At 47.7% G+C, this 139,013-nt stretch overlaps 2 protein-coding genes and 1 long non-coding RNA gene across 10 annotated transcripts in view; 1 reads left to right on the forward strand and 2 right to left on the reverse strand.

The window, feature by feature from the left end:
• The window catches only part of LOC123017933, an 18,211-nt gene extending 8,730 nt beyond the window's left edge, over window positions 1-9,481 (reverse strand). For 3 of the 7 annotated variants that reach the window (XR_006413698.1, XR_006413696.1, XR_006413694.1), the window contains exon 1: window positions 356-9,481. This is a non-coding gene — a long non-coding RNA (uncharacterized LOC123017933). The remainder of the gene's footprint in view (window positions 1-355) is intronic. The other 4 variants (XR_006413697.1, XR_006413695.1, XR_006413692.1 and 1 more) reach the window with 4 other exon arrangements.
• Window positions 9,482-59,340: 49,859 nt separating this feature from the next.
• Window positions 59,341-120,610, forward strand: DDR1 (discoidin domain receptor tyrosine kinase 1). Its single transcript, XM_044419615.1, is given in 19 exon segments — window positions 59,341-59,643; window positions 87,863-87,985; window positions 93,376-93,478; window positions 94,836-95,064; window positions 96,070-96,217; window positions 97,566-97,668; window positions 99,817-100,003; window positions 101,987-102,233; window positions 104,097-104,131; window positions 104,133-104,267; window positions 104,388-104,534; window positions 104,697-104,895; window positions 110,260-110,370; window positions 110,824-111,062; window positions 113,829-113,956; window positions 116,071-116,271; window positions 117,276-117,510; window positions 118,891-119,040; window positions 120,246-120,610. Coding segments are annotated over 18 exon segments (2,814 nt in total). The 5' UTR covers window positions 59,341-59,643; window positions 87,863-87,909; the 3' UTR covers window positions 120,387-120,610.
• A 4,128-nt stretch (window positions 120,611-124,738) lies between these two features.
• On the reverse strand, window positions 124,739-137,676 carry LOC123017931 (E3 ubiquitin-protein ligase TRIM31-like). 2 transcript variants are annotated; one of them, XM_044419614.1, is made up of 7 exons: window positions 137,207-137,676; window positions 135,902-136,632; window positions 134,598-135,078; window positions 131,421-131,516; window positions 128,593-128,826; window positions 127,089-127,111; window positions 124,739-126,498 (listed from the first exon to the last, which is right to left on the reverse strand). In XM_044419614.1, exons 3-7 carry the CDS (start codon window positions 135,024-135,026, stop codon window positions 125,511-125,513), a joined length of 1,770 nt encoding a protein of 589 aa, XP_044275549.1. In that variant the 5' UTR covers window positions 135,027-135,078; window positions 135,902-136,632; window positions 137,207-137,676; the 3' UTR covers window positions 124,739-125,510. The 2 variants fall into 2 exon arrangements, with proteins under 2 accessions (XP_044275549.1, XP_044275548.1); XM_044419613.1 differs by lacking the exon at window positions 135,902-136,632 and having other exon boundaries at window positions 137,207-137,675.
• Window positions 137,677-139,013: the final 1,337 nt, after the last annotated feature.

The following is a 139,013-nucleotide window of genomic DNA, read 5'->3' on the forward strand; positions in this document are numbered from 1 at the left end:
CAGAGGCCTGCTCAGAGACCAGCAGAAGGGCCCTCTGGGTGCCACTGAGGGCGTGGGCATCCAGTCCCTGCAGGGCTGGCAGGGGGTCACTTGCCACCAGCCCCTCCAAAAGCATTCCTTCCTCTGGCTTTAGCTCCTTCCCACCCCACCCCACCGGCAGACCACCCAGCAGGGACGGCCTGCAACTAAGTGTCGGGCTGAAGACCACGGCACAGTCTCCATGCAGCAGCTGTGCTCTCAGTTTTGCCTCAGTCCTCGTGCTCTGCCTCCAGTTCTTACGTGTCTATACAGAGGACGTAAAGACACGCCTTTGTGGGAGGCACCCTGGGCCTGACTTCCCCGCCACCCCAAGTACCTTTTGCGACCGCAGAGACAGGTCACCTCTTCTCACAGGAACACGACACTTCCCTGCGGTGCCCCGAAAGGCGAAAGGGTTCCAGTGTTGCATCTGGACAAAGCAGAGAAAGCAGGAGGAGAGGAATTCTGTCTTTGACATAAGATGCAGCTGCAGTCCCAGCCTCATTTACCAGAGAAGAGGTCCCGCCTTGCGCTGTGGGTTCCTGCTGAGTAACATGATCAGGACTGCGCCCTCTCTCTCTGATCATCCAGAGCGGTTGGTTGAGCAGGTGAACTTCCAGATGTTGTTGAACTATTTACATAATTCCTGATCACTGGCCACATGGGCTGTGTCTCATGGGACACGGAGTCCCCCAACATCCTAGAGGCTCACCAGTTCCCCAGCCCTGGGATGATGGGGCAGGGACTTCTTTTGGCTCACCAGGTAGTATTTTGCCAGATAGTCTGTCTGTATACTCCAAACCTACAGGAAGGACACCACACCAGCCTTCCCCAGTCTGGTCCCTCCAGACATTTTGAATATGACTCCCAGCAGTCCTGTCCATTGCCCACGTTTGGCTGATGGGAGTTTCCAAAACCTCTTGAAGGCACAAGATCACAGAAGGGTGACCAACATAATTTTGATATTCCAAATTCTTTACCTAAGGAGAAAAGCTGAAGGAGAAATGATATTCTGCTTGGGCATGTATAAAGTTCATGTTTCATTCAGGATCCCCACTTGCGGTTTTGCAAAACAGGATATATGTGAGACCGGCAACAAAATGGAGGAGGATAGCGAACTCTCTGTTCAGATTCCAGCCACTCCATTCTAGTTCCTCGGCCTGGTTTCCCATTTTCCCCTCAACAGGGGCTCCACTTCCTTAGGTTGTTCTGGGGTCACCCCACCCCACTTTGGGGCAGTCACACTGGCCCTCAAGTTGGAAAGTTGAAGGCCGACATGGCTACAAACTGAAACAGAGGGGCTGCTGCTAATTCACACAATGCAATTGCTGTCATGTTGGGGTGAGTGTATACTGAGGTCACTACTGTCAAGATAACCTCAGCCGTAGGTTTCCCCATCTCTTTAACCCCCCAACCCTCAGCCAGCTCATGGGAAGCACAGGCTAATTCGGGTTCAGAGGGATTCAAACCAGACCCCCACATCCTACTGAAACTGGTGGGTCAAGTAGCCAGCCTCCTATGTGCAAAAAGGACATGGAAATAGTAAAATAATTGAAGAACATCACACAGAAGAAATCCCAGTGAAAACAGGGGCCATACGCACATGACTGGTTCAACAGCGGCAATCAAAAGAAGGATCTGCTTTGAAGAAGCTCTGTGGAGGTTTGGAATAATACATTCAGGTTAACATTCACAGTTCCAACCCTGTGGAGCCAAGAGTCTCAGACTCCAGCTGGTTGCAGGCAGCTTTGTTAATCGTCACTTACCTGGGTCTGCAGCTGACCACGCACCAAGACCTGGTTCGCCTTCCTTCCTTCCTTCCTTCCTTCCTTCCTTCCTTCCTTCCAGCCAGATGTGGCTGACTTCAGTCTTGCACAGTGTGTGCAATCACACACAGCCCTGTAGTCTATCAATGTGTTTTTAATTTGTGAAGCAAAAGCACACTCTCAAAATCTCTTAGAAGTGAAGGCTTCCCAGAGGGATTGCAACAGAAACAGACAGCTTTTTGGTATCTTAAAGACCATCAAAGTTACTGCTGTGGACTGAAGTCCCCTTCATCAGAGACAAGTGATGATATCCTAAGTTAGAAGCTGAACCTACACCAAAGAGCGCATATTCTGATCTACTCAGGATAATTGTGCATCTGATGAAGGGGACTCGAGCACAGGCTTCTCCAACCTGGTGCCCTCCAAATATATTGGGATTACAGTTTCTTGTACCCCCTAGCCAGTCATGAAAACTTAGGTGATCATAAATATGCTAGGTGAAGATGCCAAGACTCTTTGTTGCATTAAACAAGAAGGCACCACTGATCAGTGTTAAGTGATCCTAAGTATACAGCCTTGTTGAAGACCAAAGGATCTAACTTGGTGGATGGGACCAAAATCCTAGCCCAGCATCCTGTGCAAGAATCCCAGCAACCAGCTCTGTGCAGGGGTGTCCCATCTACCTTTTCCCCTTCCGATCTCCAGTTGCATTCCCTACCTTGGGAATATTTTCTAATGGAAAGCAGATAATAAATCATACAAATAAAGAAAAAATGTTTTTAAAATGATGCAGGGGGAGTTTGAGCTAGTAAACATCGTAATGGGCTACTGACTTTTGTGGAAAAATCTGCAAAGGGGGCAACCACGTCATCAAGCAAATGGGTAGCTTTCTCCCCACTGCCCCACCAGGGTGTGGGTGTGTGATTCACACACTCAAACCCCAGTAGAGTTGAATAGGGAGAACTGGACTTCACCATCCAGTCCCAACCCTTTATATGTAGGAGCATAAGATGCTGCAGGATACTGAGTCAGAACATGGCTCCGGCTAGCCCAGCATTGCTGACACTGACTTGCAGGGGTTCTCCAGGGTTTCCTTCCCAGCCTAAGTGGGAGTTGCTGGAGATCAAACCTGGAACTTTCTGCATGCAAAGCAAGTGTCTATCACTCCGCACTATCCTTAACTCACCAGTGAGCTCCAACCTGACCACACCTGTGCAGCTCTTAGGTCACATGCCAGATCTCAGCCTGCTAACAGTATGACCCTCCCCAGAAGCAGGGCCACCGAGTTCAATGGAAGCTATTTCCAGGTATGGGGGATTGCAGGCTAAAAAGCCCCATCACCCAGAGCTCGTTGTTCACGGAGTGGACAGAACTGCCCTTACGCCAAGTCAAGCCACCAGTCCACCTAGCCCAGCTCCAGCCTTCCCCAATCTAGTGCCCTCCAGATGCTTCGGATTACAGCAAAGCTCCTGACCCATTGCCCTGCTGAGTGGGGCTGATAGGAGCTGAACCTCAAAACATCTGGGGGACACCCAAGATTGGGGACGGCTGGTCTACTGTGACAGGCCAATTCCACGTTTTGCTCCTCATGAGCCCAAATGTCAGCAAACCACAACACAGGCACCCCACTCGTGGTATACTCCCTTGCAGCCTAAACCGCTAAGGGCCACGCTGTGGGGTGAATGGCCACGGCATGCAGCCACTGCCACTGCAGCACGGTCCTTTTCCACCACCAGCGCATTGACCCCCCGCCCTGAGGACGGACCACCCATCGATGCAGAGAGCAGCAAAGGCAGGCTGTGTCAGGAGCTCAGTCTCTACAGCTGCTCCCAGATCTCTGGTAAATCAGAAGAGAGGCGGCTGGGGAGAGAAATACGATAAGAATCGGCTCATATTACACGGTCACCCACATGCTCATAAATATAATGCTGACATGAAGGAATGTGTAATTTTTTTGCTAGCTCTTGGAGCGTGTGAAGAATTCACTACTGACCCCTAAAAGGTGAAGCTTGACTCCGAGGAATTCAAAGTATTTTCTCAGCATCGTGGGCAAGCCCCATCTGCCAGTTACGACTTTCTGGACAGAGAAATGCCACTGAGGGGAGGGGCCCTGTGGCAGGACACATCGCAGCCGGACCTGCTCCAACGCTCTGCATCACCAGTCAAAAAAATCAGGTGATGGGAAGGATCCATTTTCTGCCTGAGCCTGCCAGAAGGCCAGGAGACATTTCTCATGTCCTTGGGGAGAAGGCCACCACCAGCAACAAGTTCTGAGAGCTAGAGGCCTCCTCCATCACCAGGTGGCATGCCAATGTCCATCATGTACCTATGTCCACCACAGGCAAGATGGGGCTGTTGCACTCATGTCCTGCTTGGGAGTGTCGTGTGGGTCACTTTGGGAAGAGAATGCTGGAGCAGATGGGTGAGAGGATCAGGCCTGGGCCCATGATCCCCAGCAATTGCTCTATATAGGCATACTGCCCGATACCGGATAGCAAACAACCAACGAAGGACATGTCCTCCATGAGCTTGTACAAACCCCTTTCAAAGTCTTCTGATTCGGTGGCCACCACTACATCTTCTAGAAGCAACTTCCCTAGGCTCGCTAAGCAGTGACTGGGAGTATGAGCAAGAGGATGTTAATATGCTCATGCCTCGTCTGTGTACGTCCTGCAGGGATTGTGCCAGCTATGGAGGGAAACGGGACACTGGACCAAACAGGCCTTCAGCCTAATGCAACAGGACTCCTCTTAGGCTCCAAAACTCAGTGATGGAAGACTGGTTTCCCTGGGGGCGCCACTGGCGAGAGATCACATACAGGGTTTGGTGTGGGATGCGTAAGGCTGGCTAGGGAAGTATCTCCCAGCACCAGAGCCCAGGTCATTTTTGGGGACCACCAGGTGCCTGCTGGGTGCTGGGACTTTTGTGAGGAACCCTGACCCTTGGTCTGAGCCACTGAAGCAAAAGCGCATGCTTGGGAACACATGACAGATCATTTCTGCCTTCACCATTAAGGAGTTCCCAAGAATGTGCTCTTGCTTTATAATCTGAACACACAGGAACAGACCACAAGAATTGTCACAAAAACAGAGTAAGAGGAGAGCATGCAAAACTGAAGCACACTCAGCCCAGCTCTTTCTGTCGTCATGCTATGGGTATCCCTGCATTGCTAAACGTGGCCCTGGGAAGAAAAGCTCCACGGGCACAAGCCCCTGTGGGTTCTGCTAAGGTGCGAGGAATTCACAACAGGGATGTTGATCCTTGTGGCACGTACAGAGTCCCGCAGAAGCCAGCCTCAGCTCCGGTGGTCAGTCACCTCGGGGAAGGGGCATGGTGCTCACAGCCTAAGCTGCCCTGGGAAGAGGAAATGTCACCCGGAGCAACCTGCTTAAAGATTAGGGTTACCTCCTTCTCTTCTCTTGCATCCATAAATAGCAACTTCCCTATTAAAAGAAAATTTCGTAGGTAAGCAATTAAACCATCTGCACACCATGAGAAGCAGCTCATCACCTGAGGACTTTTGCATGTGCCAAGTGAATATTAACAACATGCTGGCAAGTTCAATTAAAAACAGCTATTTATACTATGACCTGATTTGTTTGATTAAATAAGCCATGGTTTGTTAGCTAGGAGTTACGCAAACACATGCAGAACCAAGTGAACGTGTTGGCTCCAAACTACTCATCCATATCTGCTTTGCATAAGGTGCTCTTGGGTTGTTCTTTGTGACATCTGAACCCAGAAGTCTGGGCTGTTGAGGAAGAAACAACCTACTTTTAATCCAAAAACAAACAAACAAACTATGTTTCTCCCTCAGCTCTGAAGTTGTACTCTCACATGCTTTGAAACAACCCACAGCTAACAACGACTGGGTTCAGACAACACGTTGAATATGGGTTGCCATTGAACTGCATTTGGAATAAAATGCTGCTTATGTTTTCTGAACAAGGCTATACCAACAAGGTATAAATTGTTAAAAAAAGAACCCATGAACAGAACTCAAAGTTTATTGTTGGGTTGTGAACTGTGGATTTTTCATTATGGTTTGTTATCTTGACTGGGTTCGGACAACATAAAAACCCATTTTCAACCTTCATACACACTCAACCCTTGAACTGGATGAACCCAGTGATTACATAATCTCACAATATCTCAAGAGCAGCACCCTGGGGAAAACTGTCAAGAGCACACACACACTTTTTAATCTACTGCAGGCTTTCCCAACCTGGCATGCTCCAGATGTGTTGGATTACAAATCGTATCATCTCCAACACAGCCAAGCTTTTTACTTAGCTGGGTTGAGAGTTCTGAGGGTTCCCAGTTGCCTTTCTTTCTCTAATAAATTGTGTCACAAGAAACCCCTTAATGCAGGGGTACCCAGCCATCTACCTCCCAATGGTTTCCACAAAGCGCTTTGCTCCATGTCCCCTTTAATTTTTTAAAATGGAAAAGCTTAGGAGGCCAGGTTCTTCTTCTGTTCCTGAAGCTGCTGCTGACTTGCCTTGTGGCATGTTCCTGCCCCACTCAAGAGCTAAGGGGTAGAGTGAGGGGACAGAGTGAGGCTAGGAGTGGGGGAAAGTGATGAGATAAAGAGGTGGGCGGGTTGTGAGAGAGGAACAATGGGAGAGCAGGGCAGAAGAAGTGAGGCTCAAAGCTGGGGAGGCAAGAAGGAAGACAAGAAGTAGGACTGAGGAGAGAATGTACATGCAAAAGAAATATCTATGTGGGCAGAAGAGAGGGCAGGCCAGAAAGCAGCCCTTCCATTTCTCCATCCCTCTCAGCTTGCAGCCTTGTTATTTATCACCCTCCACCCCTTCCTGACTAGCCAGGCCCTCAAAACAGCCATTTTGTGACTAGCCACATCCTCATGGGAGCCATTTTGTGGTGCTGCCCACAAGTTTCCAAGTGTGCTCACAGATCTAAAAAGAGTTTGGGGACCCCTGTTTGAATGGGTAGTGCTGGTTTAAAATAATGAAAATCCATACTGGAGTTATTTTCCTAAACACTCTCAATGTCCACATACAGATTATTTCTACATTCATAAAAAGCAGCTAGCACTTCAGACTGGGACTGGGGAGACGGCACTCAGCTGAAGAGGGTACACTGGTTAATCTTGGGCAAATCATGGTATTTCAAGCTAACCTACTCTTCAAGGTTAGGAGGTTAGCTTGAAATAGGAGTAGGAGAGTGGGAGAGGGAGATAACAACTTGCACAAACATGCTGAGCTCACTGGGCAAAAGGCTAGGATACAGATATAACAATACAAGTTGATAACTGTCTGCTGACATAGATCACATGAGATCTTGGATGGGTTTTGTCACTATATTGTCTTAGGAGAGGCTTAGGGGGTTCTCTGGATGACGTTGGGCCAGTCTGGAGGCCTGGATTCTTATTCTCATTCTGCTGTGAAACTCTCTGGGTGACTTTGGCCCGATCGCTGATGTGCCACATAACCTACCTCAGAGGGTTGTTGTGAGGAAAAAATGGAGTTACTTGTGTAAGCTGCTTGGGATCCTTGTGGGGAAAGGTGAGATATAAATACTATAAATAAATAGAAAGGAATCATTACTACATTACATTTCCATACCGTTTGTAGCCAAAAGCTCTCTGGGTGGTTTACAACATTTAAGTTATGAACCAGGCTTGACCCTACTCAGCTTCCAAGATTAGGCAGGATCAGGCACTTCAAGCTGTACAGAATCTGCATGCAAGATTCATTAATTACTAGGAGAAATATTCTGCAGCTGTCAGAATATTCTGACAGCAGTAATTTTATCAGCTTAACTGAGGAAGCAAAAGGGAAGCTAAAAGATGGGCTTCACTGGCTCTCTTCTCCCTGAACTGTTCCCATCTCATCAGATCATTATGAGAACTCTACAGTTTCTGAACTGGTGCCTAAACTTCCCCGTTTTCCTTTTCTCTCCGCTTCCCCCTTTTCTTCCCTGCACATTATTTTAGACTGTATACATGAGTGCAGCGCCTGTCATACTTTGTTGCTTTGGATTTTTTTTTAAAAGAGCATCTGTGCACAGCTCTGAGAATCTTTTTGGCTACACAGTATAGCAAAATTGCTTTAAATAGGTCAAATAGGGTCTAAATCACTTCTGTCCCAAGATGTATCAGACTAGAATGGCCACTGCTGGCTGGAGACGAGGCTCAACACATCTTGAGAGAACCGGCTCTGTGCCGACTGTAGCTCATGCTTCTCAATATGTGTTGGCAATGCCCAGTAGCTGGTTCTTTTTGGGAAGACTCCTGGCCAAGTAAAAGGGCATCTCTTTTCAAAATATTATAATTATTACATTATATTTATATCCCAGTTTTCCCCCTTATGAGGATTCCAAGCCTTCCTCCTCTTGCTCCTCCCTGTATTATCTTCACAACATCCCTTTGAGCTGGTTTGGCTGAGTCAGTGGTTGGGCCAGTCACTCAGGGAGTTTCACAGTTAAGCACAGGCTCAAGCGACCTTCTGAGTCCTGTTACGCCACACTGGCATAAATGCTGTAGATGCAGCTTCCCTTTTTGTAGTGCTGCCCAATCCCTTGGCCCTTTCTATGCAAATATTAAATGCACAAGAGCCCCTCAGGATCAGGACACTGACAATCCTACAGATAACACACTCATCATCGCAGTATTTATTTAAAAACACCACTCATTGTACAACACATACATTTGGTACACTATACCCCTCCCTATTCATGTTAGCCATGAAATATTGACACCGCGATGTAAATATTACTATCTTCACATACTGAGCACAAAGGATGAAAGCACCGCTCTAGCCACATGCGTAACAAGGCAAGAATAATTCATAAGGGGAGGCAAATCTTTCCTTGCTCAGGCATATATCTATGAAGAGCAGGATAATGGTTCAACTTCCTAGGAAAATTAAACTCCGCCATACCTGCGCAAGGAAGGTTGTCCTTAAACCCAGGGAGACATTTGATCCATCTCACTCAGTACCGTCTACACACCGGCAACTTCCCCAACCTAGCACCGCAGAGGGATCAGATTAAATCTGGAATCGTTTTCACTAGAAGCGTCCGCTCCACTTCTTCCACTGATCTAGACAGAGATGAAGCGTCTCGGCGGCACGTTCGCAGTATAAGTACTGCCTACATTAAGTCTGCGCTGCGATGCCTGACAGTCAAAATGTATCCCAGGAGTGCCAATTTATATAAGCATCATCAAAAGAGCGGCCCAAGCAGCGAGTCCTCGTGAGGGCTCCCCTTTACTTGAACCTTTATGCCTAAAAAAGCTGCATCGGTTACACTTATTTAAAGATTTCTATCCCTTCCTATTACAGAAAGTCACTTCTGCCCGTATGTGCCAAACACACGTGTGCATTGCCAGACAAAAGAAGTTGCTCGTAAGTCCTTACCTTCCAGGTCGAAGGGCGGGGAGACCGGCTGCCAGAAATATCGGCTGGACACAGTCGCGCTTACCTTACCTAAGAAGCCCACCTAACTCCAACCGGACGGTCAGACTACGCATGGTCCGCTGGGGAAGAGCTCGGCTGCGGCTTGCTCAAGCCAGCCAGCCTCTGCTGCACGCTCTCCCTGAAAGCGCCTGTCGCGGGTTTCCCCGCTGCCCGACGCATCGCCTTGCCGCTCAGCGGCTGCTCCGCATGCGAGCAGGACGAGAGGTCCGCCGGAAAGCGCAGCCAGCACACACGGCCCCATGGCCGCCGCCGCCGCGGCGACTGCTGCCGCAGCTCTCAGTCTGGGCCGCGAGGCATGCTGGGAAGCCGCTCGGCTGCCCAAATTCCGTGCCCTCTCTTCCCATTGGCTGGAGACGTAAGCCACGTTGAGTGCCCCGCCCCCGAGTACGGTGGGCGGAGCTCCCTCGCCCGCATTCTCCTTTCCCGCAGTGGAGGTGCCGCGTGAATGTGAATTCGAATGTTTATTGTTGCCGCGCGATGGTGCTAAGCGGGTTGACTTCGAAGCAGCTCCTCGAATGGATGGCGTTTACGGCCTCCCAGACCGGCGGTGTAAGAATAAAATAAGGGCGCAATCCTGTGCGTGCGTAGAAAGGAAAAAGCACACGTGTACTGAAGTGTACATTGTGGAGGCTTCAGTCCTGTACAAGTTCGAGCAAATTCCACCGAAGGCGCTGGGGCGTTCTTCTGAGCAAAGAGGCGTAAACAAGGGACTAAATGCATTTCCAGAGGGTAGCCATGTGAGCGCGAAGTCCTAGGTGTGTTTGGATAAGAAAAGAATGCATGGCTGGCTAGGGCATGTTGGGAGTTACAGGACGTTTTCCTGTCTAAACATGTATTCTGTTAGTGTTTACTTAGGGGAAAGTGCCCATAAGTTTAAATAGAAACAACAGAGTGCCGTGGCACCTTAACTAACATAATTTGGGTGCAATCCCATGCAGGTTTAGACCTGAAGAGTCTTATAAATTCCAGCATTCCTCAGCTAGCATGGGGAGTGCTGGGAGTTGTAGGACCTTCTTGATGTCTAAATCTGCACAGGATTGCACCTTTTGTCTACTATTGCAGTAAAGGTAATGCAAGTTTATGCCAGAATGCAGGCAATCCTAACCCCAGCCAAACATGACATGGCAATTATCTGGAAATGAGTTTAGTATTTGCACAGTGCAAGTTTTGAGTGTCTACTTTGAAGAAAGCCCATCTGAAGCATATATGGACCTGACACCTGGGTTCCAATAAAAGTAACCACAGAAATGTAGTCTTGGTGAAGAAATGGTGTTTCCTTGGCTGATGGTTTACTTGCAAGCTTGGCAGAATGATTATGTCTGATGGTTACTGGGTGCCACTCCCGCTTTGGAACAGTGGTCAGTTTTGAAGTGCAGGCACTCATTATGGGTGTCTCCCAGACCCTCGTCCACAGGGAGGGCCTGCAAATGCAGACAACTGTGTGCTAAAATACATGAAGTGATGCACCCATGTAACTGCCCCCCAGCTAGAATGCATGGGCCCATAGCTGGGTGGGCCCTGGGGGCCTGTCCCCTTGAATTTTCCATACACCCCTTTTTAAATAATGCTACAAAAAGTTTACAATTTTGTCTTGAAGGGGGTCAGCAAACCGGATGAACTCCCCCCACCTTATGCTATCCCAGAATGTTTAGGCTGGCAGTAGGCCTGGGAGCACACAACATGCTGCCCAGTTTTGTAAGACCAGGCACAGAATTAAGAGCTAGCTGAAGCCATCTGACGTGGATTCAGCCCCTTGGCTAAAATATGCGTGTGCTCTTAAATTCCACCACGTTTTTTCCTGGGGCAGGGGAGTACTTTGAAATCGTAGTGCAGCCAACCAATGAGATAAATTCTCGGATTGGCTGTTTGTTGTGAGCTGTACGTGGCATCGCCTAGCAACCAATATTCAAGCCCTCTGCATTTTTCTTGCTGTCTTTTGTTTGCAAGGTTGCAGCTTTCTCTGCCTGCCCTCCCCAAGGTATCCTTTCATTACTCCTTGATCCTTTCATTTCCTTTGTCCCAGATGTAGGCAGTACCAGCTGCACCTACTAGAGGTTTCACCGGGGCTTTAGCATTGCTTCAGGGGGATGAATTAATAACTGGAGCATCTGGAAGAGGAAATATCCCAATTGTTACATTCCATATCCCAGCCTTGATCCCCTGCCCCCCCCATTCCCCCTCCCACAGAAGGAAAAACCCATTCTTCCAGAGTAGCTAGCAATTAAAAAATTAATGACAACAAAATCATGTAAAACAGTACTTCAGAAATCCTTTAGCCACCTAGCTGGCAGCAAGCCCTGTGGAACAAAATGGGTCTGAGTTCTGAATAATAATGTATGGTATTAGACTGAAATATCAGCACATTAACAACAGTAGTAGCTGTTAAAACCACTTAAAACTGCCAGATATTAGCACATCTGATTTGGAACATACAGGAATTTCATTTCTATTCACAAATCATCAGAATTTGCCCCATCTCACAACCCCAAGTGTGAGCACATTTTCCTGAAATGGATTGCACATTTCTGAACTTGTGATCATATTCAAGAATGCATATTTTTCTTGGGAAAAGTGCTTTAAAAAGTGTATTTTTAAAGTGTTTTCTCTCTTTAGTCAGTGGAGGAAGTTGGAAAATGCAGATGGAAATACACACACTTCCCTTTCGAATGAAAAGAAACACAGTTCACAAATGAGAACAGGACTGAGGTAAACTTGATTGATACTGATGTTTGGAGGATCTCAGTAAGCTTGAGCATCCCTGGTTCTCCCATCCCAACATCTAATGGGCATAAGCCAATAAAAAGGCACCAAAACATAACACAGTGAGTGCTAGATAAGCCTTTATAGGTAGAAAATTTCAGAGATAGGGTGCCACTGCCGAAAAGGCCTTGGATTGGTGCCTCTCTTACCTTAGATGGTGATGGAAATTGGAGAAAGGCCTCAGGAAATGTTCTCGGTGTCCAGGCAATTTCATGTAAGAGTTAAGGTCTCCTTGAGGTATACAGGGTACGAAACCATACAGGTCAGAAGGTCAGGTCCTACATATTAGATGTAGGTATCACTAATAGAAGAGTGTGTGTCTCTGTGTGTATGTATCTCACACACATAGATAGACTATGTGTATGAAGTCACTGCACATTCCTTGCGATATGAGGGCTGGAACCTTCATGCATTTAAGAAACAAAAAGGGCTGAGATCCTTGGAATTGCGTAGTAGCACACTATGAGTTTTGTACTGTCTACATGACCAAGGATATCCAACCCTTCCATGGTTGGTTGGTTGTTTTGCTTTAGGAATTCAAAGAACTGCAAATGGCATTAAGGAATGATGTAAATCACTTCTCCCTCTCTCTCATTCTGTGAGTAAGGAACGCATTTGGTGGCATCACATACAGGAGCCGCTAGGTGTCCACCGAGAGCCTTTGGTGATTCCCTATTGGGAAACCTCTTCCAGATTCTGCTTGACACCTGATACAATGCTGAGCCGTCTTGTGCAGGGGAGATCCCATTGTGCATCACTCCTTTGATCAGACCCACCAAGCCACATCACACTGTTGCGTGCAAGAGCACTGGAACACGCAACACAAAAACACCTACAGATGTTCAAAAGCAAAATCAGTGTTCATGTCTCTGGTCCAGATGGTGTTCTTCCTCCAGGAGAACCTTCTGTTCCACTAGAACAGCCTTCTCTGATGAGGCAGCCCATGTGGATTTGGACTACAATTCCCATCAGTACCACCCCAGAGGGCCAGTGGGTCGGGGCAGTGGCAGGCATAGTCCAGACCTCTGGGGAGCACCACATTGGTGAAGGCTGAGCACTCGAAAACTTAGGACAAGACTAACCGCAATCCCAGAGCAGTTTTCCAAACAGTCACTGAAACCAATTCAGATTTCACTCCGCAGCTGGTGCCACGACCCTGCTGGGGAAGCATCTGTTGATCAGTGATTCACTGGCGCTAACCCTCGGCTATGCTGCGCCACCCAGGGTGGCCCTTTGGTCATGGGTTCCCGGTGGGAATGGGCAGAATGGGAAAAGAGTGGGAGAAGTTCTCCGCTGTGGAACAGGTGCGCATCTTCAGCGCATGCTCTAGCAGTAATCCACTAAATTCTCCTTTTCCTGCCCGGAGAAAAAAGATGTTTGTGTGCCGGCCGGCCCCATCCCATACTACGTGCCTTGCCCCGTTTCCTTCCAAACGGACTTAGGACGGCCTGTGCGACGTCTGTCGATGTTTACAGAATTACAAACAGCAAGGAGAGAGAATTTCCCCCTCCTCCTCATGATAAGCGACTGTGTGATATAGTGATTAGCACAGCTTCCCCACACTTGGTGTGTGCCACACGTCTTGGATTTCCATTCCTATCAGCCCCAGCCTACATGGCCAATGGCCAGGAATGCTAGAAGTCCGAGTCCAAAGCATCAAAGGCTGCTTAGCCTGGCTTAACAGCTCTACTCAGCTGTGAATCTCTCTGAGAACCTTGGACCAGTCACTCACTCTTGCCGTCTTGCCTACCTTACAGGGTTGTTGTGAAGATAAAATGGAGGAGTGAAGTGTGTGCTCCCTGAAGAAAGAAAAAGGACTTAAATTAGTTTGGAATAACTAAAATCTTGTTGAGACCAGTAAGCCTACTCTGACTAAATCTGTATCCAATTCAGTGTAATAAATACTAAAACTTGGGATCACCTAGTGAAACTACTGGCAGTAGCTTCTGGATGGATGAGCATGTAATTAATCCATGCCATCTGTGATGAATGCTTGCTAAGATTGCCCCAAAATGAAATGAACAAGCTCATGGGTATTTTGAATAAAAACTTATATATGCGCATCTAGATATAAGTCTCATTAAACTCAGTAGGGTTTCCTTTTGAGCCCATGGACTGCCTCCAGGCAGAAGCAGCTTTACTGCTAAGCGGGTCAGTTGCAAGTTCCTGCTCATCCAAGGAAGCAAGCAAGACCCAGGAGAGCATACAAATTTGCACATGCTAATTGCCTGTCTGTCTGTGTCCTCCGTCCCCCAAGGACCTCTCTACTTGTAAAATAAAATATGTATGGGCTGGGGAGAGGAGAGCCTTTAAATTCAGGAAAAAACTTCAGGCAGAAAGCTCTGAGGGGGACAACTGGAGGCGACGCAGGGACGTGCAAGGTGTGCGTGGGGTGGGGGAGGGGGCAGATAGCCTCCCAGAGAGTTGGGGCTCCACGTGAGGGATTTGGGGGTCCAGCCTTAGTGGGCTGCTCCCTGTCACCGCCTCCAGCGGCCTTCCCCAGCTGTCGGCACCTGGCCAGCAGGGGCAGTGAGCAGAGATAGCGGGGGGGGGGGTTGCATCCACAACAGCTGGCCACCCAGCCCTGGACTGCATACCTCCAGGGGAGGGAAGGAGCGCTGCCCCATCATCAAGGAGCTCTTCCCACCAGGCCATTTATCCTAATTTAGCGGAAATCCACGTGCTTTAATTTCCACCCATCGCCTCTAGTCCTGCCCCTGGAGAATCAGAGCACATCCCAGCCTTGCAGATATCCGAAAGCTGTTTTCATATCCCCCTTCATGCCCCCTTAATCCTCTCCCGGCTAAACTCACCTTTGTCAACTGATCCTCAGAACTGCATTTACAACATTCATACTACCAAGGCTGCACTGAAGTGCCCCGACGGCCAAAATGAACCCTAATGGTACCAATTTAAAAAGCAAAACAAGAAGGGAAAGCTACTTGCACACCATGTGAGGGATCTGGCTGCTCACTGCTGGAAACAGGATACTAGGCTAGCTGGAGCTTGATCTGAGCTAATAGTTTTTATGCATAATCACTGTAGATGAACGCATGCTGTCACTTGTTTTCGAGTTTAAAGTTCAGCTATGCTTTGCAGCTTCTGGAAAGAGAAGGTTCGCTGCACCAAAGCAGATTTCTTTTGGCAGATTTTCTTAATGGTAAAATTTCAGTATGGTTACAGATAGTGGCATTAAAGCTTAAATTGTTATTGATGGCGAGAGACAAAGCTTCGTTTCATTTGGCTGTTCACCCTGGGGGTCTCCCTCCCCTGCTCATCACATGAAACACGAACAGAAGCCAAAGGGGGATCTGGCTTGCCCTTCAGGACGCCCGACGTGCAGATTCACCATAAAATCTTGCTCTTGATGAAATGTAATTTAGCTTCCTCTCGTGAACCGGAAGGGCAGGAGGTTCAGCTCTGATGAAAAGAAATGCTTCTTCCTATAGTACATGGGTAAATATGACATTTGCACACAAGATGGAGTGATGGCTGCCAATGGATGGCTTTAAAAGGGGAGTGGAAGAGACGGCTCTCTGGGGTCACTAGTCGGGAGGGCTGTGTGTTGTCCATGCTGTTTGGAGCACTGAACACAGGTTGCTGGGGAACGTGGAGGGGAAGGGATGGGCGCGCTCTTGTCCCCCTTGGGGGTTTTCCATGGGTGGCTGGTTGGCTACTGTGCGCACTGGATAAAATGGAGCAGTGTGAGCCCACCTTGGGTTCCTCACATGAGGAAAAAGCCAGGATACAAATGCAATGTAAGAACACTGGCAACAACAGTACAACACTGGACCTAATGGACCTCGGTCTGACCCAGCACAGCTGTTAGGTCCTGAGATAGTTTGATACTCCAGGGGTTGCCTTATGATTTTAGATGGACCTGACCCAGCAGGGCTCTGCTTGTGTGCTTAGGTGGTCAGCAACAGCAATACCACCATCATCCCCTCCATAGAGCTCAGTTCCTGCTCCCCCGCCCCATTTTATTTTCACAGTGACCCATGGAGTAGGTGTGGTTGAGAGAGGACATGTGCCTGACATGCAAACCAGAGACTCCACCACTGACTCACTGCTGGACAGTGGTTTTTCACATCCCATCTCAGTCCAGATCCAGCACTCAGTCAGAGGCACCGTACAAGGCTTCTCTGTAAAGGAACAACAGGCTGGCCTCCCTCACCTCAGCGACTGTACACTGGGTAGCCAAACCGAATGGGTACCGGACTGTGGCTCAGTGGTGGAGTCTCTGATTTGCATTCAGCAGGTCTTAATTTCAATGCCTGCCACCTCCAGATCCATGGAAAAACAAATCCAATGGCAGAGAATATGAAAGACTGGACAATGATTTTATGCTAGATGGGAATAGTTTTATACCGGCACGCCTTGCTGGGGAACATGGGCAGGAGGGCATTGTCGTATTCTGGCTGCTTGTGGGCTTCTTGTGGGCAGCTCTTTGCTCTGTGAACAGAATGCTGGGCTGGATGGCCCTGTGGTCTGATTTGATACAGTTTTTCTTCTCAGCTGCTTTTTTCCCTGCATGGGAAGCCAGAATTTCTGCAGCTGCAAAACCACTGGAAATACGGAAGCCCTCTGGTCACCCCAAAAGCAACAGTGAGCATTGACTCCTGTATTAGTAATGCTTATATACTTTCACAGGATGGCTTACAAGCCATGGGAGTTTGTTAATCACCTTGCACGTACCTGCAGTGTGGTGGGCACATACAATTACCCTTGTTCTGCTTGTTCTCGTCATGCCACATGAGCGGGCTAAGATGGCTTGTCATGGTGGTTAACAAGCCACTCCAGAACCATGGGTTGTGGCAGTGGCAGTGACAACCAATGGCAACAGGCCATTCTGGCTAGGTTCACGTGACATGACAAACTGGTTCGGAGTAATTTCATGCTGATTTCCCTTCCTTGGCACATGACCGGCACATGACCAGCAGAAGAAGACATAACCCACCGTGGCAGCTCATTTCCCTAGCCACTGTCATGAGAATTGGGCCATTGTATAAACGAGGTCCAAGGATGGAGTAGAAACATGGGGAGCCGTTGTGTGCTGAGCTCCGATGTATTGACCAGCAGGGTTCTAGAGAAGGGCAATATAACGGAAGAACTTACATTATGCTGCCCTTCATACAGTGGCGAGGTCCTAAAAGCATAAAGCTGCTTAGTGGACATGGGAGGCCGACTGGGTGCAGGGATGGAGCAGAGCAGCCTGGGGGACGGCATGGCAGGTTGGCTGGGACAGGAGTTGTTGCAGCGCTCGCCTGTGTGTTGTAACCCTAATTTACTGCTATTCTGTCAGTGCCTCTTTCTTTGACTGGTTCTGTTCCTTTGCCTTTTAATAGCGCCCACCACACTGAAATACAGCTGGGGAAGTTTTTCCTAGCACAAAGGGGAAACAATGGGAAAGGCCACACTGACAGACCACATTCCTTCAGGCTGCTGTTAAAATCACAGAAGCAGAAAGAAAGATGGCGACCCTGCAGTCCAGCCTGTCTTTTTCCCTGCCCATGTTTTGCCCAAATTTAGCCCTTAACATTTAGCCTAATGGATTTAATCCAATCGCACCACCCGGCTTTGTGATAGATCGTTTGATCCCAATGACCTCCAGACAGCATCCATAGCAACAGCTCTTTTCTCATAGCACATATTTCTCCCATCAAAGCTTGCGGCCCTTGTTAAACTATTAACTTGTTCTCTCCTTGGATCGCTGCCATGACTTTGGGTGGGTTGGCAGGAATTTTCTCTCCCTTTCTCCATTGCAGGAGTGCATTGAGCCACTGATGGGTCCTTTAAGAATAGGCTCGCTTCCCACCCAGATACCAAATGCTAATTCTTGCTTCTCTGGAATGTCTGTCCCATGACTTGACTTCCCTCTCTCTGGCTGGCTGCGCGCTTGAAGCACTTACAAGGTCAGGATCCTCCATGGACTGGAAGACGAAGCCCTGTGAATTAAGCAGGAGTAAGCGTGCGTACCTGGGAGTGAGGCAGAAGGGACTTCATTCTCAGTCCCTTACCGTGTTGTTGCCTTCTGTAACACTGGATTTCATGCTATAGAAAGCTGCCCTTTTCATTTGAGGCCATTTAAGTCTTCACAGTGCTGGTTTTACCTGAATGTATTTACACATTTTTATGTTGCCCAGTAGCTAAAGTGCCCTGAGTACGGCCGAGGTGTCAAGCCCCTTTCAGCCTGAGAGCTGAAATGTTCCTGTTCTGCGCTGTCACATCATCTTCAACCTATGGCGACCCTATGAAGGAAAGCCCTCCAGAAAGGCCTGTCCGAGACAGCGTCACTCCCCTCTTCCAAGTGCAGGGCTGTGGCTTCCCTAAGGGAGTCACTCCGTCTCATATTTGGTCTTCCCTTTCCTCTTCTGCCCTTGACTTTCCCTGGCATGATTGTCTTCTCCGGGGCCTTTTGCCTTCTCATGATGCTCCCAAAGCCTCAGCTCTGTCATTTTTGCTTCTAGGGAAACTTCTAGCTTGATCTGATCTTGATCCCACTTGTTCTTCTTTCTGGCAGCCCAGGGTAATTGCAAAGCTCTCCTCCAGCACCGGTTTAGGAATGCACCCATTTTCTTCCTGTCAAGCATTCTTCACTGTCCATCTTTTCACACCTATGCAGAATGATTGGGAATACAATAGTGTGGATGATCTTGCCCTTGGTTTCCTGTGAAACACCCTTACACTGGATGATTTTTTCTCAAATGGCTGCACCAAAATCCCAGAAGTCCTGGCATAGTTCAGCATGAGCATCTTTCTACCCATAGCTAAACCCTGCAAGAGGCAGGTCAAGCTTTTAGAAGTAGCGGATGAGGGAAATGTATCAGGAAACCACCAAATGATCGGTGGTCAAGGAAGGCCAGGGTTAATAGCTGTGCAGAAAAAAACACTTCAGGTTGGATTTTGTTCTTGTTGTGATTGTTCTGGCATTGGGGCCTGTTGCCAGAAAAGCAGAGGACGAGATCATTTGTTAAAAGGTATATTTTTAGCGAGAAAAGTCTCCTCTTTTACAGCCGGTAATAAACAAACACACAAGGGGACCGTATAATTACAAAGTAAATGTGTGCTTTATTGCCAGCAGAGGGTATTTAAAGCTCGTGTCAGGACTCCAGAAAGACTACAGTTTTGCAAGGTAAGTCAATCTGTCCAAAACATTCCAGTAAAAGCCCTGCCAAAAGAGTCTTTCTTAACTTGTGAAATGAATGGGTACTTCCTTTCTACAAGGAAATCTGTGTGCAGAAGCTCATTGGCTAAACGTGAGGCGTTAACTTAGAGGTGGGGAACGTGTGGTCTCCAGATGTTGGCAGGCCACGACTTCAGCATCCCTCACTGTGGGCTATGCTAGCTGGCAGGAGCTGCAGTCCATCAGCATCTGGAAGGACACATATTTCCCACCTCTGGGTTAACTTGTCCACCAGAGATGAATAGTTCCTGCACAGCTGCTTCCCCGGAGCTGTCCCAAACAGCTGGGTTCAGCCCCTGGGCTCCACCAAAAGGACACTCCTGGCTTGACCCCTAGGTCTGCTCTGTCTCACAGATCCAGAATTCAGTCCCCAGTTACTTTCCAGGGACCAAGGTTTGAAAGAATTCAAACCTGTTTGACAAGAGTTGAAAATAGCAGGAGCATAGAAAGACCGAACAGGGGACCTTATTTCAGGTCTCTGGAAGGTGAGGTGGGAGGGAGACTGCTAGGAGGAAACGTGGGGGGTGGGTTTACAAGAGATTACAGAAAACGGAGCTGAGGTGAGGGGCAGACGGATCTTGAACAAACATCCCAGCTATGCTTCATGGATTATCAGGCACCCTTCATGCTGCAATCCACTCACTGATAGAATCAGATTTTATGGAAATATGTCCACGCGCGCGCGCACACACACACACACACACACACACTTGCACATTCCTGAAAATGCACAACTTCCCCCAGCATATGGAAAATGCATATTTTCCACTTGAGCCTATGTGCATTTGTGGTCAGTGTTTTCTACAATTGGATTTGTGTGAAATGAGGACAAGTTTGAAAAAATCAACCTATGAAAAGTGCACAGAAAGGTTCAGGAAAAGCTGTTCTGCTGCAGATCCCATGGATTCTTAGAAATTCAGATGGATTCCTGAGTCCTTTGCCGATTTCTCCAGTGTCCCTAAAGGAGGCCTGGGACTGCCTGGGCGAAGCAACTGCCTCTACGTACCTTCCAAGGCTTCTGCATAGCGGTAAGCAGTTTATTCTCTGGCAGGCCCAGGGGCACGCATGATGGATGGCCTCCTGTTAGTGGTCAGGCAGGGGATGGTGGTGTTATCTTTCCCCTGGGAACCCAGCAAGCACTGCTGCTGGTGTGACATTTACATCTACCCGGCCGACCTTGGAAGCGCACAGCATTGTTTAAGATCCCATTAATGTCAGCGGAGAATTCATGGACACCAGCTGCCCTCTTGGTTTGGGCTGGCTCCTGAGCAGGTCTGGGAGAGGCAGGCGGAAAGGATGGCGATCTGCGATTACTTCTGGTAGGCAGGAGGTGGGAGAGAGTCGTGACCAGGACCGTGGTGCGTGCGCACGGGCACAAACATTTTCCCCAGCTCCCTCACAAGCTGCAGGGCAATCATGATGGAAATCTCAGCAGCCTGGTGTTGTCATGGCAGCTCCCATCCCAGGACTGGGAAGAAATGCTTAGCATTCCCTTCCCATCCCTCCACTGCCCTGTCCTTGTCCTAGCGCGTGGCCCAAGGAAGGAAGCCTCTTTAGGACCCTTCTCCAAAGCTGGGGACGATGCTTGCCGAACAACTGACTTCCAGGGGCATTTCAGGGGGGCCAAAACTATCCCCCAGAGCTCAGAGTCCATTGGTGCCGGTGAATGGCTTCCTCTCAGTTTAGTTGCCCTGCAGGGTAATTTCTAAGGGGATTGCAGCTGGAAAGCCAAGGGGTTAGTGCTTCCTTTTACAATAAGCTGCAAGACACTCCAAGAAAAAGTCTTCCTCTGCATCGCAACTAAACTAAAACCAACAAACAAACAAAATTCCATTGGTTTGGGATGATCTAAGTTATGCAGCCAATTAATTGGATTTTATTTGAGATGCTTTGGTAGGCTTTGCCTTCCATGAAATCTAAATCCTAACAATTATTTTTAAATCTGCAAATCAGATGCAGATCTGCAACCTCTGGGCCTTGGCCCCACACTTTTCAGTGCCCCTAATCCTTTTCTTGCCAGCCCATCATGCTTTTTGGAAGCTGATCACATGTGCGATTCAGCCTCGGCGGGGAATGCTTGCTTCAGTCCAAATCCCACTGAGTCCAAGGCAGCTTATGCTTCAAGAAGTGCAGCAAAGGGCCAGACTGCAGTTGATGACAGCATATCTAACAGGCTGCTGCATTCATTTAGCATCTGATTTATTACATTTCAGCCCGACCAACCATCCATCATGGGACCCAACACAGCATACTCAGAGTTCCCAGCAGTCTCTCATCCAGGCACTGGCCGGGCCTACACCTGCTTAGCTTCAGCAAGGGGACATCATCCTTTGACTTTAGGCCGTGTCCCGGTGGCCCTCATCTCAGTGAGGCACAGTGCCAAAAATGACATTATTTTAAATCTTTTCCCAGCAGCTACTCTTTTTTTCTTGGTTTACTCAAGTCTAGGCAAGGGCACGAATCCAGATCAGGATACCAGTGCAGGGGAAATGTTTAAAATCTGGTTGGAGTCTGCCTGAACCTACTTGAGAGTAAAAATCATAAGAAGAAAAAGGAGGAGGAGACGAGTTGCTAGGCACAAATCTGAAGTAATGCCTGTTTTGGCTTGTAGCATCGGAAGGGGCTTTGTAGAAGGTGTGGGGTCTGTGGCCAGTTTTCACCCCACCCTTGCCCGCATTCTTGCTGCTGCGACACCACTGAATTCAGCTCTGGCCAGAAACAACTTGCCACAAATTTTAGCAGCAAAGCACTACAGAGGCTTAAAAGGGGCAACACTAGCGTTGTCTTATGAAAGTCTCTGTGGCCACTTGCCATGCAAATCCAGCGGCAAACTGCCCTGCTTCTGGCCACCACTGGAAAGCTGGGTAGCACGGCAGTAAGCACCACTCCAAGGGAGAGGAGGGCTGCGTGTTGCCACCCTGGCGAAAAACAGAGGCCGGTGCCTGAATTTCAGAGCAAGAAAATGCTGCATTCACGGGGGGAATCAAATTCTCACGGGGTCCCTCTACCTTCCTGTGTCTCCTGGATGGACTTGGGAGTGGAATTTCCAATCCGTCGGCAGGTGGACAGCGGTGGATTGAATCCCCCATTATTTTCCTTGCAAACCTCTATGGCCACCTCCTGCACACACACGATGCGTTGCCATTCCTGCATCCCCCTTTCTTTCCCTGGTGCCATCGCTGAGGAGGGCTCCGTCACTGTCGCATCTAGTGTGGAGGGTTAACCTTGCACTCAGCAGGCATCTACCCTCTGGACAGATCGGGGGCCTTTCTCATGCAGTGCGGAGTTGTGAAGCTGCGTTTTCTCCGTTGGAAGCCGGCTGTTTCCCCTCCACCCCGTCGGCCTCACAGTCTCCCCCACCTGTTTCTCATCCAGCAGCAGTTGCCACTTGCCAGCGAAGGCCAACCGTCACAACTGTGCACTGTGCAGTTGTCTCTTTATGGGAGGTGTTCAGGAACAGTTGTCCCGCTGCCTCTGAACCAGGACTGGTTGAATTTAGGGGTTCCTTGGGACAGGCCCCGATCGAACTCCCGTGTCTCTTCAGTGCACACAGAAGTGGGTGGGTGTGCAGTCCAGTCACATGGATCTGAGATTCAGAGTCAAATTGACTCTGTCTTTGAGAATTTGTGCAAAGATGGGTAGACCTCAGGCTTGTGAGGTCTACTTTGTCTTTTAATAGACCCTTGAGATCTGCCGGATGGAACAGGCACACATGCTTAGAATTCAGGCTTCCACACTGAAGCCCAAACTCGGCCCTCTTTTTGATGCCAGGTATTTCTTCTGGGCATTTAATGGCATATAATGGAATTTAATAGCGTGACAAAGCATCTATGTCAGCTGCTTTTAACAGGTCTGGTCTGTACAGAAATAGTTCTAAGCTGTTAAATTCTGTATATTGTGAAAATATGCTTTTATGCTGTTTTTATACACTGTATTTTAAAAATTGTTGTGAATCAGCCAGAGAGTGCTAGCTGTTGGATGGTAAAGAAAAGAAACCGAGGATGAAGCTATGCATCCAGAGTGCAAGAACATGTGCTGAGTGCTGGATCTGAAGAGGCCTTGTCGTCTTTCCACATGAACGTCCACCCCTGTTTCTACGAGCTCCCTTTATTCCTGCAGTATAATTTCAGGCAGGGAGTGCATAGGAGGGGGAGACAATCAGGAGTCCAGAATCATGGTGTATCTCCCCCAAACCATCCAAGACCTTCCTGTAGTCCTTTCTACCCATTTGTGCTCCAAACAAATCCAGGCAAAAGCCTCCCATCAGAGATACAAAGAGGGAAGGGGCTGAGTGAGTACATTTCAAGCTGCTTACGGATTTCAGGCAAGAGGGCTCACGCGGACACGAGACGTGAGTTCTGGGGAAAGCACCTGCTGGCGGAGGAGGCCTTGGTGCTGCTGGCCTTCCTGGGGACGCCACGTGCTTTGCCGTTCCTCTGCCTCTGCTCCCTGATGCAACGAGAGAGAGGGCTGGCCCCGGCTGGGGTGTGGGAAGAGGAAAAACGTGCGTGCAATTTGCTGCAGTGGGGAAGGAGGCTCCTGAGCTCTCCTGCACTTTCCTTCCTCTCCGGTGTCGGCCTCCATCCAGCCATGCCAGAAGAGAGGTAAGGGTGGGGTGGAAGCAGGGGCAGCTCTACCTACGCAGCTCTCGGTGAACTGGAAGCTCCCTGTCCAGGGCTTGTCCTCTTCACTGTCCACCTTGACTCTGTTGCCCTCTCTATGCATTTGCTTCCAGCTGTGCATGTTCCTTCAACAGCAAAGCATCCCTGTTCAAGGATAGGCTGGACATGCACATGGTGGGCATGTCGTGAGTGGAGCCGGCTGGAGCCAGGGGTCAGACTAGATGGCCTGGGAGACCCCTTCTGACTTGCTCTGTTTCTATGTTTCTATGAATCATAGAATTGGAGAGCTGGACAGCACCTTGGAGGTCATTTAGCTCAACCCGCAGTTCAGTGCCCGAATCTAACTGGACTGGATGCCCCCCTTGAATCGTCTGTTTACAAAGAGAAATGAGGGATTTATTTATTTAAAGTATTTATAATCTGTTCAAAAGCCAGCAGCTTTCTGAAATGATTCCCAAAGAATCATTAAAAATTTAGAGAAGGATGTAGATTGCGTCAGGGTCTTTCCTGCTTTTCAGTAATGGAGGGGAGTTCTTTGGTCGTGCAGCCCTGAAGCGCTGGGTGGGATCCTGGCACAGTTGCAAAAGGCTCTGAGAAGGAACTGGTGAGCTTCTCTGATCCAGGGGAACTAGGATGGGGCTTGTCCAAGCTCTGGACTCAAGACAAGGCATGCTTGCTGCTGGCTTGCATAATACATAATTAGCTGCCACAAGATGAGCACATTCAGCTCCAGATGGCTTTGAAAGGGATGTGGGACATTCACAGAGGTAGCAGCTAGTACTTATTACTGGTGTGAACAAAGCCAGTCAATGTATCACTAAATACCAGGTGCTAAAGTCAAACAACAGGAGACCTGCCTGTTGTCCAAACCGCGGAATTGAGCCTTGGAAACGTTTTCAGGATATATTGATTATTTAGGAGGCCTACTGGAATTCCTGGAATTTAAAAAAAAATCATCTGTTGAAACATAGCCTGAGAGCTGAATGGAGCTTTAAAGAATTTAAAGGGGCCATATTAAAGTGGTGGGTGGGCCAAAGGCAAAAGGGGTGGAGTCAAAATTCCAAAACCCCCCAGACTATTTTAGCTTAAAGCCCTTACTGCCAGTAACTATTAATAACCACATAAGAAATAGTGAAATATAATTCAAATTATATGGACCACATTTATAGTTAGCCAGAAATCCAAGTCTTAAAAAGCCTCCTTAACATTTCCAGATGACCCTATTCCTGGCATACTATTAAGCCCCTTTCCCCTTAAGGGAAGGTCAGCATGGTGGTGATGGTGATCATACTGTCCTGGACATCTTTAAACAGGCTAACCTGCTAGGAGAGATGTTGCCCGCTTTTCAAATGCAAGAAGATCAGCACAAAAGCTGGGACCTCAGAAAAGCACGGGGGGCAGAGAAGGGCCAAAGGAAGGGGCACAAGACTGAGCCTTGCACCTGGGGTTCCCCACCCCTTCCTACGGGGATCAGACTGGCCATGGTGGAGGCCAGTCTTGGAGGGCTCTAGTCTTGTCTGGTGAGGCAGTTTGACTGAAGAGTGGGAGATCTGATAGCGTTCTTCAAATATTTAATGAGCTGTGCCCTAGAAGAGAGTGGAGACTTGTTTTCTGCTGCCCAGAATGGGCTTGAGATATGGGAAGGTACCTTGCAGTTGAACACTAGGAGAAATTTACACAGCAGAGTCACAGCGTGCCTCATCTTGCCAAATTATTACATTTTTATTTTTATTTGACCTAGTAATATTATTGCATTTATATTTATCTCCCACCTTTTTTCCTCTTGCAAGGAACCCGAAGCAGTTTACTTAGCCCTCTTCCACTCCATTTGATTCTCACAACAGCACCTGGTGAGGTCGCTGGCGCTGAGAGTGACTGACTGGCCCACATTTACCCAGGAAGCTTCATGGCTGAGTGGGGATTAGAACCCAGATCTCCTGGGTCCCAATCTAACCCCCTCGCCACCATGCCACACTGGCTCTCAGTCGTGCCCGAATGATCTGGAAATGACGTGGACCTCTTGTGCAGATGGTCACGTTCAGGGCCAGCCCCACCACGAGGCAGCTTGGGGCAGCAGGGGCTGGGAAGTGGCAGCAGGAGGTTGGCAGGGAACGGTTTGAGCCATGGCGTCTCCCTTGCAAGCTCTAAGCTTGCCTGCTGTCTTTGGGTGTATTGGAAGGCTCAGTCTTTCTGCCAGTGTTGAGGAAAGACTCAGCTGCCAGTTGACTTAATTCTCGTTCATGAAATGCAGAGGAGTGCCATCTTGCCTTTTGTCTCGGGCAGCAAAATGTTTGGAGCCGGCCCTGTTTGCCCAGTGAGTCCATGTTGTCATATATTTTCAGAAATATTCATTTGCTTCCCCTCAGGACAACATCAGCTTCCTGCAAAGAAAAATTTACAGTATTTTCAGCTTGTGTATTCTAACGGTGGCCCAGGGCCTCTGACTATAGTTAACTCCCACAGCCATTTGAACAACCAGCAGAAAGGGCCTCTTCCCACACTCCTCAGGAAGACAGAAAAACCGTCCTTCCAGTATGAGCTCTCCACTGACCAACAGGACTCATATTCTCTGCCACAGACCAGAGCCAAGCCATTCACCTATCTTTAAAGAGGAGTCTCCATGGAAGGTGTGGGTGGGGTTTTTACTCCGATCTGATACTGTGCCCTTGGGAGCAATTTAATGATTTGCCAGACAACTCCTTCTGGCTCTGTACTAGTTTACTTCTTGCAAGGGCTGATTTCTTGGAAAAGTGATGGAGTTTATCTCGCTTGGAATCCAAAGCTTCCTTCCTGAAAGGCCCACTGCCTTCCAGTTCCTGAGGGGCAGTGTGAATGTTTAAGTCCAGAATGTTGCTTCCTATGAATCTCCGTTTTCATTTTGTTCGCTTGTTTAATCTCAAGTTTCTAGTCCATATGCCACAAAGGCTATACATTTGCTTTGAAAATAAGCAACATGAAACATGCAGGAAGTGGAATTCTGCAGATAGCATCACATGCTGCCACTTCCCATCTACTTGATCTTTTTGCAATAAAAATAAACCCGTAGGGTACCACGTAGCCAAATGTGTGTGCTTGAAAATGCACAGATGAGAGCTGGTGAATCCCAGAAGGCCGTGGAGTTGCTGAGGCATTCCAACATTCCAGTGTTGCTCATGTTGCCAAAATAGCACCACCCACGACAAGAGTGGGGGTATCAGAAGGCTTGGGGAAGTCCCGGGATTTGCAGAAGTACACAAAATCCTTGGGGAGAAAACCTTCTTGGGGAAGGGAGTCTAGTGGCCATGTGATGCTATCAGAACTGGGAATGGGATGGAGTGAACCAAAGTGCTCCCCCTCTGCCCGCAGGTGCTGCTTGCAAGGAGTCTGTTTCAAGATTAACTGGAGATGGACTTTGCAAGGGCCTCCTTGGTGCAGGCTTACATCTGGGGGGCATTTTAGTTGCTCAGACGGGTCAATGGAAACCAATATGAGCCTGTTCTGAGATGGACTGGCCAAGATTATTATCAAGCAGACCTTTGTTGAGCAGGAAAGGTGCTTAGTGTTATCTCAGCAGTAAAGCAACCTGGGAAGGTTAAATAGTTTATTGGGACTTTCAGCAATCTGTAAATGTTGAGTTCTAGGCCATATTATTTGAATTATATACTATCATTTCTTATGTGGCTATTTCTAATCAGTATATTACATGTTTAGGCTTAAACTTATTTATTTATTTAAAACATTTTTTTTTTAGACTGCCCCTTACCATGGTTTCGGGATGGTTTAACAATAAGTCAAAATAGAATAAAACGCAGCATCCCAATCAACATTTTCCAATCAACAATAAAACCCCATATTAAAACATTGGGAAAATAAAAAGGTTTTAACCTGGCGCCAAAAAGAATAAAGTGACGGCGCCAGGCAAACCTCTCTGGGGAGTGCATTCCACAATCAGGACACCACCACAGAGAAGGCCCCTCTCCAGGTAGTCACCCCTCTTCATCTCCTTCAAGGAGGGCTCCGAGGAAGGGCCTCTTCCCCCGATCTTAAGGGGTGGGAAGGCACCTGTGGAAGGAGGCACTCCTTCGGGTAACCAGGCCCTAAGCCATTTAGGGCTTTTTGGGTCATCACCAGCACCTTAAATTGGGCCCAGACTTCAACGGGTAGCCACATATTATGTGGCTATTCAGGTTAAATATATTATGTGGCTATTCACAACTCAGGGTTCAAAGCTGGTTTGTTTCAAACAAGCCATGGTCAGTATTAACAACAGCCTTTCAGGATCAAACGAGACAACAAACCGTGGGCAACGCGAAACAAAAGGGGCACTTTGCCATTCTTCCCTGCAGCACTGCAGGAGGGCAGGGCAGGGCGAGGCGAGGCGAGTCCCAGGAGCCGGAGCGTCACTTGGTGCCTCCCCATCATGGTAGGCCGGGGGTTGTCATGATGCCGAACTGCAGCCACTCTCTGCACACACACAGATGCCCCATGTCTTGGAAGGCGCCAGAGGGCCTGGCTACGGTGCACCTGCCCCCGGATCATCTTTCTCATGTCGAGGAGCCGGGAGCACAGAGACACCCAGCAGTAGCTCCAGATGAAAGGAGGATCAAGGACTCATGGCAGGTTGGCCTGCACGGAGTGGCAGAAAATCAATGCTTTGACCTTCCTCTGTATCAATACAGGCTCCGGTCAAGGGGATTATATCATGTTCAGGCAAGCAGAGTGTTCAGATGCAAAGGCTGGATGGAGTGGGGCAGTTAGCAGTGGGTCAAAGCAAGGCATTAAGCCAGGGCAACAGCAGACTTATAGGGTGCCCAGCGCCAGGGGTTCAACTAAATCCAATTTCCTGAAGGCATCTTAGCTTCCCCTGATGTGCTTAGGGGCAGGGAAATCATGCTTTTGATGATATAGAGAGCCTGACACTGTGGAAGTTGCTAATGAAGACAGAATGGTGGAAATACACCCAGTATTTCGATGTGTTGGCATTACTGGTACAGCAGCTGCTTTTAGTTTAATCACGTGTCTGTAACATCAGCATTGTCAGACTGCACTTCAAGTAGCTGTTTGGATGCTTCCTCATTCATTACCCTTCGTGTTGCATGTTGCACTTACAAAGACCGGTAAGATCGGCACCCTGGCTATTACCGACTGGGGCTTGGATTGGAGACGCAGTGGCTTGCTGAAGTCTAACCAGCCTGTGGTTGGATCAGGAGTTGAACCAGGGCTTCCAGCCTTACAGCTCCAACTTGCCAACTCAATCCTACAACCCACATTTATTAGCAAGCGAGAGATGGGCATTTCCATCATGTGACTGTCTGCTTAGAACGAAGCCGCAGTGTGTCCACCTGGGTTCACCCCCAGGAGAGTACATGCAAGAATTTAGCTTCAGACAGTTCTTTGACCCAAACATTCCTTTGGTTTCACAGGTTCATCTCAGGGCCTACATGTAATGCTGTAGCTCAGCTTTTAGCACATTCTCCCACGTACAGAGCCTGTCTGGTTTACAGACAGCCTGATGTTAGGCAGGCAGGTTCCCTTGGCATGTGGCATCGCAACTGCCCTATACGTTCCCCATGATGAATCGGCAGGCATTTCCCCTTTCATCAGATGGTCACAACCTCTTGCTTTAGGCTGGTTTTTAAGGGAGGATTTGTTTTGTTTTGCTGAGATCTATTTAGATTTTTGTATCCTGCAGCTTTCTTGCCATTTACTGTTATGGACATGCCTGAGCAAGTGATATTTTATGTTATGTTATTCCTTTAACAGAAGAGTGAGGCATGGCACTGTAGAACTATTGTAAACTAGTTCTCACTGATAAACAAGTTAAGCACAACTATTGAAGAATGCATTTCTATACCTATGGGGTTTAAGGTTAATTGCTTTAATTTCAAAAATGCTAGTGCTTAAACAGGGGCTACCTATAGATGTGAGAGTGAATACAATCCCACCAGCTGTGTTTGTGCATGTTACTCTGCAGGTACCATGTTTTCTCAAAAATAAGTCCGAGTCTTACATTAATTTTTGCTCCAAGAGACACACTAGGGCTTATTTTCCGGTGATGTCTTATTTTTTCATGTACTAAAATCTACATTTATTCAAATACAGTCATTCCATCTTCTTCTGGAACATCATTATAACTCTCCAAACCCCGACTTGTGTTGCAACGGACGTACTAAATGCATCTGTCTGGCTGAGGATCTTAACTGGGGTTTATTTTTGAGGTAGGACTTATATTATGAGCATCCTGAAAAAACATGCTAGGGCTTATTTTCCAGTTAGGTCTTATTTTCGGGGAAACAGGGCAACACTTTGCTTGCTGTAGCTGCATGCAGTGAAGCCGAGTCCCAGCCAATGCACTGGACGCATGATTCATTCAGATGCCTCCACACGGCCCTTCGTGCTCCATGGCACACCGGCTCCATCACAGTCGGCCTAATGCAAATTTATGTCTGATTTACTCATTACTAAAACCGACCCCACTTAGCATAATGAAAGCCCCACTTCGTTTGCCACCGAGAGACTGGGCTTGCATGGGGAGGTCTCACCACCCCGCCTGCCAGCAAAGCCTTTAATGCACAGGCAGGGCTGATAAAACGAGCAGATGAAATCCGGAGGCGGACTTGTCCCCCGTGCCTTTCCTCTAGCAAATCGGCTGCTGCTTGGCAGCGGATGGTCAGAGGAGAGGGCCATGGGCCATTCACAGGCGACAGCAACAACGCAGTAACAGTATATCCGACCTCGGCACATTCTTGGCTCCCTGCGCTGGCTCCAGGCGGGTGTCACCCGAGCTCCTTGCTTCCCCAGCCGGGGCAGAGAACTGTTTACTGCAGGCTGGTCTAGCTGAGTATTATTAGCTCTCCCTGGTTTCTTGTTTGCATTTGAAGATGCGAAGGTCATCGCTGGAAAAGACACATTAGGTCATGTCTCATCCATCTCTTTCTCCCCCGCCTGAGATCCCTGCCGTCCATTCCTGGAAGGTGGCCATGGAAACTCATAGCCGGGGCTGCCGACTTCCTTGGGAAAGGAAGAGCGGGGTCCAGGGGCTGGGGAGCCCATCCTCTGGGGAAAGACAGGTGCAGGGGCCTCCCCTGGGACAGAGGGAGGGACAGCGGAGCAAAGGTTGCTGTGAGGGCGTCACAATGCCATCAGGCATTTCTCCAGGTGGGAAGCCATGTGTGTCTGCGGGAAGAGCGAGGCGCGCGGAAAGATTCTTCAGTTTCTCATTCTCTCTCTCTCTCCCTCCCTCTCTCTCCCTCAGCAAGAGATAAGATCCTGCAGCCAGGGCCAACTCAAGTTGTTCTGCTGCCTGAGGTGAAGGGGAAGGCGCTACTGCTTCTCAAATTCAACATTCCCAAATTCAACATTTCCTCAACTGCCAGTTCAGGAAATTGCCTGGACTGGCAGTTGACCCTTATTCAGTGCTGGCAGAGGACAGTGCTCTCCCCGGTCTCTGGGGGGAGCAAGCCAGCTGGTCAGGGTGCAGGGCAGACTGAGCTCCCTTCTCCAGTGCCCCCCATTGCCCCCTGCCCCGTAGCATCTGCCGCCTGAGGTGGCCACCCCACGTTGCGTCATGGCAGAGCCGGCCACACCGACAGGCCGGCATTCCCACAAAAGGCTTGCGTCCAACATTTGTGTGCTCACTGCGCCAAAGCAACTGGTGTATCCAGAAAGGAAATCCGGACTGGAGATCGCCCACTGGGAATAAGGAGCTTAAGATGGTGACTGTGAAAAAGAGCAAATGCAGCCGGACACCTTTCTCGCTCCCAGGAGTGGACATGCAGCACCCATTCATGAACTTCCAGAGGGGCAGTGACATTAGTCACAGCAAGAACAACAACAAGTCTTGACCCTTAAAGACTAACCAGTATATTCTGGCATGAGGTTTTGTGGCCCAACCTGGTGAAACAGTTTCTGGTCCATTAAAGTTTGTGAAGATGCCACAAGCCATCCTGTAGGGGAGGGAATGATTAATTAAGTCATCTGTTTTCCCTGAATTATTTCACTTTTCTCTTTCTTAGAGCAGCGTCCCCAAGTCTGGTGACCTCCAGCTATGCTCAACCACAATTCCCATCTTTCCCAGCCAGCATGGCCAAGTGACCTTTATGGTAGGGCTCCCTCAGCCGAGTGATTCTCTCTCAAGGTATGCAATTTTGTGGGACACTTGGCAGATAGAGTCAGTCAACCCCATCCTGCCCTGGATGCCAAACAGTTCTGGTGGCTGCAAAGTTTCTCGCCGCTTGTTCGGTTATTATGAATGCATCATTGTACATTATTGTTAGCTTCTTGGATATACTTCAGTGCCAAGGCCTCAGTCTTGGCTCATATAAAATAACTGCAGGAAAGAGTACTTTTCAGAGTGTACAAATCGTCCATCCCGTAAGGAGACACAGACATTAGGCACAGAGAATTTGTTTCAGTCTGCTTTTGTTCAGGAATTACCCAGTTTGTAGCTTCCAGACAGAACAGGAATCTGGATGGAGTCTGTTATCGAAGTCCACATATTTCCAAGCCTGCAATGTGATTTATAGATCAAAACCAATATATCAGCAACACACATAGATTTGAAATGCATACCTTTGAAAAATGCACACTGGGAAAATATGCATTAAATACAGGTGAATAAAATCCAGGTAGAAAACAACAAAGCTCGCTTTTTGATATGGGCTCACACTGAACAAGCTTCAGGATGGGAGAATTTTGGTGAGCTTTGTTGATTCACAAGTCCTTGTTTCTGGATTACCGGTGAAGGGAAGCATCTGCAGCTTCTTGCCTTCCCTAGTGACCCCCAATTGCTGCTTTACCATCTCCATTAGCGTTCTAATGTACACATTGTTTTGCAAGAAATGTAACCCTAATATAATACATTTTTGTGCATATTTTCCCTAGTAGATGCATTTGGGGGCATTTTTTTAAATATATATATTTCATTGTGCATCTCTGAATTTTAAATTCCATTGCAGAATTCTGAAAAGAGCAGATTTCCATATGCAAGTATGTTCCAGTTCACATTTTGACTGGATCGATATTGATAGACACTGGTGCAAATTGGGCAGGTTCATCTAAAATTTGGACCTAATAAATCTCTGGTCCCTCCACAGCAGTGATGGGCAACAACTGAGATGACTTCAGAGGGGAAATGGATACATTCGTGCCAGACAAGTGTGTTAATGGCTATGAGTCACCATGATGGTTGCACATGAATTTCACAGATAAGAGGCAGCAGGACTCAAGGTGTGAGTTGATGGGGTGCAAGAGCAGGGACAGGGCTGCCCTGCTCCTGCCCCGCTTGTGAACTCCTCCTGAGGGTACCAGGCCGGCCGCTGCAGGAACAGAACGAGCTGGGAAAAGCACAGAGAAAGCACAAAGGTGATCAGGGGGTTGGAAGAACGGCTGCGACAACTGGGGCTGTTCCCCTTAGGAAAAGGCAAGTAAGACGAGGCACGACGGAGGTGCTTAAAATAATACACGGTGTGGAGAAAGTAGAGAGGGAGACATTTTCCCCCCTCCCATAATTCTCAAACCGGGGTCATCCCATGAAGCCGACTGGTAGGAGGTTTAGAGCAGATAAAATGGCATGCTGCTTCACGCAGTGTATAGTTAAGCTATGGAATTTACTGCCATGGGGAGTGGTGATGGCCGCCAGTCTGGATGGCTTTTAGGGGGACTGGGCAGATTCCTGTGGGAAGGGGCTATCAGTGGCCACTAGCCTTGCTGGCTGCGTGCTCCCTGCTTGAGCAGAGGTGGGATCCCTGCACGGCCCAGTGGCTGAGGAGCTGGGCAGGAGGAGGTCTCGCCCCCTCCTGCTTGAGGGCTCCCGGGGGCAGCTGGTTTGCCACCGTGTGTGCCCAGTGCTGGACCGGGTGGACCTTTGGTCTGATCCGGCATGGCTTTTCTTATGTTCTTATGGCTAAACAGGTCTTTGGGTTGATCCAGCACAGCTCTTATAACTACTCGGCAGGTTTCAGCTCTGGGCTTCATCTTCCATTTTGCAATCCGCACAGCTTGCAGGCTTAGCAGTTCTTCCCAGCCTACTCTTTGGCCCTCCCTGAACTTGAAGAAAACAACAATACCGCTTTGTGTTCACTGCTACCCAGTATGCAATGGGGCCAAGTCAGGCCTTCTCCCATCTTCTTTCTTGGCTGTTTCTGACCACCAGCCCATTCACACATTTGTGCTATTGGATAAAGGCCTCGGTGCTTTCCAGAAGAGAAGGAATCTGCAACATTTCACATCCGGGGGCCAAATATTTTGCAGTCCTACCTTGCAAATATGTGCCTCTTTGCTCCCTTGCAAAGTCGGAGTCGTTATACCCTGTTTTTGAGGCCTGGCAGGACACCCAGGATCTCCAGGAGGTAAGTCAAACATGGTTAGAACTTAGGATATACAGATTTTGTTTCACAGATTGTCAGATGTCTTCCATCTGACTCATTGACAGAATCAGATATTTTTTAACCAGAATTTTGTTCACTTGCGCTAATTTGCACTAGTGTTCATACTAGTTAAAGTAGCTTAGTTGTAATATGCATGAGCACAAATCCATCTCTCAAGTGAAAAAAAATTGTTCACAAGACCACCAAATCCTTATGACTCAGAAAAAGCCGGAAACTGTGGATATCATAGACATCCGATCTTACCTGAGTCTGTTGCAAATTCCTCCAACATCTGCGTTAGGAGACTATCGCATCAACTCAGACTGTCTTTGTTTGCCAAGGATAGATGATTTGTAAGTTGTTGTTGTTGCTGATCTGAGTGGAGCTCAGCTCTGTTCTAGAATCTGGTGTAAGGAGATGTACAGGGAACACATGAACAGACCTGTCAGGACCTGTGCAATAAATGGTCAGACCAAAGCTGTGGATTTAAGCACGAACATGTGAAGAGTATCTTTTTCTTGGCACTGAGTAGCTAAATCCAATTCCTCAGACTTCCGAGACCAGAATGAAATAAAAGCAGACGGCATGGCTTGTTCCAGAAGGGCCTTTTGATTCCTGAGCGTCCTTTCATGCTAAAGTTGTAAAGAAGTAAAGGTTTGTCTTACAAGACAAGCGCAAAACCCATCTAGTGCAACTTTTTTCTGCAACTGCAGCCATCAGATTTCTAGATGAGCCTCCCGCAAGGAAGGCATAACAAAGGCAGCTTTCGCCTGTATTTGTCTGTAAGAGCTAATCAAAGAGATGTTGCTGTTATGAGCTCACACTGGATCCAAGTTCAAGGTTTTGCAGTTTTGAATAACTTGTGGATGAGCTTGCTGAGAAAGAGCATCCTTCCATACAAATCAGTCTGTTCCCTGGGACTGCCATCAGAAACCCGCTCAGTCATGTCGTGTTTACATCTTATAGCACCTTCTCTATCATGGCTCCCATATTGGGGGCTCTGTACCCCACCTGCTGCTAGAGATCTGACAGGCACCTGTCAAAAATGGTTAACAAAAATGTGCCCACTTCTGGACACTGATGCTTAGTACTGGCTGGATTGTATGCTGGATATTTGTTCTATGTTTTATTATTGTTTTATTGAATTGGGTGATGTCTCTTAAATCAGCCTTTGTCTTACACAATGAAAGGCAGTCTCTAAGTAACGATAATAAATAAATATTGCCCTGATCATGCCTAGCCTCCATGAATTTGATACTGAGAGAGGGAAGAAAAAAAAAAAGGGTAACCCATGCACAGTTTGCACTGAGCAGAGGGTCAGTCTAGATGCTTTCCCAAGTCCCTTCCAACTCAGTGATTCTACGAATGCTTCCAAACAAAGCTTTTTTGGTGCTATGGCTCTGCCTCATTCATTGAGGCTTACAGGGGATCAGGACAGCAGCATTTTCTGCTCGGGATTTCCTGATGTTTTCTGTCCTTTTCATCCATCTTTTGCCTCATTTGTAAGTAGCTGTGATTTCTGCCTTTCCTGAGGAGGTGAAGCCAAGATTCTTGCATTCTGAATGGGGGTAGTGAGGCCTGATAAGGCTTGGGGGGGGGGGTGTGGGTGTGTGTGTGTGTGTGTGTGTGTGTGTGTGAGAGAGAGAGAGAGAGAGAGAGAGAGAGAGAGAGAGAGAGAGAGAGAGAGATTAGAAAGCTTAACAGTGAACAGTTTGTGCCTCAGGGCCCCCTCTCTGCATATTGATTGGGCACGGGGGCATCGGAGCAGTCTGTGAATAATTTAGCAGCAGCTTCTCTCTCTGACACTTGCTCTGGGCTGCTGTTGTACCAGATGGGCCGGGTGGGTTTCACAGCCCCAGCAGTGAATAATGGATGAATAAACCCCTGATAATGATGACTTTGTGTCCCAGTGGGACGAGGAGGGAGCTGAAGACAAACGTGTGTGCCAATAACTCTGAAAGAGGAAAATAATGAGGTTCTCTGTGGAAGCTCCCGCTCCGAGGAGAGAGGAGACAGCTCTTGGTTTTTCATCTGCACACAACATCCTCTACCTAAATCTGCAAATGAAAGGTAGATTTCTTTCACACACCTGATATACTAAGCCAGGGGATGGGATGGATCGGTTCTGTTGGTTGATTTGCAGAAGATCAGCCCGCTCCTAATGGTTTAACAATAGCAAGTAAGGCAAGAAATTTAATCCTAGCACGCTGCTTTTTTGTACATATTGCTTATTAGTCTCAGAGTCTTTCTGCAGGAGGCTTTTATGGTTTTGATACCGCAATCAAAGTGTTTCGTGGGTGCTTTGCACTAAGTCCTCACTCTCCAGGGCCCCTGCCATGCTTTGCAATGATTTTAGTGCATTTGCACCTCCCCCCCCACCCTGGTAAAGCCTGGTATCTCCGCGAACAGCGGCATGAAACCGCCACCGGTTTGAGCAATTCTGCGCCACCTAGTGGTGCAGCACCACCTAGTAGCACAGCGCTACCTAGTGGTTGTGCAATGGAACATGCAGAAAGGCAGAGAAAGACAAACAACACTGCTGCCTGGAAAGGGAGATGTGTAAAGGTGCTAGTCTTACTCCTACCAAGAATGCAAAAGCAGATGTGTCAACAGAGTGGCGGATTAAAAGCCTCATGCAGAGGACTTTCTGTATGCCTCAGCAGGGGAGGGGCTGCACTTGAACCCCTTCTGCTTGTGGAGGAATCAGGTGCCCCCCCCCACACAATGCAGTTGCTGCTCCGTGAGCACAAGGTAATGAAGTGAGCAGACAGTATCCCCTCAGCCAAATCCGGGATCTGCTTTTGCCAGTAGAAAGGCTCTATTTGTGGAAGATTCCCTCTGGCCGATTTTGGGGGACCCCCCTAGCCTCCCATAACGCAATCCATTCCACTGGGTCCCCTGACTCTTTATGTAGGATTTGCAGGAGGCCGGGGGGGGGGGGGCTTGCTGAGAAAGGAGCGGGTGGGGAAATGCTGCTGATCCAGCTTAAACCTGGACCTAACCTGCTAAAGTGCCCCAGTGCCACACACCAATGTGCTGTGGCTCACTGAACAGAAGAATTGGGAGGAATTTGAACAGTCACATGCATTTTATTATTTGGGTTTACGGTGTGAGCACAGGTCAGAAGCTGCATGAGAGTGCCACAATTGCAGAAGGCGTGGGTCACACCGTTTCCAGTTGCTTCTTTTTTTTAAGAGTGGCTGCGTATGCACCTTTGCAGCTGTGCAGGACTAGAGGGTTAAAAATAAATTGTGCAGTTATTAACAGCTGTGTGGTTGAGTAGGTGCACCGTGAAAAATGACCCCATAATATAATACTCATAGATTTCCTCTCTGGAAATCCCTTCAAAATTGATGCAAGGGAAGGGGAGGTGAAAGACGTGGGAAGCATAAGGGGGAAAGGCATTGCAAAACTAATTCTAGAGCTCATAAGAGTTATAATAAGAGTGTGGCCATGAAACCGCAACAAGCTTTTGCAGAGCATGGAAACAACAAACTCTTGAAATATCTAATTCAAAGGGAATATGGGGAGAAGAGAATATTGAGGGAGAGATAGTGTTTGGACAACACATTATGTGCCACATGAGTAAGCTAGACATTAAAGTACTGGGACAAAACACTAGTCTAGCTTGAGCCCAGCCGTGTCAGGATGAGTCCGTCATTGTGCAATCACCCTGCCTTGTTCATTTTAGAAACAATGGGTGGGTTCACATGTTGTGATAAGACATGAACATAACTTATGGTGGCTTATCATGAAATATCCCACATGAGTGTGGTGTGTGTGTGTTTTACTAGCAATGCATGAGGGTTTCAAAGGTCAAATCGGCACCCTGAACTTCGAAGCCAACTGGTAATCAAGCATTTAGCCCCGGATTCAACTGAGTTTATTACCCTCCCCTTTGCACACCACATGCACATGCACGTGCATGCAAGCGCACATGCTGCCAGGGTGAATTGAGCAGGTAGCACCATAATGTTTAGTATTGTCTGTTGAAAGGAACATTGCTTGTGTTTGACTCTGTTTTCGTCGGGAAGAAGAAAGCTTGTGATTCATGGGCGTACATTGATGTTTGGACCTGTAACAGCTCACACATTCAGCTGCACCTCAAGCAGAAAAACCAGACAAACAAGAAACACAAGATCCAGACAGAACAGAAGGAAAACCATGTCAGAGGGAAAACACTAAAACCCTGTTCACACATAGCTTTGCCTCCAAAGCTGTTCACAACAACCCATTGGCTTTGCCTCCAAACAACCTGCAAAGGAACGAGTGTTGGGTTATGGAATAAAGGTGAGAAAATTCAAGAGTTTACAGTCCAGTAATAAAACATGGGCTTTATTGCTGGTTGTTTTGTTAACAACCCATAATCTAATCACAGAGCAGCATTTGTACATAATGATGACCCATGACTCAATAATATGCCTTATTCCTCCCATGCTGTGAGTTAATGTTAAATGTCAGGCCAGTATCTAGGTGCCAAGCATCTCAGCTCAGTTATTTGGGGGTCAGTTTCGTGGAAACCAGAGAGATTGATTAATTGATTGATTGATTTGCTTTCTAGCCTTTTTTCATTTTTAAAGAACTCAAAGCAGCTGACATCGTTCTCCTCCCGCTGCTCTCAGTCTTACCCCCACAACAACAACCCTGTGAGGTAAATTGAGCAGAGAGTCTGTGACTGGCCCAAAGTCACCCTGTTGGCTCCATGGCTGAGCGGGGACTAGAACCCAGGTCTTCTGAGTCCCAGTCCCACGCTCTTAACCACTACACCACACTGGCTCTCAAAGTAAAGGCGATTTACTTTGAAGTAAAAGTGCTAACTGCATAAGACTGCAATCCTTTTGCTTCCAGTCATGTGCCTTCTCATTCCACAAAACGCAGCTCAGCAGGATGCAGGTTGTCGCTTAACCGAGTGGAAATTATTTGCTCCTCAAAATTCTACAAAATTGTATTAATTATCTGGCTATTCTCTGTAGTTATAAATATTGGGCAAGTATTTCATGTCTTTTTGACACTCAGCACTATCCAATTTCAGTTCATTGTGCAATAAGAAGCTTTTAACATTATTTTGTATTTGACATATAGTGACAGGTAGTATTGGAATGCAACCATGAACTGTGTAAGCAACACCTTCTGTCATCTCAGAAATCCAAGAGCTGGCTGAGCTAGATTTCTAGTAGTAGGGAATTCTGCGCATTGCTCCTCTCCTAATAATAGTGTGTGTGTGTGTGTGTGTGTGTGTGTGTGTGTGAGAGAGAGAGAGGGGGGGGGGAGAGAGAGTTGTAGTGGCATAAGAAAAAAAAAAATCAAAATAGAAGGAAATGTGTCCATGTGTCATTGACAGAGGTCACAGAATTCAGTTTTCTGTAAGGCCAGATCTGGATCTATGGGGCATGCAGAATAAACAGCCCTCCAGGAAAAACACCTCTCGGATGCCTGATGCCTGTCCTGTAGCCGTCAGCCCTCATCTCCCTTGGGCCTTTTCTGTTGCTGGACTGACTGCTCCGTCTCCCTCACTCTCTCCAGCTATATTTAACCACATGAAATCTGGAATCGCAGGAGATAAATCCTGCTCGTCTCTCAGAGGCGCCTAGACCTTGATCCCTGCCAAACCGTCCCTGAGAGATTTTGCTGGTAACCTCTGAAAGACAGGAGAGAACAAAGCGGGCTGTGGGTGGCAGTGGGGGGAGGCAGGGAGGGACGGACGGACGGAGAAAACAGGTACGGGGGCAGAGGAAGGCTTCCTGCCGGACTCTGGAGGGTGCTGGCAGCAGTTCTGCCCCAGTGCTTCCCCCTCCCCCTCAGGAAGTAATCTCCCTGGGAAATCAGGATCTCCTTTCTCCAGCCAGAAAACCTCTCGGCTGGCAGTCCAGACGTTTTGGGAGGGGCGGGTCGCACGCTGTCACATTTCTGCACTCAGAGAGCTGTGCAGCGACGCCAGGAGAGGCGAGGGGCTTCTGACATGCCCGGGGCTGCGCGCGGCGATGTGTCTGTGCATGTTCTGCTCGGCTGTTTCCCGCGGCCCACAAAAGCTGGCTCTGCGGTACCCCCCTCCACCTTTCTTCGGAGGCTGCTCTGTCACAGCAAAGCCCATGGAGGCTCCTGTGGGCTTTGAAAGATTCGCCAGCTTTTGAGGACAGGGCTGGCACCAGTGCTAGGCATGGCTGGGCTCTCGCCAAGGGCCAACATTCCTGCAGTGGCCCACCTGGGAACAACCCTCTGAGAAAGAGGACAAGGTGCAATGCAGCTGGTGATGGTGGACACACCTGAGGTAGCCTGATAAACCGAACTAAGAGGCACCTCACAAAGACCCGCCATAGCTCAGGGCGGGGTTAGGTGACCAGGCGTGAAGCCATTTCCGACCCCATGTGGAAGCAGAAGAAAGGGAGCAGCAGCTCCAGCAATTCAGACCTGCACCTTTGATTAAACGTGTGTATTTCCACTGCCTGCCATTTTGGTTTACAACATGGTCTATGAGTTAGTAACGATTATAGTGAAACAATAAAAAGCTGCATACCCCTCCAGTTCAGAAATGAACTGAAAAGCAGAGCAGTAACAGCTACTGACAGCAAAGGTATGTTGGCAGCTCTGCAGAGTTAAACATTTTAACCATTTTCTAAAAGCCTAAGTAAAAAAGAAGAAGCAGTTAATAACGCTGACAGCAAAATAGGCAGCTCAGCTCAGCAGAATTAAACATTTTAGCACTGTTTCTTTTTAAAATGTTGTTTCTAAATGACATCTTTGCCTGGAGGCTGCAGATTAGTTTGGTGCTTGGCAAGCCTCCCCCCACCCAGCGTGTTCCCCTAAAAAGGGTGCCACACGCAAGAAGGCCCTGCCCTTGGTTAGCATTTGCCAGATCTCTGGTGACTGGGATATCCAGAGCAGGGCTTCAGACAATGATCTTAATAGGTAGGAAAATGTATATGAGAGAAGGGAACCCATCAGGCATTGGTCCTCAATCCAAATAAAGTCTAAATTCCTGCTGGGGTGAGACTTGCTGCTGCTGACCACTGTGGACTCAGAAATCTTCCCAGAATGCAGAATGGTGCATCAAGGGCCAGATCTTGGGGCCAAAGTCCATGGCCCTAAAGGCCCCGGGCCGCTCCTGCAGGTGACCAGTCAGAAAGCTGTGGGTGCACAAGCAAGTGCCAGTTTATTCCTGTCCTCATGGGGAGGGCATAATTTGTGAGTTTAACATTTAAAACTGTGTTGTGTAGTCACTACAGCAGAGGACCTCAACATGTATCCTGGGCGCACAATATTTTTTTCATCCCACATTTATTTATTATTAGATTTATACCCTGCTTTGTCCTTACAAACTCAAAATGGGTCACATCATTCTCTTCCTCCTGCTCTCAATATTATCCTTATAACAACAACCCTGTGAGGTAGGCTGGGCTGAGAATCTGCGACTGGCCCAAGATCACCCAATTGGCCCCATGGCTGAGCGAGGACTAGAACCCAGGTCACCTGAGTCCTGGTCCTGCATTCTCACCACTACGCCACACTGGCTCTTCTTTTAATATATGTAAGTGGAGTTATATGAAATGCACACAACTTTGTTGTGATTATACATAGGTTCAAGCAAAGTGGACCAGATATCCATGCAAGCATCCATTTGAAGTTGGGATCTGTATGCCATCCATCCTTCTGTGGAAAGCAGTGCGAGGTCCTCAATCCATTGCATTATTGGAGGTGAGCATTTATCATTCCAGCTTTATCATATTAATCTTTTAGCTCTCAAAACGGCCTGGAGAATCAATTTTCCTCCATTTGTTAATTTCCATGAAGCAGGAAAATAAAAAGATTATGTGTGGCAGTGAATATTAAAAGATGTTCCAGCACAAAATGTATCTGTATAATAAACCCCTCTTTGAAGGCAGCAGCTACTGGCCACTGCCAAGCATAGGTACAAAAGAAGCACTGGCTGCATTGCTCAGGCAGCCATCAGAGAAATTAGACAGTCCTTCACGAAAGAAATGCTGCTGTGTCCAACAGACACGAAGCAAAATTGTGCCTGAATGATATTCCTCAACATGGCAGATGGACACCGAAGCAGCGCTCCCGGACGGGGCCTCTTGTGGTGGTGCTCACAGCAGTTTCTCAGATTCCCAGATATGAGCACAGGTCCAAAATGGCTGGGGATCAGCTGAGTTAGAGTGTTGGACTGTGATTTGGGAGACGCAGGTTCGAATCCCCATTCAGCCACGTAGAAAACACTAGCATGATCCTTGGAGAAGCTGCTGCTGGTCAAAGTAGGCCAGGGTCCCCAAGCATGGCGTCCTTCTGATGCACTGGACTACAACTCCCACTATCTCCAGTGGCCATGCTGTAGTCTACAGCTGTGGTCCAACACATATGGAGGACATTTTGGGAAGGCTGGAGCTGGCCATACTGGGCTAAACATGGTCTGATTCCATGTAACTCAGCTGTGCTCCTATATGACTCTCTACCCCACATCCTGAAACATCTTTGTGTTTGTTTACTGATTATCACAGCAATGTCATGCCTTTTCCCCTCTTGCAAGTAGCGCAAGGTTCTCTTCCTCATGTTCCCCACTTTTATTTTCACAACGAACCTATGAGGAAAGTCAGGCTGAGGTTCAACAGTGACCCCAAATCACCCAGCATAACACGGCCATGTGGGAACTCAGACCTGGCTTTCCCCAGTTCTGGCCCAGCACTTAAACCACTATATCGCACTGGCTCTCACTAGCCCCTTCTCTGGCTTTCAGGCCTTCGGTTCTGCGCCTTCGTGGACGAGCGGTTCGTCTGGGCTCCAAGCAGTCGCCCTTCCTCCTTACAACTGTTTCTCTCGCTGTTGTCCTCACTTGCTGTCATCCTCCTCTGCCTTCCCAAATCTTAAATTAGTCACATGCACCCAAGCCAAACCGACCTCAACAATATCGCTGTTGTCGCCTCCTCCTCCTCCTCTTCCCCCATGCAAGTGTCTTGCCCAGCCACCCCTTGGCAGGGGGCTCTCCCCACCATGCGCTGCAGGCAAACAGCAGGGCTGGGGAGGGAGTGTGCCTGGCACAGAAGCCTGGCTCCCTGCCTCTCCTTCTCTTGGCTCTTGCTGGCAGAGGAACGCCAGCCAGCCGGGAGCGGCTGGGATAAGCCTATGGCAAACAGAATGATTGCCCTGCCAGTTAACCCTCTGCTTGCTCGGAGCTTCGCCTGTAGGAAGTGTCCACTCCAATCCAGGCATGCAGGCCAAGGAAGGGGTGAGGCCTAGCCCTGTGGAGGGGCACCTGTTTTGCATGGGTAGGGTGTCCAGGTGGCCTACCTTACAGAGGAGAATCTTTTTTTGGAAGAACTGCCAGAGAACAATCCTCTGTTTGAAGGACGGTCCAGCTTGAGTCCAGTTTAAAGACAGGGAGCCATAAGTTGGAGCAACACAGCGGGGGCCTTAAAGTTGCCCATCAACAGCAGGCCAAGGGGAGACACAGGTCACCTGGTCAGTTTTTCTTACTAAAGTGAGAAGTGTTGTATTATTGTTTAAAGTACAGCCATTCTTTCTAAATAAGCAGTTATGTATCTGAATTAGTATATGCAGATGTTATGCAGATTGCACACTGAAATTCTCTAATGCACGATAAAATCCTCTTCAGAAGCAACCTGTCATTGAAAAGGGAAGATCTGGGGAAAGAGGGGAGTTGCCAGAGAACAAATACTGCCATGACGGCAACTCGGATCTTTTGCTGAGGAGATTTCAAGCAGGAACACAGCTCATCCTTTGAGTTTGCTGAGCTGTTTCCCTTTCAGAAGGTTTTGATTAATGACGCTGCAACTTCTCGCAACCCAACTGGAACGATCCGTTCTTATCTCTGGTGTCTGGGATTTGGCAAGGAGGAGGAGGAGGAATCAGTTTGAAGATAAAAGAACCGGGGGGGGGGGGGTGCAGGTCTGGGTGTTGCACACATTCATGAAGAGCAGAATGAAAGAAGAGGAGGGGAAGATGAAATCAAGGCTTGTTCAATGCCCTGTTCGCTGATTTACTCTAAGTGACTGCAAGTTCTACAAACATTTATTTCAGAATCCTGAGAACCCCAATACTGCTGCTTCTAGATCTTTCTATTCCTCTCCCCTAGTGGTTGTAATTCACAGTATCCACAGTATGAGTGGATACAAACAAACAAACCATTCTCATTCTTTGGTGTGTTCTGTGTATACAAAGCAGAGTTTTTGAAGTTCAAAGGCAGTAGTGTATCTAGACACCAATCTACCTCAAGCCCGGGACCTGAAATGCAGGAGTGGCCATCACACGAGGTATATTGTGTGTGGTGGGAGAGAGGGAAAGAGAGAAAATAAACTTTTTTCCCTTGCAGTTCCACAACTGCTTGCTTCCCTTGAAGCCCATCCTTAATTTTTTGTTTGACAGCAAGGGGAGGCCCCTGCCCTCTCCCCATTTTCTCTCCCCTTCCCCATTTTGTCTGTCGGTGAGTGTAAATGCTAAATATTTTCCAAAAGGGGTCAGTTCTGAGTGACTTATATTTATTTACTAACAACAGGGGCATCCAAAACCAGGCAAAATGGTGCAAATCTGAAATGAAATTATGCACAACTTAGACATTTTGGAGAAATTTAGAATTGGATTTTGGGGCATTTTCAGGTTTTATTATGCTGCAGAGAATGCCACAGCTTAACATTTACATATTTAATTTTTAAAAGCTACTCGGGAGGAAAACACAAGCACCCACACAAAGTTTGTTGCTCTGCTTTAAGTAAATCATGTTACATATCAGCATTATTCCATTTTCCCCACTCATTTTTTGTTTGTTTCCTGCTCCTGCTTTCCCTAAGAAAGAGTGTAGGAATGAACAGCTGAGGGAACATGAATAATCTGTTAAATGGAAGGAGACCTTTCTGCCTTACTTCCCATTTGATATGAAGACACTGAAGGTATGGGCCAAGGTACCACCAATATGCAGGTGACACTCAGCTCTACCTCTCTTTTTCATCAAACTCAGGTGAAGCAGTGGCCGCTCTGAAGAAGGATCTGACCCTGGTGATGGACTGGATGAGAGCCAACAGGCTGGGACTCAATCCAGGCAGGACTGAGGCATTGTCAGAGGGTGCTTTGTCTGTCCAGCTGGCTGATATTTGGATTACTGGGGCTGCCTCTGAAAATGGTCCAGAGATGACTGCAACTGATCAAAGCAGGGCAGCAAGTTTGTTAATGGAGACTGGCTTATGCGAGCATATTATGCCAGTTCTCTTTCAACTGCACTGGCTGCCAGTTGAAGTCTGGGCCTGATTCAAAGTGCTAGTACCAACATTCAAAGCCCTAAAGGGCTGGGACAGGGCATCTGAAGGATCACCTCCTCCCATATATACCCACCCAGACTGTGAGGTCATCTTCAGGGGCCCTTCTCCAGGAGCCCCTTCCAAAGGAATTGAGATGGGTGGCCTCCAAGGAGGGCCTTTTCAGTTGTGGCACCCCAGTTTTGGAATGAGCTCCCCAAAGAGGTGTGCCTGGCACCTACTCTGTATTCTTTTTGGTGAAAACCATTTTATTTTCACAGCATTTAAATATCTATTATTTTTAATCAAAATTTAATATTTTTATTTTATCTGTATGCCATCCCATCACAAACATCTCAGGGTGGTTCACAACAACAACAGCAACAAAATAGAATACAGATAAAAGTATGAGTATCACAGCATCCAGTATGGGTGTTTAACTTTTAAACTTTGTTTTTATTTATTGCATTTTATTATGTGCTGCTGCTATGCTTCTGTATGGATTCATAATAGCAATTGTTATTATGATTTTGCTGTTTTAAATTAATTGTGTATGTGTATGTCTGTGTCTTTTTAAAACTTTTGTTAATTTTTTTTTTAACTGCCCAGAGGGCCTCAGCTATAAAGTGGTATAAAAATGAAATAAATAAATACTGACATTAGCACTATACAGGTGCAATCTGATGCATGGTTAGGCAGCTGGTCCCATGGGTGGCTGCTGGGCCGTTGTGTGAACAGAATGCCAGACAAGAAGGACCCTTGGCCTGATCCAGCAGGGCTCGTCCCAATTTGCTTCTTGCTCTCCAAGCCTTGCCTTTGCCCTCCTCCTGCCTGCCTTCTTCCATCCACCTTCCTGAGCCTTTGCAGAAAGCACCTGATGGGCTGATTCCTCTGTCAGGGGCAGCAGAGTGTGGCTGTTTGAATGGACTCACTGGAATATGGTGCAACAAGGGGCCAGTTCAACAGTGCTGCTGAAACCCACAAGCCGCCTCCTTCCCTTCCCTTCCCTTCCCTTCCCTTCCCTTCCCTTCCCTTCCCTTCCCTTCCCTTCCCTTCCCTTCCCGCTCCCTGCCCCCTAGTCATGCAGCAGAGCTGGCAGACTCACCCCAGACAGGTCCCCCGCATCCCTCTCCACAGCATCTGATTACTTCAGAGTTGATCTATGGAGGCCGATTGATTAACACAATCTGCAGTGTCTGCATGTGGGGGGAGCAGAGGGGGGACAAGACAAGGCAAAACTCATCCTTTCCATTAGATGCACTAAAGTTGGAGTTCCCAGTCTTCTTCCCCATGAGCACATCTGGAAACTTGAAAGGCAGCTGTGGGCATTGAGCCTGATCCTACTGGCTCTCACCCAATCCATTGCAGAGTCCAGACACTGGTTAAGGGTAGAGAGGGCTGCACCTGGGTCAGATGAAAAAGAAAGGCAGAGCCGAGTGTCATCAGCATATTGATGACACCTCAGCCCAAACTCCTGATGACCTCTCTCAGCTGTTTCGTGTAGAATGGAAAGGGAAATGGATTTTCTGTGCTCTTCGGATAGCTAAAAGATTGATACCTCAGCATGGGAAATATCAACTGTCACCTTCTGTAATGCAAAGGATTGAGGAACCTACAATGCTTTCGATATACGAATAGGTGGCATAGAGACCCCGTCATTTACTGGGCACTTACTTGGCTATTTGGCCTGCTTTGGTTGAAGCCAGTCTATAATTATTAGCAGGCCGTGTGCATTTCATATGTGTCCTTTGCTATGCATATATACAAATCTACGTATTGAGAATGGAGAAACAAAAAATAAAAATGTTTCGTGGTCACACTGAGCAGCTCTGGAAATTACCATGCCAGATCTCTTGGATGAGTGGATTAAGGCGGGCACCGAGGCTTCTGAATTTCCTGTGATGGGTGCAGAGCAGGGATGGGGAACTGGGTTGACCCTGAGGGCTGGACTGCCTCCTGGAATCCACCTGGGGCACTGACTCAGGTCAGGGGATGGATCTTTCCCTCCAAAGGCTATTCTGCTCCCTAAAGCTGCACAGAAGAAGGCACTGGCAGCCAGCTTCCTCTGCCCTTGCTGTGCCAGGGAAGGTGCTGAAAGGCCTGAACTGTGGCCTCGAGTCACAACACAGGAACTGGAGCAGGAACAGATCTGAGCCAACTCTCCTTAAGCACTGGAACCTGTTTCAGGGCTAACGTTTGACTGTTGCCATGCAAAGCAACCACCCAGTCGGAAGTGTTTCTTAGCTCACATGGAGTGATTTGTCCTTGCTGTTGTGTAACCCAACCTTCTGGCTACTGATGTTAACAGAGTGCCCATCTGTTCAGGTAAAATCCCTGGCCTTTCTGCCGAGGAATACAAGGCTTTCTGCCCTGGCCCCTGCCACTGAAGTGTCACAACAAACCTGTAAGTTAGCTAAGGCGGAGAGAGACTGTGATTAACTCCAAGTTTGAGAGCATTTCTCTGTGTCTATGTTTGACAGGCTGACCACCAGATCTTGCTGACCTCAGGCATGCTCCAGTGCTCAGGTAGGAAGTGATCAGTCTTACTGTCAGCTTACCTGCCCATGTGTAAGCAGCCACCAGGGTTTGGTTGGGTCAGATGTGGAAGGATCAATAAAATGTCCAAATGAAGAATTTCTCTTCATGCTCTATAGAAGAATATGCAAGCTGACTAAGGCACCGTGGGTATGGAGAGTTCCTGAGACATTGCCCTGTGCCACAAGGCAGCTCTTTCAGTAGAAAGTACTTCTTTAACATGGGGAGAGAGAAAAGAAATGCAAACAATGCATGATCCAAGGAAGGAGATATACAGTACCAAGCTGTCTTTCCCAGCTCTTTTGGCAGAGGCAAGTCGAGACAGTGCCTTCCCTTCCTTTCGTGTTATTTGTTTTCTTGCCAGGCAATGTTTTCAGTGTTTCCCCTTTGGTGTGACTCTTCTCTGTTTCTCTTGCTCTCTCTTGTAGAAGAAGTGGCCTTCTGCAGAATCAGCTAGCCAAACCTTCCTGAACAAAATGAGCATATTCATAGAGCTTTGCTGTTATTTCCCCCAACAGCATGGGCACCAGACTTCATAAGCCCAAGCCTGCCTGCCTGCCTGCCTGCAGCCAGTCACTAAGCTCACCTGTAGCCCCAGAACCATTGGGTATTTTTCCCAGGAGGGAAAGACATTTTGAATGGGATTTGCAGTGCCTGTTTATCATGCCAGATTATCCCCAAAACTGTAGATTATCCAGCATCAGTGTTAGGCTGGGCATTACATTCTCAGTAATCTAATGGTGGATGGCCAGTCTGGATGAAAGCTGAGCTCTGGCTTGGTGCCTAGCCAAAAGTGCCTCTGCTTGCCTGTGAAACTTGTCTGGAAAGTTGGCAGCATTGGAAAGATGCCCTTGGTTTTTTTTCCGGAGGGTTTCAATTGTCAGAGAAAAAGGGAAGCAATACCCAGATGAGATCTGAATCATTTATTTTGCATGCAAGATAGGTCAGCAGTGAGATTCATGCCCACAAGTGGAGCTGACAGAAAGCAAAGGCAGGGCCTCTTGTAGTCTACAGGTTAACAATTAGCTTCACTGCACACGTCGGGGTCTTTTCATCATATAATCTATAGGTTAACAACTAGCTTTCAATGCACATGTCGGGGTCTTCCTATTGTATAGTCTATAGGTTAACAACTACACATGTCAGAGTATTTCCCGACTAACGATTGTAATATTAATTCTACCTGATGCCATCAAGAAAAGTTTGTGACTGATATTTTCTAGGTAACTGACCTATACTTCCAAGGACAAACTGCGAGCTTGCCCCTTTGACATTAGCGGTTAAGCTAAGGGGCCTGTAACTTGATGTCTGATTGTGGTGAGGCAGGCAGCTTCAGCCAGGTAGCATCACGTAAGTGAATTGACCTGAGGTTTCCACAGCTCCCTATCAGCTGCTGCCCAGGAGTACACGCCTAGTTCTACTTTTACCTGTTGCTAGGGCAAGCTACCCAGAACCCTTTGGGTCCAGAGTCTGGCCATTGCCAGGGTTGCTGGGTTACAGAAAACAGTCCGTGACCAGTTGCCTTTTGCAATTACAGCAAGCAGAGATCAGTATGAGCAGCAGGCCTCCTCTAACAGCGGGGGCTGAGGCAGGCCCTTGGCAGCCGCCTGATGATGTCAACCGCTGTCACCAGGCCAGATCCTCTTCATCATGTGGAACCTGTCAGGCATTTTGTGCCTAATAAATCTGCATACACCTACAGAAGTTTGCTCTCAAGACTCTTTCAGTCTGAGGGCTGCATTCAATTTTAGGGAAGATCTCAGGGTCAGAAGGAAATACTCAAATGCCAGCATATTTTAGCTTTGAGCTCTTGTCATTAGGAATTAAGTCTTGGGAGAAGTTTTCAGCCTTTTGGAAAGGTTCAGGACCATGGAAGTCCAGACCGAGACTCCAGCTGGGCCACGTTTGGCCCACATGCCTGAGGTTCAACACCTGTGCTCTCAAGCTTTTTCCAGGGTGGCCCCTTCTGCTCAAACTGCTTCAGCTGGAAGTACCAGAGGTTGAGCCTGGAACCTTGAAAAGCAAACTATGTTCCATGTTTCCCTTTCAGTGTGATCAGTGCTGGATCAGGCTGGCAGGAGATGCTCTGTTCATCTGGAAGAAAAAGGATGCGCCAGAAACACCTGAAATCCTCTTAACTGAGAATCCAAGAGCTGGAAGCTCCCTTCCCTTCCTGTAGGGGTGTGGATCCTGCAGTTGTTGAACTTCAGCTTCCAGCCATCCCAGCCAGCATGGCCAGTGGCCAAAGATAAGGGGTCCAGCAACTTCCACAAGGCCAAAGGATCTGCCATCCCTTCCTTATGAAAACAACCAACACCAAGTTAGGGGTGCTGGAAAAATCTGTAACAGACTCAAACAAGTCCAGATTTTTCAGAATCCATTCTGTGGATTTCACCATGGACAGGCTTTTCCAGGGTACATGGAGTCTGTGGAGATTGTGGAACATTTTAATTGCTTATTTTTCTCTACATTTACCTGCAGAAAAATAGGCAAAGTAAAAACACTACTCAAAACTGGGCAGATTGCCTCCATTTTTGTGAATTTTGTGTATTATGGAGGAATTTTTGGTTGATTTGTGCATTCTTTGGACCATAGTTTTGCCCAAATAAATGCAATTACATGAGTCTACAATTAACATACAGCAGAGCAAAAGTTGCCAAAACGTCCAGAAATTACTGGCAGAATGGCTTTCATGCTGTTCATATATACCTAAACCAAATATTAACTTAGACCTTAATATATTTCATTCCCAACTTAGAAACATTTCTGGTTCACGTCCTAGCCCAATATTATCTAATTCACAGAAGCTCTCCAGGGCCTTAGCAGAGGCCCTTCTCAGTCACCTCCTACCGGATCCTTTTAACCGGAGATTTCTGGAAGTCAGGCTGCGGCCTTTCTGTTCCATCCCTTAGCTCAGGTGCTCCCAAAAAGGGACGGGGCCTAATGTTGCTGAGTCAACCACACAGTTGCTGTACCTGTTACCTGCTGGTTCATTAGAAACAGCTCACTTGAACTGGGACTAGAGCCTATGATTTTGTTTGCGCTAGCAGCAAGCTGCAGGTTTACTTTTTCCATGTGGTCCAGGTGCCAGGTGCACTGATTTAGGCAAACCTACACACACTCCTTGTGGAGCCCTCCAGTTAGGCAGGGGAACATCGGGCAGCAGACCAAGGACATGCTGGAGGGCCGAGTTGTACAGTGTTGAAGTAAGATTCAGGGATCCCGCAGGACAGCTTAGCTTCCATACGGGGATTGTTGTTATATCACCTGCCTCAGGCAGCAAAATGTTTTAGGCTGTCCCTAGTTCCCAGGGAGGGGCATCCAACTGGCCCCTGTGAGGGACAGGATGCTGGACCACTAGATGGTCCAGTGTGGTGTAGTGGTTAAGAGCATGGGACTGGGACTCAGGTGATCTGGGTTCTAGTCCCCGCTCAGCCATGGAGCCAACTGGGTGACTTTGGGCCAGTCACAGACTCTCAGCCCAACCTACCTCACAGGGTTGTTGTTGTGGGGATAAGATGGAGGAGGAGAATGATGTAAGCTGCCTTGAGCCCTTTGTAGGAAAAAGGCAGGATATAAATCCAAACATAAATAAATAAATAATGGAGCCTAGTTCTGATCCAACAGAGCCCTGAATATGTCCCCAACCTCCTCCATCTGGTAAGGCCCCCAAATGCTGGTCTGTTGCACTGGCATTCTGTCAGAGCTGGTCCTGGCCATATTGATGCCTATGGCAGAAAACCCAAAGGGCACTTGTATTTTATTAACTGAATATATATCCCCATTTTTTCCCTTTCAAGGAACTCAGAGTGACTTCTTCATTCTCCTCCACCTGCTCTCATTTTTATCCCGACGACAACAACCCTGTGCGGTAGGCTGAGCTGACAGTCTGTGGCTGGCCCAAAGTCACCCAGTAAGCTCCAGGGATGAGTGAGGAGTAGAACCCAGCCTGCCCGAGTCCCAGCCTCACACCCTGGACCACTGTACCACACTTCTTCCCACACGCTAAGAAACGCGAGGCGTGATCCTCTCGGCACTCTTGCACAGTGCCTGTGCATTTCAGGGTGTCCTGTGGGAGAGGACTGCCCAAGCTGCCGGCTCTGAGCCGTCTGCCTCCCTTCAGCCATCCTTAAGGATGGCCACAATCCATCACCCGAGGCAACCTCTTCACTGCCGCTTTGTGCTTTGTGACAGGGCAGGTACATTCCATTCCCTGCCGCCTGTCAGGGGGAGCTCCACCACCCAACTGCCAAGGACTGCAGGTTGCCTGATCCAAGCACGCCCATACACAAACCCCGTGGAATGATTTCCCCACCATCCCTCCCCAGGGACCCCATCTCCTAGCTCGGAGATGACTTGCCACCTGGAAGACCCCTCATCTCTTTTCTTTTGCTGGCCCAGTAATTCTCCAAGTTCTTCTGGGAATATCTTGCCACTGGCTGGGCTCACCCTTCTTGCTCCCATGCTTGAATATTCTGGATGCCACCCTTGGGGGTCCAGCCCCCATCGCCTTGCCCCTCCCTTTGTACCCCTGCTGCAAATCCCACTTGAAATTCCAGCTTCTGTGTCTTCTCTCCTCCCAGCTACTCACTGAGTCATTTTCAGTTAATCCCGCAGGAGACGTCTAGACCTGCCCTGCTCAGACCATTTACTGCTATTAAATCAGTGGGTTGGGGTTGATGTTTTACCTGTCAAGGCCTGCAGCAAGTGCCTGGGTGGCAGGAAATCTGAAAAGGAGTGTTATGAGCACAGAGCTGGAGCACAAGCCTCTTGCGATTGTTTGCAGACTGCGGCTGTCAACCAAATGTGACAGGGAGATGTGGGGCTACTTCTCAAATCTCTCTCCTTGTTTGAAAACAGGCGGAGGTTGCTGAACTGGATCTGGGCTGCTGGGCGGAGGGTGGGGTGGGGGGACAAGGGAGAATTTGCATTGTTCCTTCACGTCATTTAGCCAAATAATCATGAATTATTCCTCTTGCAATGAACCCAAGGTAGGCTATATCTTAGGGTGTGCCTTACTCCATATATTCCTGCCTGCCCTTTAAGGTTATCAACAGCGACCTTCCTAGGAGTTCCTCCCCTAAGGAGGGTAAGGGGAACATTGCAAGGAAAAGGGCCTTTTCTGTGGTGGCACCCCAAGTGTAGAATGTCTCACCATCAGAGATTCATCAGATGTCTACTCTGCCGAGATTTAGGTGCCTGACAAAAACTTTCCTTTTCTGTCACACTTATGGCACCACTTAGATGATTTTTATGTCAATTAGCCCATGGTTTTAATTTATTAACTTAAATTTTATTGCTGTTGATTATTTAAAAGTTATTTTATCTCATGTATTGTAATTGTATTATTTTATTGATGTCATCTACTGGTGATTTTATTGTAATGACTGCCCAGAGAGTGTGATGCTAATGGGTGGCCTTTAAACAAATTTTATATATACCCCTCTCAGTTTTAGACACACAACAACCCTGTGAGGTAGGTTAGGCTTAGAGCCAGTGACCAACCCAAAGTCAGTCATCCAATGAACCAAGCCAACTCAGCCCTGGCTCTTACAAGTCTCAGTCCAACACTTTTACCACTGTGCCAGAATAGCTTTCTTAACTTGTATATACAGCTTTATTTACTAAAATGACCCCTCTTCCCCCTGCCACCCCCTGCCTCATGACTGCTTTTACATAGACGTGGGGATCCTCCCCTTGCCAGCCATTCGAGCTGCTTTCCTTTCATGTTCTGTCGTCTCCGGTCTGTGGAACCTGGACTAGAACGATGCCCTGCCAGCATGTAATTGCTCAAGTTCACATATTTCTCATTTTAAGTTAAATTAACCCTTCTCCCAGAGAACACCAACAAGTTTACTTCTTGAAACTGAGAGAAAAATGATAACCTGTCTGCACCAGAACTGGGACCATATGGGTCTGATCCGGACTTCACCATATTTAGCATAGCAGATTCTGGGGGTTTACAGGGAGCTGGAGGGGGTGGGGGATGAGGAAGTGTTATCCTTCTGTAGGTAGAGGAACCATTCAGGACCCAAATCCAGGCTTGGGGAATCTGTGTACTCCAGATGTAGTTGGACTACCAATTGCCATCCTCCTCAGCCAGCATGGCTAATGAGCAGGGACAAGGGGGTGGTAGTCCAACATCTCGAGGGCCACAGATTCTCACTCCTTCAAGTAGGCCCACTGAAATCAATGACTTGTTGAACAAAGTGGCATTTATTAACAACTCCAATGCCCAACCATGCCCAGACACATATGGCATAAATTTACATTAAATTTGCATGTGTTGCTTTTTATATCTATATATGCAAAGTCAGAAATAATTACTGGGATTTAGTTAGGCTTTCACAGAGGAAAAACCAGCCAATAGATTTCTCATTAGAATAATGTCAACTAAAATACTTATTCAATTAATTTGCATCCTACCTCTGATCCCTGGAAGTAAACATGATGATGGTACAAATGGAAATTTGCTCTCACTTCACACCAAAACAGCTGCCTGAGATGACCACCTTACTCTGTCTAACGGTGGCCCAGGATTTGGGTGAAACATAGGGAGGTTTTGGTGCTTCAGTCAAGGTCCATGCAGTTCTCTGACACCACCAGCTTGGGAACTTTGCAACTTATAACTAAGAAGAAAACTCCTCAGAGACCTTGTTTTGTGTATTTGCTGCAGCATATCCAAGACGGCCCTTATGCTAGTACACTGGAAACGGTTTAGAGGAAGTCAACACAGATGATTACTGATTTGGAATGCATGATTAACAGAGGAAGCAAAGCTGAAGGAATGGGCCAGGTGTAGCTTCATATAAAGGAGATCAAGGCAAAGGGGGATGGGAAAGGATTTCCGTAAGCATTGGATTGTCTTTCTCCGATGCTGAAATAATTTGGCTGGCCTCGGGTAGGGTGCACCTTCACCCAGGAGAAAGGGGGGGGGTGCCCCCATTTGGTGTTCCACCTAAGGGAGTGAAGCACTTTTGGCCTGCCTTGACATTGGAGTGCTCCAAACCGTGTCCGCAATGGGGTGCCCACATCTTTTGCAGCACACGGATGAAAAAGTAAAAATGGGTATTCAGACTGACAAAACTCTTCCCTTACAGAATGCTGCAACATTGCTTTCTTCCACACAAAACTCTTGAAGCCCGCTCTGCCAAAGGCTCCCATGGCTTTTGGCTTGGAAATCTGTTGTTTAGGATTTTTGCACTTTCCCTTTGTCTCCTTTAAGGGCTCTCAAGAGAACTCACAACATAAACCCACCCAAACAATATAATAACAATACAATATGCATCTGAACACATTGCAAAATGCAAAAACGGTCAGCCACCGAAGTACTACGAAAAGAACCATTTGTAGCATGGAAGCAAAAATATCACAGAAGGTCCCAAAGCCTAGAAGAGGTTCTTGTGCAGTGTGCCTTTCCGTTATTCCCTTTTCCTTGCATCCTTGCTACAGATCAGGTTTGCTTTGCATGGTTCAGACACAGGCATTTTGGGTGGCTATTCTGCACTTCCCAGTATAGGCCTCTAGAGCTCTTTCCTGTTCTCTTCCCACGTGATGCAACTGTTTAAGTCTGAACAGCTTTGGTTGTTCGGGTAGAATCCGGAGCTCAGGGCTGAGTTGGGAAAGGATGAGGTAATTTCAGTTGCATTATTCTCCACTGGTGGTGTTGCTAGCACTACTGTTGATATCTTTAGAATGGGGTTGTGCCTGTGTGTGTACGCACCATGCCCTCTGCACCAATCCAGGGTGCGGCGGTTGCAGCAGCCTGCTCCACTCTGCAGGTGATTGCTAGTTGTTGTCTACAATTCCCATCATCCTCAACAGCATAGCTATTGACCATGCTAGCTGGGGATGATAGCATCTGTAGTTCAACACCCCTGGAAGGCATGTGCTTGCGGAAGACTCCGTTATAGTGTGTTGTTGGACTGGAGAGATGCGAGTTCAAATTCCTGCCTCAGCAATATACTGGAGGTTTAATCTTGGGCCAGTTGGTCTCCCTGTTCCCGAGTCATCTCACAGGCTTGCTGTGAGGCTAAATGGTGGTGTGGGGTGATAGGAAAACCATATATTCATTGTTGGAGTAGGATGAGATTTTAAATACCAGAATATAGTAAAGGCCAGGGCCAAAAAACAAAACAAGACTCTTCCCACCATAGCACTGTCTGAGCCTATTTCAGCTCTTACTGCCATTAACTAAACTGTAGAAGAGACTCCTCAGCTTTTAAGATGGAGAAAATATATGCAAAAGCCAGAAAAACAGTGCTTGGGGAATGCAAGGTCACCTGCATGCCTGAACTTTTTCTCTTTTTCTTTTGTGTGTGGGTGTTCGTAGAGTCACATCTCCTAAAGCAGAGCCTTAGCATCGAAAGAGCTTCAGGAGCTGTGCCCCGTAAGTCCCAGGTTTAAATAAAGCAGGCATGCTGGACCTCAGTCCTGGGTTCAGCCTGGTAACAGTGTGCAAAACAATCAGATGATAACCATGTGCAAAATCATAGCAGTGCGCAGAGGAAAAGACGATGGGCGGAGAAGGAAGAGAATGAGAGAGGGAGTCCTGTAGCACCTTATGGACGAACAGATTTGTTATGACATCAGCTTTTGTAGACTAGAGCTCTCTTCATCAGATGCCTCATGAAAGCTTATGTCACAATAAATCTGTTAGTCTTTGAAGTGCCATAAGACTCTCTCCTTCTGGTGTGCTTACTGTAGCAGATGAACACGGCACCCCTATTTGTCCTAATAAGACTGGCTGTGAGAATACACAGAGGGAGTTGGGGGGGGGGGCCAGCACATGTAGGGCTGGCCCACCCCTGAAGCAGGGTGAGGTGCCTGCATGAGGCGACAAGGCTGGATGGGCAGCGAATTGTGCCACCCCTGGCCTGGCCCAGAGAGCCTCGTGCCATCCCCGGCAGATGCTCTATGAAAAGCGGCTAGTGGGACTGTGGAGCCCCTCTAGCCCTCTGTTGCTGTGGGGCTCAGGGCTCTTGTGAGACCACAGCACGTAGCTGGCCCCTCAGGATAGCTAAGAGCCTGGAGCCACTGAGATCTCAACAGTCCCGCCACCACGCAACTCGCTTGCTCTGCCGCCGCCAGCCCCGGCTTGGGTCGCCCTTGTGCAGCAGCAGAGGCGAGGCAGAGAGCTCTCCAGGCCGGGACTGGCAGCAGCACGGAGTTGCGGAGTAGTGGGAGGATGGGGAAAGGGGCAGCGCCACGGCAGCTGAGAGGGAGTTTGCTGGCAGCACAAGTTCTTTGTGCTCTGGGCACCAGAAAGAGCGCATGTGGGGCCTCAGCTCACATCAATCGCAGCAGGATCCCACCTCATTGTGGCCCATCCAGAACCATAGAGCCAAGCTGGCTGCTATGTGGGGTGAAGGAGAAAGCAACCTGGTTTGTAAGTATTGCAATTTTGTACTTTCCCAGTTATGGAACAGTGGTAAGAGTAATCCTAATCAAACTCTCAGACTGGCTTAAGATTCATCTATGGTTAAGAAAAGGCCATTGACCTTGGAAAATCCATTCATATTGTTATGCCCCAGTGTTCTCACAGTGTAGCTTTCACTGTTTGATAATTCCATAATTCCCAGATGCATTGTGAAAAGCTCAGGGCCAGGAGAGAAGGGAGAGTCATTCCTGAAGCCAGGACATCCTGAGTTTGAAAATGGCATGATTCACGGGGAAGCCCCACACATTTGTGTTATTATTGCATTTATATCCTGCCTTTTTGCCTCTTGCGAGGAACCCAAGGCAGCTTCCATAGTTCTCCACTCCATTTTATCCTCATGACAACAGCCCTGTGAGGTGGGTTAAGCTGAGCGTGAATGACTGGCCCAAAATCTCCCTGTGGGGTTCCTGGTCCAGCAGGGACTTGAAGCTGCATCTCCCGGGTCCCAGTCTAGTACTTGAATCACCACACCACACTCTTTCGTGTCCAAAGCATGTTTGATGGAGTGCTGTTGGCTGCATCATTAAAAATAGATATGTCCATTATTATACTTTTATCATGAAGAAAAAAAATGATACCTTTTGAACCAGAGAAAGTTTAAAATCCTCTCTCACCCTATCTTTCTCTTTCCATAGTGCACTTGTGCTCTCGTACTTGAGGCCCAACTTTTTTTTAGCCAAAACATGCACTGGGGACCCACCAAATATATGTGTGCATGGTGGAAGTACATAGACAGGGCTGCAATCCAGCAGTGGGTTCTCACATCCAGTTCATTGCAGAGGAATGACTTAAGAGCAAAGGCAGGGCAGAATCAAGGTCAACTGGTAGATGCCTAGGTGAATGGCAGCGGATAATTTTTATTTATTTATTTATATGTTATAAAATTCATATCCCACTTTTTCCCCTTCTTGCAAGAAACCCAAGGTAGTGAACATGGTCCTCCTCTTTCCCATCATGACTCTCTGAGATAGGCCTGGTCCCAATTCACCCAATGAGCTTCACAATTCTCAAGCCCAAGTGCAACACTCACAATTGCACCACACTAGCTCTGTCATTCATCCCTTATATACCAAGAAAAATATTTCATTAATATTATTATTAATAATTATCCTAATTATAATTCCTTCACTTTACTACTGTGTGTAACCAAGTCCTAGTGCTGGTATCTTCTTGTCCCCTGTACCTCGGCTTCCATTTTCCTCGTTTTTCCTCCTGCCATATTTTAGGGTGTAAGGACAGACAACTTGCGGCCTACATTGCCCATAGCTCCTCTTCATAGGCCATAATGGTAAGGCTGTTGGGCATTGTAGGCTAAACCATCTGCAGGGCTGAGTTGCCCATGCTTGGTGGTGCAGCACCTGCCCTCTTTTAATTTGTAAAAGGCACTCATGGCTTAATGCGAGAGAGAGGGAGGGAGAGGGAAACATCTTTGCCCCGCTGCTGATTTGGAGCGCGGAAGACCCAAGGTTATCCCCCCTCCGCACAAACACACCGCCCGGCTTTCTGGCAAAGGTTGATGGGAAAGGGTGAGAAAGTGTAGCTCGAAAAACCGGCTCTCTCTTATCTCACAAAGAAATGCGGAGGGATTCTTTCTGCGGAGTCGCTTTGTCCAGACAAAGAGCCAGAAAGGGGGGCGGGGGGCGATCTCCAACTTTCCCTTAGGGTAGCAGCAGCAGCAGCTCGCTCGCTCTCCCCCCCCCCATGCCCAAGCCAGCGCCACCAAGCTACGCGAGGGGGGCCTCGCTTGGGAGGGAGGCGGGAGAGACCGTCTGCCAACAGCTGAGCAGAAAGGCGTGAGTTAATTTCAGGGAAGGAGGGGGCGCGAGGGGGCCGGTCGAGAGAGCGATGGATACGGCAAAGAAAGAAGGAGCAAGGAAGCGGAGGGGGCACCGCCGAGCCGAGTCCCGCCCCGCCCCGCCCCGCCTCGCCGACTGTGGGGCGTCGCGGGGCGGGAAGAGAGCTATGCAAATCCTGGATGAGATCAGCCAGGAGCAACTGGCCGTGCAACTTCAGAGCAGGACTCTCTCGCTCGTCAGCCGCAAGCCAGAGCAGAGCGGGACTCGTTTTCTGGCCCGGTTGCCTGCTCGATTTGGTTCCCAGCGCTTCTCTGCACTTCCCGGCTTTCTCCCGACAGGATTATTAGCCCCACGCGGAAAGATTCGGGTGGATCTCGCGCTGTTGTCTTCTGGGGGCTTTGCGGAGTTAATTATTTTGCTTTTTTTTTTACCGCGTCCTCTTGTAATCGGGTGGATTTAACGCTGCTGGAAGTTGGAAGCGGGCAAACCAGAAAAGGTAAACCTGCTGTACTTTTTGATAACCTTGAACTAGGGACAAGGGTATCCGACGGTGTTGGGAGAACTCAAGGAGAGACAGGAGCCGAAGACGCGAAAAACTAGCGCAGCTTCGAAGTTCCTGCTCTCGCCTTGGCTTAAAGCCAGAGCCACCTGCCTCCTGTCTTTGGCGAAGTCGGACGGATTTCGGGCGTGCGGGGCGCGAGACCGCAGTGAAGCCCACTTGAACGGGCCGATCTGGGCTTGACCCGAGTCAGGGCTCCCCGCCTTTACTCCGGAGCCGGTGAAGCCGTGGTGCAGAAAGGGGCGCCCCTGCTCGTAGGCAGAGAGCCGTTCTCTGCATGCTCAAGGGCTGTGGCAAACAGTGCAGCCGCGGCGCTTCGATGCGCCCCTTCGCAAGGGTGCAACGTATAAATCACGCACAGCTTTGTACACAAACAGAGCATACACGAATCGATTTGTTATATGTTCTCGGCATAGTTTTAAAGTTGTGCTTTGGTGCCTGGCGCCCACCGATCTCCTGTGGGGGAAAGGAGGGTTAGCGTTTGCTGCAGATAAATTAATAATGGTATATGGACATGTAACCGCACGTCATATGAAGGTTGCACTCTCGTTTGTAGATGAAGCACTTTCGGTGTACAAATTTTGTAACGTCTGAAGCGACTTTACTCCCCCGCCGCTCCTTTCTAGGATTGGGAAAACAGATTTTCAGGTAGATGGCACTCTCGGTCACGTTTCCAATTACCTTATGCTAATCTTGGTTTTCCACATTGTGATTTTACAAAACTGAGATTGGATCTCAGTCCGGCGTTTGGAGATGCTTTTTCCCTTCCTCTGATTTTTTGGAACGGGAGGTTTCACGGCCAGGAGGAGCCTGCAACACCCGCATGCACGAAGTCGCCCTTCGTTCCCCATTTTTCAGGGGTGACGCCAGCTGCTTCGAAAGGCAGGTGGGTCGTTAGCCCGCATATGTGCCGAGAATGCGGAATCCCTTTAAATTTGCAGCGGAGAAAGAGCGAAAAAAGAAACTGGTCTCGGTGAGGCTGGAAGTCCAACAAATGCCCTGTTAATAAATGCCAACAACAAATCATTGGGGGTTTTAGACAGCAGCCATGCAGTTTAGTTTTAAACTCAATCCTTTTAATATGATGCATAGGGACAGCAATATCCTACAATAGAGGGTTCCTTTAAGATTTATTATGGAGATAATACAATGGAGGCACTTTGGAAAAATATATAGTATTATGTATTATTATTCTCATCAGCAACAGCAGCATTTATCATGTATAATGGATGCATATGGAAGAGCGCACTACAAATTTGTCATTTCTTTATGCTTTCTAACCACGTTGCCCTATAAATTGGTGTGTTTCAAGAAGCCCCACACAAGCTAAAAAGGGAGGCTAACCTTCACTAGGAATTGTGAGTGCAGAATCTGAGGATGGTAGGTTTCTATATGGATTAATTCAGGCTTAAATTGTTTGATAGAACCGCTGCATGTGCGTGTTCATGTGTACATGTGACACATGATAGCTTTGATTTATTGATTTGTCACAGTTATATCCCACCTGTTCTCCAGGGAGCCCAAGGCAATTCATATGATCCTCTTTCTCTCACAACAACCCTCTGAGGTAGGTTAGGCTGAGAGTTGGTTACTGGCCCAAAGTCACCCTGTGAATTTCATGGGCAAGTGAGAACTAGAATAAAACCCTCCTGAGTCCCCGCCCAGTGCTCTAACCACTACACTGCACTGATTTCTCCCTGACTCTGTGCTTTAACACAAGAGTAGAAGAGGTCTGAGGTAGCAAGCCTCAGCATCTGGTTTCCCCTCTGGGAAGCCCACACGCCCTGCTGCTTCTCTGTACAGGCATTCAATAACTAATGGCCATTGAAAGATCCTTCCCTCTGTGCATGGGGCTGTAGGACATCCAGCTTTATTCCAGCAACTATCTTATAACCTGAATTATTACTGATACTATTCCTGCCAGCAATCGCATGCATATTATTATGACTTGGAGCTGGCATTGGTAAAGCAGGCGTGGTGCGTCCCTCTTTTCAGAGGGAGAGCAGACCCCTCTCAGAACCGCAGAGGGCTGGACCACTCGACAGTCAGAGCCTTGCTCCTGGGATTGGCTCCGGAGTGGGATTTGGGCTGCACCGAATCCAGAGGCAAAATCCGACTGCGTGCTGAACAGTGGGGCAAATCCTTTCTGAGCAAGGTGACACTTGCCTCTGATCACACAGAATCATCACAGGGCCACGGACCTCTCTGAAGAGCTGGTGTGGTACAGCAGTTAGCGTGTGCAACGATGTCCAGGAGACCTGTGTTCAAATCCTCACTGGGCTATGAATCTCACTGGTGAGCCTGGGCCGTCAGTGTGTCTTAGCCTAACATGCAGCGCAAGGGTTTTGTGAGGATAAAATGGGTGGGGGAACAAAGGACCTGTAGGGAATATTTTTCCCTGCCTGCTCAATCCCTTTCTGTACAAGCGTCCCTGCTACCTCAAGTTGTCCTTAGTCTAAGCAGGCTGCTGTAAGGGACCCTTCCTCAAGCCCACGTCTGGAAACATTTGAGAGTAAGTTACTTTAAATTTACTTTTCCAAAGCTTGGAGGACATAGAATGTAACAAAACAATGTGAGCAATAGCTTAACAACCTAGAATGTGAGCAGTAGCTTAACAACCTTGCATTCCCAGCTGATGCAGGAATTTTAGGGAGAAATATTGGAGAAATGAAGTTTTAAAAGAAGCCAGATCTCCTTGTGTATAAAAAGATTTATATGGAAAATGGGAGGAGGAAGGGAAAATGTCACACACAGCCTTAAAAAAAAAAAAGTCAATCTACCTTTTTATTTGCTTGATATCATTTTGGGTTTCAGGGCATGTGCAGAGTTTTCTTTCAGGAAAGATGTTCTTAGAGAGAATTAAGAGCATTTTTGGATTCATGATTTGGATGGTTAGAGGAAGATTAAAAACAAAAACGAAGTGCTGCTTTATGTATTCATGAGACTATGAGGCCAGTAAAGTCTAGTCTCCTAATGGAGATGTATTATTGCATAGACCGATTGTGAAAGAAGTTCCATTTCTGGTATGAATGGAAGGTGCAGCCAGTCAAATATTTGTTTAGAGTCTTGTTCCACCTTTTTAATATGCCAGGACTTGCATTACAAAATACAGTAAAAACTAGCTGGCCTCCTGTGATCCGCTCAGATAGAAAATATGGAAAGCCTCACAGTTTACTTCAGGAATGGTCAATTGCAGAAACTACAGGAGGTGCTATTGTTCTGCTCTGAATATAGGACCATGAGTTTGTAGGAGGAAGGGTGGCCTCTTCCTCCTCCTCTATTTATGTGGGTCATGCAACAAGGTGTTGAAGAGTGGAGCACAGTGTTTCAGCCAGCCATATCCTCTTGTGGAATCCGCCGTTCCAGTCTTCCTCTCCAACGTTTTCTGTTTCCTCCCACTTTCAACAGAGACTCAGCCACTGTGGTCTTTAGTTTAGCTCAGTCCATTTAGGACGCTTAGATCTCACTTCACAGCACGAACAGTGCCCCCAGATGATTTAAAAAGTAATGAGAAGAAAAAGCTCCCGTGCACTGTGGGTCTCCCACCCAGATTCTTTGTACTTCTGCAACCTTGATGGTTCCCCCGGCCTGTGGGTACCTCTCCTTCGTGCAAGGAGGGTGCCATTTTGTCTACACGCTCATCATATAAGCTTGCTATTAGTATATGTCGGACAGGATGATGGTAGTTGTGGCTGGTATTTTCTTGGTCATACTAGTGGTGGACATTTTTTGTGTATGGCGATTATGCAGATAAGAGAGCAGAGGCTGTTATTTTTTTCAAGGCCACACACAACCTGTGCAAATGAGTGTGGCAACATGACATTAACAAGGACGCTCTTTGGCAAACCTTGCAGGTGTATGTATACTCATTGGAGAGCCGTAGCCAACTTCAGTTCCCTGACAAATGTACCTGTATTATATCCTTGTTTGCTAACAGTTTTTCGGTTCATGCATCTATCTACATTTTGTCTTTAAAATGTAGAATGTGAAGTGACACTGAATGCCTGACCTTGTCATTGAAAGCATTTTGCCCTGTTCTCTGGTCAGAAAGGCTCCTGGATTTGCTTGGATCAGTCCAGATCAAGAACAAACCACATAGTTGCTTCCCTCAGGCTTATATCTAAGACACATCCGGGAAAGAAAAACTGATGGGGAGGGAAAAGGAGAACAGGCAAATACAAGTATCAGTACTTGAAGTTACAAAGCTCTCATAATGGCCCGCTTGAATGGAAACTGTGAGAGGAGCTGGTGTCTCAGCACAACTTCCTGTTGCTTTCATTGCTGCAACTGGGTGAAATGGCTGTGTATGTTGCTAGATGACATCTGAGCCAAATGGAGCTGGTGTCTCAGCAGAGGTTATGGAATGGGCCTTTTTTCCATTCTAGTTTTGTTGTTGCCAAGTAATGTGGGCATCCCAAAACAGGACTTTCAACCAGATACTATGGTTTTATGTATGGCAAAAGATAGATCCTTGCCCTGAGGATCTCAATTTTGCCCTTGGATGATAGGGAAATTAAAAGAAACCCAAGAAGAAAGGCAGTATTTCTAATGTTCCTGGTCTGCCTACTAAGCTATTGGACCATGATGAGTTTTCTCATTATGTAACTGCAAAATGGAATGGATAACTAAGCTGACATGTCAGTAAAGGAAACATATTATTGATCAAGCATTTCCTCATTTAAGAACTGCTGTGAATAAGACCTCCTTACAGAATGTTTCAGCTGAATCAACAGCCTCATAAATAAAAAGAAGCTGACGTTATCTGGGGCGCTGTGAATGAACAAGGCAAAATGGCATCAACAACAGTGCTTTCTGATAACCTGACCTTCCCAACTTGTCCACTGAGATACTGTGGCCGACCTCTGCTCAAACACTCACTGTTTCAGGACAGTTGCCTGAGAGATGGGGAAGCATTCGGGGTAAGCAAATTGCTGGCACTGTATACCTTCCATTGCATTGGCTTCAAAATTCACTCGTTCACACATTTCTTTTAAGAAATCAAGTTTCTGTCTTTTATTGTGGCAAAGGCAGAGGGACCCACAGTTGCGGAGGGGTGAGCCGAATACAGGGCAGAGCCTTTTCCCCTGGCGTGCCTGTGTGTTGCCCTCTTTTTGAAGGGCTGCTTAGGCCAAGACCGGCTGAAAGATAAAGGCTCCCGAGAAGGGAGAGTAGCCTTGACATTCCCTGAGCAGTTACTTCATTAAGAGATTTATTGTTGTATCACCCAGTAGCTGAAGCCAGTGAGCACCTGGAAAGTGAATGAGGCACACAGATCACCAAGCCATCATTGTGGCTTTTTTGGTGAGAAAAGAAATTATATGAATGTTGTCCCAGTTTCCGTCTCTACATATAAATCAGCATGTGCATGTTTTATGCACGTCAGTTCTTCCTCTTGCCCTTGTTGGTACTCCGTTGCCTTTTCTTAAGGCAATGTCTAAGTGGCCAGCCCATTTGCTCTTCCAAGACTAGGCAAAACAAAATGCAGAAGCTGTCTAACAACTGGGTCCTATATCTTTACCCTGTAGTCCGATTGATGGGTTTTAATCCCAGACAAATGTGCATAAGATTGCTCAAAGAAGAATTCCTGCAATATAAAAAGGTAGGAAAGGCCCCTTTTAGCTGAAAATTCAGGGGGGTAGACCAGAATATCCACTGTTGCCTCCAGGAGCTAAGCCCTCATAGTCCTATCTTGAGTTTACAGTTAGAACTAGTATATTAACAGTGCAATCCTGTATATTCCAGCAACTGGAGTGGCCCAGTGGGGAAGGGCCCAGTTTGTGGAGCCTGAGTCTGTGAGTTCAAATCTCTTTAGAGGCAGTAGTGCTTTTGAGAGCCAGTGTGGTGTAGTGGTTAAGAGTGTGGACTGGGACTCAGGAGACCTGGGTTCTAGTCCCCGCTCAGCCATGGAGCCAACTGGGTGACTTTGGATGAGTCACAGACTCTCAGCCCAACTATCTGACAGGGATGTTGTGAGGATAAAAGGGAGAGGAAGAGGACCTTTTAAGCCTTGAGTTCCTTGAAAGGAGGAAATGTATATAAATATAGAAAATACATACATGCCTACTCAGAGTATAAGCCATTCAGTTTAGTGCTGTATACTCCCAGGTGAGTGGGTAAGAAATTACAAGCAAAATAGCTTTTTCTTAGATAGATCCATGGAGGATTACAAAAATCCAGCCTCCCTATACAGAGACTGTCTATCGCTGGTCACCAGATATTTAATGAACAATTTGAAAAAGGAAGAAGAAAGGAAGGATATTCGCAATGGTGCCCAGACGGTGACCTTCCAGTCTGGCTGGCTACTCTCAGTAGATACAGTATTGAGATAAATGGACCTGGAGTTCGATTGGCATGGCAGTCCTCATGCTTTAGTGGGGAAACTAAGGTCCAGGTCTCAGTGATCTCATGAGACGGGTGTGCAGCCCAGGTCTGAGCATGCTCCATAGGTTATGCATATCATGATTTTAAGTTGTGTAGGCCCTTGGAAGCAGTTTCGTGTGGAGCTTGCTGTCCATGTCTTCCTTCAGTTTGTATGGCACATCTTTTCTTCTTGTCTACAACAAAGGAGCCTAAAACTATGTAATCTTTACTTAGGCAATATGAAGAACTACAGTGACTGGGCAGGTTGTTGAAGAGTGGGTTGTTACTATGTGAGAACCATGTATATACATTTTAGCTATATATTCTTAATCACAAACAACCTGGGAAAAGAACCCATGGTTTGTTGCTAGGTTGGAACCTGAATGCTCCTGGTTAGCAGCCCATACCTGAACCATACAGTAGAATTTGCATGTAAGGACAAGCTACGATCTAGCAAAAATGCATAATCAAACCAGTATTTGTGGTTTCCCTTATGTGCAACCCCAACTGGGCCAGTGCTGGACTTGATGGACAAATAGCCTGACCTAGTATAATCTAATTTGCTGGATTGTATTATAGTCTGCAGTGGGCTTTCCTTAATCGTTTTCTTCCTTGCTGAGGCTGATACTATTAGTGTGCCTATTGCCTCACAGTCTAGCGCAGGCTTCCCTAGCCGGTGCCTTCATCTTGAACTCCTGTCAGTCCCAATCAGCATGGCCAATGCTCAAGAATGTTGAAAAGTCATTGTTGAAAATATTTTCCCCTCACTTGCCACCAAGTCAGGGAAAGCTGGTTGGTGGATGCCTGGTGCCATAAGTTTGTCCCTTTTTAGAAAGCTATGGGCAGTCACATGATTCAGCTAGTATCAGGGAAAAGCAAAAGAGGGAGCTTCTGGATTTGATTAACTGCACATATTGCAGCCCACCTTTGCAGCACACCTTTGCCATTTCTTGCCCCCGGAGTTCTCTGTTGCAGGAGCTGCGTAGTTCAGTGCAAACCTGCTCTCGTACCCTTAAGAGTTATGTGGAAGGTTGGATGTGGTTTTTCACTTTTGAGAAACTTCTGATAATCTGTGCACAATAAGATTCACATGCTAGCTGAAATGTCCTCCTTTACAAAATAGGCAAAGGTCCAGGAGCTGGTTTTCCTTGCGCATGCACTTGCTCCATCTGGGGGTTGTTTCAGAGTTATTCTGAGTGGGAGGGTGTAGCTTGGTGCCCTGCAACAGAAGGGGGTTGGACCCAATAGCCTTCGTGGCCCCTTCCAACTCTACTATTCATTGACTCTATGATTCTCACCCTGCTTCTTTTTGCCCTAACTTCTTAAACTGAGTGCACAAGTTGATTTATAAATGAAAGAAAACAGCCTGACAGCTGCAATCCTATATACCCTTGCATAGTATTAAGTCTCGCTGAAATCAGTAGGACTTCTGAACAAGTCGTGAATAGGATTTCATTGGTAGTATTTCTGAAGGATGCCCAGGCTTGCTCATAGCAAGGTGAAAGAGCTGCAGAGACGGAAAGGTATTACCTGAATTTGGATGGGAATGGCATGTCTGAAAAAGGACAAAAAAAAAAAGAAAATTTATGGCTGAAAGAAAAACCTGGTTTCCCACAAAGTGGTGTTCATGGCTGGAAGATGTGCTACTAAACCCGGTTGGCTCAGCTTGCTCTAAAGAGGCAAATACTGTTATTGGCTGAAATATTGCTGCAGCCTTTATTAAATATCCCAGTGTGATGTTAACTGGGATGGCCCTAATCAGTCCATCTGTCTGTCAATGCATTGGGGGTTAAAAGAAGCTCAAGTGGGGAAGGATCACCATCCTTTGCACCTGAGGAAGTGCAGTGGTTAAGAGTGTGGAAATGGAACAAGCGTGCCACCCACATTTGCGTGACGAGCCAAGGCGCACACACTGCAGCTTCCATATTCAAAATGGTCACCATGCTGCAAAGTCACTGTGAGTTAATTAACTAACAGTGGTGTTGTCAGAAGGTGATTGCATATGCAACAGAATTAGAAAAGTTCTAGCAAGGCTCTATGCATGATGTGGTAATTTTTGTACCTGCAGGGCGTTTTTATAAAATGCACATGCATAATATTCCCCTGTCCGCAGTCTAAAGAGTTTACAGTCTGTTCTCCTGCCTAAGGAGTCTATCAATTTGTTCTGCCTCTATATATAGATTCAAGGAGAGAGTGCAGTCTATATCTGCCCATCCAAAAGTATGCTACTGTATAACTACTCTTAATACACATAAACACACACACACACACACACACACACACTTAAGTAAGCTCTGGTTAGACGTGGGGTCTATGCATATCTACCAGAACTTGCCTAAGTTTATATAATTAGGCAGTGTAAGCTTGTTGCAAGTAGAGATTTCTTACAGGCCATGTTTATGCCTGCTTACTCAGGAATTCTGCAATTTTGTGCAATTTATTCCCAGTTAAACATGAATGAGGTTACATGTTTTGAGATGTGAAATCCTTGGCACCTCTCTATTTTTAGAAACCAACCCCTTTGCATCTCTTCACTCACCCGCCTCCTCTCAAACTATTCTTATTCAGTTCACTCACTGCCATATTTTCCTCCCTTGCAATAAGATGATTCCTGCAACTGAGTGTTTAGTTTTTAGGGATTTTTAACTAAGGAAGTTCATTTAATCGAAGCCTTAGTCGTAAGGGACAGTACATGCTATTCCAGAAATACAGCTGGCCTGGCAGAAAGTACGTAACGTAGTTTTTAACATGTTTTAACATGATTAACATGAATTTTCTTCTTTGGCAACTGCACCAAACTAGTGTTCCCCATGTATGGTCAAGGCAGGATGCCTGGACCCACTGACCTTGGCTCCTGTGACTGGTAGCTGGCCTTCCTGGGCACTCCTTGCAGAACAGTACTTTTAACTGTTTGTTACTGGCTCTTGGGGAATTGCTCATCTCATTTCTGGCCCATCAGTTTTATCAGAGGTTGAGTTTGCGTTCCTTGCACTTAAGGGGGTTGTGAAATGTATTACACTTTCCTGTCTACATGCTGGCATTCAAATTTATAGAGCCACCAGAATGGGTCAGTGGAAGACATCTTGCCAGTTCTGAAAGAACTTCACTGGCTTCCAGTCCATTTCTGACCATAATTCAAGGTGCTGGTGCTTTCCTTTAAAATCCTGTCTGGCTAAGGACCTGATAATGCTCAGGTATCTGAAGGGATGCCTACTTATATACCAACCTGTCCATGTACAGAGGTGACTTTCAGGGGTGTTCCTCCTTCCTGGTGCCTCAGCCATCTGAGGTAAGGTGGAAAATGACCGGAAATTGAGCCTTCTTGGTGGGCACACCCTATTTGTGGAGGCTTGACTGGTACAAACATTTTGCAGGTGAGTTTTTACTATCTTAGGCTTTTTCACACGTTTGTCTGTACAGAAGTGCATCCTATTAAGTTCCATGGGACTTAATGCCAGGTAAGTATAGGTTGCAGCCTCAATATAAATCATAGGATCATAGAATAGCAGAGTTGGAAGTGGCTGGAAGGCCTTTGGGTCCAGCCCCTTGCTCAGTGCAGCAGACCGCGTTAAAGCATCCCTCTCCGATAGCTGTCCACTTGCATCTTGATCTGAAATGGCTGTCCAGCTGCATTGTGAATGCCTCCAGTGTGAGAGAGCCCACAACCTTTCTAAGCAATTGGTTCCATTGTCGTACTGCTCTAAGAGTCAGGAAATTTTTCCTGATATCTAGTTACTTCCTGTAACTTGAGCCTGTTATTCCATGTCCTGCACTTTGAGATGATCAAGAAGAGATCCTGTCCTTCATCTTTGTGACAACATTTCAAGTATTTATTTCTTTGTTATAGTTATATGCTGCCCCATAGCCCAATGAGCTCTCTTGGGGGCTTACAATAAAAAGCACTTGTAGAGTTCTGTCATATTTCAACTCAGTTTTTTCTTCTTGAGGCTTAACACACCCAGTTCTTTCAATCTCTTCCCACAGGGCTATTTTTCCTGTCCCTGGATCATCCCTGTTGCCCTCCTCTGAACCCTTTCGAGCTTGTCTGCATCTTTCTCAAACTGGTGCCCAGAACTGGATGCACTATGGTACACAATCCTTCCCAACCCCTACCCTTTAACATACTTCTATAATTCATCAGTATGTTTTGTATTGTTTTTTGTACATTGACTTGAAAGCTCTGCTGAAGGGCAGTAGACAAATTTTTCAAAGACATTAAAAAGTAACCTGAATGCTTCATATAACATTAGTAACCATTAACAGGAAATGAAATCATGAAAACTATGTTTGGGAGGGTCTTTTATTATGGGTTAAATTTAGGGAACCTTGCTCTTGGAGGAAGCTGGGAAGATAGAACTCAGGCTTCTTTCCAGATATATGACTCACACCGACACAGTATGCCTCATGAAAGGAGATTTGAGGTTGAGTTTGGGTTCTTGGCATATGCAGCTTTTGTTAAGGCAAAGAAACCTGGTAGTCAGCCAGTTAGGTACACCGGAGAATGTGTGAACACCAGAAACACTAAAAAAGAAATACTGGTGTAACATATAATTGTCTAAATATAACCCATGCAACTCTGTTTATAACATAGCAATATCTGCTTATTCTTTTGTTACTATACACACACACACCATATTTTTCACTCTATAAGACACACCTGACCATAAGATGCACCTAGTTTTTAGAGGAGGGATCCATGGAAAGCTTCCTGATAATCACAGGCACATTCCCCATCACTTCCCCATGGGCTTCATTAAAAGATGGGTTGCCATTTGAAAACACACACCGACCTGTGATTAACAGCTGCTGGAGGAGGGGGGCGGAGCAGGGTATGCCGAGCATGTGCCGGCCAGCTGTGGTGCAGCCAGGCCGGCAGCGTGCCGGCGGTGGTCTTCCAGGCAGTGTGGTGGCGGCAGGTCTTCCCGGGTGGTGGGGGTGAGCAGTCCGTCTCTCCGTGCAGCCGGCGGGTTAAAGCCCGCAGCTCCTCCTCCTCCGCACCGCTCCCCCTGAGTGGCACAGCTCTCACCTGTGTCCGAGGGGGGGGGGGAGCAGGGCGCGCCGAGCGCGTGCCGGCCAGGTGGTGCCACGTGGTGCAGGCAGCCGGCAGCATCCCAGGAGTCGGGCACACACACATTCACTCTATAAGACGCACAGACATTTCCCCTTACTTTTGAGGGGGGAAAAAGTGCATCATATAGAGCGAAAAATACGGTAAGTTGCAGTGTTTGCATGTAATGCTCAATATCACAAAACGCAAAGACAGTAGAATTTTACTGGAAGGCGTTTTATTAATATTGTAACCCACTCTGTGTTGTGCAATTTTGGGAGGAAGAGTGGAGTATAAACATTTTTATGTCTTAATTTTTAAAAGGTGTCATGTGGTAGGTCCAACTCATTAAAACACTGGCTGTGGTCAGCTATAATACGAAGATGCCTTGTAACTGACTCAGAGCACAGTTCCATGGGCCTCTATTACCAGCCCTGACACTGATTTACAGCAGCTGAAAGCCTGTTTGTGTGGTCACCCTGCCATGTGTGAGTGGTAGTTTTCTGGATTCACATGCAACAGCAAACCATGATTTACTGCTGATTGGAATCAAAAACATCTAATCCTCCTGTTACAGATCGAGGAAGGAATGTATGAAAGCTAAGAGCTTGAGCATGACATGAAAAAAACTGATTTAACGTTGCACCTGTGGAAGAAAAAAACGGTGGGGAAAATTACGAATTTGGCTATTTTTCCCCTCCACAAACCTGAGTACAGCCACTATGTATATCTGGTATAGCATGGACGTGTTTTATTGGTCAGCAATGGTGTACAATTACTTTTCCTCCTCAAGGGTGTATTTATGATAAATCTAGGATTTGCATTGCATGTAAGTCTGCAGTTTATAAATATTCTCCTAATGAGATATTCCATTCCCGGGCGGCTTCTGACATGCCAAGGAGAAGTGGCATTTGCAAGGGAGAAGTGCTGGGTGGGTGTACTTCACCCTTTCGGTGCTTCCTCTTTTCTTTACCCATTGCTCCCTCCCAGCTGCTTTTCCACCAGCCGGACTCCAGCACTTGAGAAAGACAAATGGTGACAGGAAGCAGAGGGCAAAGGAAGGATGAAATGTGCACCATCACCTGGCCCCTACCCACAGTGTCGTGCCCCATTCTGCATTCTGGAGGAGTGAGGATGCCATGGTGGCAGTGGTGGTTGTGATTAATTCCATTTCTCTACTGCCCAGTGTCCAGATCTGTCTGGGTGGTTTACAGACATCTGCTAGAGTCTAAAGTCTTCCTCCTTGCACTGGAGGATATCGGATTATGTTAAATACATCAGCCATGAGCCCCCTAAGGGCCAAAGCAGACCATAAACTTTAAATCTGTGCCTAGCAACTACTTCTTTCCAGTTTTATTGAGCAGTTGGCACTGGGCCCCTGATGTAGGCAGGGAACTTTGCTGAGAGGCAGAGCCACTGCCAGCTCTGCTGAGGTGAGAAAGTGCACACCTCCTGCTGCCGCCACCCCCCTTCCCTCGCCCCCTGCCCCTTGCTCCCACCATCCTCCTTCCCACACCCTGCCTGCCCCATCTGTGCCCTCCCCCCCCATGCGGTGCCTGTATGCTTTCTCCTGTCCTGGCCTCACTTTGCACCTGTCAGCTCAGCTATCCGAAAAGCTTTGTTGGCTGGAAAAGCGCCTGGCGCCCTTCCCCAGGTGCAGAGCCATATTCAAGATGCTGGGTGCTGGGGAGTCCGTCCTTGCAGCCAGACAGTGTGGGAGGAAGGGTGTCCTTGGAAGTCCCCTGGAGATCATCCGCGCTTTGGAGAGCTGAGCCACCTCCCGGCTCGCTCAGGCTGATCCCACGGCTGGCGGCAGCAAAGGGGAGGCTGCGTGCGATGTGGCAGTGGCGGAGCGCTGCGGCTGCGCTTTCTGGTGGGGAGGGAGAAGTGCCAGAGGCAGTCTGAGGGACTGGCCCCTTAGAGCTGGAGCCTGAAATCTTTCCTTCGGAGCGCTGAATCTCTGGGAGCCTTCTGCCTCAGCCCCTCGCAGTCCGTGGGCACTTGCTGGAATAAGGGAACAGAGTCTTGAGGATTACTGTTGCATCTGACTGCTTTTTGCCCACATGTGCTTCATTTCTGCTGCCTCTACCTTGGATCCTCCTGCCTGAGATGGTTTCCCCCCTGAAATCAATGTCCTTTCTCCCTCCTGTCTCTATATTCTTTACAAATACAAATAATACAAATACAAATGCCTTAGGAGACAGGATCCTGTATAGAATTTAGACACAAGCAAATCAGCATATGCAAATATGTGCTTTTTTCCCATTTTGGCCTGTGGGCCTGAGCCCCAGATCCTTTTGCTAGCTCCCACTGCAACTGGGGTGGGGGGTCGGGGGGGAGAGCACAATTTGCCACTCCTCTTGTTCTGTCACCGAGGTGATGGCTTCCCCCCACCTCATGAGAGGGCTGGCCATAGTTGGAGGGTGTGGGGTTAAGATCCGAGCTGAGGGTGCTTGTGTCAACACTAAGAGTAAAAACTGAAAAAGAAAAGAAAAGACATCATGGCTAGACATATTTAAAGCAATGGCTCTTTTGGCCCAAAATGGGCATAGGCAAGCGGCTTTCTCTCAACCACACTGCATATAGGGGCAAGCATTTGTTGTAGGGTCTAATGAGGGCAACTGAGCATGAGAGCAGCAGCTGTTTAGTTGCTCAGGGCTCTGTCCCATTTATGTTTAAAGCAGAATGTGAAATCTAATTTTAAGGTCAAAGGGATGCTTCAAAAAGGGGATTTGAACCCTCCCCAACCTTAGCTCCCTGCCTGCAATTTGTGGCACCAGGTGCTTTTCTTCCATCCCTGCTCACTCCCAGTGGCAAAGGCAGGCCAGACAAACGGAAGAAGGAGAAGGAAGTCTTCAAACAAGAGCCCCTTGTGATGCTAAAGTTAGGCCTGCCTGCCTGCTTCACACATGAATAGACATGTGAGCAAACATGGCTCTGACCATCATGTCTCGCCTGGCCCTAAGATATGTGAAGTGCTTTGAACAATCTGAGGCATTTTATAAATGCTAGTTAATTATATCCCCCAAGCACTTCTCCCTTTCCCTGGAAGTAAAAATCCAATAGCAACTAAGTCGATATTTCTGCCATTATTGCTGCCAAACAAGTTGCTGCCATTTCATGATGCCTGAAATACGCAGTCTGGGGCAGTTGCCTTCATCTGCCTGATGACAGGGCCAGACTTAATTATTATCATTAATCCTCCAGAGTCCTGTTTTACTATTCAGATGCAGGAGAAGCTTTGGATTTCTTGCCTGAGCTGAGTCAGGGTTTTAGAACGAATGATGTTTCAAACATTTGATAGGAACATTTTAAAAAATCAAGGGAAACAGGTGGTCAAAGCCCTTTGTGGGAATTGTTTCTTGTGGGGTTTATTTCTGAAGCTTTTCCTGACTAAGTGACTCCAGACTCACCCCACTAGCCATGCCCTTTCGGTTGTCTGAAGCAGGGCAAGCATCGCAGTGTGACATTCTGAGCGGCTGAGAAATTGAGTTTCTGTACAAGCGTCTGAGGCCACCTTAGCTATGGGGCAACAAAGGCCATCCTATAATTAGAGGGAGCATTGCTAGTTGATGACACTGTGTGGAGGAATTTATGGAGAAGTCACGTAATCCCATATGGATTCCAAGTTTGGATTGCTTTCCTTTTCTAAAATTGTTCTGTCAGCCAAACAAATAAAAAAGGAGCTTCTTAAAAAAGGCGGAAATGATGTAACCATGGATCTGTGTTAACTTAAAAATTAATTTTTGCATGTATAGCTTTAGAAACTCTCATTAAGGCAGTTTCCATTTTAGAAATCCTTCTATCTGTCTACTTTTTATGGTGGTCATTAGTCAGGCCAGGTGACCCCAACCTTTTTTGGACCTGTAGGCACCTTTGGGGATTTGAGAAACTGTTCTGGGTAGGCACCACCACAAAATGCCCCTTTAGTGCCATTTGGCATTGACTTGTTAGGTTTATGTATAGGTGCATCTTAATCAGTAAAATTTTTATTGGATGCTGCAACATGTCTTTAATAAGGGATTGCTGGCAGTGCAACACAGCTTTTTTTTTTAAAGATATGTTCTGAGAGTGTCCAGGAGTTAGTTACTTTGCCAGAGAAGGCTATGACAGAGATAAATTTTGTACTGGAAAAGCCTTTAATATTCCCTGATGCATGAGCAATCTTAAGTTATTTAGATGCTTCTTGGGAATTAAGAAATGGAAGAGGAAAGAGGGATTTTCTTTGCTTTTATGACAGCTAAAAGATTGATATGAAACTGGAAGGATAAACAGTCTCTCCTTTAATGCAGTGGTTTGAGAATGTTTAAAATGCGTCTGACATAAATGGATTGCATGTGGACACCAGCTTCAAATGGATACTTATTTGGATATTTGCTCTCCTTTTCTTGAAGCCTATGTATAATTGCTAGCAAGTTGCATACATTTCATGGAAATGTATGTGAGTATGTGGGAATAGAGAAATTACAAAAAAATAAGAAATTGATTGTCCACAGGTAGTGGGGATCCTATTACAAGGTTCTATGGTACCTGTGGGGTTGCCATGGGGACCTCTGGACCTGAGCGATGGTCCATCTAGCCTTTTGGGTGGTGGCTTTTTAGGTCTCCAGGTATGCTCTTTTCCAACACCTGCTTGTTGAACTGTTTAGCTGGAGATGCCAGGAGTACTGCAGGGAACTTCCTGAAGGCAAAGCCTGTGCTGCACCCCTGAGCCGCAACCCATCCTCTCCCACAGTGCCTGGAAGAAAGTCCAGTGCCATTCTTGGACTTGTGGCATGTCCTTCCTAGCTTCTGGCTGTTAGAATCAATATTAACCTGCACCAGATTTTGCCAGCCTCACACTCTCCAGATATTTTGGCCACAACTCCCAGATGGTAGGGGAAGGCTATTTATAAATTCATAATAGGATGTTGAAACAAAAGGCATGCTTGTTTTATTTTTGATTTGACAGTTTTGGATGCAGCAGTGCAATATTCAGGCTCTAGGGTGCTTACCTAGGCAGAGCTGAAAAAGAAGACAAAGAGGGCACTGATCTACATAATGTACACATGCAGATTTATATGTAGAGGTGCAGGTGGAGACAAGGTGGGGCCGTACCTCCTCCACCTTTACAGCCAGCCAGTGCAGGTTCATTGTTGGTTTGAGCATCAGGTTTCCCACTGGGGTTATTGTGGACCAATTGTTGTTACTTCACATTGCTGCACTGGTTATTTTTGATATAGTGTATTGTTCTTATTGTGCATTTTGCAATTGAATTAGTGTATGTTTTTGTTGTGCATTTTGTGATTGAATTTATCCATTGACTAGAGAGTTCGATGGGCTATAGGGTGGTATAGAAATGTAATAATACATCATAAATCATTTATCTAATTCTGATAGAGTAAATAGATAGAATTCTATAGATATAGTCTATAGATATAATTCTGATATAAGAGCACTGTGTGACTGAGGGACTAATCCTAAAGGAGGATGGGTAGCTTCATGGGCTCAACTCTCCCTTCCCCATGACTGCCCTGGCTCAGGATAGTGAATTTATAGGCTAGCACACCTGGAAGGGATCTCGCTAGGGAAGGTTGAAATGGGTGTTCTCTTTGAGTGGCAGGATGCCCTCTGACAACTAGGACTGTTCTCTGCATGCATGATGCCCTTACTAGCATGAAATGGGCTCTAGTTGCCCAGATCTTGTTCAGGGTCATGATTTGGAAGTATCTTGATAAGGCAGATGGAAAACAAGAAGTATGCAGGCTGCTTCTTCAAACAGAGGCAGTGTTCAAGGAGTAGTCCTGATTTTGAAAAATTCTAGTTTCTCAGCATGGTCTGGGAGCACATCCCAACTGAGCCAAAAAGCAACTCGTAGTTTATTTACTTATTTAACATTTTTGTATACTTGTTGCAATAGCCACATGGCTCTCTGGGCGGCATGCACAATATAACCATTAATGAAACTTAAAAACAACATGAACACTTCAATAATAAACACTGAGACCAGTAAAACATGCACACCACAGCAGGAGCAACAGCCAGTTAATCTGCTATATTAGCATTAACAGATTGGGTACATCTTAAAAAAGGACAGTTGAAATTCTAAAATTCACTAATTAAAAATAACATTCAGAATTAAAATTTAAAATTAAAATGAACAACAATTAAGATGCTCCGAGAATAAGAATGTCTTTGCCTGGCACCGAAGTGTATGCACAGAAGGTGCCTGGCACCCTCTCTGGGGAGCCGGTTCCACAGATGGGGTGCCACAACTGAGAAGGCCTTACCCTGGGCAGCTGCCCTCTTAGCTTCTTTGAAGGTGACAGCCAGAGCAGGACCTCCAATGATTATCCTAAGGCCTGGATAGGCTTATATGGATGGAGATGTTCTTTCAGATATTTCGGTCCCAAACCATTTAGTTAAAGGGTCAAAGCTCAAATAGGAAGCTTTCTGTGTACCTCTGTGGAGAGGCAGTGCAGGTGTGGTGTTCTGAGCATCCCCTGAGCATGGATGAAGGAGCTGCCCAAGTATAGGAGTGAGAAAGGAGTCGTGGCAGCACCCTCTATCCTGCCACCTACTTCAAAACTGCTTTCTTCTGTTTTTGGTCTTTGGTCACCCTGCTTCATGCAGTGCAGCAGGCTCTGTGGAAGACGCTGCTGAGAAACCACAAGTAGGACATGCTGCAGTCTTGCCTGCAGCCGGTATGAAGTGGGTGCGTGGAATTAGCTGGCGTGGCATGCATGTGTGTGGTCACTCAGTCGAGCATTATTCTGGGAACCCACCCATCTTTCAGTCTTCTTCAGAAATAAATGGTTTGGCTTTTTAAAAACTTTCTTTTTAACCCCTTCTCGGTTGTTAACTCTGAATAAGAGAAGAAGACATAATTGGGATAATGACTGACTATGACATTGTCAAGTGTATTCTATTTGCCAAGAGGTCAGTGGTCAGGGTAATGAATTACCAATACTTGCATTTCATTTCATTAACTTTTCTGAACTGTCTTACCAAATAGTCTCAGGATGGTTTTACACTAAAACAAAGTAAAGCACAGCATCATTTCTATACAGTAAAACTCCAATTAAAATAGCAATTTAAACCTTAAAATCATGGAAAAATGAAAAGGGTTTTGTCTGGCACTGAAAAGAATAAAGTGTTGGCGACAGGCATGCCTCTCTGGAGAATGTATTCAATAACCAGGGTGCCACCACAGAGAAGGCCCTTCTCCAGGTAGCCATTCTCCTTGTATCTGTACCTATATATTTTAAACTGGCAACAAATTAGTTTGCATTTGTTTAGATTGATTTACTTAACAGTGTATACAGAACTATTTATCATGGCCTGACAAGCAGATTATATCTAGGTATGACTTCATCACTTCATTTTCATGCCATTTAAATCTGCTGTATTTTGGCATGATGCCCTCCTTCTAATGCAGCATATTAAAAAGCACAAGAGCATGAAAAACGCTTGGACATGCATGCCACCTTCTACCAAGTCATGCCTTCTACCAAATCCATCTGCTGCATTGTGCCAGATGCATTCCTGGTGCTTCACAGCTTCCAACAGCTCTCTGAGGATTAAGGCAGGGATCTTTGTAGCCCTACTACACGAGGATCCTTTTAAATGCAACTGTAGGGGATTGAACCTTGATCCTTCAGCACAAAGCCTGTATTTAGACACTGAGCTCTTCCCCAAGTGGCAGTTGTAGAAGAGCAAGTGTTGCTTAGGCCAATTCCTTGCCCACTGCAAGTGGAAAAGTATACATTGGTTTCATTTTCTGGTCACTGGTCTTTTAATTTCCCGTTTCCTTTTCTACTCATGTCATCAACTTGAAAATTGCAAGTGAGCCTTACTGTTTTGCAGCAGAATTCGTGCTCATCAGATGTAGCAGGTGCAGACACCTTATTTTGGGTTGTTTCTCCTCCAGGTCTTATAGTCTGCGTTACAAACCAAATTCTTGTAAACATTTACCAAATCTGCTTCATTTATCAAAAGAAAAGAGGGTGAGAGAGCAGGATGAAAAGGTGATCTAATTAGATTATATGTGTGGATAAGTACATTCTGCCTAGCTGGTGCTTTTATATGGCTAGATCAAGAGATACATCACAATTTCTGATTATCATTGGTTGTTGTTACAGGTGAGCCCTGTACTCTGGTTTTACTTTGTGCTGTTAACCACAGACAACCCAGAATAAACTAGGTTTTGTTCCTAGGTTGCTCATGGTTAATAATTCATAGTTAAACTATGGGTCCTGGGTTGACACATGATAGCAGCCTATGAGCCAACAAAAGATAATATGCTGTAGTTATTAAGAGTGTGGGAATGGGATTTAGGTGATCCGGGTTCTAGTCCCTGCTCAGCCTTGGAGCCAGTTGAGTAACTTTGGGCCAGTCACAGACTCTCAGCCCAACCTCACAGGGTTGTTGTTGTGGGGATAAGATTGAGAGCAGCAGGAGGAGAATGATGTAAGTCTCTTTGAGTTCATTGTAAGAAAAAAGGTGAGATATAAGTAAATGACAGCCCATATTCTGCCCACACTCTGAGTTGTCATTGCATACAAATCAGGATATTGGGCATTCAAAAAAGTGTTTTGTTTCCTTGATCATGAGTTTCCAAGTTAGTCAGCTGCATGATAACAATTGGTCACACTGAATTTTAAAAATTGCCAAATTAGAAATGGGAAAGGAACAATTCCTTTCACAGCAAATGAACTAAATTAAATTTGAAACACAGGTGAAATGCTTGTGATCTAAGGTTGGGGCATGAATCTGTTTCTCTTCAGAATGAAGAACATTCTGGAAATGAAACTTGAAGTTTGCCATTGGAAATTGCACATGAGGTTTCTTTCCAGTTGTTTTTGAACTTCCTAAAGTACATAACTTCTGTCAATCTGAATATGTTTTTCCATGTTCATTCAGCTAGAAAATGATACCTGCCCACAGCTAGAAGATGTTTGCATAATAAATAGTCTAGTATAATGATTTCATCCTAGCTTTCTCTCTCCCTGGTAGGAAATGTTTTTTGTTTATGCAGTTAAACCCATTGTTAGAGGTTGACTTACACCTGTAAATGCTGAAGGGCATAAGTATATTATATTTGTAAAGAGCATGGTGAGTTATATTAAGGGGAGAATTCTGAGAGCTAAGGCAAGTTCGAGAATTTGGCAGAAATGCTTTAATGAATGCAAACAATTAGGTTGGGAGTGGGAAAGGACTGTATACTTTTTTTCTTGGATCAGCAGTTTCTGAAGTAGACAGAATCTCTTCATACTGGGAAAGAGGCAGGGAAAGCTGTAGCATTCTTTGAATGCAGGCTGATGCAACTGAGTGCTCCATTGTGCGGAGTGAAAGGATTCTCCCCAACCCCCAACACACACGCTTTAATGGCCTGGCTGGGATAAAGAATAAGCGCTTAAGGAGAAGCTCAGTGGGTGTCTCTCGCCAATCATCTTGAAATGCAAGTCACACGTTTCTGCCAAGGCGGGGCCTGGAATCAGTTTTGCCCACCCTCCCCAGAGTGAGCATGAGGGAAGTTGGAAAGCTGCCTGTCTGGCCTGACAAAAGGGAAGTGAGAGGGGAAGAAGGCAACAGGGAAAGCGGGCTGTGGAAGCTGCACGAATTCAGTGACAGGCAGTGGCCAGAATCTGACCTCTTTCCCAGATGGCACTTATGTGTGCTTCCAGCTGTTTTCCCCTGTGTGATGTCCTCCAGATGCGTTGGACTATACCTTCCATCATCCCCAGATAGTTAAAGAGGGGGAAGGTCTTACCCTTGTTTGTCTGGCAACTGGTGGCACTTTTTCCTAGTCTGCTTATAACTTTACTTCCACTTGCCTAGGTTGGAAATGTGGTGTGGTTAAATTATAGTTCATTTCAGTGCAGGATATCAACCAGGATGCTTGGGTTTGGGTCATGTCTGATACCCACAGTGATAAGGGTGGCCACGTACATGCTGTCAAGAAAGTGGAAATGGATCCTTACGGTTTAGTGTCAGGTGGGTGAATTGTGGAGAGGAGATTTAACGCAAATCAGCCAGTCCACTATCCAGGTGGTAACTGTTGATGAGCTACTTCAAGGGCCCTACTTCCTTCTTATGCTTGTTTATCTTTCCATCAAACATGGACTAGACAGCTTACAGGGTGCTGGAATGGTTTTTCAGTTGAATGCAGCATTAGGCCTGTTTGATTGCTAGGCCCTCCCGGGCAAGCGATTCTGGGTCCTGGAGTTCTGTGAAGAGCAAGGGAACTTCTGCAGCAAAGGATTATCTGCAAACCACAATTACCACAAGTCTTTGGGAGGGGCTGTACATCTGAAGCCAGGTTCAGTTGTGCTTAAAATTTGTACTGCAGACATGCCCAGGGGATGGGCCTGCAAAATAGGCTTGAGGCCTTTCTTTTTGTTGGCTTTTCACAAAAATTAAATATCCTTCATGCATGAAAACCTTTACAGACTGATTGAAGGGCCTTGGCCTTTGTTGCTGCAGATGCCTCCTCAGATTACTTTCTTCAGCAGGGAGGGTCTGTGAGGACATTCTGCTCCATAGTCTATTTAATCTAATGGTTAATTTACTGCTGGCAGCCAGTCAGGACTTTAGGGCATCCACTGAGCTTTGCAGCTCTCCAGAGCAGGCCAGTTAAGCTGGGCTGGCACTGGGATCCCAGCTGCCATGCATTCCTGCTGCATAGCTGGGATGCTTCGCCTTCCTTACCCCTTCAGTGCATTTTGCCTTTTTCTCCAGGAGGCCCTGGAGATCTCTGGGTTGCAGGGGGTTAAAAAAAACAGCTGGGCAAATTGAGGACACCCTCATCAGCTGCCATAGGAAACTGAGGAGAGAAGGACTGAAGAAACACCCCAAGTGGTTAGGTGCCTGCCGGTCATTCTACAGCGGATACCCTTTAATCCTGACTGGGCTTAATATGAGCCAGACTTTAGCCTCAACATATTTTTAATGTTAAGAGCTCAGCCTAGGACATCATTTTAGGTTTAAGTAGGTTTCCATGTCAGGTGTATGGAAATAGCAGAAGTATGGCAAAGTTCACAGCCCTGATCTTGGGTCTGTCTGTTTGTTTGTTTAAGGTTTTTATAGACCATCCATCTACGGGCATCTCAGGATGATTTATATATTCAGAGCTCTTACCCATTTCTATCTATTATGATTACAGTTATCACTATCAACCCTTTTATTTTATCCTTCCTCCTGAGGATTCGGAATAACGTTCAGATTTTATCCACTTGCAGTTTTATCCTTACAACAACCCTGTGAGGCAGTCTAGATTAAGTGATAGTGATTGATCCAAACTCAGATTGTGGGTTTCAGTGACTGAACATCTGCAACTGGGTTTTCCTATCCCAAGTTTGATGCTTTAACCATCACACTACACTGGTTCAGTCATTTTAAAGGGCATTTGCCATGATTACTTTATCTGAACCTCACAATAATTAGTGATGTCAGCCTTCCAGAGGAATAATGACCAGTGGCCTGAGACTCAGAAGAGAGCATTCTGTCTTCTGCTTAAGCAAACCCCGTCGCTCAGCCCTTGGTATACAACGAAGCAATCGTACAGGAAAGCATCTGTGCATGGGAAAAGTTCATTCCTGTCACTACTGAACTCCATCATATGAGTGCATCAGAAGGTTCGGTTTCCTGAAGGTTTGGGACTTCCCTCTTTTACCCTATATTTCAACAGATTCTGACCTGATTCTCGCACAGTCACTCAAGTTCCTATAAGTCCTCAGTCCTTTCCTGCCCTATAGGGCATAGGAAGTGCAGCGAGGTGCCTTATACCAGATCAGACTGTTTAGTTGTCTAGCTCAGTATTGTCTGTATCAGAGATTTATTTATTTATTTATTTAGCAAGCTTCTATGCTGCCCCATTCGCCGAAGCCCCATTCGCCAGATGGACCTCTCTGGGGAGCACATTCCATAGATTGGGCGCCACCGCAGAGAAAACCCTCCTCCGGGTACTTACCTTCCTAATATCCTTCACGGAGGGTTCCTGGAGAAGGGCCTCTCCCGCTGATCTCAAGGAGCGAGAGATTCCCAACATTGCACAAGTAACAACGATAGAGTCTCAAGGTCTGAGGGCACCCACTCTTTTTTTTTTTTAACTTCTCTCCCTTTGTAAAATATCCATGGATTTGGATGAAATGCATATAGCTCTCTAGCAAAAATACAAGGGTTCGCCATAAGCAGACCAAATGTCCAAGTAAGTGTCCATTTGAAGTTGGCATCTATATGTTTGTTCCTGTATTGAAACATTGTAAGGTCCTCAGTCCATTGCATATAGGAGGTGGGTGTTTATCCTTACAATTTTGTACTATCAGTCTTCTAGCTGCCAAATGGGTTCAAAGAATCCACTTCCCCTTCCATTAGTTAATTTTCATAAAGCAGGCAAATAATTTAAAAGTGCCTATGAATGTGTCTTGTACAAAATTTATCTTGTAAATAAACTCCTCCTTAAGAGAAGCAAGTATTGGACTTTGGCCAAGCATATCCTTAAAAGAAACATTAGCTATATTGCCCAGCAATCAGTCAGCTGAATTAGATAATCTTTTATTAAAGAGATATTGCAGTATCAAGTAGTCAAGAAATGTTTTTTTTCCCCTGACTTACACACAGCCTAAAACTGGTTGGTGCCAAAGCAGGCCTTTTGTGGTGGTGCCCATAGCAGTTTTTCAAATTCGCAAATGTGCCCATAGGTCCAAAAAGGATGGGGACTCCTGGTCTACACACCTGTTGGCAGGTAGAAATCTTTGAGGCTTTCAGGAAGGGCTTTTCCTCTGGCTCTACTTCTGTCATGTCTCTCTGTTGGGGGTTTTTTTTTTTTGCCTGCTTTTCATGTGAGATGTACCCCCGCTCCACACACACACTGGGTGCACAGGGGGCTTCCGATCAATGCCTTGATTCAGTGCCTTTCCCTTTTCACTTCGTGTTGGCACCCCCTGCTATGGCTTGTCAGCTGCTGTTTACTAGCCTCAGATCAGGCAGCTGTTGGAAGAGACATTCCAGCAAAGGACTGTGGGAGCAGCTGGCCCACAGCCCTTCCACACCCACACACTTTGCCCCGCACCCCTGGGTAAGAGGCAGTCACAGGGCGGGAGGGGGGTGGCCTTGGTTCCTAGGAAACTGCTGCTTTGGATGCTTTTGTCTGTTTCCAGGGATACTGTGCGGAGCCATGAGGTGCCTACTTTTTCCTCTCCTCACAATAGGAGGACTTCGAAGAAGGACGTTGGTGCATGGCTGTGCTTTCAGGGGCAGTTCTTTGCTGCAATTATCAGGCAGTCAAAGTCACTCATTAACTGCAAACATTTCCGTCTCTGCCTCAAGTCCCATTGTCTACATGTTCAGGGAGAAGGCCAGGTATTTCCTGAGGGAGGGCAGGCGGGCTGGCACTGGGTCTCGAGGCCTGGATAGGACAGCACTGAAGGCCAAAGTAGAGGTGATATGAATTGTGCTGCTGTTTTAAGAAATAAATAGCCACGAAGGGCCAGTCTGAATTGGGACTATTCAGGGCTTTAAGCCTTTCCTTCTACCCTGGGGTCTGCTGTTTACATCAGAAGGAAGACATTTATTTATTTATTTATTTATTTCACTTGAAGCCTCCTTTGCTTTTCAAAGAACCCAAGGCAGGTTATTACAGTTTTCCTTCCCATTTGATCCTCATAACAACCTTGTGAAGTAGGTTAGACTGAAAGTCAGTGTTTGGTCAGTCATCCAGTGAGCTTCATGGTAAGTGGGGACTAGAGCACAGATTTCCGTGTCCCAGTCCAGCACTCACCGCTACACCACAGTGGCTCTCTTGTGGGCAGCAGAGGGCTCATACCTGTATGACTGAACAGGCATCTAAGATGCAAATGTAGCATAAAGTGTGAGGAAATACTGGTTCTGGAGCAAATGTTTTAACTGGGGCAGTATGGTGGAGATAGGTGCAAAGCTCTGAACTGCACACACAAATCATTACACACGTGCACACGCATACAGGCTAATAGTAAATTCATGCTCCAAGTTTGAATTATTATGTAGACACAAGGATATCGACTATATTGATAACCCAACTTACCTTACAGGGTTATTCCGAGGATACAGTGGCGAACAGGAATCGCAAAACAGCTAAGTCTGAAGGGGCCAAGAAGGCCATCAGGTCCAACCCTCTGCTGTCGCAGGACACCAAGTTATACCATCCCACTCAGATGGCTGTCCAGTTTCTTTTTGAATGTCTCTAGTGTGAGAAAATCCATGACTGGTTCCACTGTTGTATTGCTCTTTCAGTGAGGAAACTTTTCCTGGTATCTACCCTGAACCTGGTTTGTCACAACTTCAACTGATTATTCTGTGGCCTACCCTCTGGTATCAGCGAGAAGAGATCTTGACCTTTCTCTTTATGACAGCCTTTGAGGGACTTACAGAAGGATACCATGACCCCCCTCAGTCTTCTCTTTCCAGGGCCGAACATGCCAAGTTCTCAAAGTCTCTCTTCACAGGGCAGTGTTTCCAAACCCTCCTCTGGACCCTTTCTAATTTTTCTCCCTCTTTCTTAAATCTGGGTGCCCTGAACTAGACACAGTATTCCAGATGAGGAGAAAGATTATGTAAGCTACCTTAGGTTTCTTGCAGGAAAATGGGCAGGATAGAAGTATAATAAACCAATACATGCATACATAAAGTAATGGGCTCAGGATATATCAGTAGGTTTGGGGAAACCCAAAAAAACAGCCCCAAGAGGAACGAGTATGCTCAGTGACCATCAGATGTTGACTGACTGTTGCAGGGATGGGAGTGGGTGGAATGGAAAAGTACCCTAGAGGAAGGCTTTGCAGGAACCTTGAACAGGAGCACTTCACCCCGCAATATTATGTCCACATGTTTTGCAAGGTGGTCCGGCTCTTAGATTGAGGCCTAGCTGTATTTCTTGAGACCCTTTAACTAACTGCTTGTGACATAAATTGGTAGAGTTGCAGTGCCCACCAGCTGACCCCTGGAACGTTGTCAATTGACAGCGTGTTATGGGCTATGGTCAAATATTATCAAATAATCCAAGATTGTCTTTATGAAGATGCTGGTCTAGCTTTTAATTATGTTGTTAATTGCAACTGACAGCAAATGCAGGAGAGAGACTTCCTTCCTCAGCTCCTCAGGTTCCACTTGCTCTGCACTATTGGCCTAACCACATTTAAAAGCTAAGGCCAAACCAGACTTTACAAACAAATGCATGCTTTTAAATCCTGATGACAGCTTTGTTTATGAAAAAGCAGTTGGGGAGCAGGAGAGCTAGAGCAGAAAAACATCAGGAGAGAGTGTGTGTAATCCTTTCCTTGTCCATCTACTTCCTATTCCCTGGGCATGGGAAAAGCACATTATTGAAGCAGCCTTGCTGAAGCTGAGTAGATGTGTCTGTTCAGTGCTTGGATAGAAGACCTGTATATGCAGTCTTGAATTGCATGATGAAATAAAAGTGGCATATAAATGTATTTTATAAATGAAAGAAAAATACTCTCAGTTGTCCCCACAAGCAACCTTCTTTGTTGGTGTGTTCCCTTCCAGATAAGCATTAACCACCCCTCCATATATCTCTTTCTAGAGAAAGGGTTAAATGACACTTTCTCTTCCTTCTACTGTTCTAAGGCACTCCCTTCCCGAAGCTGCTTTGATGAACAAAGCAGCTGCTAGGACTAAAAAATAGTTTTCTGGTATGACCTACATGGGGGCTTCAGGCTTCCTCAAACTAGAATTAAACTATGATTTTTTTCTAGTGTTAACTCTGGGTTGTTTAGGGATTAAACAACCTGGAATACTTGTGTCTGGATGTGACAGGAGTAACATCCTATTGATAATCAAAACTGAAGATATAAATATAAGTGAAGTGCATGCAGGAGGCAGTACCCTTATTTGTTCTAATTGATTTTTTGGTGATTCATGGGTTCATTAATTAACCCACGTTTTTTTATTATGTATGAATAGGGTCAATGTCTGATTGGAGCCCTTGCCTTTTAATAGCTGCTACATGTGTTTTATCATGTCTTTTTTTAATGTGTGCTTCTGCTATCCTTGACGTTCCAGGTTAAAAACCAAGAAGTATTTAGTATCTTGAATGTCGTGTGTGATATTTGTATTTCCATGGCTTCTTTGATGGAGAATGTTGTACCAAGACTGTTGCTTTGTGGTACCAACCCAGACCTGGTAGGCCACTGGCGAGCCACTGTTGGGAGGCAGAATGTTAATGATGGGACCACTGGTCCAAACCGGGACAGGCTGCTGGTCTGTTCTTTTATGAACTCTGTGGGATTGAAGCAACCTGTGTCAGATTTGCAGCCGTGTGTGGGTGTGTTTGCTCTGTGATTAACACAAGCTTCCCTCTTCTTTTTAGACCTCATAAATAGCTTTGTTGTTTGACCCAGTGGGAGCATATTTCACCCATATTTAACCTACTCAACCCAGTCAAATGACTGCCCCTGTTTGTAGTCTTGGGATTGCTCACATGCACGGCGTATGCTGAGCCACAGATCTGGCTTATGGCCCTTCTGCCAGTAATGATTATGTGTCATGCTGTGGTCAGTGTGCTGACTGCATCTCCTCCTCATTCGTATCGGAAAGTGAGGACAATGGCAGGATGCTTGAGACTCCTGCCCAGGAATGTGTGCTGTTTAGTAGCGGGGAGAAAGTGCCCTTGTCTGGGAAGAGGAAGCACAGGGCTGCCCATTCATGTTGAGTCACTTTGCCCTCCATCCCAGCTCTGCCTGTGTTGACCGCCATGTTCTGTCCTTTCAAAAGGCATGAAGACTCAACTGTCGGTGTAACCAGTAAGGCCAGAGACCGTGATGGGACCCACAATGCTTTTCTTGCTGTTTTTGGCCTCTGTTGGTGTGTCAGAGCTGGAAGAGCACTTTGATCCAGGTGAGTCTGAGATCCAGGTGAGAAAGCCCATGGCTTGATCAGCTGTGGAGAGGGAAAGGGATGATGCTGAAGAACCAAATCGTGCCTAAGTCCAGCTCTTGTTTACTGCCCTAGAAAATGTGCAGGAATGGCAGAGCCAAATGCCTTAGGACATGTTGCCGCCCATGTCACGTAGTGGGGTGTGGCTGCCACAGGGCCTTGACCCCTGACATGCAGTAAATCCCGTGGGAGCATTGCAGCCCTCCAGATGTTTGTACACCACAACTCCCATCAGCCTGGGCCAACGTGGCCAGGAGCCAGGAATGAAACTAGTCCAACAATGTCTGGAGGGCCACAGAGCCCCAAACCCTTTCGGTATCTATCTATCTATCTATCTATCTATCTATCTATCTATCTATCTATCTATCTCCTATAGCCTTTTTCCTACAAAGGGCTCAAGGCAGCTTACATCATTCTCCTCCTCCATCTTATCCCCACAACAACAACCCTGTGAGGTAGGTTGGGCTGAGAGTCTGTGACTGGCCCAAAGTCACCCAGTTAGCTCCATGGCTGAGCGGGGACTAGAACCCAGATCGTCTGGGTCCCAGTCCCACGCTCTTAACCACTACACCACACTGGCTCTCCAGTCAGAGCTTACTTACCTGAAAATGTCTTTCCCTCCTCTCCACAAACAGTGAACCTCCAGATTCACCTGTGAAAAAAAGGGAATTAAAAGCTTATATAAGCCCCACCATCTATCTATTTCACAGCGAGGAAAGCTCAAAGTTTAAGTTTGATATTTAGTATTTGAAGGGAACATTTTGGCTTTAATACTGGCAATGCAGTTCCAACTTCTTGGGTTCTTTTGTTTTTATTTATTTGTTTTTTGATTTAGAGCCTGCCTTTTTCCTACAAAGGGCTCAAGGCAGCTTACATCATTCTCCTCCTCCATCTTATCCCCACAACAACAACCCTGTGAGGTAGGTTGGGCTGAGAGTCTGTGACTGGCCCAAAGCCACCCAGTTGGCTCCATGGCTGAGAGGGGACTAGAACCCAGATCGTCTGAGTCCCAGTCCCACGCTCTTGACCACTACACCACACTGGCTCTCACACCGCACTGGCTCTTAGTAAAGTCAATGCTTTTATTCAGGGAAAGGGGAATGACACGGACTGAAGCAGAAAAGACAGATTGAAATGACAGCCCTACAGAAATTCTGTTTAAATAAATAAATGTGTGCATGTATTTAAAAACACACACACACACACACACACACACACCCCTACCTGATGAAGGGAACAGTGTCCCCCAAAGCTTATGCCAGAACAAATTTGTTACTTTGTAAAGTGTCTCCCCTGCTCCTCCAGTTTACCCCATGAAGGTAGTTGATGCAACATCCCTACAGACACGTATCCAAGTAGGTCTGGTCTGGTGTGTGCCTGGAAGGGATACCTCCTTGGAGGCAAGGTTGGATATGCGCAAGCTGAATCAGTTGCTTGAAGGAGAACTCCACCGGGTTCTCAGGGATGGTTCCATCACATGTTCTAACTCTAAGTACCCTTGACTTCAGTGGGGCTTGCAAACAGGTCAGTGGGTATAGGATTGCAGCTGCACTGTCATGGGACGTGGGTTCACAGCTCTAGACTGACAATCATCTCGAAGACCAAGAATATCCCATAAGAAACAAAGTGGTAATTCATCATCTGTCCAGGTTCAGACGTTTTCACGTGTTCCCTAAGGTCACAGATGCCTCAGAGTTTTTTGCTGCCATCTTCTCAGGCTAACCAGTGGTTGCAGGACACTGCATTTCTATCACGGGCAGTTCAGAGCAAAGCCCTGGCACCATAAGAACAGCAGAAGACCTTTATTGGATGGATCAGAACAAAGCTTTCTTTAGTCCAGCGCTCAGTTTCCTGCAGTGGCTGACTGGATGCCACTGGGAAGCATGAAGGAGACAGCCCTGCTGCCTTGCTGTCTCCTTCCCACTCAGCAGGTGGTATATTATTCATATTATATGAATAATAATAATAATAATAATAATAATAATAATAATAATAATAATATATTGTCTCAGAACAGAGAGGTTCTGCACCATCATGATGACAAATAACCAGCCATCATCTTAACTGTCGCCTGTGCATTTCCCTAGTCCTCCACATTCTGAGGAAGTAAATTCCATTAACGAATTGCATATCATGCAAGGAATTACCTTTATTTATTTTTTGTTCTGAATCTATTGCCAGTCTATTTGCAACTCTATGTAAAACTAATGGGACCAGAGAAGGAGAAAAATATATCCCTTTCCACTTTCTTCCCAACATGAGTAATGTTATGAATTTACAGGAGTCCTCAACATTTTCGGGTTGGTGGGCACATCTGGAATTTTGAGTGTGTGAAGAGTTCCCACAAAATGGCTGATGTGGAGGGGATGGCCCAGTCACAGACCACCCATTTCCTAGGAGGCACACTGGTGAGGCTGAAAGAAAATAATCTTCGGGTTCAGTCCCCTGGTCACTCAGCATGGACTGGGAGCCACAGGATTTGTCAGGTTCCACAGGCAGTGTCCCCACCTCAACCCCTCTTAGCTGGTGTAGAAGGAACTGTTTTGGCTGCCCCTTCCTCCTGAGATTGCCACTGGGGCCTGGGGCAGGGGAAGTGGAGAGGACAGCAGGGAGGAGACGAGGCTGGGACCACGGACTTCTGCCAATTTCTAGTGGCACCCCAGCCTCCTCCCCTCTCTTCCCAGCACCAAACCCAGCCATCTGGAGGACAGGTGGGGTACAAGGGGTCCTTTGACTGTCTAGTGAAAATGCAGGGTGTGAGGAGCAGTAGCTGCAGCATTTGCTGCCACAGCATCTGAATCCTGCCATTGGACACGGTGAGTCTCCAAATCTGGAGGCTGACAGGCCTCTGCTGCAGGTGCTCTTCTCCAAGTAAGAGGCAGAGGTGGGAGCTGAGCTCCTTGATACAGAAATGCTAATTTGAACCCAAAGGCGGCACTGGGTGCAGCACCCTCCACATCCAGTGCAAAGGGTAGGAGAGCCAGGGAGCCTGGTGGGAACTGACAGTGGTGCCAGGGGGCGAATGCAGCTGGCATCCCCCACTTGGAGACTCCTTTGTAGCCTTTTTCCGCACAGGGGAACATACTCCAATCTGAGCTGTACCTTTTGCAGCTCTGTGGAAGCTCTTTTTGAAGTGGAACCAGCAGCTCAGTACACAGTATTCCAAATGTGACTACCCCATCATTATGTATGGGCATACATTAATGCTGGCTTTGTGTTTCCTAATAAGCTGCAGTATGGATTTTGCCATTTTAACCATTCCAGACATTATTAACTATTCCAGAGAAGAAATCGTTGACTTGAAAGTTTGTGGAATATTTAGCACCTAGAAAAGGGCATCATTACATTTTAAAATTTCCATCTTGCATGTGTTTAGAGTGCCGTCTGCTGGATAACATTGGTTTGTGTGGCTTGGTTCTTCGATTTTCAAAAGGGCGACTGCATTTTCACCCCTTTTTACTTTTTGGTTCAGGCAGTTCGGCTTTAAAAATTGCCCCGTATCAGCCCAGTTGCAGGGAGCAAGGACACCAACAGGGCCCAGTACTCTTTAAAGGACACGCCTTGGCCAGTCTGGCCTTTATGGTGATGATTTATAAAATGATGAAAAGAAGGTGTTATGGGAAAGGAGGAAAGTGTTTTTCCTGCCTTACTGTACTGGATATCAGTATTAGTGTAATAGAGGTTACAGGTGTGAAAGTGAAGGAGTCAGAGGAAAGGTGCATTGAAAAAAGAGGTCTATACTCTGTTGCCCAGGACCCAGCCTGCCTTTTCCCTTCCCTTTATAATCTGCACCCCACCTCACTTTCCCCCAAGACCAGCTGAAGGCCTGATGCTGCCTTAGGTAAATCAGAATTTGTGCCATAAGGCATGCAGAGCAGCATAACAGTAGCTCATGCAGTTGTCCTGTTTTTCTCTTCAGTTTCACCTTTCTGCGTCCTTCCCTTTATTAGACGGCCCATGGCCTGGGGCAGCAAGTGGAAGAGCAACACTTTGCAATGCCAGGGAATTTAGCCAGCTGCTAAGTGCCTCTGTGATTCTCCTCCAAAAGCCGACTGCACCCCTGAGGCAGGGGCTCTAGAATGCCGCCCCCCATTCTGCAGCCACGTGGCTTGCTTGTGAAGTGGGGCTGGCCCTACAGGGGCTGCCAGTGGCCGCTGGTACTCCAGCCCCACTTGTGCATTCCTTTCTGAAACTGCACAAGGCACCTTTCTCCAACTTGGGGCTCTGCAGATGGTTGGGCTGTAATTCCTGTCATCTGTAGCCAGCAGTAACGTGGGGGGATGGTCCTAGACTGGGAGGTTAGGAGTGGAGCTGGTGGGATCCTCCAGACAAGAGCCCCAGTTCTGCTAGGAAGGGTGACATGTGAGTCGTGACTGTGCATACTTATTCCGAAGTAAGTCTGCCTGTTTCCTCCCAGAAATGCCGAGGTTGGGAGCCACTTAGTAATAATCCCATAGACTGCAGCAGCACTTATGTCTGTCGAAAAGGTGTAGGATTGTGCTGTGAAGTGTGGCTGCCATCCTACAGTATGGGAGATCATCCTTCCTCCACCCTGTGCTGGCTCAACTTCCAGGGCACTGGAGGCAAATGCAAGGTGGCATCTGGAAGGCAGTTGATCTCAGAGCACCAAATGAATAGACACAACATAGTTCTGGCAATTTAAGCAAAGATCTAAGGCATGTGTCTTGAGTGGGCCGGCCTGGGATCCTTGGGCCTTAGCATTTGCCCAGGCATGCCTCTTGGAGAATCCCACTGGAAGCATCAGAAGGATGTATTCCAGGGTAGCACCAGGCCATACCCCTTATTTTCAGGGCTTTAGACTGCTCTTTAGAAGGCCAGATACTGAAGATGAAACTCAAATACTTTGGCCACCTAATGAGAAGGAAGACCTCCCTGGAGAAGAACCTAATGCTGGGAGCAATAGATGGCAAAAGGAGGAGGATGAGGTGGCTGGGTGGTGTCACTGCGCTGTTGGTGTGAGCTTGAGCGGACTCCTGGGGATGGTGGAGGACAGGAAGGCCTGGAGGAATGTTGTCCATGGGGTCGTAGTGGGTAGGACATAACTTTGAGACTAACAACAATCCATAGTTCACCCTTTTCATTGGTTGCAGTGAGATGTGTTGCAACTAACATTAACTAGATTGAACCCGTATCGCTAAAATTACTCTGACACTGTTACAGAGGTGCATGTAAAATGAAACAGTGTAGGCCACCTTGTGTTCCCCATGAGAGCAAGAAAGGCAGGAGATAAATGCAATGTAATAATAATCATAATAATAATTGGGGTGCAAAGGGGCTATTTTCTCTGCAGAGAATGTTCTTCAGTCTCTCTCTTTTCTTCCTTCCTACAGCTAAGTGCCGCTATGCACTGGGCATGCAGGATCGTACCATCCCAGATGAGGCCCTCTCAGCCTCCAGTGCATGGTCTGATTCAACTGCTGCTAAGCACAGCAGGTGATTATAGCATTTAATTTAAGCCGTACATGTAGCGCTTAATGCTATGTCCATGATTTTTTAAAAGCTTTTAAAAATGTGCCAGTGAAAGGTGAATTTTGCAAACGTGCTCACATCATATGTGCGCTTCACATTTATTTGCTGATTTTTGCATGTTTTCTTCAGCTCTCCTACCATGGAGATGAGTAAAAAGTTGCAAGGGGCATTGGGACAGTTGGAAATGTTGTTCAGCATGTCATAGACAAGGATGCATGCACACTCCCGCTTCTGAGAGTTCACCAGAAATTGCATTGCTTATTTATTCTCAAGACAGTCATTTCATCCTTAAGGACTAGAAACTTGGCATTTACTTACATTTGAAAGGATAAAAATGGGTGTCTTGGCCCTGCTTGTATGACGCATGGCCCTGCTTGTATGCTGTTGGAGTCCCTCTTATCTGTCTTCATAGAAATTAACCGCTGGACATAGGCATATGGTATATTTTTAAAAATGTTAAAAATAAATATTACTAACTAACTTAATAATACCATACCATTACCATACCATACCAAAATGCCTCAATAGAACAAAAAATTAAAAAAGGAATAACGTACAGTACAAATAAATGGAATCATAGAAATAAATCAAAACAATTAATAATTAAATTATATAATACTGAACACAAAAGGTGTACACACCAGGTTGTTCAGTTACATGAATTTTTTTTATTCATATCTGTATATACTTGTCTTTTCTTCTTCTTCTTCTTCTGTGCTTCCCTTCTCTCAGACCCCTTCCCCATCCAAAATTGCATTGAATCATGTGAAGGTTTAATATCCTTCCCCTTTATTAATATGTATTCAGTAAACAACCACCAAATCTCATTAAAAATATTCTTATTCTTTTTTTACCTTAATAATACACGTTAACTTGCCATTAATAGCTATGTTCCAAATTTCCTTATACCATTCACTTAATTGGAAATCATGATTTTCCTTTCAGTTCTTTGCTATTATTAATCTTAAGACCATTTGCTAAATTTGCTATCAATTCTTTAATACTCAGTTTCCATCTCCTTTCATGAAACAACAGCAATAATGCAATTCCACGATCTGCTTCAATATCTAAATTTAATATTTTGCTAAATTCCTTGCGTATGGCTTCTAATGTCCACATGCCACACCAAGTGCAGGTTTCAGCTGTAGAGCTTAGGGAGCCTATCAGATGCATGGGGCTTCTGTAGGCTGCTCTGTGCAGGATGCTCATTTGCATGACAAACACTTCTTCAAAGCGTCACCACATTGTCAGCCGTTCAGCGTTTAGGAAAGTTCGTAAAATATCAGCCATCTTTTTCTGCTCTCCGCTTCTTGCTCTCCAGGTTGGCGCTGAATGAAGGGGACGGAGCCTGGTGCCCTGCAGGTCCTGTCTACCCTAATGACGCAGAGTACCTCGAGATTGATCTGCGTCGGCTGCACTTCTTAACCCTGGTGGGAACGCAGGGCCGGCATGCAAGCGGCCATGGCAAGGAGTTTGCCCGTGCGTACCGACTCCATTACAGCCGCGATGGGCACCGCTGGATGCCCTGGCGTGACCGGTGGGGCAACGAGGTAAGCGAGGCGTAGAACAGAGTGAAGAAAGGTGCAGGCTGCAGCCCGTGGAAATTGGGAAGTCAGCAAAATGCACAGCTTCAGCAGAAGGCTCAGCAGGGGCACCCATTCACTCAAATGGCAGGCTAAGCTGTAAGGTCTTTGAGTGAAAGTGATGGTTCCTGAAGTTCCTCTTTACTGGCAGTCCCCAAGTTATGAACATCCAAGTTATGAGCTACCCATACTTATGAATGAACTGCCATAAAGCCTGTTGATTTAAGAAAAATACTGCAGAAAATGGTCATTACCAGAGAGAGGAGGTGGGGAGGTCTCCTAAGCATGCCTTGCCCATCCAGAGAGGGAAATCTCTCCAGCATTTCCTTGCTGCGAAGAGGAGGCACTGGTGAGTTTGGGCAGGGGGTGGGTGGGTAGAGATATTTGCAGTTTTTCCACTTTCACACCCCTAACCCTGCAAATGTGGAGCGCTGACCATACGTGAGCCAGCTTACACACAAATCCAACTTAAAGGCGAATGCCTGTTTTCTTAGGAATGGAACGCGTTTGTAACCCAGGGACAGCCTGTATCAAGATGACTCCATGCATTCTTGTTCAGGTAGAGCATCTGTTTGTGTAGCACCGCCTTGCAGACTGCAGGTAATGGCTGACGTGATGGAATGAGCCTCTCCACAAGCGAATCCCTGCACAGAGAAATCTTCTTGCTAGAATATATAGACTAGATTGGTTTTTGCTGACCTGCCAGTTTTCTGTGTGGAAGTAATTTTTTGTATGGAAGATCATTCCCTCTTGCGAGCCCCCACCCCAGCAGGCATGGATACGCTCCAAAGTGGGCAGCCCAGAGACGGGCTTCCTTCTCTGTGAGGCCTGAGCTATCTTCAGATACATAGGAAGAAGTTTTCCCAGCAAGTCTGGCAGATAATGCTGAGTTATTTACCACTTCCTTACTCAGAGTAAAAACTTTGAACTGACTTTCTGCATTCTTGAGAAATGACAGCACCTTTCTTCTAGGTGATTTCGGGCAATGAAAATACAGAGGACGTGGTACTGAAGGATCTGGGCCCTCCCATCATCACCCGATATGTCCGCTTCTACCCCCGTGCAGACCGAGTCATGAGCGTCTGCCTGCGTGTGGAGCTGTATGGTTGTGTCTGGAAAGGTGAGCAAGGCAGCTTTTGTACCCTTGACTCATTACACTGCCTTTCAGCTCTTGCCCGTTCATATAAGTACACCTGTAGGGTCAGTGTGATGCAACAATGTGATAGTTGACCAAGGACTGGGGAGACCTGAGTTCAAATCCCTGCTCAACCATAAAACTCACTGAGAGTAACCTTGGACTAGTCACCCTCCTGCCGTCTACCCTGCCTCACAATTGTGGGGATAAAATGGAGAGGAGAAAGACTCTGTGTGCTGCCTTTTCCTCCTTCAAGGAGAGAGAAAATGTAAATGTAGTAATTAAATGGCACTTATCATTTTTCCCACCTCACCTCCAGTATTTCTTGGTGTATTTCATGCCACTGCGGATTACATGGACTTTGCATCTGAATCAAAGCCATCAAAATCACAAAGCCTGTAACACCAGTTTGTCCATTCATATATTGCTCCACTAACCGTGGTTTCTGATGCTGGTTTTCTAGCCCATTGCAAACTGTGGTTTGTACATTCAGACATCACACCTTACACTAAACCACAGTGCATGATTTGGTGTGATGACTGGATCGAGCCTTTGCCACGTCAGTGGGAGAAGCTCCAGCTCAGTGGCTTCGTATGCAGAAGGCCCCGGTGCAGTCTCTGGCGTCCCCTGGTCCTCCAGAAACGCTGCTGCCTGAAATTCTGGACAGCTGCAGCCAGTCAGTGCAGACAGTCTAAAGGCAGATAGGTAAGGTAGCTTCCTATAGTCCTAGTGACTTCCTTGTTGTACTTGGTGCCCCTTCCTAGTAATTGGAGTAGGGACTTCACAGCTTGTGCTTCTTAGCAGTTATGAAGTGTTACACTAGACTTGCTCTATATGGGGAAAAGTCATAGCTCAAGGACAGAGCATGTGCTTTTCAGTTGGAAGCTCCAGGTCCGAATCTGTGGCATCTCCTGATGAAGAGAATCAAGTTGAAGGGATAGAGAAGACTTCTGCCTGGGACCCTGGAGAAGGCCCCTGGCAAGTCAGAGTACACCCTCAGCCTGGTGCCCTTGAGAGTTTTGGGACAAAACCTGCCGCTGCTCCTGACCTTTGGCTATGTGGGATGAGGATGATGAGAGCTGAAGTCTATAACACCAGTTTGGGCGGGCTGGAGTAGCTGAAAGTAGGCTGGACGGAGCAGTGGTCTGGCCTGGTGTCACACAGTTTCCTCTGACATTTCTATTTTATTCACCACCACACTTGGCACAGGCCTTCTGTGCTACCTCAGAATACCCCAAGGCTTTGCTGTGCACGCAGTTCTATCCTTCTGAACTTGCATTCCCAGCTGGAGGCCTTCTCTGAATGTGTGCTGTCCTCTTTTCTCCTTCCGCAGATGGACTTCAGTCCTACACAGCCCCTCTGGGCCAAGTCATGCCTCTGCTCCCAGAGCCTGTCAACCTGAACGACTCCACTTACGATGGGCACAGCGTCAGCAAGTGAGTGAGTGGACATACCTGAACTAGCCTTCCTCAACCCCGCCCTCAAGATCTGGGTGGAATGCAGCTCCCAGCATCCCCAGCCAGTATACCCCCTCCCCCCACACACACTCCCAAGTAGGTCATCGGGTTGGATGAAGCTGCTCCAAAGCTTGCTTTCCGGGCATGGCTGGCCCTCACCGTCGTAATTCTGACCCAGACTGCAGCTTCAAAGGCCTAGTCATTCAGATGACTAGATTAATTGCACGTGGTGGGCAGCTGCTGCATGATAGGCAGGTAGGAGATGTTTCCATCACCTGTGGACACAGAAGATCGTATTTAGAGCATTTTCTTGTCCCCAAGAATAAAGCGGGGAAATAAAGGTGGTCAGGTAGTGGATGAGTTTGTTGCATGCAGGTGGTGCCGATCCGCCAAAGAGCAGGGCTGTTAGCCTGTGCCAAGGCAGGGTGATGTAATAGATGGATGTGGAGTTCAAGCTCCCCAGGGCCACCCCCAGCCTGCGTGCACTCTCTGTGAAACAGGAGCCATCTATTGGATGGAGTGAGATATGGGCTAAGAACAGATTCGTCTTGGAAAAGGAACCTGTATTAAGCCTCATGAGCTTTCAAAGAGGATGGAAGGTGTATAGAGGTAGAGGACGGTGTGAGGATACAGGGAAGGAAGAGAAGAGTGGGATAAATAACTACGCTCAGCGATTCCTGGCTTCATGTTACAGTAGCCTCAGGTTCGATTATCGCCATGTGCTCTACCTGGGGGTACCTTTCTTAGAACAGTCAGGATGCTTCCGTCGGCCCAGAACGCAGCTGCCAGCACATCACTGATAGGATCATGTTGTCCCGACAGCCACATTCAGCTTCTGGGCATAATTCAAAGTGTTGGTACCAACCTTTAAAGCCACAAATGGCTTGGATCCAAGGCAACTAAGGGACTGTCTCTTCTTGACCATTGCTGAGGTCAAAAATAGAAATTCTTCCCTGTATACCCCTAGGATGGAGACACGTTTGAGAGAAAGGGGGAGGGTTTCTTCAGTAGTCGCACCTGGGTGATGGGAACCTTGCTTCATGAGGCATGCGTGGCCCCCTTCCTTTCTGTTCTTTCAGTAGTCCTTGAAGGCCCTTTTTTCTGACAAGGTTTTCTTGAATGCAGCCCAGAAGGTTTTTCCTGTTTTGGTTTGAACTGCTGTCCCTGTCTCTTGCATTACTTCATATTGTTCTTATGGAATTGCAATATTCACACGTTGTGCTTTTGCAGGAGAAGGGCAAGAGGCAGTGCGGTACAGTGGTTGGATTGTGGAGTGGGATTCAGGAGATGCTAGTTCTAGTTCCCTCACAGTCATGAATCTCTTGAGTGACTTTTGGCCAGTCACTGACTCTCCACCTAACCAACTTTGCAGGGTTGTTGTAAGGCTAAATATGGAGAGGGAGATGATTATGCAAGCCACCTTGGGTTTTTTGCAGGACAAGGAAGTGGACTATTAATATAACACATATATAATCTAAATATTTTATAAATAGAAAAATACATGATTGTGCTTCTAAGGATTAGACCTTCTTTCACCCCTTTCAAAGTTCTAACATCCCTGAGATAACTTTTAAACATTAAAGTAGCAATCTGATAAGTCTGTTTTCTGGGGTTTATCCTACAATGTAGTGATAAAATTTACTGGCCATAACTATAACTGGGCGGGGGGCATGTGTCCTTCCAGTGGAAGTGTGTCCTCCACACCAGCTCTGCTTACTTGGTTGCTGGACTACCCTTCTTTCACAGGATTTATTCTGCATTTCAACAGTAAGACTTGGCTATTGAGTGGTATAAAAACGAAGTAAACAAATGAGCTATGGTTGGTTATAGTTTGTTAGTATAATATCTGAATGTGGACACTTGGGGCTATTTGTGGGTTAAGCAATCCAAAGCTAATCCATGGTTTGTTTGTAGCTTAACTTTGGGCTGTTTAACTCACCAGGTTTGGGCATTATGCTAACGGCCTAGCAAAGTTCTAGTGGCAAGTAGAAACAGCTCACATGGGGTGCTTGATCCCACAGATGGCAGATTAGTTACTCATGATTTGCCACTGATACATATAGGTGGCCCCAGTGTTTTCCCCACTTCTTGTTGACCTTTTTGTAACTGCCCCCATTCTAATCACAGGTTGCAATTCGGAGGCCTCGGGCAGTTGACGGATGGAGTGGTGGGCCTGGACGATTTCACCCAAACCAAAGAGCTGCGTGTTTGGCCAGGCTATGACTATGTGGGCTGGAGGAACAGCTCTTTTCCTGGCGGCTTCGTTGAGATGGAGTTTGAGTTTGATCAGCTCAGAGCCTTCACTGAAATGAAGGTAAAAGGGGATAGCTGAGAATCATGGAAAGCTCTGTTGGGCGTAAACAGATGGACTGGCCCTGTTGGAAGACACGGCAGGACCCCCGGACTGGCTGGTTCAGTTCCTGTGTTTTCACTTAACTGTGATTGCCCTCGATCCAAAAAAAGAAGTCGTAAAGTGCCCAAGAGATGTTCTAAAGTTATTTAAAGCAGCCTTGTTAGTTAAAGCACGGACATGTTTGGACTGCAGCACCCAGAATTCCCAGTCAGTGGTCCTGCTGGATGGGAATTCTGGGAATTGCTCTCCAAATGCCCCTGAAGGCCACCAGGTTGGAGAAGGCTGCTTTAAGTGAATATTCTTGATTTTATAGGAAAAGGGGGGAAAGTATGCTGAGGTTGCTATAGGTTGTATAGTAAGAACAAATCTATCCATGAAATTGTGAAAAAGATGTAGATGTGCAGTACAGTGTTCGCCACAATCTCTGGTTTCAGGCGTCTGCTTGGAGGCTTGGAACCTATCCCTGCGAATATGGGGTTCCTGCTGTGCCACCATAGCTGTTAAGGAATGGGAAAGCAAAGTGGTAGGAAAGGAATGAAATGTATAGATGCAACTTATAGAAGAAGGCAATCTTTAATACTGAGAAATGTAAGCAGGGAAGAACAACGAATATCCAAAATGTGGTGAATGCAAACATTCAGATGTTCATAAAACTCACTTGTAAACAAATACATATTTCTTCATGTTTGAAATATATCAATGAAATCTTGATAGTTGCATTTAGATGATTGTCAGAATTCACAGTGCATCTCTGAGTTCTGATAACAATCACATGTTAATTTTTACAGCTGCCACATTTCAGACACTAACTGTAAAATATAAATTAGCTTAGGACAAGAAGGACTGGATTTAAATGACAGCAAGTCAAATTGCTTAAAAGTGAGGAGGCTTGTGGCTGGAATGAATTGTGGGGGGATGGACAGAACAGAAGTCCCCTTTCATCATTCAGTATCAGTAGGTACTTCGTGCATTAAGGGACAAGCAAGAGCATGTGGGACTAGCCCGGCCCCCTGGAAAGCACTGCAGATTGACTGCTCATCCGGGCTGATGCTTTATCAACCCCGTCTGTCGCAGTCTGTCTTGCATATGCGTCAGTCCCTTGTGGAGACAGAGACCCTGGCCAATCGAGGTTCTAGATTTTGTGGAGGAAAAGGTTGGCCTTGTGGAAGGTTGGCCCCCTTCCAATGGAGCCAATCAGGCACCACCCAAGGAGAAGCCTATTTGGTGCATTCAGGGTGCAAATTTTCACTTACGAAGCCTTATACAGCTTGGGACCGCAGTACTTGATGGAAATCCTCTCCTCTCCCAACTGCAGGGTGCCCATCCATGGTACCCAACCTCTGAGGACTTCTCTGAGTGCCCTCCTCCAAGGGAAGCTCTCATGGTGCCGACAAGGGGCGGGGCTTTCTCTGTGGTGGCTCCACTGTTGTGGAATTTCCCCCTGAGACCCACCTGGCATCACCTCTGTCATCCCTCTGTCTGTGTTGAGCATGTAAAGATTTCTAAGCTTGCTGGGGGTACCTCTGTCTGATTTTTTAACAAGACTATTTTGCATTAAATGATGTTTTAGTTATTGCATTAAAAATATCTAGCCTGTTTTTAAACTCTGTATTACTGGCAATTTGCATGGTTTTTACTGTACCGGGGTCTCGTTCAGGGACTTCCGTAAACCATCCAGAGAGCTTTGGCAGTGTGGTGGTATCACGCTTAATTATGATGGTGCACCGTCAGTTATCAACTCACAGTTTTGGGGGCTGACCATCATACGTTCTTGAATGCCTGTGGGTCTCCCATGCCCAAACGGGCGTGTGGTGATGGACGGGTGCAGACTGAGACACGCAAGGGGAGGCGCAGCATGGTGGAGGGATGAGACCGTCTCTTACAAGGCTGTTGCCCTTCCCGTTCCCCCTTCCCGTTCCTCCCCTGCCATTCCCACCTCCCCAGGTTCACTGCAACAACCTGCACACGCACGGGGTGAGCATTTTCCGGCAGGTGGACTGCCTCTTCAAGCGTAGCCTGGCCACGGCCTGGGAGCCCAGCCCCACCTCGCAGCAGCTGGCAGTGGATGTGAGGGACCCCAGCGCCCGCACCCTCACAGTGCCCCTGCACGGGCGGCTCGGCCTCTTTGTCCAGTGCCATTTTCACTTTGCGGGCGAGTGGATGCTCTTCAGCGAAGTCGCCTTTCTTTCCGGTGAGTTGGGTCTGTCGAAGGGCCTGGGCAGAGGCCGCACAAAGCGGCTCTTCAGGGGTCCCAAAGCGCAGGACCGTGGGTTGCTTTCAGTCCCATGGCTTACCTGGAAGGGTCCGCAGCACAGCGGGAAGCCCTCGATGGCCTTGCACGCCAAAGCTCCCAGGGTCCACCCCTGCCTTCCTTCCATTCGTGGGATCTCAAGAAGCCAAGCTGAGAAAGGACCCTGCCGGAGGGCCTGAAAGAATAGGCTGTCATGCTGGACAAATCACAGGTCTGGCTCTGAACTTCCCTTGTTCATACGGTTGAGAAGCAATTTTTAATTTGTACCAGAGGCTTTAGTTATTCGCTGGGTTCAGACAGCACAACAAGCCATTGTGGTGTTTTTCCATTCTTGGTCTGTTGTGTTATCTGGACCCAGTCATGGTATTTCATCGTGGTGTTTTTATCCTTTAAAAACTACTGTAAGAAACAGTAGTTTGCTCTATGGGTTCTTTGTACCACAATGGCTTGTCATGTTGTCCGAATCCAGGATCATCGTTTTCTCAGTTCTGGTATGCAGCTACCACAGAGTCCTCTAGAAAGAGTGGTGATTGCAGGAGCCACTCCAGCCATCCAGTCTCTATGTGTGGACCACTGAGGAAGAAGCAGGCAACATAGGCAGAGAGTGATGTAACTTGAGATGGAATTCCAGGGCAGTGGCTGATGAGTTACATGCCGGCAGTGGGAGGATTTAAAACACAATAAAATAATAACCAGTTGATCAGGTTGATCATGGTAAACAATGGCAAACTATGGTACTCATGCAGGGTTGCCCGTCATATTGTGTGAATGCAGCCCTTGAACTGATTACTGGATCAGTCCTTTCATTTCTGGCTCAGCATAGTTGAATGGCATCTATTCCCTTTGTCAGTTGTTAAATCTGTGACCAAGGAATGAATATAAATTAGCCTGCTCCAATGTGATGCTGTTCAGATGTGCTGAGTTGCAGTCCAATGCAACTGGACAATCCACCCTGGCTGGGAATGATGGGCATTGCAGTCCAATACATCTGGAAGGAACCACAATGGGGAACATTGATATCAAATGTCATCTCCAGAGAGAAACGTCTCCCTTCCTTCATAGTGTTCTCCATGTTGGGCGCATTGCGCATCTGGAATAGCGCTCTCCATGTTCGGTGCATTGCGCATCTGGAATAGCGCTCTCCATGTTGGGCGCATTGCGCATCTGGAATAGCACTCTCCATGTTGGGCGCATTGCGCATCTGGAATAGCACTCTCCATGTTGGGCGCATCGCGCATCTGGAATAGCACTCTCCATGTTGGGCGCATCACGCATCTGGAATAGCACTCTCCATGTTGGGCGCATCGCGCATCTGGAATAGCACTCTCTGTGTTGGGCGCATCACACATCTGCAATAGCACTCTCTGTGTTGGGCGCATCACACATCTGGAATAGTGTTCTCCATGTTGGGTGCATTGCGCATCTGGAAGCCTGCCTGCCGCTTCTGCCTTGTAAAGAGGCAATGGGTTGCTGGGAGGCGGGGTCACCTGCAGAAGAGGAGTGGCTCAAAAGGTTAATTTGCCCACAACCTTTTCCCTGTAACCCTGCCTCTTACTCCCTGCTTTTTTGTGGGAAAGAATGCAGGAGAGAGGGTCTTAGGGAAAGGCAGAGCCTGGGGAAGGGGTCAGCAGTCCTCCCGCTGCCCCCCACTTCTCCTCCCTCGCCGCCACTGGACAGCAGAGGAGCTGTGGCTGGGCTTCGCTCCTCCCGTTCTCTCCTCCAGCTCCCCACAGCCCATTGTTGCATTCGTTGTTTTCCTGCTCTGCTCTGCTCTCCCTCACCTTGCCTTTCCTTGCTTTCCAGACATTGTGGGTGACCCTTCCCTCTCTGCTTCAAGCCCGCGCCCCCCCCGTGGTGGCACCTCCTCGCCTGTCAGGCCAGGACACTCCAGTCTCCCCAGCCCCGGGGCCTGCCCTGAACGAAAAAGCGCAGGTCGATTCAAACCTCACTCTCCAAGGTGAGTCCCTTGCAGAGGTGATGGCACATCTGATTTTCTCACCCTTAGAGTACCTCCTGTTTCGAAATGCTGGAAGTCCCTATTACATCTCTTTTTCTGTGCTTCTTCCCCCCTTTTAAGACCTTGAGAATCCAGAGGAACCGAAATCCGGCCAGCCAATTGCAAAGGATGATAACAGCAACACCTCCATCCTGATCGGGTGCCTGGTGGCCATCATTTTACTCCTGCTGGTTGTGATATTCCTCATCCTTTGGCGGCAATATTGGCAGAAGATCCTGGGGAAGGTAAGCCTTGCTAGAGCAGTTGAGGAAGGTCAGTGTAATGAGTGCTGCTCTTTCAGGAGCAGAATTCGGATGGCTCAGCTATCTGAGAGTGGGGGGGCTCCCAGCCCACTCCCACTAGTTTCACGGTCCCTCTAATTGCTGATGCTCCCTTGCCCCCCCCAGGCCCAACGCCGCATCTCCGATGATGACCTCACTGTTCACCTCTCTGCCCCAAGTGACACCATCGTCATCAACAACACGATGGGCCCCCACCGGCATGCGAACCGCTACGAGCGCATCCACTCGGGGGAGACCGAGTACCAGGAGCCCAACCGGGCCCGCATGAAACTGCCGGACCTGCCCCACAGCGCCGAAAACTCTGGTGAGTGCTGGTCATTGGACTGCAGGAGGGAGCAGAGTTGGCACGGAGAGGGTGGTGGGCAGGTAGGAGGGCAAAGCGCCTGAGGGGGCAGGAAGCAAATGGGGGAACCACTAGAAATGCTGCGTGAAGGGTGGCAGGAAGAGACAGCCGCTGTCTTCTTGGAAGCCACACACATTTGGGAGCTAGAGCGATCCAAGTCCTTCAGGTAAAACGGGGGTACAGAACTTCAGACCCAGGGGCCAGACATGGCCTTGTGGGGGACCTCCTGAACCCCAGTCACTGGCTACTTGATGGTTTCCCAGCTTTTTGCATTTTCCCCATTCTGAAAGGCTGGAATGGCATCCCTAAGACTTTGTGACTGGCTACGCTGAAACATGCAGAAATAGCTGGCCCTGCCCCTTTGGCCTTTGGCCCCTGGAGTGTAGCCCTCGGCAGGTTGCCTGATGTGGACGTGGGCCCTTGGGATGAACAGAGTTCGCATGCTCCACACCTGCAGGGCCTGTGCGTGTGATAACCATGCAGTGTGGGAGCAAAGGAATCAGTTTGTAATTTCCCTTTCTAGAGGTGCTGTGGCAGAATTGGGCAGCATACAAATGTTTTAAATAAATAAGTAAATAGAGGCAAACCAGCAGTGGTCCTTTGCAATTCCAGAATGCTCATGAAATAACAGCACAAGCACGTCTATGTGACAACCACATAGAAAGCATGTTGCTTCTTGTCCTCACAATTGTACTCATAAGGAAAACCATGTGGTATTTAAATTGGGTAGGGTTTGCTGGGGAAAATGGAAGGCCGAAGAAGAACAGAAAGACCAAATGGGAGACAGATTGACCCCACAAGGGAAGCCACAGCCTGAATTTAGAGCAACCGAGCTGGGATATTAGGGATGGGGCATTTTGGAGGGCTTACGTACTTTCATAGGGTTGCCATAAGTCAGAGATGACGTGACAGCCCATATCAAGAAGAACAACAGGGCTTCTCAGGGCCAGGGAAAATTGTACTGCTGCTTGGATTGAAGCCGTGGGCTGGCCATTGCTGACAGGAGACCATCTAGTGTCTGCTCAAATGCCTCTCGCGATGGAGAGTCTGCCACTTCCCAGCACAGCCTCTTCTGCTGTCAAACAGCTCTCCTTTCACGCTTTGCTTGAATCAGCTTCCTTCTGCTTCCCACCAATTAGCTCTCCTCCTGCCTTCTGGCACTTCAAAGGACACATCTACTCGGCCCTCTGGGTCACAGTCCTTTAGATAATTGAAGGCTGCTCTCATATCTCCTCTTAATTTCTGTTCTGCAAGCACAAACTCTTCAAACTGCTCCTGAATTAAAGTGCTTTCCAGACTCCTCCCTGTCCTAGCCACTCTCCTCTGAATGCCCGCCAGTCGTTCATAGCTATCGAAAAATGTCACACCTAGAACTGGGGTCGGTATCCCAGATATAGCTGTTGGGCCTCTTCTAGCCTTGTAGCACCCACGTGGAGTACAGAAGCCTCACCCGTCTGAACTTGGTCTCAGGCTTTCTCTGCCTTCTCTCACCAGACGTTGACTACAAGAGTTCATATTTATCTCAACAACCAACAGGAATAGAAACATGCTTTTTCACAGAACTGAAAGCTGATATCCTTGGGCTGCTAGACTCTGTCCCCAGTGCTCCGTTCCCCCTTTGTGTGCCGTGTTTGTGGAAGTGCAGGGTGATGAAAAAGCAGGTGCCTTAGGAAGAATCTCAGTTTTTTGTTGAGGTATGATGCTTCATCCGGACCACTTTGAGTGCTGTAGAAAGCGTCCAGGGAGGATTTAACCTGTTGAATGACCTGCCTTTTATCTGCTGAATTAGTTTTGAATATAACCTTCCCTAAATTGCCCCCGAAGGTATAAAAACCTGGGCAATTTGTGGCTCTGCAGATGTTTTGTTCCATGGCCCTCAGCAGCCCAGCTAACAGAGCCAATGATGAAGGATCATGGGTGTTGCAAGCCCAAGCCTCTGACATGGCCAGTTTTCCTCCATCGCCCTAAACATTTTCTACTTCTTGCTTGATGTTTTTTCTTCAGGGGGAGCTTGACTTTTTGTAAGTTTCATTCATACTGCTCACTTCCACTGTGGATTGCAAGCAGGGGTGGGCAGTGTGCAGACCATAAACCGCATGTGGTCCTGCAGCCCCCCCAAAACCAGAGGGGTGTGGGGATTCTTTTTAGATGGCATCTGTAGTATGTACAGTGTCCAAGGAGTCAACTTTAGATTGTTTCTAACCCAAATATAATGGCTGTAGTATTGTGCTGCTCTGTAAATACAATTTTTAAATGTTTACGTTTTATTTATTTTTGGTTGCCCCTGATCAAAATTGGTTCTTGTACTTTCTCCTGTTGCCCAAAATAAAACACATCTAGAGGACCTGGGAAAAAATCTAAAAAATGCTTTTATGTGACATGAAAATGAGGTTGTTTTGGATGTGGGGTGAGAAAAATTGTAGAGAGAAAATCGCAAAATGGGGTTTTGTAATTTGCAACTGGAATGGTGGTAGGAGATGGAGAGGTAGGCTGATCGGGGAGAGGGAGACTGTCAGGTTTTCTCCAAGACAGGCTCCAATTTTTCTTTTTCATATCTCGGTGTATTTGCACATTTTCAGGTATCATGCTAGCTGCCCTTTGTCATAGTGGGGAAAGGTGGAGTTTCCATATGGCCAAGCAAGTCAAAGCCATTCCCCATGGTTGTGATGATGAAAATTTTCTTCCTAATTTGTATTGCAGCAACCCAGTGTCTGATGTCTTAAACCCCACTGAGCATTCCCTTGAAGCAGACTTACAATTTGTCATGCAAATTAAAATGCTAGTTCTTTAACTGCTTAATTGAACTGGGCATCCCTAGTAGAAAATATAAACAGTGCGAGCCACTGTGATTGCTCCATAACATATTTTAATATATTTAAAGCAGTTCATTTCTCTCTTCAGCCAAAAGGGACATGATGGGAGTTGTAGGCTTTTTCTGCCTAAACATGCGTAAGATTGCATCTTCAAAAAATGAAATGCTATACATACAGTGAAAAATATACAATCAAATAAGAACATTTAAAATAATACAGTGCAAAACTAAAACTAAACTAACAGCAATGAAATAGATTAAACTGGCATGCAAATGAAAAAAAGGTCTCTAAAATGTCTGATGGAGGGGGAAAAGTCTTTCCTAGATGCTGAAAAGGTAGCAACACAGAGATACAGGCCTCTCTTACTGGATTAACACTGAGAAGTGTTAAAGAAGTGCCAGCCATTCGGTGCAGCAGCTGCCGCAGCAGCAGAGAAGCGAGATAATGACCTGAATAACGTTCACTGCAGGCCTTCATGGCATCTTTAACTCAGGTTTCCAATTCGTCCCCCCTCTGTGGCTTCACGGGACATTTGAACCTGGTCAGGGTGGCTTGATGGGATGGTTAATAGGCCACCCAACAGCCTACAGTAGGCCAGGGATTCTGAGTGGTCTGCTCACTGTTGCTTGCTTGGATGTCACAACAGCCTGTGTCCCAGGAGAGTAATTAGGGGATGAGCTGTCCCACATGCAGCATGCCTGGAGGTGGTACACAAGCCACCATGGCTTGTGACTACACTTGGGTCACATGAACCAGACCAGCAACTCATAACATAGCCTCTCGATTGTTTGTTCTTTTAGGGGGTTGAGTTAGCAGGAAGGAGGGAGGGAGGTGTTTAAGGCTGATAGAGTCCTTCCTGGACTCTACCAATTCATCCTGCAAGTGGGAGGGTCAGCTTTTTTTAATGCTTCACCATGTCTAAGGGATTCCGTGCAAGTAGACAGCTTGTACACAGAAGAGGGTGAGATTTTTTTTTTCCTGATGTGCTAGTTTTCTACATGTAAGTTAGAACCTTCTACATGAAGAATCGTCATTGCTGCTCTGGAGCACTATAGTCTAGAAAAGACCCTTAAGGACATGACTTTGCTGGTCATCTTGGTGTACCTATTCATTCTCGGTCAGATGGTAAAGAATGGGAAGCCGCAGGAGAAATAAAAAAGGGAATAAATGAAAAATATGGAGGAAGAAACAAGGACATCTGGCCCAGCCTAATTTTCTTCACACTCACACATAAGGGCACAACTTTCCCACCGATCTTTATTTATTTTCCTTTGCCATTTCATCTTGTCTGCATGTTCAGCTCCCTGCACAGAAGCATGAGGGACTGTGCATTCCCAGCAACTATTGCAAGGTCAGCTATAAAATGGTTTCCTGAGACCTAATTTGCAGAAACAGCAGACAAGGTGATAACACCGTTCTTGGACTCCTTCATACTATTGGAAGGAGATTCACATGGTTGGATTAATGCTTTCCCTTCCGAGGGGGCATCCTTGAACATATCTGGGAATACTTATTCTTCTCCCTGGCCTTGGCCAATGCTAACCCATGGCTTATGTTAACTAGCTTTCACCATGAATCGTCTTGCAGACAAACAAAGAAAGTGCAGCTTGTTTTCCTTATTTCTTGTTTGCTTCTTTCCCACCAATTGTACTAGCCTTCGGAACGGTTTGGTTTTCAGGCTGGATGGATGGACAGCAATATAAACAAGGCAGGGATGTGCGACAGTTTTGGGAACAGACATCACAACAAGTCACGGTTTAAAGAAACCAGACTTTGTAAACTAGCAAGAAACCCTGGATTCTGTTGGTAATATGTAGCTGGTTAACAAACCATGGTTTGTTTGTGGGGATCAGTTCAGACACAAACAAGTCAAATTCCAACAAACCAATTTGTGAGTTTCTGTTATATGTGAATCAGGCGCTACTATTCTCTGCTCAAGGAAAGGGGTTTTTTTTTTTTTTTTTTGGTTTTGATTTGTTTTTAACACTGTGGAACATTCGATTGTGTGATTCATCCACCTGCAGGCTAAAGATGCTCAGACTAGTTACAGCTGTGTCACCTCACCTGCCCTTTGCATGCAATAGGCCTTAATTCATAGGTGCTTTGCTGCTTGTCCTAGAGGGCCTAGGATGTTAAGGGACTGTTCACCCTTTAATAGGCTGAAAAGGGAGTGGAGGGGTTGGGAAATTAGGACAAACCTCGTGGGGACCCATTCAGAGAGGACGTAGCAAGTCCGAGCCATGAGGGCTGGAAAAGCAGGTCTCCTGGGTTCCTTCTTTCTGCCCACAGTGCTAATGGTGCCTCATGGGCATCATTATTTGGAATGCCATTTGGTGTATGTCTCTTGCTGCAGTGTTTGGGTTGAGAGGCCTCAGAGGGGCAGGAATCCCTAAAGTGCTGCCTCTTCTCTGTGTCACGCCTCACCTTTCGTATGTGTCTCTCCATCCATCTGTCTGTTCCTCATCTGTCCGTTTGTCTTCTCCACCCTCCCGCCCTCCCCTTCTCCCGACAGCTCTGCTGCTCAGCAACCCAGCTTACCACCTCTTCTTGGCCACTTATGCCCAGCCAATGGGAAGGCCTGCTTTCCCGCCACCCAGCCGGGTTAAGCCAATCAACACCAATGGTAAGGAGGGCGCCAGGCTTGTGTGGCGCGACTGGGAACCTGGGTGGCCACACTCCAAGCTAAGAACATGCTGCCTTCTGCAGTTTCTCTCCCCCCACCAGGGGGTGCTGTCTGTCTCCATTTCTTCTTTCCCTGCCATTGTCTTCCCGGTTCATCTCCCTCTTGTCTATCCTGTGCATGGCTCTAACCCCTCTTGCTCAGACAACATTTAACCTTCAGCTTTGCAGGTTCTGTGATGCAGCAGCTTCTTGGGGCAGGGATGGGGCTATTTGGGGGTGGGGGGGCAGCAATTCATAGAGGTCTCCTTTGGTCCAAAGCTGAGATACCGCTGGCTCTGAGCTTGCCGTGGCTGCTGGGTTCCTACAGAAGCAGCCACACGTGGGGTGGAGCAAAGAGCTCCCTGCAGGAACGGCCGAGATGGACTCGCTTGTATTTCTCTCCTTGCTTCCCCAGCGTGTGGGGCTGGCTACATGGAGCCCGAAGCAGCAGCCAGCCAGCCGGGCTTCCAGAACAACGTCCCCCATTATGCCGAAGCTGACATCATCAACCTGCAGGGCGTGACCGGCGGGAACACATACGCTGTACCGGCTGTTGCTGTGGATGCCCTTACTGGCAAGGACATGGCACTGGGCGAATTCCCCCGAGAGCGGCTCATCTTCAAGGAGAAGCTGGGGGAGGGGCAGTTTGGAGAGGTCAGTCCATCAGGGCCACATCTAATGTATTTATTTATTTATACATGGATTTATAGGCTCCCTATAATTGCCAAGGCCTTCCTAGGCGGCTTACAATACATAAAACATTAAAGTAAAACACATTAAAACACAGCGGATTAAAACATCTATAAAAGCAACATAAAAAAGGCCACAGCATACAGGCTAAACGTTAAAAAAAACCCTAAGAAGGCATTTCTTTGCCTGACGCCAAAAGGGAAATAAAGATGGCGCAGGCGAATTTCCCTAGGGAGGGAGTTCCAAAGATGGGGAGCAGCAGCGGAAAAGGCCCTTCGGCTGGTTGCCACCCCTCATCTCCCTGATGGGTGGTTCTCGTTGAAGGGCCTCCTGAGCTGATCTGAGGGGGCAGGTAGGTATATATGGGTGCAGATGGCCCTTGAGACAGCCGGGCCCCAAGCTGTTTAGGGCTTTATATGTCAATGCAGGCCACAGCTGGTAGCCAGTGAAGTTTTTCCAGAACTGGTGTCATGTGGGTGGCTCTAGATGTGCCAGTGACCAACTGAGCAGCCCGATTCTGCACCGGTTGCAATTGCCGGACCATCTTCAAGGGCAGCCCCACCAGACTTTAAAAACTGGCATTCATTCATTCATTTGTAGTTGCATTTATTTATCCATTTAATTGCCCCTCTGCCAAAGCTCGCTCCTGCTTTTTATCCAAAAACAAAAAGGCTGCCCAAGCAGTCCAAAGAGGCTTATTATGAAGATAGTCCCAGCCCTCAGACCTACAGACTAAAAGACGCAGCACAAATGGGGAGGAGCTTGGGAGGAAGATCTGAAATACGACGGCTTCAGATTTGCTTCCAGGGCGGCTTTTGCCTTGATTTGCTCTAGGAATGATTTGTTTGGACTTTCTGTCAGTCCAGGGTATTCCCAAAGCTCTCTTCCAGCACCATGTTCTGAATGCATCAGTGTTCTTCCTGTCAGCTTTCTTCACTGTCCTTGGGATGAGGCACCAGGGAAGCAGAGGTTTCTCACAGAACCCTTTCCAGTGCTGTTTCGTCAAATTAAGTGTCCCCTCCTGGCTGCTGTTCGTATGGGCGGCTCTGAGCAGGAGACGCATTGAAGCCACATCTAGACTGTGATCCACAGATCCCCTTGTGCCACAACCAGCCCTGCTGCGATTTGTAGGATGGGACCCTTAGAGAGGTGCTGGCTGTGGACTTAGGCCAGGGGGCAAGGGCGAAGAGGAGGAAGCAGAAAGAGAAGAGTTGAGCAGAGGCCACGGAGAGGGTGAGACAAAGGAGAGCCGAAGGTGGTTCAGCAGGACCCAGAGGAAGAGGCTGGAACAGAGTGTGAAGGGGAACAGCAGCGCCCTGGAAACTCTGCACAGCAAGTGCTTCAGGCTCCACTTGCACCGAGTATTACGTACATTAAGGCCCTTTGCGAAACCCAAGTGAAGTTCTGCTTGCAGCTGTTTGGTTCTGGTTTTTGGCAACCCCTTCTGTAAAATCTGTTTAGCATGCAAAGGAAGAGCAGAGCTTGCAAGGGAATTGTGTCATGTGACGCAGGAGTCCTGCTTTTATATTGCGTGGGCTCTGTACCTTAATTGTCTCTTCATTTCATATTGCCTCTTTGGCTCTGTACCTTAATTGCCTGTGATGGGCTTAGGAAATGCCTCTGTCTTTTTAAGCGAGAGATGAGAATCCTACAGCTGAAATCGTATCCCCACTTATCTCAGGGAAAGCCCCGTGGAACCCGGTGCGGCTTGAGTAGCCATGTATAGGACCACGCTGCTAAGACAAGAATTTATATGGTGGATCACTGCCAAATTGGCCTGCAGTGATACAGCAACAACATTTCCTCCGGGAGAGGCAGATGAACACTAATATTCAGTATCTCCGGTTTAAAAAGGAAGATGGGCAGATATGCTTCTTTTCTGCCCTTTTGATTCTTTCCGATTCTTCTTCTGCCATTTTCTTTCTCTCCTACATACGTTCCATTATTCTCCTTCCATTCTGCTTGCTTTCTACCATGCCCACTGCCAGCATCAGCATTTAATCCTTTGCTGCCTTCAGCCTCTTGCATTACAGCCCCCTCCATAGCTTTTCTCTCCTTGTGCCTATGTCTAACTAATTTTTATTTTGGCCTTGCGAAATGGCCACTTTAGGAGGCAGATTCAGGGATGGAGCTTAGTAGGTGGGTTGGGTAGGAGAGGGTTCCTCATGTAGCACCCATAGGTGCTGTGCTACCCATGGGAGACCTTCATTTAGGGTTCCAGCTCACTGACCCTTTCATTTCCAAATAAAAGCCTTCAAAAAGATCAGGGCTCCCGGCTCTCCACCCTTCCCAGCCTTGCTCTTTTCTCCCCTCTCCAGCTTTCTTCGGGCTATCCAGGCCCCAGGGCAGCCAGATGGGAACTATTTTGTGGTGGTGCCCACAGCAGTTTTTCAAATTTCCAGATGTGATCAAAAATGGTTGCAGACCCCTGCATAGGGTATGACATCAATAGAATAAAAGAATTAAATCCCCATCATAAAGCAACCTGTTTGTTGAGCAAGGGACCTGATGACCAAACCTGAGGCTAAAGCACTGCCTATAGAGTCCAAATACTTGACAGATGGCAACCGCACCTTCCCTTGCAGTGCGGAAATGTCTAAGGCTGGCCGGGCCATTTTGTGATGGAAGGACTGAAAATGGGAGAGAAGGGGGTTTCCTTTCTGACAGCTGTAGGTGTTTTCTGTTCGTTGCCCTCCCTTGTGATTTGATGGGCTCGTTTCTCCTCCCAAGGTGCATTTGTGTGAGGTAGAGAACCCCCAGGACCTCCTCAGCTTGGAGTTCCCCTTCAATGTGCGCAAGGGGCGCCCTCTGCTGGTTGCCGTGAAGATTCTGCGATCGGATGCCACCAAGAATGCCAGGTGGGTGTGCGGCCTCTTCCACCTGGAGGAAATACAACTGATATGCAGGGTTATTCATGTTGCTGAAGCTGTTTGAATGTGCTTTATATGAGTGTGGAGCTGTGCTCCACCGAACCCCATCCTGTTGCTCTGACTGGCAGGGGCTCTCCGGGATCTTCGGAAACAGCCTTTCAGCATTATCAGTTTTTCCAGATATTTATGTGCTTTGCATTCCTGCTTTGAATTTTGTTTGCTTGTTGAATTTCTGCACAGCCCATTACCCAATATGGCTCTCTGGGCAGTTTACAAATCATAATATCAACACATACAATAAAACAATAATATTAAATTTACATACTAAACAATAAGATAACAACAATAGCACACAATAAAAACCCTGCAACGGTCACAATTTAAATTAATCTAAACGTGCAGATGCACTCAAGTTCTGCCCTGCTTTATCAGCATTCCCACAGTGGCTTCAACATGCATTCCAGCAGGCACAAATAGAACACCCCCCCCCCCACCTTAAGACCCTCTCCCACTAGCCAGGACTGTCAGGGACAGAGCTGGTGGAGACAGGGACAAAGGGGTGGGAGGTACAGGTGTGCCCCCCCACTTGCGGCCCTTGTGAGCAGGCTGAATGCCTGCAAAAGGCTCTAGTAGGAAGAGGATTAACCTACATGCAATGTTGGGTGGGGTATCCCACTCTAGTTGAGAATAGTGCTTTGGGGTGGAGAAGAATGTGGTTATTTATTTATTAGACTGCATACTAGAATTTATTAGGGTCCTGGTTCTCAGCTAGAAAGATTGTGAGGCGGCTTACATGTGACTGGTAAAAAAAGGACAGCCCCTGCTTGTAGGCAGACAATCTGACACAGCTGTCTGTAATGCAACACCTGTGGGTGCTGTGGTGCCAGTGGGCATCCCCAGTGGAGCCCGTGGAGGAGCCCCCAGGGTGGAATCTGTGGGCACCTGAAATATTTATGTTCTCCTTTTTTTACTATATGCACACGAGTTTCTATAAAATGCATGAAACTTTCTAGCAGGTACACATAGGCTTCAACAAAACATTACAAATATCCTAATTTGGAGTAGGGTGTATTTTTATTGTTATTTATCTGATTAAGTGTTTTAAACATATATATTGTTTCTATATGTTTTTATTGCTTGTAACCTGCCCAGAGAGCTGTGTGGCTAATGGGGCAGGCTATAAATCAAATAATACATAAATAGTATTCGTTTGAAGGTGGTGCCTATATACCACCCTTCCTTATATTGAAAGCCTTGTAAGGACCTTGGTCCACTGCTTTACCAGAGGCGTTTCTAATTCCAGTTTTGCAATATCAGTCTTTTAAAAGGGCACAGTATCCATTTCCCCTTCCATATGTTCTTTCCATGAAACGGGAAAATAATTTAAAAGTGTGTACTTCAAAGAATATCAAAGACTGTTTCTGTACAAAGTTTCTCTCTGTAGCAACCTTCTACCCAAAAGAAGCAGCTACTGCTCATTACCAGAAAGTATGTTTAAAAGAAGCACTAGATGTGTTGCATTAGCAGCGATTGGTGGAATTAGATGACCCCTCATTTAACGGGATGCTGCAGTGCCCAGTAGGCATGAACCAGAAGCCCAAGAGTCAGAGACATGTCTGGTGCATACCACACTGATTAGACCTTTTGTGGTGGAGCACACAATACTTTCTCAAATTCCCAGAGGTACCCCTAAAGGTTGGGGACCCAATCTAAAAAGAGCCAAAATATATGAAAAAGGGATAGGAAGGAGAGAGGAAAAATGACATAGTCTGGTGGAACGGCTCCCCTCCCTCTGTATACCCTGCTGGAATGGCTTCTGGTGGAGAAATGGTGGACTTGCCATACTTGGTGAGAAAACGGGGGGCTGAATAGGCTATAATCCTAGTCCATAGCCAAAGCAAAGGTACTGTAAGTTGGGTGTGTTTGTTGAGGGAGCAGATATGGAGATGTAATTTTTTTCAATGCTGTAGCAACCTAGTGGTAAAAAAGTGGGATGAACATTTAGCATGCCTAAAAAATAGGTGCCGGGTGACCAGATTCCTTCCCCAGAGAGCAGGGACTCACTTCTCGCACCCCTTCTGTGTCCTCTTCTGCCCACAAAGGAATGACTTCCTCAAGGAGATGAAGATTATGTCTCGCCTGAAGGACCTCAACATCGTGAGGCTGCTGGGCGTGTGTGTGCAGGACGACCCGCTGTGCATGATCACGGAGTACATGGAGAACGGAGACCTCAACCAGTTCCTCAGTGGCCACGAGCTGGAGGACAAGATGGGCGGCAGCCCCAGCGGGAAGCCAACCATCAGGTACCTGCCCTGAATACTGGAAAGCCAAATCCAGCAGTTCACGCCTCAGGCTGGGCTCTTCGTCTGCGCAATGCTGCCCTAGAAAGAGACTCTGTGTGGGGTGCCTAAGAAGTGTAATTTCCAGACCAGTTTGAGGATAAATATTCACATATTCTATCGATAGGACTTTTTCCAGACTTCGACCACAATCCTATGCACGTTTAGACTACTGGAATTCCTGCTACTCCCAGCATTCCCCAGCCAGGAAATTTTGTTGTTTAAATATGCATAGGCTAGTAATTTCCCAAGCCAGCAAAGAGTCCTGTGGTGTCTTAAAGACAACCCAATTTGTTGTGGTACCAAAGTCTTGAGGGCCTCATTCATCACTCGCATCTTGAGGGTACCCCAGGACTCTTTGATGCAGGAAGCCGACATGGCTACTCGTTTGGAAGTTCAGCTTTGTGACTCATGAAAACACCATTGCATTCGGGGGATTTCAAAGAAAGAGACAAGTATTGGATTGGATAAGCTGATGCTTGACAATATTGCAAGATTTAATAGTTGAGCATTTTCCAAGTTGCTGTCTGAGTCAATTTTTAAAGCTAAGTTTGAAATTCAAGATCTGTTCTGAAACTGTAACAACTTTCAAACATGTAACATTTCATTGTGAGGGGCTGACGAGTTTGGATGGGCCAGATATCAGGCTCCACTTAGATTCCTTTTCTCAGGGTCATCAGACTCCTGAGGTAATTTCATTTCACTTTCAGTCCAGCTCTGCCTTCCCAACTCTGCAGATGTGTTGGGCACAGCTCTCATACAGCATGGCCAGCAGCATTGTGGGAACTGGAGTCCATCTGTAGGATGGTGGTTTGGAGAAGGCTGTGTGAGCTTGATTCATTAAGTGCCCTAAGGACCAGTGCCGGTCCTTAGGGCACTGGTCTAAGGACCAGTGTGGGAGCACCCCTTGCCCCCTTTTCTTCTGCAGGGTCCTGACATGTCTTTGTTCTCCCTCTTCCCATTGCTAGCTATCCCACCCTGATCCACGTGGGGGCCCAGATCGCCTCAGGCATGGCCTTCCTGGCCTCGCTCAACTTCGTGCACCGGGACCTGGCCACGCGAAACTGCCTGGTGGGCGAAGGGTTCACCATCAAGATTGCTGACTTCGGCATGAGTCGGAACCTCTACGCCGGGGACTATTACCGCATCCAGGGCCGGGCGGTGCTGCCCATCCGCTGGATGGCCTGGGAGTGCATCCTCATGGTGAGAAGGCAAATCTCGAGTGCTTGTTATGCTGTGCCATGCTCACGAGCCAGTCTTGGAGGCAGACACGTGCTTTCACCGCTTTTGCTGCTTCTGACTAACTTGGATGCAGCTCCACTGGTTCGTGGAGGGCCTTCTGCCGGCTTTCCAAAGGGCCACTCAGGAAAGGGGTGGTGTTGTGGCAGGACTAGGGGCCAGCTGGACTCGAGGGCGTCCTGGTATGGAGGATGTGTTGCAGGATGGAGATCTCGTGCCTTCTGCGTGGAAGGACAGGGAAAATCCAGCCTTCTGAGGTTGCTGCAGCTCCCGCTCTCCCTCCCCACTGGCTGTGCCAGCTGGCAGCTGTCGCCGAAGGCCTCTTGGAGGCTTACACATTCCCCATCCCAGGTATAGCGAACAGAAGGCCCGTGACTCAGAAGGGCCCACTTTAGCCTTGGAAGGATTCTGCAGAAAGGCATTTCCCGAGAGAAGGAGTTGCCAAAGCTGAAGAGGCTCTGGGTTCGGGGGCAGGCAGGGTGAGGCTTGCAATGAGAGATTTCTTTTAAATACATGCTCTGGGCCAAGGAAATGAAAACTTTGAGCACTGCAACCTCTGAGTGTTACGCAAGGCAAGCAAATGTACACAACTACTTTTCTGCGTACTGTAGTCTACAAAAATTACTGCATTTTGCTAGCTCGTTGTGGGAGGCCCAAAGCCTCAGCACGCCTGCTAACTAGTGGAATGCCTCTGCCTTCTGTGGTTTCAGCAGATACTACACACACACTTCATATTTGAAAATATCTTTATGATCATACCGTCTAGGATCGTCACTAGTTTTTTAATAAATTTTATTAAGATTTTTAAACTAACACTAAAGACATCAATCATCAAATACATCAGACGTACTGGGTCAGCCCCCTACTCATATTTTTTTTAACATTCTATAGTCATATTCAAATCCATTTATCATAACTTAGAAACATATTTAAATCTAAGCCAAGTCCCGTTTCTCTGGCCAATAATAAAAAGAGTCCCAAGTTTGATAGAAGTCAGTATCTTTAGGATCTTCACTATTTTTAAAATAAAGCTGAGGCATTCAGGAAACTGGATTGTGCATGCAGTACCACATTCTGTACTTTTTCCTGTGGAAGCTCATCACGTGTACAGAGCCCTGGCTGCATTCAAGGCATTGTGCAGGGCTGGCGGGGAGAACCGAGCCAGGTTTGTGCAGGTTGTCCGGGCAGTTACCTGGAGCCTTTTCCAAGTGTTTGGGCCACACGGAGGATGAAGGCAGGGGGTGAGGGAGGGCAGCTGAAAGAGAGAGGGAATAAACGGAGGAGAAGGTATGGTGGGCCCTGGAACCCTCCTGATTTCTCCCCTCCGACTCCATCCCCCCTTAGGGCAAGTTCACCACCGCCAGCGACGTTTGGGCGTTTGGCGTCACGCTCTGGGAGGTGCTCATGCTTTGCCAGGAGCAGCCCTACAGCCAGCTCACCGACGAGGCGGTCATCGAGAATGCGGGCGAGTTCTTCCGGCACCAGGGCAAGCAGGTGAGGACACAGAGGGTGAGGGGCTGGGGGGCGGCTTGCCAGAGGCTGCCACCTGCCCACCGAGGCCGTGGGTGCTCATGCAAGACTTTTCACTGTGGAGTTTGGTGGAGCAACGCAGCACCAAACATTACGATTCTAGGACAAGAGACTCTCCAGAATGCATGCAGACCGCCTGGCTTTGGGGAAGCTGGACTCTGCGTGTGCGTGTTTCGTGTAGAGCGGATCAAGCCCTTGGCCTGTGGGCTGCATTTGAGCCGTGGATCTGAGTTCAGGATAGGATGGAGCTGGAAGGGGGTGTTAAGCAGCAGGAGTTGTTCATGGGCCCCGATTTGTGGGCAGGCTTAAGAATGTGTGTTCTGCTTTGCTGGATCTCTCTCTTTGCATCTCTCTTGCATGCTTCCGCCCCATGCTGGCAGATTCTGCCGCAGCCCTTCCACCATCTAAAGCCTTCCAGGTGTGCTGGTCTACAATTCCTGTTTTCCCCAAGCTGCTTAGCCGGCAGACCTAAGAGGCCTTCAGAGGGGGAAGGTGCTGTGCTAGCGCGCCTCCTCAGAGATACGCACTCGCCTTAAAGGCGGAGCATCCTCTCGTTGTTGTCGCGACAGTGGCCACGCACGTCCTGTGCTTCTGTGCAGTCCTTTCTGGAAGCTGGCTGAGCTGTTGGCCACCGTTGCAACATCTTGCAGCAACCAATTCCATCACTGTGCAAAAGGGGCTTCCTGTTGCTTGGCCCGCCTGCTTGTGAGTGGGAGAAGTGCCCGTCTCCCTCCTGCTTAATGGGACTGTGGGCTGGTGCTTGTCCCGCCACTGGGTGCACCCAGCGCTCCCAGACCCAGCTCTCCCCCCACCTCCGCACCTGCAGAATCCGCAGGAGGGGAAGCATGCCTCTCTCTCGTGTGCCAGAGCTTCTGCCGGTGCTTCTTTGCTGCAGAGAAGGCAGTTCAGCTCAGCTCTGCTTGCACTTTTCTCCCAAGCCCCAGACATGGAGTCAGAGGAGGGTTGCTTTCTGGCACACACAATGCATTCTGCGCATGCTTCTGGAAGCTCCTGACATGTGTGCCGGCATGGAGCCCTCACTTTGCAACGAGGGCCATGTGCCCTGCTCAAGGTGAAGTTCTGGCTAAAAAGCTGTAGGAATGTCCCAGCTCTGCTTTGGGCTGCCCACCTGTGGGCCTTGTAACAGCTCCTTTTCCTTCCACCTCCAGATCTATCTCTCCCGTCCTCCCGCCTGCCCCTTGGCCGTCTACGAGGTGATGCTGAAGTGCTGGGCGCGAGAGGCCAAGGACCGCCCATCGTTCCACCACCTGCACCGCTTCCTGGCCGAGGACGCCTTCAATATGGTGTAAACCAGGCTGGCACTGGCTTGCGGGGCTCCTTGGAGGTGTCGGGCAGCACTGCAGAGACTGCTGGCGCAGGGGGAGGTCTGCAACCTGAACCCTGCGTGGGGCCTGTCTTCCCACTCCGGCCCAGCCTTTGTCCACCCATCGCTCTCCATCCACTTCCAGATACACTGTTGTGTACAAGCTCCCTTCCTCCTTCCTTCCTTCCTCCCTCCTTCCCTCCCTCCCTCCCTCCCTTCCTTCCTTCCTTCCTTGACTCACCTCCAACCTCCTGCTGGTCCTTCCATCTTGCAACACTGAACTGCTGCACGGAAGTACCTGCTCAGCACTTCCCTCCTCCTGCTTTTCCAGGCTGCCTATCCACATGCACACCTGATTTCCTTTTGCCTTCTTCTGCCATCTTTCTAATCCAGTTCTTCCCAAACTCCCTTAATCTGAGCAAACTTCAGTGGTGTCCGAATGTGACTGGGTGCCCCTTCACTGACGCACACACCCGCCTCTGCATTCTTCCAATGTATGTATCCTTGGTGTATTCTGTTGTTTCTCCATATGTCCATCACATACTTTCCTCGCTCCCCTGCCTCCCTCCTCTCATTTCCAGGCTCTCGGAGTGTGAGCTGAGCCTCTCCAGTAGAGCCAAAGTGGCTGTGAGAGAGGTCCTAGCAGTACTGCCCGAAGGGGGTGCGCATGGAAGGGGTCAGCCCTTCCCCTCAGCTATGGCCTCCCTTGGCTGGCCTTAGGCAAGGCATCATTCCCTTAGCCACCACCTTCCATCTGCAGTTTGGTGCTAAGGACAGCTTGTGCTATAGGGTTGTTGCAGAGATTACAAAGCAATACGCACGACAGACTTTTGAATGCTCAGCCAATACTAGGCATTAATAGTTCCGGCTTTGTGCTGTCAACCTTTTGGTGCCATTAGAAACGTAGAAACATGGAAGTGGCCATTGTAGTTATGGCCTGATTTGGAATGGTTTCCTTTGTCTCCTGTTCTCTGCGATTCTTCTTTTTGGCAGGTCAGACCCAGAGGCCTTCAAACTGGGGGGCAGCAGCCCCTCTCGCATTAGCTTTGATGTGTGGAGCGGTGCCTGCCTCCCCACTTCTCCACCACCTTAGCCTGACCTGAGAAGAACTGCTTCTTCGTTGATGTTTCCCCCATGTGCCTCCTTTACATCCCCTTCCTGATTAAGCAGGGGATGGATGCCCTGTCTGCAGACTTGCGTCTGCATGCACAGATCTTGACATGCTCTGACTAGGTGGTTTGGGCAGAGTCTGGAAAGCAGGAAAAACTTACAGGAGAGGACCAGCAGCAGCCAATTGGGGAGCATTGTCCTTAAAACCCCTTGGTCTCCCTTCTCCACCGCCACCGGCACCGAACCTGCCCTCCTGTGGGGATGAACCGTGGCCATCAGCTGCATTCTTGGTGCCATTTGGATGCCCCCACTGTTCCCTTTCATTGACTTCTGGAGGCTCACCATCTGAACCTTTGAGAACTCTGGTTCTGTTTCCTTCCCCTGTCCATACCCTTTCCCCCAGAGAGCGTTTCTTTCTTGCCGTCACCCTTTCCAAGATAGGGTAGGCGCAGGAGGAGGCAGCATGCAGCACCTGTGCGGATGCCGGAGTGGGAACTGCATTTCTGCCTTTAGATTTCATGGGCAACGGGACTAACACTGGCTGTACAGGTCGGACCCTGTGGTCCAAGCACACTGGGATGATGAACTGAGCACTGGATGCTCGGAGAGGCTGGAAGAAGTGGTGTCAAAGGTACTTCACCAATCCATTGTAGGCTGGGGGAGCCTGGTACTAGCTGCTCTTAAGGGTGCAAGGGGGACACCTCCGGGTTGCATTATCCACTTTGACAAATAAAAGAGGCGGGCGACCAACTGGCAGGATCTCACAAGGCACACAATAGATTTTAGGAGGCTGGAGGTGATCATGGTCCAACCCTCAAACAAAAAAGCCCTGGCCTTCTCCGAGGCTTCCAGCTTGCCATTCCACCACCACCACAATGTGCCTCAGATCCGTTCCAGCTGGGAACCTGGCCGCGTTCTTTGTAAATTCCTTTTCTTCTTCTTTTTCCTGGAGACTTGAGGTGACATGATTGTAGATACTGTACTGTACAAAGTGGTGGGGGAAAAGATGCACTTTTCCAAAGCAAGCAGAGCATCTCGGGGAGTCGGTCTGTGTTTTCCCCTCGCTGTGATCCCGCCGTGAGTTGCCTCAAGGACGTGCCCTGCGAGCCAGCGCCATAGCTGTGCTCACAGCACGGCATCCATGTGCAGACAGCCTTGACCATAGGCCTGGGCTGAATCCAGTCCACAGAGGCAACTGACCCCTACGAGATCATCAGCGCATAAGCTTTGCTCTTGCCAATACCGTTTAGCGAGAAGGGGAGGAAAAGCCCCTGCACGTGTCGTTTCCTTTGCTAAGCCAGAAAAACACACACAGAACATAAGGCTAATGACTGAAATGATTAGATATCTTCACAAATGTAAGGTTGGCTTAAATGAATAGTTGTAGCAAACAGTTTAGGGGAAGGGTGGGAGATTCTCAGAATGGGTCATCAAAATGTTTTGGAGCTTTCTGTGCTTTATGTTTCTGCTTTTGACAGGTACATTTTATAAGTAACCAAGAGAAAACATAAGTGACACTTTTATATGTACTGAAGTTCATCCTTCAAAAGTTATGACTTTAGTCCATTCCTATGTGTGTTTATTCATGTGTCGCGTTGAAGTCCGTGGGGCTGCCTGCTAGGCAGCATGCTCTGGATTGTGGGTCAAGTCCCATTCTGTTGCTTTTAATAGGCTGGATTTGGAACTGTGTCAGTGGTGGCAATCCCGACAGTGGCACTATTCCAGAAACCATTGTGCAAACTCAGCGGAAGAGGTTGTGCCGTGACCGTGTGCTAGTATGCATCTCGAGGCCCTGTAAACCGCTTGAGCAATGCTTTGCTCTTTGGGATTTCAGTTTTCTTAAACTGCCCAAATTTCTTGGATTAAGCCTGAAAAACCCTTCTGTACTTGGAAGAAGACTTCCGTGTGCAGAAGATATGCCTGGACTGCAATGGGATGTACACCACAATCCTAAGCATGCTTTCTCAGGAAGACATCCCACTGAACTGAATGGGGTTTTCTTTCAAGGAAATGTACATGGGATTACAGGTCTAGTCATGGTTAACTTTTGCTTAATCGCAGCAGATCAGTGGTTCAGATATTTTCAGTTGTTTAAATGACTCATCTTATTAGATGTATATTTCTCTTTCAAGAGGTTTCGGTAGCACATTATGCCAATCAGTGCACCACCATTTCATGAACTCTCCTCTATGCTTACCCTGTCAGATTCCCCCATCCGCCTTTTCCCCCCAGGTTCCCCTGCAGATACTCATAGTTGTTTGTTTATTTGTAATGTGCATCAGGATGTGTATATATTTGAAGAAAAGAAAATAGACAGATTTTTTACACTAATATATAGATGTTTGGGGTTTTTTAGTCCTTTCCATTTATGTGGTGAAATAAAACGCTTTGCATTTTGTACAGTACTTTTGTCTGAGTTGGTCTGTGAATTGGGTGGGAGGGATACAGAATCGAAGGGCAAGATGGATGCAGCTTGGCTTTGTCATGATGAATGCAATATAAATAGCGGTGGAGTTTGGACATCCTTGTCCCCTTCTGCTCAGACCCTGTACAGTGCCATCTGAATGTGCCACAAGAAGAGGGCAGAGAAGAGAGGCACAGGGAATACCAGATCAAGCAAAGAACACATGGGAATATCAGATCAAGAGCTCACTCACCAGCTTTCAAGCTGGTACCCCAGTCATGACCTGTTTTGACTGCAGGTTTGTAGGTCAAACATTACCTAGGCAGGTGTGAATGTTGCCAGATGGTTGGACATCCAGCACGGTAGTGCCAAGTTATGAAAGGTGATTGACAGGGCCCTCAAAATCAAAATAATCATCCAGTAGCTTGCTTGACGTTCCTGCCAAAGTATATGCACCATTTCTTGTGGCTGGATTAGAACTGGTGGAAGAACAGCCAGTTCTATCGCCAGTGCTTGGCCAGCTTTTGTAAGGGGTACAACATGATCCATTAGTGCTTTGTCTTGAATTAGCTTATTCAAAAATACATAAATGGCCCACCATGGGAGGTGGTTGAAGCCCCATTGGTGAGGGAGTTCAAGGATAGGCTGGACATGCACATGGTAAGCATGTCATAAGCGGAGCTGGCTGGAGCTGGGGAGGGTCAGACTAGATGGCCCGGGAGGCCCCTTCGGACTCCCTCAGTTTCTGTGTCTGCTTCTGTAAACGTATCACCTGCTTTAGATTCCCTAGATTGTCAGTGTCTATGGAACAAATTAGATGCTAGTTGAATAGATAAGTCTCTCTTATTTCTCATACAGCTGTGGTGTTACAACACAGCCATCAGCTACAAACAATAAAACTATACTGAACACACACAGCAAATGTCGCACGATATAACCACGTGATTCGGCAATCGTCCATTCTCTTGATGAAGCACAACATTTGTTAGCGTTATATGACGTCACCACTTCTCAACCAATGGCCTTAGGTGGGGATGTCTTTTCAGAGCAGCAGTGATTCCCCCCTCCCACATCTGTTAGAGAAAACCCTGTGCATTCTGCCTTGTGAAGATGTGAAGGCGGAACATCTTGGGTATCTTCAACATGTAAAGATACCCGAGCTGTGTCCTGAGAGAAACAACTGTGTCACATGTCAAACGGATCCACTGAAATCAGTGGACCATAGAGCTAGTTGTGACTATTGTGTGCCCCACTGATTTCAAGAGGTCAGCTTTAGGTGTGCCTACATTTGGATCCAACCCCAACATGTAAACAGAGTCTGTATTGTTGGAGGCTGGTCTTTGCCTGCACACTCCTTTTCTCTTTCCCGGCAGATCAAGACAAGATAGAAAAGGACCCTAAAGAGATAAACAGCTCAGTCAACTCCACACTGCAGCCCTCAAAACAGAGGCTGGGAAAGTGAATGGTGCAAGGGCCATGCAGTCCATGTGCCCCAAAGGAGCTCTGGAACAAACAGTCGCTTGCTCCCTTCATTAGCATGTTTAGACAAGCACCTTCTATTAGTGAGGAAATGTGGACACTTCTGAGGAAGAGTAGCTATTTGTTCCAGGCGCCTCTTGCTGAGCCAGAGCCCCAGCCACGACCGTAGCCCCCACGGTGGGGTGTCTGTGGCCTGCTCTGAGCCCCCCTCCCTCCTGAGGCTTTGCCTGGGTGGCGGGCTGGTGGGTTCCTCACAGCCCCCTGGCCTTGCCCCGCAGCAGGGGCCCTGCTGGATTGAGCCATGTGCTTATTAAACTCCTCCTTCCTTTGCCCTGAAGCATGGGCTTCTCTGGGCTTGGGGGGCTCTTTCTTTGAAGACTCCCCACCACTGGCTTGGGCTCTCTGCATGCCTTGAGGGTATCTCCTGCCTTGCCCCTGCTGGGGGTGGGAGAACTGCTTCCAAGGATCTGCCCAGTCTCGCCATGTGTGCCAGCCCTGTGGCTTTTGAGGTGTTCCTCTATGTGCCCTGGCAGCCCTCCACGTTTGCATGGGTGCCCAACTGCAAAAGGGCAACGGTGGGAATGGATGCCGTGGAACGCTGAACAATGAGCCCGGCATCCTATGCGTGGACCTTGGTCCACTGCTGTGCCCACCAAGGGACCCTCTGCCTGGGGCGCAGGGGCTGGCTTCTGCAGGCCTGGCCACAGCGGCTTCTGCTTCTTCCTTGGCTGCCTCACAGGTGCTGCTGCCTTCAGGTGGGAGCATATCTTCCTCCGGGGGTGGGAAGTCGTGAACAGAGTCTGGGACATCCACCTCCCTGAGGCCAATGCTTCTCACCATTTCCTTCCAGCTCTCAAAATGAAGGAACTCTTGCAGCTCTTCAAGGCCTGGATCAATGGGCACGATGTCTCCCTCCTCATCTTCCTCAGCATACCGAGTGGCTTCTTCATCAGCTTCTCCTTCACCATCAAGGACTTGGTCTCCTTTGCTCCCAGCCCGGTTTTCATTATCCTGCTCAGCTTGGCTCTGTTTCTCTTCATCTTCCTTAGCCCTCTGGCTTCCCTCATCTGCTTCACCACCTTTTTCATTTAGACAATCCTGGATTCTGCATGGAGAAAAAGATGAAAAACATCTGAGGTTTGATACCCCAGTTCTTCAGCTCCAAAGAGACCAAAGGGCAGGAATGGAAGCAGCCCGAGATTGTCACAGGTTGGGCTGATGGTGGGTAGATTTTATATACCACTGAGCAGAAGCCTGTGCCCTTTCGGCCCTAGGTCTGAATTCCAATTTTGGGGAAGCTGAGAGGGCACCATTTGAGTGGTATATTCGGCTAAAGAGTGGCACTGCCTCTCCCAAGGCAGAGGTTGCCCTCCCCTGACTGAGGAGAGGCACTTCGAGCATTCAGCATGGGAGAAAGCACAGAACAGCCAGGAAACCAACAAACCAGGGTTTGCGGTGGGGTGGGCCTGGGGTCAAGGGACGGGAGTGTCACCATTCTGGCAGCCCCAGAGGGCCAGATTTATGGAAGCTGGAGGCATAGTTCAACACATCTGGAGGATGCCAGGTCTGGTAAGCCTGGTAGTTCTTCTCCGGGGAGACCTTAACTGAAAAGAGGATTCACCATTATAGAACGTGCCCCCCATCTGGTCTGGATCTGCCACAAGTAATTATGTCACATGCAATATGGATGCTCACCGTCCCAGCAGTTCCTTGGTGCCCTGGGGAGAAGAGAAACCAATGGGTGAATCTCTGGAAAGGCTCGTCAAAGCAATTTCTCACATCGAAGCTGACGGGGCGGCAGGTGCTCCTTCCAGACCTCCTGTGCAGCTGAAGCAAACTGGTCGGCCAAGTGGGAGGCTGCCACCCAGTCAGAGAAGCCATGCAAGGGTTTTGCAGTACACGCCTTTGCACTGGACTGGGGAGCGAGCGAGTGCCAGCTGATCCAGCAGGGCTTCCCTCGAGGCCAGGGCGCGTCCCGCTACATTCTCAGCCTGCCTGCACTTGCTGGAACAGCAGTTCCAGCTGGGCAGGAGCTGTTGCGAGTGGGGAGGGCAGTTGCTCTTGGCATGCATTCCTGGGGGGAGGGGGCTGCCGTTGGGGAGCAGCCGTGGGAGGGAGGGGGGAGGCTCCACGCGGGCCAAACCCAGACATCGAGATGAGAGAAGCAGAGGTGCGTATCTCAAGGCCAGGTGCCCCAGAGGCAGCCTCTGTGAAGAAGCAAGAGCTGCAGTTCGTGGGAAGAGCCCTGGAGCAGGCGAGTCTCTCAGAGACAGGCAAGGCAGGTATGGCTCTCGACCTCCTGACACGACATCGGTGAAGGACAACGGCCCAGTTAGGGGATTGCCATACAGAGGGGAGGCAGGCTTGTTTCCAGAAGGTCCCTCTCAAAAGGAGAGGGCCCAAATATACTCCACCCATAACATACTCAGCAGGAGAGTTCTTGGAAGTAAATACGAGACTGGCTTCAACAAACCCCTCCATGCATGCTCAGATATTCAGTCAAGGTGGTTGTGCTTCTGGGAAACACTTTGGTCAATAAAGCGCTTTTTACAAGAAAGGTCTGTGGGTTTGAATGTGTGAAAGGGGGAAAACCTATTTCACAATAGTAGCAAGGAAAAAGCTGCCCTGGCTGGTGCTCACCACCTTATTTTTAAAGCAGGGGTGAGAAACCAAGTTTGAAATCCAGATGTTCTGGTTTCAACAATCAGATGCTCCTGCAGCATGTCCAGTGGTCATGGGATGCCAAGAGCTGATGCCTGAAACACCTGGAAGTCTCTCTCCTGCCCACTCTTAGAGGGTTACATGAGTGCTTGTATGTTGGCTCCCTCTGCCACTAGTAGAACAACAATGAATGCATCTATTTTAAATCCTAGAACAGCACAGATCTGGAAGGGGAAAGTATGATGTCACATCTCTTCAGCTGCCTGAAATTGCCCACATCACTGGTCAGTTGTATACAGAAATTGCAGCTTACACACTTGCGTGTGCGTGCTTCAGAGTGCATGTAAATGTCTGCAAAGACAAGCTGTGTTCTTACCAAAAAAATATTGCTGCTTTGGCAATGGAAAATGTGCTTATTCCCCAGAGTAAAAGTTTTCCCTAAAATGAACTAATCTGTGAGAGGTGCTAGAAAGTCGAGGTTCATTTGGGTCCATTGCCAATTCCTCCAGTAACCCCAGTGGAAGGCCCTGAGACCCACCTTCAGGAAAGCAAATTCACTAGTTAACTTCAGTGCGGCTCGGATGCTGGAAATGGTCTCAGTGTGAGACGCTGCATATGCTTTCAGATACTCCAGCCTCTTGGTCATTCTGGCCAGGTTGTCCTCCTTCATTTCTTTTACAGTCTCCAACATGCTTTCCTCTTGCTCGTTCAAAATTTCACGGAGTTCCTCAAACCCAATGAAGATGTTGCCACATAGATTCAGGCTCTGGTTCTGTGCAGAAACCAAGAAGAATTCAAAGGCATGTTCATCTCTGGACACTTCCACTCATGAGGAGCAGGCAGTCAATGTGTCACCACACATTGCCACTTTGCAAGCTGCCCCTTGTTGGCGTACAAAATGGGGAAGGAGCTCTCAAAGGGAGTTATTCTTTGCCCCACCACAATCCATACAGAGACAGCCTGGCTAGGGTGGATAAGCTGATGCCTTCCAGACATTTTGGGCTGCGTTGGCCATGTGGGCTGGGACTGATGCGAACTGTAGAGCGGACCAGCTGCAGGGCCCCCGCTTGCCTGCTCCTGCACGCATGGTGAGTGCAGTAGTCCAAATGGCAGGCAGGAATCAGGCAGACCCAGGATCACATCCTTGCTCAACCATTAGACTCACCAGGTCAGCCACACATCCACATCAGCTGTTTTGTGTTGTAACCCCCCTCTTCATCGAACATGCAGCTAGGGCATGGCTCGTCACAGGTAAGAAGCATGATCAGAGTGTCTTGTTCGCGTAAGAACAAGAACCCCAACGAATGTGCATGCTACGCAAGGCTGACCACAAAGCAGCCTTTGTTGCTACGCTCTAGCATAACGTCACGCCCTGTACACTCGCTTGCTTGCTTTAGCATAAAAAAATGTGTGCGAATGTAGCTCAGTGGATTTCCCCTATTGTTCGCTGTTATTCAAGCACCTGCATAGCCATCCGTGTAAAAGAGTATAAAAATCCTGCCTTCAATCTGCTCAGCACCACACTCTCACGAGTGCATGGTCCCTGCCGGCAGGTAAATAAATCCCTCTCGATAATTCCAACCAGTCTCTGGTCTCGTCTGTAAAATCGCGCCATACAACATTTTGCTTGCTTGCTTGACTAAACTCCTAAGCTAAGGCTCTGGGTGGGTTACTGCAGAAAAATGTTGGGTTGAATCAGATTCACATGTTGGGCTCAGTCCAGAGCTACAAATTCATAAACTAGACCCTTGCATCAGTGGGGTTTCATTTGTTCATGAGTAAGTTTTAACTGTGAAGCCACTTTGATGAAGTTGGATTCAACTGAGTTGGAGGGAGTGGTCTTCCCATCCTCTCTTTCCCAGGACGACCCCTCTAGTCCCCTGGAAATCCTCCACACAGTCAGGAATCCCTGCTGAATGGGATGACTGGGTGTATGGGAAAACATGCGGAAGATTATTGTCTGGCGAGGAGTTAGGTGACATGTCCCATCTCTTCTCATGGTGCCATGATCAAGTATGTTGATTTATGTTGAGTCTTCAGTTACACAGTGGAATGTGTTTATGTTTCTCATCTTCTATTCTCCCAGGCATAGAGCATTCGGGAGGATCCTAGATTAATCTGGAGTTGTTTAGCTCAAAGGCCAGGTGCTGGGCATGCATAGAATAGAAGTTTGCGAGTCAGAAGCATTCAACTATAAAACCAGGGGGGTGAGAGTTTGAATTTGGGAGTTTCTACACAGATCAGGTGCCTGATGCTGTGTGACTGATGGTCTGAGATCTCTCTCTCTGCCTAACCGGGGCTCCTGGCAGCTGAAAGGGGGAGAAGATATTCTTGCAAGGTATAAATGCTGTTTTGTTTGCCTATAGATACTCTTATTCCTTAAATAAAGCATGACTTTTCCTTCACCTACTGGCATGCTCATTGCCTCCAAATCCCAAAAGAACCCCTGCCTCCTGGCAGAACACTGGGCTGTGGCAGGGAAAAGGGATCCTCCAGCATCGGACAGGTCCCTTCCTCCTGCAGAAGTCAGCCAGCTCTCGGCAGGTCCCTCCACCAGGGACTCCCCCTCCTCACTGCAGAGGCCACCTCACCCTCCTCCTCCTCCTGGCCATCCCTTGCTTGCCTGGCAGGCCCAATGGTGACGAGGGGCAACTTCTTGTGCCTCCTTTTGGTTAAGCTGCATTTACATCCTGCCATTTTCCTCTCATGGAGAATCTGAGGAAGCTTAGCTTCAGTTTCTCCTCCCGGCAACCACCCTGTGAGGTCGGTTAGGCTGTGAGTAAGTGACTGGCCCAAAAGCACCCAGTGAGCATCATGGCTGAGTGGATCTAGAAAGTGGATCTCCTGAATCCCCAGGCTGACACTCACAGCACTCTTGCCAGTGGGGCTCCGCTGGCGTGTGGGCCCTTGGCAGGCACCCAGCCAGCCTTCCCTTGACGCTGACCTCGGGCCCTGGAACAGTTCAAGCTTTGGTTTCCATGGGGATACCAGCAGCTGGAAATGGAGCTGGGTTTGGCCTTCTGGGAACACCCTGTGGCTCATGGCACAGACATACCAGACAAACAGCGGCACACGGACTTGTGCTGATGGCAGCTTCACGTCTGTGATGGGGGTGCGCCTAACCGGGACACCGCACACAGAACTCCCTCCCAAATGGAAGGCTGAATTGGGAACCCAGTTGAACTGGGGCTGAGAAAGCAACGGAAGATCAGTGAAACATCAAGAGTGCCCTGCACTGCAAAGGGCCTCCCACTGCGAGAAAGGCCTCCTTTCTGGTCTGGATGCTCAGCTCTCCAGATCACCCTCCCTTTCTGCCCTGGGCTCACCCAAACCCTGACATGCACTTGCTCCCCCTCTTCAATTTACCTCCAGTTTCTCCATCTCCTTCAGCTGCTGAGACTGAGTTTCTGCAGCCCACTTCTCCCCATTCTCCAGAAGCGTTTGAGACGCCTTCAGCTTTTCCTGTGCAGCAAATGAATTCATAAATAAAAATACTTAAATGTTTATATGTGAAAATAACATAAAAATGAGGGGGAGATAAAATTATTGAGAGGGGAAAAGAAATGCTGCTTTTGGGTGCTGTTTTGTTGCTGGAAGTGGGTAGGAGATGCCTCCACATACTCTACAGCAGTCAAGACTGGCTGCCGATTCGCTACTGCACTGAGGGGGCTGTGGGCAGAGCATCTGTCCAAATATGCGGACAACTGGCAGGGGGCGATGAGCGCTGTAGTATAGCACACTAAGAGGAGGTTGGGGAAGAAGGGGTTAAAGCCTGGAAGGCCAAGAAGGCTGGCACCTGAACCTCTGCCATCCACCTGACTGCTTCATCGGTGTGACAGGCTGACGGAACAGAAGATGCTGTTGCTTGTTCAGCTCCAGGATCTCTGGACATTGGCTGTCATCCAAATGCTTGAGGTCAGTTTGAAACCAGAAACGTCACTCAGATTTTGTAGGAAGAGGAATTTATTTATTTAAGGTTTTTGCATGCTGTCTGACTACTACTGTATCAGGACAGTCTTACAGTAAAAACAGGATAAAAATGAAGCATAGCATCCAATAATAAAATCATACATTAAAAACCTAATCAATGGGTAAATAAAAGGTTTTAGCCTGGTGCTGAAAAGAATACAGAGTCAGCACCAGCAAACCTCTCTGGGGAGCACATTCTGTAACTGGGGTGCCACCACCAAGAAGGCCCTTCTCCAGGCAGCCACCCTACTAATCTCCTTCAGGGAGGACTCCCAAAGTAGGACCTCTGCACCAGATCTTAAGGGGCAGGAAGGCACATAAGGAAGGAGATGTTCCTTCAGATATCCAGGTCCCAAGCCGTTTAGGGCTTTATAGGTCATCACCAGCACCTTAAATTGTGCTCAGACTTCAATTGGTAGCCAGTATAGGTAGTAAAGGACTGGCGTTGCGTCCTGGCAGTTCTATTCAGAACCAATTGAGGTATCCAGACCATCTTCAAGGGCAGCCCCATGTAGTGCACGTAACAATAGTTCAGTCGGGAAGTTACCAGAGCGTGGGTCCCATCGCTAGGCACCAGGTAAGGACGCAATTGATGGATCAGCCACAGCTGAAGGAAAGCGCTTTTTGCCACTGTTGCCATCTGAGACTCCAGGGACGGCTCCAGGCGGAAAAGCGCTCCCAAACTGCGCACCCTGTCCTTTAGGGGGAGTGCAACCCTGTCCAGAACAGGGCTCACATCACTTACCCAAAAGGCTGAAGCGCCTACCAACAGGACCTCTGTCTTGTCTGGAATGAGCCTTAGTTTGTTGGCCCTCATCCAGCCCATTACCCCCGCCAGGCACTGATTAAGGACAGCCACTGGTGACTCCACAGCCCAAAGCACCAAATGACCTCTCCCAGTGGTCTCATGTAGATGTTGAAGAGCATGGGGGACAAAATGGAACCCTGTGGAGCTCCATGGGGCAGCTGCCATGGCGCAGAGCCGTAGTCCCCCAGCACCACCTTCTGGAATTGGCCAGCCAGGTAGGAGTGGAACCAGCACAAAGCAGTGCCACCCACTCCCAACTCAGCCAGCCTATCTAGGAGGATACCATGGTCGATGGTATCGAAAGCCTCTGAGAGGTCCAGGAGAACCAACAGGGACACACTCCCCCGTCCCTCTCCCTGCACAGGTCATCGTACAGGGCGACCAAAGCAGTTTCAGTTCCATAGCCAGGCCTGAAACCAGACTGAAATGGGTCCAGATGGTCAGCTTCCTCCAACAGCACCTGGAGTTGTCCGGCCACCTCCTGCTCAAGTACCTTGCCCAAAAATGGGATATTAGCCATGGGCCTATCATTGGTGGCTATCTCTGGGCCCAGGGTTGCCCCCTTCAGGATGGGCCTGATCACTGCCTACTTCAAGGTGGCAGGGGCCGGACCCCCCCTCAGAGAGGTGTTGGTACTGTCCTGGACCCAGGTGCATATCCTGTCTTTGGGTATGATGAACAGCCATGAGGGGCAAGGGTTGAGTAAACGAGTGGTGGGTCAGACTAGTCCAAGCACCTTGCCCACCTCCTCAGGCCACAGTAATTGAAGTTCGTCCAATAAAGATGGACCAGACACCACTCTGGACAGTTCCCATTCAGGGACCTCATCAACCTTATGGAGGTAAAACTGGCCCCAAGTTTAAACCTCACAGGGAAGTGATCTGACCATGACAAAATAGTCAAGGTCAGATCCCTCACTACCAGATCATCATCTTCCTGCCCCATCAAATTGAGCCCTTTGGCCTCTCGAGCCAGTGCTCTGGAGCTCTTATAAAACACTTCTAATGAGGGATGGATGGATCTTTCTGGTTGGGGGTCTGTGTTTCTCATTTTTAAATTTTAAAGTCAGTTTTAAATTCAGTTCATCACAAAATCTGAGATTATAATTACATAGACATTTTTGTGAGTATTTCTCCTAATGCATGCTTTTTATACACTTTTATCTAGTGTACACAGTTTTGAAAACTCTTTTCCAAATAGAATCCATTTTAAATGTCATTTTCACTAGCATTTGTATTTCTACATACACTTTTCCCTAATACACTCATTTTTGTACAGATTCTTTGATTGGGGAACCCTGTTGCAGCATTCAAGTAAGTGCAAGTTTCAAAGGGTAGCCAAGTTTTTCAGTTTGCGTATTGCTGGAGTGCAGAATCTATCCCAGCTCAAGGATCACATTCCATTTTGGGGAAGTCTTTGGATGCTGCGGTCCAACAGACGATGGGGCAAAAGCGACGAGGCTCAAAAAGGCTGCATACTTCTGCTTATCCCCTTACTGCTAGTACCTGAGTCTTGGGAGAGGTATTGGCCAGAACAGGGGGAAAACCGCACAAAGGCTGGGAATCTACCCAATATCTCGTGATTGTGGGAAAATGGGCCAACAGAAGGAAGTGTGGTCCTCCAGAGAATGTGCAGCCTGAGCCACCTGGCACAGTGGTTCAAATGTGAGCAACCAGGCACCTCTGCATTAGAAGATGAAGCAAGTGTCTCCCTCTCATCTGTACATGCAGATTGCATTCCCACAGACGTCATTCATTCATGCCTACCTGATAAACTTTCACAGCATTCCTGAAAGGCAAAAAGCTGTGGCCTTGATGCTGGGGCAGGTCCCGGCAGATCACGCAGATGGGCACCTCGTCCTGGATGCAAAAGAGTTTAAGCGGCTCCTCGTGCTCCTCACAAAAATAGTGATTCCCAGCCCCGCCGGCAGGGAGACCCTCTTCCAGCTTGAGGAGCTGGGCCTTCTCAGACAGGTTGGACAGGACCCTGTTGCGCACAGCATCCTGAAGGTCAAAGGGGGCACGGCACTCGGGGCACAATCCTTTATGCTGCCCCTTGGCGGTGAAGCAGCTCTCCAGGCAGGAGAAGCAGAAGTTGTGGCTGCAGGCGAGCATATGGGGGTCCTGGAAGATGCTGAGGCAGATGGGACACAGAAGGTCCTCGGCGATGCTGGACACTTCCCGGACCGAGGCCATTGTGGCTGCTCCACTGCCCACTCGCTAGTCTGCCTGGCAGAGCGCTGGCTTCCTGGGGAGAGAGCAAGCCAAACCATCACAGAGGAAACCTAGAGGTGGGGCCTGGGACAAACTGTCGCATTCAGGCTCAGTGTAACAAGGGCCAAGGTCTCACTTCCAGCAAGGGCCCGTTGCCAAGGCCGCCCCAGACAGGTTCTCTCTCTCCACCTTTGCCACCTGCTGGTTCACCTGTGTCTCACCCCACCCCATACGCTAGAAAGAGCAGCAGAGGCAGATGCCTCCATGCTCCCTGGACCTCGGCCAGTCAGAGGAAGAGGTAGTGGCATGAGAGGATCTGGTGGCAACGATCGTGAGCAGGCAGGCTGCTGAGGGAGGAGGCCATGCAGGTGTCCTGCTCGAGGACCTCCAAACCCTAAAGCCAGCACTGCTTGGACTTCAACTACACCTTAGTTCACGTTGACCCTGGGAGAAGCTGGGAAAGGGTGGCCAAAGGAAGCAGTTTTTACAGCAAAAAGCCACTGCCAAAACAAAGGGAGTCCCAGCAACCCTACCTTGAGTTCCTTGGCTGGCTCTCTTGGCTGTCTCTGAGAGACATCTTTAAAAGAAGGAAGCAAGGTAGCTACAAGGGGCAGGGACTTTTTGGTAGTGGCACCCAGCTTATGGGATCAGCTCCTCAAGGAAGTGTATCTGGCACTGACACTTTACACATTTCACCACCAGGTCAAAACCTTTTTATTCCCGTTATTTTAACAGCTGATTAGAGGTTCGGTTGTTATCTAAATAATGATTTGTTGCTCTGGTCTAATATGTTCCATATTATTATTTCTTGTTACGGTTGTCAATTTTTGTATTTGGATATGATTTCATGGACTCACTGGAGAAGACCCTGATGCTGGGAACCACTGAAGGCAAGAGGAGGAGGGGACAGCAGAGGAGGAGGTGGCTGGATGGGGTCACGCTGGACGGCGTGGTGGGCGTGGGGAGCTCCGGGAGACAGTGGAGGACGGGAGAGCCTGGGGTGCAGCGGTCCATGTGGCTGCGAGGGGTCAGGCATGACTTTGTGACCAAACAAGAAAAGATTTCAGGGAGGAAGTGTTATTTCAATTATTTGCAAACTGTTCTGAGAGTATACGCTGAAGGGAAGAGTCTATAAAAACCTCCGATAGACAGACAGATAAGGCTCCCTTCCTCTGCTCCCTCACTTTAGGGCTTCAGCATCCAAAAAGCCCCGAAGAAGGCAGTCTGTCTCAGTGCAGCCAGTCAGCAGCTGAGCTGGTCGCGTCATTTCCTAAGCGTCATTGGAAAAGGGGTCACGTGCCGGAGCGAAGCTGAGCTGGCAAAAGGCGGAAAGAGCGCGGGCTGCCATCAGCAAGGGGGGAGGGGGCTGCCCAGGCGCCATCCTTCCCCGCAGGAGAGCTGAAGAACCGGAAGCCTTCTGAAGTTCACTCGAGCTCGCAGCACTTCCCATCCCCAGTGTGCCTTCCTCCGTTCATGGTGAATGCTCTTTGCGCTTGTTTTTCAAGGGGTGGTAACGCCCCTCCGTATCACATACGGTGCCTGGCGAAGCAGAGAAGAAGTCTCCGCCCTCTGGAGCCTACAATCCAACCTAAAGGTTACACAGAGAGAAGCCTTTACAGCAAGAGGTGCTTTGCTATTTTAACCATTCTTTGGCTCAGCCTGTCCTCATTTCATTTTCTAACCATGTCCCCCTCCTGGATGCAACCTTGCAAGTAACTTGCTCAGCATCCAAAGAGGCAATCCTGTGCGAGTTTAGACACAATGGAGCCCCCCAACTCCCGGCATTGCCCATCCTTGGATGCACACGCCTGCACCCTAGAAAGAAATGGAGCCATGCATTTACACACAGGGAGCTGGATCCAGATTTAGGCTGAAACAGTTGCGCTCATGGAAATGGGATCCTTCACCTGCCCCTTCTCTTAGTTATTAAGAGCGCATGCCTGGGACTCAGACGATCTGGGTTCTAGTCCCTGCTCAGCCATGGAGCCAATGGGTGAACTTTGGGCCAGTCACAGACTCTCAGCCCAACCCTCTCTACAGGGTTGTTGTTGAGGGGATAAGACTGAGAGCAGCAGGAAGAGAATGTCAGCTGCTCCGAGTTCTCTGTAAGAAAAAAAGCGGGATCTAAATCTAAACATAAATAAAAATAAAGGAATAAGTACCTGGAATGGATGCAGTTCAGACCAGCTGAGCACTTTTCGGGGCTTGGGCCGGTCTCTAGCTCATCCTGTCCCTCTTTGAACTGCCTTACAGCCAAGGCGGGCGAGACCACGGACGCCACCGACGGATCTCTTGAGCGCGGGCTGGGGACCAACCAGACACTCTCCCGGCTTGTCCCAGCGACGGGGCGGCAGCAAGGGTCTTTGTGTTCCCTGGCGAGGTCGAGGTCCAGGCGGTTGGGCTGGGCTGCTTTCAATTCCCGCGGCTGCGAACAGTTTCGTTTCTTCTGCGGTTGCAGCTGCTTGCACAACCGCGAAGCGGGCTGGAACCAAAACCGCCGGGGAGGCGCCGGCTGGCTCTGGCGAGCGATTCGCGGAGAAGCAAACGGCCTGGGGAGTTGGGCGTGGAGCTGGCGAACGTCCGAACGAGCCGGAGTTGCCCTTGTTCCTCCGGGACGGGCCGTCCCAGCCCTCCACGACCCAGAATGACGATTGCAAACTTCTCTCTTTCCGCATCCGTTAAAAGTGTCTGGTTTCTTCTAAGATACGGGCGGGGAGACGCAGATTTGTAGTCAGGTCGGAAGTAAAGAATGTAAAAATCTTTGCTTCTCGTTTGTATTTAGTTGACTGAAGCAGGGCGCAACCCCGTGACCGTGACGGCTCGGGAAGGCTAAGAGTTGTAGGGCATTTTTGCTGTGTTTAAATGCATTTCCTCTATTTAAACATGAATAGGATTGCACTTCCTTGTATTTATTAAGCATACACATACAGGAATGCCTGTGTATTTAGGCTGTCTAAAATGTATGCGATTGTGCTTTAAAAAAAAGAACAACAAAAGTCTTTTAAAGAGGAACACATATGAGCCAGCCTAGATGGAATAAAAACATTCGAATCTCCAGGGCTTGATGACCTCCATTTCAAAGTCATAAAAGAGCTAGTGGAGAAACTCAGAACCACTGGCTATTATATTCAATAAATCTTGGAAAACAGAAGTGCCAGATGGCTGGAGAAGGGCTAACATTGTCCCCATCTTCAAAAAGGGGGAAAAAGATGAACCTGGGAACTACAAACCTGGTAGTCTGACCTCAGTCCTTGGAAAAAGTCTGGAACAAATTATTAAAAAATCCATCTGCAAGCATCTTGATGAAAATGTAGTGATTAATAGAAGCCAACATGGATTCATCAAAAATCCTATCAGACTAATTTAATCACTTTTCTACTGGGTAACTTAAATGGATAAAGGAAACATTGTGGATATAATCTACCTAGACTTTAGCAAAGCTTTCAACACAGTGCCCCACTACAGTCTGATAAGTAAATTAATAAAAAGTGGACTAGATGGAAAAACTATTAGGTGGATCCAAAATCGGCTGCTAAATCAGACATGGAGATGTTATGTCCCACGGTTTTACAGATGAGATTAGAGACCAGTTGGTATCTTCAAGAGAAGGTTTATTTCGTATAGGGACGACACTCTCTCACAAGGATGGGATGAGTGCCTTGCGTTTTAGAGGGACCACGGAGTATTTATACCTTGTTACACAAAAAAAAGAAAAAAAGAAAAAAAGAAAAGAAAATAGTTTCTTGGCAGCATAAAGCGAGCTAGCATGATTTACAGAAGCGAGACGATTTGTAGCTCTGATACAAAAAAGTGGCGCGGCCTTGCAGTTTGTCTATGTTTTGATAAAGTAACACTCTGTATGCATGAAGTAACTGATAACCCTTCCATTTGGCTATTTTTATTGAGACCCCAACCGGTCCCGGGCGCCAAGGGTTCTCCCCACTTGCCCTCTTGGACATCCAGTTGGTC

This window comes from Varanus komodoensis, unplaced genomic scaffold (genome assembly GCF_004798865.1).
Source record: "Varanus komodoensis strain SLA01 unplaced genomic scaffold, ASM479886v1 scaffold105, whole genome shotgun sequence".
Taxonomy (NCBI): Eukaryota; Metazoa; Chordata; class Lepidosauria; order Squamata; family Varanidae; genus Varanus; species Varanus komodoensis.

Coding starts and splice junctions, on each gene's coding strand:
- LOC123017931 (XM_044419614.1), bottom strand. CDS start 135,026: ATGGCCTCGGTCCGGGAAGTGTCCAGCATCGCCGAGGACCTTCTGTGT. Junction 128,827..131,420: donor AGGAGATGGAGAAACTGGAG/GTAAATTGAAGA, acceptor GTTTCTGCACAG/AACCAGAGCCTGAATCTATG. Junction 127,112..128,592: donor GTGAATTTGCTTTCCTGAAG/GTGGGTCTCAGG, acceptor TCTTCTCCCCAG/GGCACCAAGGAACTGCTGGG.